This window comes from Onychomys torridus, chromosome 6 (assembly GCF_903995425.1).
Source record: "Onychomys torridus chromosome 6, mOncTor1.1, whole genome shotgun sequence".
NCBI classification, from domain to species: Eukaryota; Metazoa; Chordata; class Mammalia; order Rodentia; family Cricetidae; genus Onychomys; species Onychomys torridus.
Genome location: NC_050448.1, coordinates 7,191,452 through 7,335,630, shown reverse-complemented (window position 1 = coordinate 7,335,630; position 144,179 = coordinate 7,191,452). Strand labels below are relative to the sequence as shown.

The 144,179-nt window shown below is 45.2% G+C and overlaps 1 protein-coding gene across 1 annotated transcript; it reads right to left on the bottom strand.

The window, feature by feature from the left end:
- Window positions 1-43,442: 43,442 nt before the first annotated feature.
- On the bottom strand, window positions 43,443-109,049 carry Nceh1 (neutral cholesterol ester hydrolase 1). The gene is made up of 5 exons (XM_036190874.1): window positions 108,710-109,049; window positions 63,650-63,878; window positions 60,202-60,271; window positions 48,558-48,729; window positions 43,443-47,115 (listed from the first exon to the last, which is right to left on the bottom strand). The coding sequence occupies exons 1-5, from the start codon at window positions 108,845-108,847 to the stop codon at window positions 46,498-46,500; spliced, it is 1,227 nt and encodes a 408-aa protein (XP_036046767.1). The 5' UTR covers window positions 108,848-109,049; the 3' UTR covers window positions 43,443-46,497.
- Between the last annotated feature and the right edge of the window lie 35,130 nt (window positions 109,050-144,179).

Sequence of the window (144,179 nt, the reverse complement as noted above, 5' to 3'; positions counted from 1 at the left end):
AGGGCTGTCCGTCTATTGTGATTACATAGGGGTCAACAATAGTGACATTTTCCCCACAACAGAGGGTCCTAAACGGAGATGAGTGAAGGTGAGATGCTCAGTCAGGTGCACTCAAGTAGCAGGAAGCTCCTTTGACTGGCATGATCTTGATGACAAGTCTCTGACCTCCAAATCCCAATATCCTAGGGGATACAAAGGTAAAGATGCATGTTACAATCAGAGAAAGGTCACCAGGGGAAAAAAACAATTCCATCATTTCAGGCCTGCCCATCATTTTTTAAGAAAACAGCCTAAGGGTAGACTGCAGTTTGGACCCCCCTCAGTGTAAATGGGTAGCAATAAAACTTTCTCTGAAATTGAGCACATACTCAGTCACAAAGCAAATCTCAACAGAGAAAGAAAGAAAGAAAGAAAGAAAGAAAGAAAGAAAGAAAGAAAGAAAGAAAGAAAGAAGAAAGAGGGTTGGGGATTTAGCTCAGTGGTAGAGCGCTTGCCTAGCAAGCACAAGGCCCTGGATTCGATCCTCAGCTCAAGAAATAAAGAAAGAAAGAAAGAAAGAAAGAAAGAAAGAAAGAAAGAAAGAAAGAAAGAAAGAAAGAAAGAAAGAAAAGAAGAAAAGGAATAACCCCTGTATCTAATCCAGTCACCATGGTTTAAAGTTAGATTTCAACAACAACACAAATTACAGAAAATCTACAAACTCATGGAAACTGAACAACACTCAACTGAATCACCATTGGGTCAAGGAAGAAATAAAGAAAGAAATCAAAGGCATCCTAGAACTCAATGAAAATGAATGTACAACATACCCAAACTTATGGGACACTATGAAAGCAGTGCTAAGAGGAAAGTTCATAGCACTAAATGCCCACATAAAGAATTTGGAAAAATCTCACCCTAGCAACTTAATAGCACACATAAAGGTACTAGAACAAAAAGGAGCAAAGTCACCCAGGAGGAGCAGATGACAGGAAACAATCAAACTGAGAGATGAAACCATTAAAATAGAAACAAATAGAACAAGTCAAAGAATCAGTGGAAGAAGGAGTTAGTTCTTTGAGAAAAATCAACAAGATAGACAAATTCTTATCCAAACTAACCAAAAGGGATAGAGGAACTATCCAAATTAACAAAATCAAAAATGAAAAGGGAGACATAACAACAGATACTGAAGAAAACTAGAGAATCATCAGGTCATACTTCAAAAACCTGTACTTCACAAAATTGGAAAATATAAAAGAAATGGACAATATTCTGGATAGGTACCATATACCAAAATTAAATCAGACCAGATAAACAATTTAAATAGACCTATAACCCCTAAGAAAATAGAAGCAGCCATTAAAAGCTTCCCAACCAGAAAAGGCCCGGGGCCAGATGGTTTCAAAACAGAATTCTACCAGAATTTCAAAAAAGAGCTAATACCAATCCTCCTCAAATTGTTCCACACAATAGAAACAGAAGGGATATTATCAAATCTTTTTTATGAGGCTACAGTTATCCTGATACCCAACAAAGACACAACAAAGAAAGAGAATCAAAGACTTTTGTGGGCATTGATGCAAAAATACTCAATATAATACTGGCAAAAACAAAGAAAAAAAAATCATCCCTCATGATCAAGTAGGCTTTATCCCATAGATGCAGGGGTAATTCAACATATGAAAATTTGTCAATGTAATCCACCATATAAACAAACTGAAAGAAAAAAAACATATTATCATCTCATTAGATGCTGAAAAAGCCTTTGACAAAACAAACAACCCTTCACAATAAAGGCAATTTACAACAAGCTGAAAGCCGACATCAAATTAAATGGAGAGAAACTCAAAGCAATTCCACTAAAATCAGGAACAAGACAAGGCTGTCCACTCTCCCCATATCTATTCAATATAATACACAAAGTTTTAGCTAGAGCAATACAACAAAAGTATAGAAATTGGAAAGAAGTCAAATTTTCACGATTTGCAGATGATATGATAGTATACATAAATGACCCCAAAAATTCCAGCAGGGAACTCCTACAGCTGATAAACACCTTCAGTAATGTGGTGGGATCCAAGATTAACTCAAAAAAATCAGTAGCCCCCCTATATACAAATGACAAACAGGCTGAGAAAGAAATCAGAGAAATATCACCCTTTACAATTGCCACAAATAATATAAAATATCTTGGGGTAATTGTAACCAAAGAAGTGAAAAACCTGAATGACAAGAACTTTAAGTCTCTGAAGAAAGAAATTGAAGAAGATATCAAAAAATGGAAAGATCTCCCATGCTCATGAATAGGTAGAACCAACATAATAAAAATGGCAATCTTACCAAAAGCCATCTCCAGATTCAGTATAATCCCCATCAAAATACCAATACAATTCTTCACAGACCTAGAAAGAACAGTACTCAACTTTATATAGAAAAACAAAAAACCCACAGTACAATAAAGGAACTTCTGGAGGCATTACCATCCCTGACTTCAAGTTTTACTATAGAGCTACAGTAATAAAAACAGCTTGGTATTGGCATAAAAACCAACATGTGGATCAATGGAATCAAATTGAAGACCCTGAATAAATCCACACACACACACCTATAAACACCTGATTTTTTTAAAAAGAAGCGAAAATTGTACAATGGCAAAAAGAAATCATCTTCAACAAATGGTGCTGACATAACTGGATGACAACATGTAGAAGAATACAAATAGATTCATTATCAATTTCCATGCACAAAACTCAAGTCCAAATGGATCAAAGACTTCAACATAAATCCAGTTATACTGAACCTTATAGAAGAGAGACTAGGAAGTAGTCTTGAACACATTGGCACAGGAGACCACTTCCTAAATATAACACCAGTAGCATAGAGACTGAGATTAACAATTAATAAATGGAACCTCCTCAAACTGAGAAGCTTCTGTAAAGCAAAGGACATGGTCAATAAGACAAAATGACAGCCTACAGAATGGGAAAAGATTTTTATCAACCCCACATATAATAGCAAGCTGATCTCCAGAATATATAAAGAACTCAAGAAACTAGACATCAAAATACCAAATAAACCAATTAAAAAGTGGGATACAGAGCTAAACAGAGAATTCACAATGGAGGAATCTCAAATGGCCAAAAGGCATTTAAGGAATTGCTCAACATCCTTAGTCATCAGCGAAATGCAAATCAAAATGAATCTGAGATACCTACCATCTTACACCTGTCAGAATGGCTAAGATCAAGAACACTGATGACAGCTTATTTTGGAGAGGATGTGGAGCCAGGGGAACACTCCTCCACATTGGTGGGAATGCAAACTTGTACAGCCACTTTGGAAATTAGTATGGTAGTTTCTCAGAATATTGGGAATCAATCTACCTCAAGACTCAGCAATACCACTCTTTAGCATATACCCAAGGGATGCTCAGTCTTACCACAAGGACACATACACAACTATGTTCATAGCAACATTATTCATAATAGCCAGAAACTGGAAATAACCTAGATGTCCCTCAACCAAAGAATGAATAAAGAAAATGTGGTACATTTACACAATGAAGTATTATTCAGTGGTTTAAAAAAAATGACATCATGAAATTTGCAGGCAAATGGGTGGAACTAGACAAAAATCATCCTGAGTGAGGTGACCTAGACCTAGAAAGACAAACATGGTATATACTCACCCACAAGTGGATAAGCAGGCTACAATCTACAGCCCTAGAGAAACTAGGTAACAAGGAGGACCCAAGAAGGACACATGGATCTCCCTGGGAAGGGGAAATAGAAGAGATCTCCTGGGTAAACTGAGGTGGGGAGAAGGGATGACAATGGGAATATGAAGGATCAGGAGGGATGGAGAGGGAGAGAAACAAAAGATACCTTAAAGGAGGGGGCCATTATGTGGTTAGGGGAAAACCTGGTGCCAGGGATGGCCCAAGCTAAGATTCCTAGTGTAGTGGAGAGAGTGCCTGAACTGGCCTTCTCCTGCAATCAGATTGGTAACTAATTGTCATCATACAACCTTGTAGTAGAATATTTTAAGGTGTGTTACTTTTGTTTATGTTGCATTTATTTAACTCTGTAAAGCTATGTTACTGTGCCTGTCTAAAACATTTGATGGTCTAATAAATAACTGGCCAATAGCAAAGTAAGAGAAAAGATAGGTGGGCTGGCAGGCAGAGAGAATGTGCAGAAAGAATATGCAATCTTGAGAAGGTGAGGAGAAGGAGCCAGAGAAGGGAAGGACTCAGGGGCCAGCCACCCAGCTACACAGCCTTCAAGCCACGGAGTAAGAGTAAGATTTACAGAAGTAAGAGAACGGGGAAAAGCCCAGAGGCAAAAGGTGTGGTGGTATTGTGTTCCCCAAAATATTGTGTACTCTAATAAACTTATCTGGGGTCAGAGACAGAACAGCCACACTATTAAACATAGAGGTTAGACGGTGGTAGCACATACACCTTTAATCCTAGCATTCCAGAGGCAGAAATCCCTCTGGATCTCTGTGAGTTCAAGGCCACATTGAAATATCCAGGCATGGTGACACTCGCCTTTAATCCCAGAAAGTGAGCCTTTAATCCCAGGGAGTGATGGCAGAAAGCAGAAAGATATATAAATCGTGAAGACCAGAAACTAGAAGCATTTGGCTGGTTAAGCATTCAGGCTTTCGAGCAACAGTTCAGCTGAGATTCATTCTGGATGAGGACTCAGAGGCTTCCAGTCTGAGGAAACAGGATCAGCTGAGCAATTGGCAAGGTGAGGATAGCTGTGGCTTTTTCTGTCTCTCTGATCGTTCAGCATTCACCCCAATACCTGGCTCCAGGTTTGTTTTATTAACAAGACCTTCTAGCAATTTGTGCTACAAAAAGGCATATGGGATAATTTAAGTTAAGGAAAGCTGGCAAGAAACAAGCCAAGCTAAGGCCAGGCATTACAAGTAAGAATAAGCCTCTGTGTATGATTTATTTGGGAGCTGGGTGGCAGGCCCCCCAAAAAGAGTAAGAAACAAACAACAGAACCTTCATCCAGTAACTGATGGAAGCAGATGCAGAGATCTACAGCCAAGTACTAGGCAGAGCTCCAGGAGTCCAGCTGAAAAGACAAAGGAGAGATTATGCAAGCAAGGGGGTTGGTCAAGATCATGACTGGGAAACCCACAGAGACAGATGACCCTAGCTGTCATGGGAGCTCAGGGTTTCTAGACCAACAGCTAGGGAGCTTGCATGGGACCCACCTAGGCCCTCCTTCTGTGTGAGTGATAGTTGTAGCTTGGTCTGTTTGTGGGGCCCCTAGCAGTGGGACCAGGATCTGTCCCTGGCGCATGAGCTGGCTTTTTGGAACCTATTCCCTATGGTGGGATGCCTAGCTCAGCCTTGATGCAGTGGGGAGGAGCTTGGTCATGCTTAAACTTGATATGCCAGACTTTCTTGACTCCCATGGGTGGCCTTACCCTTTCTGAGGAGTGGATGGGGGAGGGAGCAGGGTGGGTAGAAAGGAGGTGGGGAGAGAGAAGGGGAGTAGAGGAGGGAGAGGAAACTGTGGTTGGTATGTAAAATAAATTTTAAAAATTAGTTTAAAAGGAATCTCTATAGCTTACACTGAAAAAAGGATTAATTTGTCTTCATGTGGCTGGGAAACACATAGTGAGACAACTGAGCTCCCTCCACAGGTTGGAGCAGCAGAAGAATGAGCTTCCAAAACAGGTCCTCTGTCTGAACTACATAAACAACATCGCTGTGATTGGCTCAGATACAAACACGATTTGAGGGACAATGTGTTCCAGGCAATAACCTCAATGGCTAGGTCATTAATTCTGATAAAAGTCAGGGCCAGCCCAACAAATAACTTTTGAAAAGAAGAATTTAGGTCAGGGTATGCTGTAACAAACCAAGCAAGATTAAGGAAAAATCCATGATCAACAGGCTCCTAAGCTCTCAGATCAAAGTGCCTTAACCACTGAGGCTATCTGGCCACTGACAATGCACATTCCAGTGCTGGGCATTTCCTTCCTCCTCTGTTCCCCTTTCCAGCCCTAAATGAAACTACAAAGGCAGATGTGCAAAGCTGTGTACAGTGCACAGCTGTGTGTGGTGATGCACAGCTGTGTGTGGTGGTGCACGGCTGTGTGTGGGGCAAGCTATGTATGATGGCACACCTGTATACAGTGCACAGCTGTGTGTGGTGGTACACAGCTGTGTGGGGGGCAAGCTGTGTATGGTGGCACACCTGTATACAGTGCACAGCTGTGTGTGGTGGCACAGATGTTTGGTGGTGTACAACTGTGTATGGTGGTACACACCTGTGTGCAGTGCACAGCTGTGTGTGGTGGTTCACAGATGTGTGTGTTGGCACAGATGTGTGTGGTGGCACACACTTGAAATCCTCAGCACTTAGGAGGTGGTGGTAAGAGTGTCAGGTGCCCAAGAGCAGCCTCCAAGACATAGTGAGTTCAAGGCTAACCCTGGCTACATGAGCCCTGTCTCAACCCTGCTCAGCCCATATAAAGAAATAAGAACCCCAGAAAAGGTATAACATCCTGCCTGCGCAGTTCCTGGAGGTCCTCAGTTTATTCACTTCCGTTTGAGACAGTGCCTCATCTCATATAACCCAGGCTGAACTCCAATTCGATCTGTAGCCAAGCATATGCCACCACACCCAATTCTGTTCAGTGTTGGGACTGGACCAAGTCTTTGTATCTGGTAGGCAACCACTCTACTGGCCATGCTGCATCCTCAGCCCCCCTTGGTTCTTTCAAAATGAAAATCTCAACATTTGACCATACCAACTGTGGCTGATAAAAGGGAGAGGGCACCACTGGCACTGGGTAGATGCCATTCTTTGTAGCACTGATCAAATGCCTGTCTTTAAACAGCAGTGATTGGCTGGCACTGGACATTAACAGAGATAGAAAACACTACCTGTGAGGTATCAGTGCTGCTTAGACCTAATCTGCCTCTTTTCATTTCAAACTGTCATTAAATCAACTTCTATCATTAAACAGAAACAGTACCCGGGACCATGCCTACTTGGGGCTCCAGAGTGTCACACACCTTAATGAGTCAGTAAGTAAACACTTAGTTCACAGAAACCCCACAAATAGAAGGTCTCTTACTACTACAAATTGAAGGCCTTCCTTTCCCAAAGGAAGATCCCCCATGGGACATTCTGGATCACTGATAGGTCAACCCAAAGCCACACTCTGCTGGATGACAGTACTCTCCGCTCTCTACGTGGTCAAATCATGGCCCATGAAGTATAAGACTCACAATCTGCTGGACAAATCAGCAGCAATGTGGCCAGTCACACAGGCTGCTACCACCTCCCCCTTCCACACACTATGCTACACCTTCAGGCTTCTGGGCCGTATCCAGTGACCTCAGGAAAATTGCAAACAAACAAAACCAAATGAAATCAAGACGCCAATATCTACAGCAAAAACTAGCTCCGTGCTAGCAAGGATGGAGGCACACACCTGTAACCTTAGCTCCAGGAGGGCCATCTTGAGTTCTCCAGGACAGCCTGGAAGCAGACAGTACCTCAAAACAAAATAAGCAAACAAAAACATAGCCTGGTAAAAAGACAAAATATTTGTCACTTATGTAAATAGACATAATAAAGGCCCCTCTACCAAACCAATAACAACTAGACCAAACAGGTCAACACGGGCTACTCCAGACCATTAACCATGAAGTTTCCAAGGTTCATAAGCAAAACACCAAACACAGCCTACTGCAAGGCTAGATACACACCTGTGACTTTTGGTTTGAGAAGTGCTAAAGATGCAGGTGGCACCTTGTCCCAGGCCTGGTGTGATGGATGACTAGTCTTAATTGTCATCTTGTCAGGATCTGAAGTCACCAAGAAGACAAACCTCCAGGTACACCTGTGGGGGATTATCTAGCCTCTGGGTGTGTGGGAGGGATTGTGTTGATTAGGTTAATTGAGGTAGGAAGTTGCAAGGTAAAAGTCGATGGCACCATTTCCTGAATGTTGGCTCACTTATTTCTAAAATTATTTTAAAAAACAAACTGTGGAATTATGGACCAAAATTACTACAATATGGATTGACTGTCCCTAATCCAAAACTCTGAAATTAACTATTCCCCAATCTGAAACTGAGCACTGATAGTACTCCACAAATGGGAAGTTCCATCCAATCTGACTTTACCGGCTGTAGCTAACACAGTCACCAAACATCTGAATAGAGTCTCCTTCAAACTGTGCAGAGGTATATGATCAGATAAGCAGATTTTACAGTTAGATGGAGGTCTTGCCTCAAAGATGCCTCATTATGCATATGCAAATTCTCAGACATCAATCAACCAATCAAAATCTGACTGCTTCTGACTCCAAATATTTTGAGCAAGGGTTATTCAACACAATAGCTTTGAAACTATAGTTGCCATTTTTATTTTTTTATTTACTGAGACAGGGTATAGGTTTGAATGAGAACCACCACCACCACTCCACCACCCCACCACCCCTACTACCCCACCACTACCACCCCACCACCCCTGCATAGGCTCATGTGTTTGACTGCTTGATCCCTGGTTGGTGGAACTGTTTGGGAAGAATTAGGAGGAGTGGCCTTGTTGGAGGAGGTGTGACACTTAGAGGTTTCAAAAGCCCACATGATTCCCAGTTAGCTCTCTCTGCCTCATGCTTGTGGATCAAGACGTTGCCTTGGTCATGGTGTTTTGTTACAGCGACTGAAAAATAACTAAGACACAGGGTCTCTTTGTATAGCTCTGGATGTCCTGGAACTGATTATGTAGATGAAGCTGGTCTTGAACTCACAGAGATCTGCCTGCTTCTGCCTCCTGGGTGCTAAGATCAAAAGCCAGTTGGCATTTAGAAACAAAAAATCTCCTGAATCATAAAAACCAAACCATAGAGTTGCAAACCATTGCTATAGAAGAGTAGGTTTTCTATTTAAAATTTTAAATAATTATTATATGTATATGAGTGTTTTACCTACATGTATGTCTATGCACCACTTACATGCCTGGTACCTGCAGAGGCCAGAAGAGAGCATTGAATCAAGCTGAGGTCCTGCAAGAGCAGCCAGTGCTTACCCACTGTCTCTCCAGCCCCAGGAGTTGATTTTTTACTGGCTCCTGCACTCACCTTTACTGAGACCTTCGTTTCTCTGGAGACTTTATGTACCTGTAGGCTTCATTCTTCTCAGCCTGTAGTGTTTTCTCTAGCTTTTCTCTTAGGAAGGTTTTGTGATAATGAACTCCCTCATCGTTTGTGTTTAGGATGTCTTTGTCTCTTTCTGACCAGGTGGGTCTTGAACTCCTGAACCTCTGGCCTCGGCTTCCCCAGTAGTGGAAAGACAAGCATGCTCCACCACAGCCTCTCCCTGACATTTAAAAAAAAAAAAATGTTTTTGTTCACAAAAGTCTTGACCTCTAAAAAAAATTTTTTTTATATATCAATACTCTGAGCCGGTGAGATGGACCTGCCTCAAAAACCTGGTGAGCCGAGTTCAATCCCCAGATCCCACAATGGGGAGAGAACCAACTCCTGAAGGTTGTCCTCTGGCCTCTGCATGTGTACTACTGCACATGCATGCCTGTTTATGCACACACACACACACACACACACACACACACACACACACACACAGAGAGAGAGAGAGAGAGAGAGAGAGAGAGAGAGAGAGAGAGAGAATAATAGATTAAATTAAAAAAAACAACAACAAAACTTAACTTGTGTTTGTTCCTGGCATAGAATCTGAAGCCAAAACAAGGAAAGAACCTATTTCTTCTTAGAAATCAACAAGAGGAAATCATATCAATAAGAACAATAGTTTGTTAATTAATTTTGGTTGGCAAAGAATTTGACTGTGAAGAAAACAATTAAGCAATTAATTTTACTTGATAACAGAATAATACTTTCTGTCTCAGAGAAGGGCAAACATTTCCAAAGTTAAAGACTTATGTAGCCCAGTGGTTCAAACACCCTAGGTATTGCAAGGCTGATTATATGGATGGATTTTACATTATACAGGGTTCATCTTTAAATTATGATGAAGAATACGAAGTCATCAAATACTGTTTATGGAACATTGTCCTTTTATTCCAGATGTCTTATAAGTTACCATGTGAAATAGATTTTTTTAGGAGGGAGTCTTCAACAAATTTAACCAAAATGGAAAAATTTCCCTCAGTTTATAAGTATCTGGATTTTTTGCCGATGTGACATTTTAGCTATATGGATCAGGGGAAAGTCTTGGAAGATGGTCAAAAATGGAGAAAATTTGAATGACTTTTGACCACAGCTGCTCACTGTGCCTGAAACTCAGGCCAGCTGTGCAAATCCCACCTTCTGTACTGATCTGGCCTTCATTCTAAGCAAAAGAGAAATTTTGATGTACTAGTCTGTTAATACGCATGACGTTTTACACTGAATTGTATGCTCAACAACTGTATAATGGTGAGAGACCTCAACTATAACATAAAACAGAGTAATTTTACAGTCCAAAATAACCTCTTCCTACATATCTCCACCTACTCCCATCTTACCGTTTATCCCAGTCACTCTTGGAGTACCAGAGGCTTGCAAGGAAAGTCTGAAAACAACAAAACGAAGTCATGATAGCTGCTGGTAGTGATTAATTAATGAAATAACAGCTGGGCTTTTGCTGAGAAAGGAATGACGTATATGGCCGAATATGACCTAGAAATACTGACGTCACGTGCACACAATGTGAAGAGAACCAGTGTGGGGGTGTGGGCAGGAGGGAAAGGGTGGTTTTTTTTTGTCGTTGTTGTTGTTTGTTTTTTTTTAGACAAGGTCAAACTATGTAGCCCCAGCTGGTCTGAACTCACTGTGAGACCATGAGGTCCTCAGCCTCACAGAGATTGGCCTGTCCCTGCTTCCCAAGTGCTGGGTTGGGCTCAAGGGACCTTTTTGCTTCAGTCTCCCAAGTACCTGGGGATTATAGCCAGGTGCCATTATGTTGGGCTTGTTAAGTCTTTTAGGTTTCCATTTTTATCTATTTTTCATGGTTTGGTTTTCTGTGGGAGACAGAAAAACAGCCCCCCCCCCCCAGTATTCCCGATTCATTTGGTCAAGTGTTTACAGCTAGCCTCTCAGTCAAGGGCTTTGATGTCATTGAATATCTTAAACACTGAAGGACATTGGCTTAAGTTGCCCTTTGTTTTGCTATTATTTACATTTTTACATTTATTTTTGTATTTGCACATACAAACACACGCGTATGCATTCGCCCACGTATGCATATCTGTGGGGCACTCAAGCCAGCTCCACCATGTGTGGAGATCAGAGGACAGCTTGTCACTTCTCTCCTTCTACCATGGGTGTTCCAGGAATTGAACTCAGGTCCTCAGGTTTGGTAGCAAGGGCTTCACCTGAATTGCCTTTTGAATGATTTTTGTTGATGGATAACCATCTTACTGCAACTGACTTCAGAGTGCTTCAAACATAATCATAACTGCAAGCTTTGACCAAATAACGGTGAAGGCAGATGGTGCAGCCCTGTAATCTCACTACTGAGAGGCTGAAGCAAGAGGACCTTAGGCCAGCCTGGGCTATGTAGCCAGAACTCGATCTCCACAAAATGAAAACAGAAACAAAAAGGCAGTGGAATTTTATCTAACATTTACACTGCAGTGGCTCAGGGCCACACACACCTATGACCCCATATCAGGAAGGCTACAGTCACGTGTCATCATGCTGGGTTTGTGCAGTACCAAGGCTTGAACTGGAAGTCTGATGTGTACTAAGCAAACACTTGAATAACTGAGCCAAGCCAGCCCTTGTCCTAAGTTTCTGGATGCATCCCATGAGGAAGTGGGATCCTTCCATCTCTAAATGTCTGTCATCCCAGTGAAAGGAAAAAGCATTATGATGGAAATATCTCTTACATCCTGAGACTGAAACCTGCTGGACCTCACAGCCAGAGTTCATAATATAACCTGAGGTCACTTAAGACATAATATCCTTCTGCGCTCTCAGCCTGTTTTTCTAACCAGCCTTTAAGAGAACAAAGTAATAATCAGTCATACTTGCCTTGTATTTCCCAGGTAGTCAGCTTTTACAGCCTAAACTGATGCAGAACTGTAATTTTAAATTATGTACTCTAGCCCAGATAATGCATGTGCATTCATTGCTGAGAGCTGCTAATACAGAGGTTGAAAGTAACTTCCTAAAATCCACCATAAAAGTTGAATGAAACATTTATGGGTATTGGTAGATAAACAATGGTGTTTATTGTCTGGATCAGTTGGAAACAGTGACTTAATCTCTTGTAAAACTCTGTGAAGGAATTCTGTAAAGTTCCCCATTCCTTCCTCATGTGACGTTTTCTACGCTGTTCAATAAATGAGAATACAAAGACCTCTGTTAGGGACAGACACCTTCAGACAGTCACACCTGGGCAGACAAAGGGACAGAGTCACCAGATGACTGCCTTCTCCAGGCAGCCAACAGTTCTGACTCACACCAGAGGACAGGAAACACAGGAAGCAAGAAGTAGAGAAATCAAACCTATACTCAGTTTGGTTCGGTGAAATTTCTTTCCTTCATGTGGTACCGATTTATCCTGGGTGATTTGGAGTTAATCACTAACTGCTTTTAATCCGTGAGGAAAACAAAAGTGAAACTTACACAGAACCGAAACTTAAGGATACCTGGAAGCGAGGCTATTTCTGGGATTCAGCAAGGATCTTAGAGTGTATAAACATGCACTGGCACACCCCAGTGATAAAAACCCTTTTGTAGAAACCAGAGAGGCATGGTAAGGTCAGCTCTGAGAACTGTTGCTAGCTCCTCTTGGTTATTTAGACACTGACTCTTCTCAGACTAAACGGGAACTACCCAAGACAACCATGCTGGCTGGTGGAGGCAAGCCCCTATTTAAATGTCTCTTTTTCCTTACACTGGGATAATAATATTCTAGAGATGCTTACACTTGTTGTCAGTACATGCTTAACTTGCATCTTTTCTCCTAATGGGTCATCATTTTTCTGCTATCATCAGGAAAATGGAAATGAAACAGCACAGAAACAGGATGTTTTTGTGAACTTGGATGTATCTCTCAAGTGCAAAGTAGCAACACCCCTTGGAAAGACTGTGTCATTCTGGACAGATGAGTGGAAGAAAGAGAAGAAATGACATATATGTGTGTGTGCGTGTGCGTGGGGTGTGTGTGTATGTGTGTGTGTGTGTGTGTGTGTGTGTGTGTGTGTGTGTGTGTGTGAACATATATATATTCCCAATATTTGGGAGGCTGGCCCAGGAGGATTGGCATGGATTCAAGAACAGACTAGGCTACAAAGTAATTCCCCCATGTCCCTGCAAAAAAGAGACAGGAGGAGGAAGGAGAAGAAAAGGAAGAAGGGAAGAAAAGGGAAAGAAAGGAATTGTTTTCTATGCATGAGATGTGTGCCCATAATCCCAGAGACTGAGTTGAGGAAGAGGCTAGCCTGGGCTATATAATGAACCTCTGGCTCAAGTCATACCAACCAGACTGCAAGCATAAGAGTTAAAGGGGGAAAGAGTTTGTGTCCGAGCATAAGAAAAGGCACTCCACTGTGTTTGTAGAAGAAACATTGATTGGAAAAAAAAAAAAAAAAAAAAAAGAAGCTGGACTGGGTTAAGGGCTTTTCATAGGAGAGGAGTGAGAGGTCGTGACATGCTTGATAAAGTATTGGAACACTGTCTGGGTTTGGAGACCCAGTAGGTATGTTTGAGTCCAGTGTCCTCTCTGTCCAATGTTTTGCACTGGCTTTTGTAAGCATGGGCTTCTGGCAGGAATCTTTGTTAGCAGACTCCTGCAATTGCCAGCTTCTGCCTGGAAGCCGAGGAGGTGAGGGTGGAGGGCGTCCTGAAGCCTCCAGCCTAACCCTGACAAGTCAGATAGAGCATTCAATTAGCAGAAGACTGTGTCCGGTGGCTGAGGAGGGATGCGGAAGGGTCCATCCTCTTTCCCAGTCCAGCTGCCTCCCGCCCCTGGGGAAGGAGCAGGCTCTCTGCCTGGACACCTCCACTATAGAAGGTAGGCTAGCAGCAGGCTGGGCATCAGCAGCTACTCAGGGCTTTTTCCACTGAAGTTCTGGAGAAGTGAACTTGGAAACAAGAAGTTCAACCCACTTAGTGTCTCAGAGCAGAGCCTTAATCCTGTTAGCTGGAGCCTGGAGGTCCTAACTCACCATTCATGCCTCTGTTGAAGGCAACCTGAAGACAGAGACTGGTAGTGGAGATAGTATTACTCAGGTCCAGGCTTTGGGGCTAAGTATTCCCCTATTTCAAAAGGAAGTGGGCCAGCTGGACGGCTCAGTGGCCAAACCTGACAACCTGGATAAATAATAAATAAATAATAAAAATAATAAATAAATAAACATTCCATATACTTTTTTAAAGATTTATTTATTATGTATACAGCATGTATGACTTCAGGCCACAAGAGAGCACCAGATCTCATTACAGGTGGTTGTGAGCCACCATGTTGTTGCTGGGAATTGAACTCAGGACCTCTGGAAGAGCAGCCAGTGCTCTTAATCTCTGAGCCATCTCTCCAGTGTCCCCCCAATATACATTTTTTTTAATGAGGAGTTTTATGGGGTATCAGTTTCTTTTCCTGTCACTGAGGTAAAAGTCTGACAAAAGCAGCCTAAGAAGAAGGATTTCTTGTGGCTCACAGTTCTGGGCTGTAGTCCATCATAAAGGAAGTCACATCAGCTGTAGCATAAGGCTGTTGGTCACATTGCATGTGCAGTCAAGAAGCAGAGAGGGACAAAAGTATGCAACTAGTGCTGACCTTGACTTTCCCATTCTATACAGTCGAGAAGCCCAGGGAATGGCCATGCCCACAGTTAAGACAGGTCCTCTTATCCCATTAATGTAATCAAGAGAATCTCTAACTGGCAGTCTCAGAGGCTAACCTTAATCTAGACGATGCTTCACAGGTGTGTACAGAAGCTTTCTTTCCTCTCATGTGATTCTAGACTCCATCACAGAGATCATCGCACAGGGTGAAGTGGGTGGAACATTTGATTCTTGTACTTGAAGTCAGTTGTTCTCCAATAAATATATCCTTTTGATAGCTTTGCAGGCAGAGCCTTGCTATATCTTTTCTTTTAGAAATTTCAGGCTGACCTCCTATCTCCCTATTAACACATGGGCCAGTGAGATGCCAAGCCAGGAACATGAATTGTATTCCTGAGGCCTGCACAGGAAGGAGAACCTGGTCCTGAGTCCTTTCCCTGAGGAGAACCTGGTCCTGAGTCCTATCCCTGGGGAGAACCTGGTCTTGAGTCCTTTCCCTGAAGAGAACCTGGTCCTGAGTTCCTTTCCCTGAGGAGAACCTGGTCTTGAGTCCTTTCCCTGAGGAGAACCTGGTCCTGAGTTCCTTCCTGGAGGAGAACCTGGTCCTGAGTTCCTTCCCTGAGGAGAACCTGGTCCTGAGTTCCTTCCCTGAGGACAACTTGGTCCTGAGTCCTATCCCTGAGGTCTACTCAGGAAGGAGAACCTATTACAATACATTTTCAAATGAGAGAGGAGTAACCCTGAGCAGTAGTGTCTCTGCTTAGAAAGCAGCATGTGGGAAGGCTGCTGCAGACAAAAGCAGGAAGGGGATCTTGGCAGCCCTTTCTCTACAGGGCTTATCCAAACCCAGCACAGGGAGGGAGCTGGGGAGATGGCTCAGTGGTTGGCCTGGCCCACTTGCTGCCTTGTAGAGTTTGATTACCAGCAGCCACATCAGGTGGCTTACAACTCTCTGTAGCTCCAGAGTAGTTTGACATATCTGGCCTCTGTGGGCACTCTCTCCCATGTGCACATGCCCACACACAAACATCTACTCAGTTCAAAATAAAACTATCCAAGGAACGGCTCTCTCCCTTCCTGGTGCAGCCCTGCTCCTTTGTAAAGTGTTCAAACTCTGAGGCCTGAAGGGACACTCTTTTTAAAGCCTTTGTTGCAGGACATCTCTGGTGTTGCAGCTCTGTCCTGCTCTCCACTCCAGAAGGGTGTACTGAGAACAGCAGACTGATGGCAGAGATGCTGTGCACACACCTCCTAGTGACAGAATGATGGCAGTATCCTTGCTCTGAGCACAAATGAAGACTAAGGATTTGATTCTTGGTTTCCCTTTTAGGCTCTGGAAATTCCAGGACTCAGCCCAGGAAATCTCTTGTATGTGATATGAAGCCTGTTTGTGAGAGCATTTGTGTTTCAAATTGAAAAAAGGTAGGTGTGGCTTTCCGAGGCAGACCAGACCGCTGGCTGCCAAGTAACCTTGACTGAACTTGCTCCTGCTCCCTCCTGCTCTTCTGCTTCTCTTCTCCCAGCTGCTCCCACAAAGACCATGCAGGACCAAGAAATGTCTTGTCCTGAAGAAAGAAGCTTAATAGCTCGCTAGCTGTCATGTTAACACCATGCTGTATATACGTCTGTGTACATTGTAGACTATTTTGTATATCTGCATTGTTTGAAGGGCCAGAGTTGAGTAGGGGTCTCACACAGCCTAAGCTGTTCTCAGAACTACTGTGTAGCTGAGGATGACCTTGGCTCCTGGTTTTCCTGAGTGCTAGGATTACTAGTGTATGCCACCATATGTAGCTTGCACACCTGTGCTCTAAAACACTGAATACTTTTGTCAGCCCACTGTTCTCCAGGTGGAACTCCCCCTTCTCCTCTTTCTACTCCAGGTGATAAAGTCTTACAAATTCTGCAGGACTTGTGGTCCCCTAGAAACCGCTCCTTAGAAATGAATGCATTTTTTAAAATCTTTTAAAAAATAGGTAAGATTTGTGTGTGTGTGTGTGTGTGTGTGTGTGTGTGTGTGTGTGTGTGTGTGTGTTTGTCTGGGTGAGTGTATACCTTGTGTGTGTGTATGCATGCATGTATGCTTGAAGGAACCAGAAAAGCAGCAAATATTGTTAACCATTGAGTTATCTCTCCAGTCCTGAGATTAATACTTTAGATGGCAGGAAATTAGCTTGCTTACAATTTTCAGGAAACTGGGTGGAGCGTGTTGTAGATAAATTCTGAATTTAGTCCCAAATCATAAGCAAGTGTATTCTTTGTTGTGCGCATTGTTTTGTTGTGTGTGCCTTGTTGGGGTCATATCCTTTCCCAGTACCATATGCAGTGAGCTGTATTCCAAGCTCTAAGTATATTATTATATTCAACTAATTAAGTGAGCTAAAGCTTAATTAATGTAAAAGGAAAAAATTCAAAATCTTCCCTTGCACAGAAAGACATTCTAAATTGGCTTATTTATTCATAAAGGAGAGCAAAACAATTGGAAACAAAAACAAAAAGACTAATTTTCAGATGGTGATCCTGTCACTGAAGGAGATAGAAGACTGAGCTGGACTTGCCCTGTAAACTTCCTCCCTGCCGACTCACTTCCATAGTGCTGAAAGACACTGCAGGCTGTGCCTACTGGGCCGTGACTGTCACTGGGGTGTCTAACCAGTTCCTAGTTGAATGTGAGGCTTGTTTCAAAGGAGGGAACCTGATCAAACCCCCAAAGCTGGAAAGGTCATGGAATGGCCCTTGTAGGCTCACATATTTGAGTGTTTGGTCATTAGGGAGTGGCACTACTTGACAGGGATTGGGTGGTGTGGCCTTCCTGGGGGAACTGTGTCACTGGGGGCAGGCTTTGGGACTTCAAATGCTCAACCCAGGCCCAGTGTCTCTCTTCCTGCTGCCTGCTGATCCAGGTGTAGAACTCACAGCTCCTCTCCAGCACCATGGCTGCCTGCGTGCTGTCACAACGCTTCCCACCGTGATGATAACAGACTAAACCTCTGACACTGTAGTAAGCCAGCCCCAAATTAATGTTCTCCTTTACAAATGGAGTCACCGTGCTCACGCCTCATCACAGCAATAGAACACTGACTAAGACATGGGTCCTAACATGAGGATACTATTCTTATGTTTGCTATATGGACATGTTGTTAAACTGCCTTCCAAAAATTTAATGTTTATACCTGTAACCAGTGCTGCTCTCAACCCTGGTCAGAGAAGCTTCCCTTTGCAGTGAGTCAGTGCAGAGACTCCTAACTGGCCAAAGTGCTGAGGATAAGTTAACTGTTGAATGCTCATCCCTACCACCATTTACATTAATCCCACCAAAGCTCAGGAAACAACACTGAAGAGGCCACAGAAAGATTGTAAGAGCTGTAACATGGGAGGAGTGCTGGGAAATGTCTTCTGGACATGGCAGGGTCATGGCACCATGAATTCACAGCAGCTATGGTTATCTCCACAAGAGCAAGCTAGTCAACATCCCAGTATCACCCAACTGGGTGAGGCTACTCTGACTCGACACCTAGATGAGGAGCTACTGGCAACTGATAGGTACTTGGGGGTGATTTTTCTTCAGGGGTGTGGCCACTATAGGTGATCTGGTGAATACCTGTACCCTTGGTTATAAAGGTAGCTTTAACTGGACCCAGTTGATTTTTGAGAAAGAAGAGGAGGAGGAAGATGTAAACATGGAAAAGGGCAGTATGGGAGAGTCCAGGTGGAGTATGGGAGTGGTTAGGTTGGATATGATCATAATGCTTTGTTCACATTTATGAAGTTATAAAAAACAATTAAAACCAAAAGCTTTGGATACAGCTAGGTCAGACTTTGCATTCCTGAATGTAAAGTGATTTGTTTGTACTTCTAGTCACTGTTTTCCCTGCAGCAGATATGTGGCATAGTTCTTTATGCTTTTTCTTACCCCATAATTACTGGTCATTAAGAATGTTGCTCTTTGTTGTCATCAGCAACGCCAAGCCTGTGTGCTGGTGAAAGAAGCATGGAAGGCAGGACGGAACTGAATCTAACTGGTCCCGGGGATAATTACAGTGAGCATACAAAGAAGAGGTGCCTACAGCTCTTTGGGACACAGGCCAGCAGACTTCCTAAGTCTTGTGCAGGCAGGATAGGAAGATAACTGTATTCATTACTCTTTTGTTGGGTGAGGAAATTCCATGACCAAAGGCAGCTTAAGGAAGAGTTTATTTTGGTTTATGGTTACAAAGGATTAGCTGTCCATAATGGCAGCAAGAATATGAAGTGGGGAGATTTTATCTCAACCCTGGAAATGGAGTGAGGCTATAAACTCCCCAAGGCCACTCTGGCAATGTGCTTTCTCCCGCAAGCCTGCACTTTCTAAAGGTTGCACAACTTCTGTGAACAACACCACTGATCGGGTCCAAGTGTTCCAATGGGTAAGCCTACAGGGAATTTACCTTTCAAAGCACAACAAAAGAGAAAATGGATGGGAGAGTGAAGGGGTGGTGTTAAAAGAGGCTCTCCATTCTGGAGATCAGAGAGAAGAATTCAAACAATTAAAACAACTGCTTTGCAGGTTGCCTGCATGGAGACAGTATTCCTTTTATGGATATATATTTTCAAATGAGAATATTAAAATAGGGCTGAAGAGATGACTCAGAGGTTAAGAGCACAGGCTGCTCTTCCAGAGGTCCTGAGTTCAATTCCCAGCAACCACATGGTGGCTCACAGTCATCTGTAACAAGATCTGGTGCCCTCTTCTGGTGTATAGACATAATACATGCAGGCAGAACACTGTATACATAATAAGTAAATACATCTTTTAAAAAGGAATATTAAAATAGCAGTGAACCATTCTTAAGGCTGTAAGCCTGTTGCTTTCTAAGAACTCACAAGAATCCCCGTGTACAGTAGAAGACCCTCATGTTCAGCTCTTCTGACCCATACTTTTATCTACTACAGCCCCTAGGTGGCTTGCCACATTGTAATCTTACTTATTTAAAAAGAGAGAGGGGGCTGGAGAATGAACGGCCGAAAAGGGCACTCATTGTTCTTCCAGAGGACTGTGCTTAGGTTCCCAGCATCCACATGGTGGCTCATGACCAACTGTAACTCCAGAGATCTAACGCCTCTTCTGACCTCCATGAGCTGTTCCAAGTGAGGTGACCACTCTCATGAACTTCTGTATGTACACCATATACTTACAGGCACATGCACCGAAAATAAAGTAAAATTTAAAAATAAAAAAGAGGGAAAAGAAAACCAAAGGTTCTTAACAATCCTTTGAGAAATAACTTGAGATCCACTGTGGTAGTTTGAATGTAATTGCCCCCCATAATCCCAAACAGAGTAGTACTATTAGGAGGTGTGGCCTTGTTGGTGTATCACTGTGTGGGTAGGCTTTGAGGTCTCTTTTGCTCAAGCTTTGCTCAGTGTGACACTCAATCTACTTCCTGTTGCCTGCATGTCAACATATAGCAGCTACCTCACCAGCACCTATGTCTGCCTACACACCACCATGTCACGCCATGATGATAACAGACTGAACCTCTGAACTGTAATCAAGCCACCACAATTAAATGTTTTGTTTGTAAGAGTCGCCATGGTCATGGTGTCTCTTCACAGCAATAGAAACCCTAAGACAGGCACCAAGCTTAGGTAGAGGCTCCTTGAGAAGCACCCTCTCCTAATACACACTTTTTCTAACCCCGAGTACTCTTCTGTTAACCCCTGTGCTTAAATCTATGTTTAAAAAAATCTTCTAATAAACTAGTACTCTGCTTCTTAGTGGCTCTTCCTGAAATTGTTTTCTGCTGTGAAGTCCAGAATCCTGGCTTCACTTGGGTGGGGATATCCGAGAAAACAGGAGGAAGCAGCCTTATGAAACTGTGTCTCTGTTCCATGTCCCTGCTTCCACTCCCTGTATTGTTGCTGTGGTTTTAACCTTCCCCTGACATAGATGACAGTGAGAGTGAGGAGTTAAATTGTTCCACACAATAGAAACAGAAGGAACATTACCAAACTCCTTCTATGAGGCTACAGGTACTCTGATTCCCAAGACAAACAAAGATGCAACAAAGAAAGAGAATTACAAACCAATCTCCCTCATGATCATTGCAAAAATACTCAATAAAATATTGGCAAACAGACTCCAAGAACACATCAAAACAATTATCCACCATGACCAAGTAGGCTTCATCCCAGGGATGCAAGGATGGTTCAACATATGAAAGTCTGTCAATGTAATACACCATATAAACAAACTGAAAGAAAAAAACAACATGATCATCTCATTAGATGCTGAAAAAGCCTTTGACAAAATCCAACACCCCTTCATGATAAAGGTCTTGGAGAGATCAGGAATACAGGGAACATATCTAAACATAATAAAGGCAATTTACAGCAAGCCAACAGCCAACATTAAAGTAAATGGAGAGAAACTCAAAGTGATTCCACTAAAATCAGGAACAAGACAAGGCTGTCCTCTCTCCCCATATTTATTCAATATAGTACTTGAAGTTCTAGCCAGAGCAATAAGACAACAAAAAGAGATCAAAGGGATACAAATTGGAAAGGAAGAAGTCAAACTTTCACTATTTGCAGATGATATGATAGTATTATACATAAGTGACCCCAAAAATTCTACCAAGAAACTCCTACAGCCGATAAACACCTTCAGTAATGTGGCAGGATCCAAGATTAACTCAAAAAAATCAGTAGCCTCCCTATATACAAATGACAAACAGGCTAAGAAAGAAATCAGAGAAATATCACCCTTTGTAATAGCCACAAATAATATAAAACACCTTAGGGTAACTCTAACTAAGCAAGTGAAGTACCTGTATGACAAGAACTTTAAGTCTCTGAAGAAAGAAATTGAAGAAGATATCAGAAAATGGAAAGATCTCCCATGCTAATGGATAGGTAGTATTAACATAGTAAAAATGGCAATCTTACCAAAAGCAATCTACAGATTCAATACAATCCCCATCAAAATCCCAACACAATTCTTCACAGACCTGGAAAGAACAATACTCAACTTCATATGGAAAAACAAAAAACCCAGGATAGCCAAAAGAATTCTGTACAATAAAACAACCTCTGTAGGCATCATGATCCCTGACTTCAAGCTGTACTATAGAGCTACAGTAATAAAAATAGCTTGGTACTGGCATAAAAATTGACATGTGAACCAATGGAATTGAATTGAAGACCCTGACATTAATCTGCACATGTATGAACACCTCATTTTTGACAAAGAAGCCAAAACTGTACAATGGAAAAAAGGAAGCATCTTCAACAAATGGTGCTAACATAACTGGATGTCAACATGTAGAAGATTGCAAATAGATCCATATCTGTCACCATGAACAAAACTTAAGTCCAAGTGAATCAAAGACCTCAACATAAATCCAGTTACTTTGAACCTGATAGAAGAGAAAGTAGGAAATAGTCTTGAATGTGTTGGTACCAGAGATCACTTCTTAAATATAACACCAGTAGCATAGACACTGAGAGAAACAATTAATAAATGGGACCTCTTGAAATTGAGAAGCTTTTGTAGGGCAAAAGCTTCAATCAATAAGACAAAATGACAGCCTACAGAATGGAAAAAGACCTTCATCAACTCCACATTTGACAGAGGGCTGATCTCCAAAATATATAAAGAACTCAAGAAACTAGACATCAAAATACCTAACAGTCCAATTAAAAAAAATGGGCTATAGAGGTAAACAGAATTCTCAACATAAGAAGCTCAAATGGCTGAAAGACATTTAAGGAATTGCTCAACATCCTTAGTCATCAGGGAAATACAAATCAAAAGAACTCTGAGGTACATCTTACACCAGTTAGAATGGCTAAGATCAAAAACACTGATGAAAGCTTGTGTTGGAGAGGATGTGGAGCAAGGGGAACACTCCTCCACTATTGGTGGGAATGCAAACTTGTACAGCCACTTTGGAAATTAGTATGGTAGTTTCTCAGAAAACTGGAAATCAATCTCCCTCAAGACCCAGCTATACCACTCTTGGGCATATACCCAAGGAATGCTCAATCATACCACAAGGACACATGTTCAACTATGTTCACAGCAGCATTATTTGTAATAGCCAGAACCTGGAAACAACCTAGATGCCCTTCAACTAAAGAATGGATAAATAAAATGTGGTACATATACACAATGGAGTACTACTCAGCAGAGAAAAACAATGATATCATAAGGTTTGCAGGCAAATGGATGGAACTAGAAAAAAATCATCCTGAGTGAGGTAACCCAAACTCAGAAAGACAAACATGGTATGTACTCACTCATAAGTGGATACTAGATGTAAAGCAAAGGATAACCAGACTGCAACTCACAGGTCCAGGGAGGCTAGCTAGTAAAGAGGACCCTAGGAAAGACACAGGGATTGCCCAGATATGGAGAAATGGATGAGATATACATGAGCAAACTGGGGGTGAGGGAGGGTAATGAAGGACAAGGGTCGGGGAAAAGAGAGCTTAGGGAAGTGGGAGGTCCTAGCTGGATCAAGAACAGAGAAGGAGAACAAGGAAAAAGAGACCATGATAAATGAAGACCCCATAGGAATAGAAAGAAGCAAAGTGCTAGAGAGGTCCCCAGGAATCCACAAAGATGACTCCACTATAGACTACTGGCAATGGTTGAGAGGGTACCTGAGCTGACCTACTCTGGTGACCAGATGGCTGAACACCCTAACTGTCATGATAGAACCCTCATCCAGTGTCTGATGGAAGCAGATGCAGAGATCCACGGCCAAGCCCCAGGCGGAGCTCCAGGAGTCCAATCGACCAGAGAGAGAGAGAGGGAGAGAGAGAGAGAGAGAGAGAGAGAGAGAGAGAGAGAGAGAGAGAGAGAGGAGGGATTATATGAGCAAGAGATATTGAGACCATGATTGGAAAAAGTACAGAGACAACTAGCCAAACTAGTGGAAACAAATGAACTGTGAACCAATACTTGAGGAGCCCCCAACTGGATCAGGCCCTCTGGATAAGTGAGTCAGTTGTTTAGCTTGAACTGTTTAGGGGGCCCCCAGGCAGTGAGACTGGGACCTGTCCTTAGTGTATGAGCCAGCTTTTTGGAACCTAGTGTCTATGCTGAGACACTTTGCTCAGCCTTGGTGCAGGGAGGAGGGGACTGGACCTGCCTCAACTGAATGTACCAGGCTCTGCTGACTCCCCAGGGGAGGCCTTACCTTGGAGGAGGCAGGAATGAGGTGTGGATTGGGGGGAAGGCTGAGGGGTGGGAGGAGGGAGGACAGGGGTATCTGTGGTTGATATGTAAAATTTCTTAATATATATATATATATATATATATATATATATATATATATTAAAAAAAAAGGCCGGGCAGTAGTGGCACACTCCTTTAATCCCAGCACTCAGGACACAGAGGCAGGTGGATCTCTGTGAGTTCAACGCCAGCCTGGTCTACACAGAGAGTTCCGGGACAGGCTCTAAAGCTACACAGAGAAACCCTGTGTCGAAAACACACACACACACACACACACACACACACACACACACACACACACCAAAAAAAAAAAAAACAAAAACAAAAAAAAAAACACAAAACAGAAGTAAAACCAGCAATGCCAATTGAAAGGAAATAACCCGTCCATAATCGATTTTCACAGGCTCTGTGTTTCCACAGTCATCTATCAGCAATCCTGACTACAGCATGCTGGGTGAGAAAAGAGAATCCTGAGGGATAGTTTTGCTGCTTTTTTTAGTGATGCAGTTTTTGAGCCAAACTTCCTTCAGGCGCCACGGTGGGGAGAATTTTGACATCACAGCATCCTCTAGCTGGTGCTATGAGAACCACTTTCAGACAGACATCACCAGTGTGACATGCCTGGGTGAACTGCTAGGCAGCAGACCACGGCAGGCACCTAGGCACAGGCTGGCACACAGCCTGCACACCGGTAGGCAGAGGCACACGTGCCGCAGGCTGGCACACAAGCTGCACATGAGTCTACAGACAGACACAGATGGCTGCCAAAGGTAAAAGGGGAAAGGAAAAGGCTGTGACCTCAAGGCCAGATTTATACAGAGTCACATAAAGGTGGCATTCTGCCAAGTAGTTATGTAGTAGATTGTATCAGTGTTTACTCTTGGATTCCCAGACATCTGAACAGCTTTTTTTTTTTTTTTTTTTTTTTTGGCTCATACTCTTGCTCTCATCCTTGGGTCCATCACTAGCCATAGGTAGCTGTATCAGTGCAGTGCTGTGTAAACAAAAGCTGGCCCTTATGGCTCTGTTTCACACAATGAATTGCAGGCACAGCCCTGCGGCTTCTGAGCGCTGAGTCCTTGGAAAGGCCATTTCAGCTTTTTAGCCTCAGCTTCCCTACCTGCAGCTAGTGTGGTACAGAGTGAGGCAAGGAGCCAGTGTGGGAGGGCTGTACACAGGCTGGGAGGTTAGCATATGAGAAAAGCAGTTGGCCGGGCTAGAAACCCCTACTGACGCAGAGACACTCCAGAGTTTGTGAAGTAATCTGTGGTTCACTGCAATATTAAAACGCTCATCACAGGCTCAGTGGTGAAGAGCACATACAGAGTACCTAAGTTAGGTTCCCAGCGCCCACATCAGGCAACTCAAAACTGTCAGTTTCTGCTTCGGAAAATTCCCACGCCCTCTTCTGGCCTCTATAGGCATCTGGAATGAATATGGTACACACCTACACACACTACACAATTACACTTTTGATGGAGATTCAAGGTGCTAATGAGCCTTGGAAGGTATAAACTTGAATATAGAACTCTGTGTAACAGATAGGGCAGTCCCAGAAAAATCATAACATGTAAATGCCAAAAAGCCTGCACTGTGCACAGCCACACCAGTGGCACTGAATGACATAAAGTCGTCGTCATTCCTGTATGATGGGGAGGTCTAAGCTACTAAGTTCTTGCTTTGCTCTCAACTGCTTCCTCCCCTGAAAGTGCACCTTATCTTATTAAACCGACCCACTTCTATTGCAGTTTGCTCATGGACATAAGCACTTAGGACCACTTTGGAAGTACCGTCAGAAATCTGAGAGGTTCTGATATCAGAGAGGCCCACACAAAATGAGTATGAAGGATCTTTGCCATGGTGTTCTGTGCAGACATGAGGCTGCTACCAATACAGTGCTTACTTCCCCAGGGACAGTGACCATGACCATGCCAGTGTCTCGTTCAAGGGACATGGATGCAGAATTTAAGAAAACCATCTTGGCTTTGAGGTCCTGGGAGGCACTCTGACCTGAAAAGCACGGACTGTGGAGGCAAACAGAATGGATTTAGCAGAGCCTCCGTGACCTTGCGGATCTCTTAGCTGTTCTGTGTGGTGTTACACTCTTTTCTGAGTGAGGAGCCTGAGTCAGAGTGTGGATACAATAAATAATTCCATCTCTACAGACCTGCCAGGAGCCAAGGATAAATGGTACCACCACAGGGCCAAAGTTAGTTAATCCTTTTATAATTAGGACCATATTTCAAGGTCAATAATGAAAATACCTTAGAATTAAATTCTACATGATGAATTGCATGAGGCACTCTTTTTGTTGTTGTTGTTGTTGTTGTTTTTGCGTATGTGTGCACATGAGTATATGTGTGCACAATTATGCATACATATACATACAGGTACCTCTCCTGCTCCTACGGAGAAGCTAAGTGACTCACAACCAGCTGCACTAGGGATCTGAAGCCCTTTCCTAGCCTTGAGGGCACCTGAACATACATGGTATACTTTCACAAACCCACACATTCACAAGAATAAAAATATTTAAACATATATATGTAAGAATAGGTGGAGAGTGATAGAGCAAAACACCTGATGTTGACCACTGGTCTCTTGCATGGGTCCACAGAAAATTTTACACACAAATTTCTACTTTACCATTGTTAGGCCCCTGTTATGCCCAACTCACGAACCAAACTCCACTATAAATACGTGCTACAGGAAAAATCATGTATGTGGGGTGGGCACTACTGGGGGTTTCAGGCAGCCATGTTGGGTTTTGGAATATGTCCCTTTGCACAAGGACCTACTACTACAAGTACTTATGCCCACCCAAATAGAAGTACAAGAATGCTCCTAAGACATATTTGTTTTTATCTAAAAGTAGCACATGGTCCTTTAGGACTTAAACAATAGATGAAAGTCGAGAGACTCATAAAGACCAGAAAGGCTTCTGATCTGCTAGGTAAAAACATCAAGCCTCTCCACAGATGCTGAGGCAAAGGTTGAAAACCAACCTTTCCAGAACAGAAAGGAAACGTGCGTCAGAAACAGTGGCAAGCAGGCTGGAGCTGGGCTCCGTCAGCACACTGCTTGCCCAGCCCACCAGAAGCACGATGGCAGATCCCCAGCACTTTGTAACTGGAGGTGGAGGAGGTGGTGCGGAAGTTCAAGGATGGATAAATTATAGAGGAGTACACAATAGAATCCCCCATGGAAGTTAAAGAACAAAATCCTGGTATGTATCAAGTGGTAAAGAAACCAGACACTGGAAATACATAATACATGACTTATACAATATTTAAGAGCAGATAAACCAGGTATCACACCAGTTGTTCTAGGTGGGGTATATGGGACGAGCCATCTGGGGTGTTAGAGACATTCCATAGGTTTACTCTTAAGATTCATAAACCTTGTATGCAAGTTATATGAAATTTCTATATTACCACACATATGAATGCATGATGCATAAATATTAATGGCTTACAAAGTAAATGTATATAACAAAATATAAAAAGCTAACACTGAAAATTCTCTTGCCAAGCAATGTAAAACATTTATTCTTTTGGTGGGGGGGGGAAGGGGCTGGAGATAGGGTCTTACTATGGAGCCCAAGCTGGCCTGGAACTCTGCATCCTCCTGCCTCAGGCTGTGCAGAGATTACAGGGGTCTGGGGAAATGGCTCCATGGTTAAGGTCTCCTCCACTGCTCAGAACACTCAGCGCAGCTCTTCAATTCAGAGATTTGTAGCAGAAAACCCATCCATGAGGCGGAGTGATGGGTGTTTTGAGGACTTTGGCATTAACTCACCTGCGCTCCTCTAAACCACTTTCTAGCTCTTACATTCATTTTATATATTGTATTAGTAACTTTTATTATTACTCCACTAAATAACTGACAAAAAGCAACCTAAGGGAGGGCTTGCTTCTGGTGCACAGTGTAAGAGTCCAGTCCACCATGGCCAGGAAGCCATGGAGGAGAGAGCTTAAGGAGGTGCTCACATTGCATCATCAACAATCAGGACGGAGAATTAAATGCTTCTTTTCATTCAGTCTAGTGCCCCCGCCCATGGAATGGTACTGACCGTGTTCAGGATGGATGCTCTGTTTAGGTTTGTTTGTTTGGTTGGTTGTTTGTTTGACCCAAACTAGGATCACATAGGAAGAAAGGACCTCAACTGAGAAAACATCCCCATAAAATTGGCCCAAAGGCAAGTCTGTGGGGGCACTTTCTTAATTAATGATTCAGGTGCTGTGGAAGGTGCCACCACCCCTAGGCAGGCGATCTTGGGTGGTATAACAAAGCAGGCTGAGCCAGCCACGGGAACAAGCCATTAAGCAGTGTTCCTCCATGGCCTCTGCTTCAGTTTCTATTTCCAGATTCCTGTCCTGCTTGAGTTCTTGACGGCTTCCCTCGGTGATAGACTGTCATCAGGAAGTGTAAGTCAAACAAACCCTTTCCTCCCAAGTTACTTCAATCCTGGTGTCTTTATCACAGTAACAGAAAACAGACTAAGACAGTGGACCTTCCTGTGTCAACTAACTCAATTTAGAATCGCCCTCACAAATATACTCAGAGATGCCTCTTCTAAACGTTTGTGATTCTGTAAAAGTGATAGTCTGTACTAAGCTGGCTGGGCCCTGGCATGCTGTGGTGGTTTGAATAGGAATGGCCTCCATTAGCTCACAGATTTAAATGCCAGGGAGTGGCACTATTAGGAGGTATGGTCTTTTTGGAGGAAGCATGTCACTGGGGGTGGGCATTGAGGTTTCAAATGTTCAAGCTAGGCCCAGTGTCTCTTTCTCTTCCTGCTGCCTGCCAATCCAGATGTAGAATTCTTGGATCCCTCTCCAGCACCATGTCTGACTATGCACTGCCATGATTCCTACCATGATGATAATGGACTAAACCTCTGAACCTGTAAGCTGGCCCCAATTTAATGTTTTCCTTTATAGGAGTTGTTGTAGTCATGGTGTCTCTTCACAGCAATAGAAACCTTGACTAAGACACATGCCCAGGTGTTTGGTCAAACGTTATTGTAGATGTGTCTATGAGGAATTTTTGGACAAGATTAACATTTGATTCTGCAGACAGAACAAACCAGATTGCCTTCCCTAGACATGGGGGTTTCATTTTATTTCTTAAAGTCCTGACCAGAACAAAATGCAAAGAGAGAAGTCACTCTCCTGATTTGAGTGTCTTTGAGCTGTGACCTCAGTGTTCTAGCCACAGCCCAGATGCCTGAGGCCATCAGTGCTCCTGGAACTCTGGACCATCAATTACAGGCCTTGGGCTTCTCAGTATCCATCACAGTATGAGCCAGTTCTTCATGGTATCTTCTTATTAATCAGGCATGGTGGGAAACACCTGTAACCCTAGAACTTGGGAGGCAGAGGCAGGAGGATTGCTGCAAGTTTGATGGCAGTCTGGGTAACAGTGTTGGGCCAACTTAAGCTATAATATGTGAAGCCCTGTTCCCATACCACATTTTTAGTTCTTTTTATTAGATTGTTACTTAATATACTATACTACAGTGCATATGTTCTTCTGTAAATTTTAAATTTTCATTTACGGAGAGAGAGAGAGAGAGAGGGGGGGGGGGAGCATGTGTATGCCTGTCACTGTGCACAGATAGAGGTCAGAGAACATGTAGGAGATGGTACCTGCTAGAATTTTAGGCATCAACATCAGGCTATCAAACCCATCAGGAAGCTTATCACATCGCCAGCCCCACATACATAATATACATGGCATTGGGGCTGGAGAAGTGTTTCGGGGTCACAGCTCTTGCTGCTGTTCCAGAGCACCTGAGCTCACGTCCCAGGACCCACACCAGGTGGGTTACAACCACCACCAGCTCCAATACCAACTGATCCAATGCCCTCTTCCAGACTCTCTGGGAACCCACACACAAGCGACATATGCTTACATAGATACTTAAACACAGGATGAATAAAAATAACAAATTTAAAACAAATATATACATATCTTAAAATACATTTATACAGGAAAATGCATATATTCTATTTTCTCTGAAGAATCAAGATCAAAACATATGAGATCTTGAATGAACTAATTAACTTATCAATTTCCTGACTCAAAAAACACAAAGGATTAGAAATTATCAGAGGAAATATTATCCTGTTTCTTATCATTAGTGTTTCCCTCTGGATGTTATGTAGTATTTTTCAAAAAAAGAGAATATTTTGGACTCAGAATCTGAGGTAACATAGAAAACGGCTTATAAATAGCAGATGACTCAGAGTGGCTGACGTGTCCATTTGTTTCATTGGGTTTGTTCTTGTGACAGGGTCTGGCTGTGCTCGAACCCCATGCACAGTGGAGGGACCGTGGACCCGTGGTCCTCCTGCTTCTGCTTCCAGCGTGTTGGGACTGTAAGTGTCGTCGTCGTCCCCCCCCCCCCCCCCCCCCCCCCCCCGGGCAAGCGTGCAAGCCGAGTGGTTCCTGCCATCACTGGGGTGTGCCTGAAATTTTAAACAGAAGGTAAACTGCACTGTGGCCCTGGTGTTGCACGTGCCCATACTCCTCCGTCCTATGCTTGAAATTGAGGCTCCTACACCTTCATCGCATCTGCTGCACCGAACACGGCAATCAAGCCAAGGAAGACACAGGGCATATTGCTCCATCAATGGTGACCCTGTTCCCTCCGGTTTACAGCAATCTCTCTCTCTATTAGCTCATGCCAGTTTCAGAAATGGAAAAAATAAAATAAAAGCAACCATGTTATTAGGGCTTAGAGGTCACTTTAATTTGATGACATAGAACTTCATGTGCTGTTTGGGACACAAATTTATTATGGCCCCGGTGAAAAGAACAAATGTTGACCATGAGGGCAGATAGAACATTGTTCATTACATTATTTTGTTAATCGACTCCTACTCAGCAGAACTGGAACAAAAAATTCAATCTCGACTATAACTGGCCTGTCTATGGTCTCAACCCTAAAAATGAATCTTGGGGCAGAATCATAGAACCCTGTGGGTGACGGGACCAAACCCAAGGGGAGTCTCCAAGTAGGTCATGCTGCCTGATGGTAAATCCCATCTCCTGCTTTTACTCCACTTCCCTCCCTCCCTCCCTCCCTCCCAGGAGCCCTCTTTCTGTGTTCTCTCAATGACAAGCTCTGCTCCTGTCATTCTTAAAGCGTGGCTTGCTTTTCTTCTGGCAAAATCAGCCTAAGGAAGGATGGTTTATCCTGGCTCACAGTGTGAGGGTTCAGCCCAGCCTGGTGGGGAGCCACGGCAGTAGGAGTGTGAGGCTCACATCTCCTGCAGTCAGGAAGCAGAGAGGGATGAACGTGGTGCTCAGCTCACCTTCTCATCTGTATTCAGCTGGGGACCCCGGACCATGGGATGGTGCTGCCTGTGCACAGGATCAGTCTTCCTACTCAGTTAACCTGATCAAAAAGACACCCAGTCAGATCCTGGAGTTTAACATTGAGGTGATCTAGATTCTGTCCAGTTGACAATATTAACCATCATTTTGCAGCTCACAGCCTGTCACAGAGGGAAGTCGGGGCAAGAGCTGGAGGGAAGCTGAGCACTGGCTTGTTCCCTCTGGCTTGTTCAGTGCGCTTCCTTGTCCATCCCAGGGCCACCTGCCCGGGACAGCACTGCCTGTTGTGGGCTGGGTCCTCCAGGACCACCTGCCCAGGACAGCATTGCCTGCAGTGGACTGGGTCCTCCAGGGCCACCTGCCCAGGACAGCGATGCCTGCAGTGGGCTGGGTCCTCCAGGGCCACCTGCCCGGGACGGCATTGCCGGCAGTGGGCTGGGTCCTCCCATATTAATCATTAATCAAAAACTGTATCACAGACTTGCCTGCAGGCCAGTCTGATGGAGGACTGTCTCAACTGAGTGTCCTTCCTCCCAGAGGACTCCAGCTTGTGTGGAGGTGACAAACAGAACAAAACCATCACAGCAGTCCTTCCAGTCTGGGTCTGGAGTGAATGGGAGCTGTCATTTCCTGCTGTGAGGTGAAGAAGTGGACAAGATTTAAAATCAGCTAGTTCAGGCCCCAGGATGGTCTGGTAAGCAAAGGCGCTTGCCACACTACACCTGAGTTCAATCCCTGGAGCCCACATCAAGGGTGAAGGAGAGAGCCAACTTCACAGTGTTGTCCTCCCTCCCTCCCTCTCTCTCTCTCTCTCTCTCTCTCTCTCTCTCTCTCTCTCTCTCTCTCTCACACACACACACACACACTCCCCAAATCGTGCACACATATAAACAATAATAATAATACATTTTAAGTTATTTAAATCAACTATTCCTCTCAGATACACTAAAGAAATGAAGTCACAGGAAGTTCCCCACTGCCCCACCAAGTGGGAGGAGCAAGGCAGTACAGAGGATGACAGTATGCTAGACAGGAACTCATGAGTAGCCACCTCCACGGGAAGAGGGCCAGAGTAGGGCGGCCCCATGGTGCCTGGAAACTGTGCGGGCTCAGTGAAGACAAATTTGGAAGTTAAAACTCCAGGAACCCTCTATGGTACCAGGCATAAACTGTTTAAAGATGGGTCCTTGTTATAAAACACACACACACACACACACACACACACACACACACACACACACACACAGTGTAGTGCTGGGTTTAGTAGTCACAGGGAACTTGCATACAGGCCTAGTAAGCAGGGAAAGAACAGCTCCTCCTTCCTGATGTCATCTGTGTCCCTTGATGGAGGAACCACAGGGTTGTTTTCTCTTCACCTCATCCTTCTGCCTATGCCTCCCACCCGGAAAACTAGTCAGGAGAGACCTTCATGCCATCTGCATGGGTCAGACTTTCTGGTCCACAGCCTAGTGGAGAAGGGTATTGAATGTGTAGGGTCTAGTGGCTAAATCTTGTGCCTGGTACTTTTTTAGGACAGATAATGAAAGCAAGTAGACGTTCCCTTTCACAGAGGCAAACCAGCTCACTTATGTGCAGAACCTCCTAAATAATGAAAGTGTTGCTCGGTTTAATGGCACTTAGCAGAAGTAATAGCCACAGTTCTAGCACAGTATCTATGTGCATCATCTTGGCTCAGATGGATGAAAACAGGAACTGAAAACATACTACTAGCCTGTGGGTTTCTGAGACAGGAATTCATGGAGGCAAGGCTGGTGCCAAACCCATTGTGCAGCTGAGTGTAAGCCTGAACTCCTGACCCTCCCGTCTCCACTCTCCCAAGCACTGAGATAACAGGTGTATACTACCACACCTGGTCCATGGGGTGCTGGGGATCCAACAAACTCAGGCTTTATGTATGTTCGACAAGGTCTCTATCAACTGAGACACACTACACTTTTTTTATTTTGCTGGTCTTAAACCAAAAGCATTTTCTTTTATTTCATTGTATTTTAAACTTTGTTTGGACAACCAGAGAAAATCTGCTCTGGCACAATTTGCCTCAAATCCATTCCGAGTTGTACATTTGTTTTTCTACTTTAAAAGAAAATTACAATTTACTCCCCTTTCCATATCGAAAATGTTAACAAGGGACTGATAATTTCTTTGGAAATTGCTTCATATCATTTGCCACTTTCTCCTGAACATTAGCTGTATACGTGTGTGAAGATGAGAACCAGAGAGAAGAAAGATGTGCGATCAGCCCCTGCTGCTCAGTGTTTTTTCTCTGCTGATCCTCTGCATCAGGCTTGACTCGCTAGAGGAGACAATCTCTACCTTGACCTTCTCAACAGGAATCTGCATCCTACAAAGATCCTGGACCAACTCACATATACAGAGTGACATTTAAGAAATACTGGCTTGTGGGGTACGCGCATGGAGAGGTAAATCACTTGTTGAGAGCACTGTCTGTTCTTCCAGAGGACCCTATTTGGTTCCCAGAACCCACATGGTTGCTCATAGTACCATGTATGGGTGCTGGGACTCAAACCTGGGTCCTCTGGAAGAGGACCAGTGTTCTTGAATTCTGAGCCATTTCGCTAGCCCCTAGCCTGGCTTCCTCAAGCTTTGGCACCAAACTGTCTAAGGACAGCTCTCTGGCATCATGTTGTTCTCCCACATATTGGATCTTGAATGTGTGGGCTTCAGCGGTGCCTGGCAAGTGCCCCTTGACCTTGTCAGCCAGGTTATCTTCCTTGCAGGGGTTATCTTTTGAAGGGGCACTATGACATAATTAAGGGAAAATAAAAGTGAGTATTTTGAGTCATTTTGCTGATCCTATATAAAGTATTACCTATGAATAACTTAGCCTTACTTTCTCATTTTAAAAAATGTTAAATAACATGTAACAACTTATTAAAATATTTTAGAAGGGAGCAAAGTGCATGTCAGGTGGGGATAATCCCCAGGGCTCTCCTACCAGGTATCCAGAAGAAGCTGGTTGCAAATTTCTTACTAGTTTTGTGTGTGTGTGTGTATGTGTGTGTGTGTGCACTCATGTATGTGTCACAGCACGTGTGTGGAAGTCAGAGGACAACCTGCAGGAGTCGATCCTCTCTTTCCACCAGACTGATTCTGGAGATTGAGCTCGTTGTCAGGCTTGACAGCAAGTGCCTTTACCTGCTGAGCCACCTCGCTGGCCTGTTACTAATTTCTTATATTAGCTTTAATAATTTTCCAGGTGCCTTTGATGTCTCCTTGTCTCCTCACCAACACTACAATAACAGAGCAGAAAATAAGTTACCTTATAACTAATATACCTAGAGATACACGGAATGGTATGTAACACTTTCTGAATGGAGAGTTTGTTGCAATGCCTTCAGCTTTAATAGTCTCCCAGGCAGGCAGTAAGATCAGCACTGTTAATTGATTTAATATATGGATACACAGAAGTCTAAACCACACCCTCGGTTCTCAGGGAGGTTCATTAAACAGTTATGGAACACTTCCTATTGTTTATGCTTTAAGATAACTGAATAGACGCTTTGTTGAGTCAATGTAGGAAGTTTTGTGTTGTCTGTTTCTTGGTTGGTTGGTTTGGGCTTTTGTTTCTAGGTGTCACATAGAAACACCATCACGGGGGAAGAGAGATGGCTCCATTAGCAAGGTACTTACTGTACAAGCATGAGGCCCTGAGTTCAGGTACCTAGCACCCGTAGAAACAGCCAGACAAGGCAGCATGTGTTTGTAATCCCGTTGCTGGGAAACAGATAGGTGCATCCCTGGAAGGGGCTTGCCAGCCAAGCTAGCCTGTCGGTGAGCACTGGATTCCGTGGAAGACCTTGTCTCACAAAGTATGATGGGTCGTGAGAGAGGAAGGCATGTGATAGCAACCTTTGGCCTATACACACACACACACGTGCGAGCACACACACACACACACACACACACACACACACACACACACACGAGCGCGAACATGCTCTTCAAAATGCATGCATATGATAACCATGACCACCATTATTCCATAGAAGCTGGAAGATGTTTTTCCCTGAAATGAAGTCTAGTGTGAGGTGTGGTAGCACATGTCCACAATTCTAGCTGCTTGGGAGTCTGAGGCAGGAGGATCATGAGTTCTTGCCAAGTCTGGGCTACAAAGCAAGACTCTCTCTCTCTCAAACAAACAAAATTCAAATTAGACTTAATCACTGTTGATTTTTGTCTTTGATGTGGCTGTCAGAGGCCAACCGCAAGTTGAATTACAAACACTAATTTTTCTGTCTGGCATGTCCATCCTCATCTTGGCTGTGACCTGCTGCTCGTGTGCCACCATTTATTTCACTGCAATATTTTTGGTTTTGTGACACTGAGGATGGAACCCAGGAGCATGTGCATGCTAGGCAAGTCCCTGTGGGATTTTGTTTGTTTGTTTGTTTTATCATAAGCTGCTTTTTCTACAGTGTGAGTATGAGGCAAGGATAAATGTAACTTTAAGAATAATTTTTATGATTTTGCTATTTGACAGTTTTCTATGTTTATAATACATTCTGATTACTCCCCCCCCCCCCCCGCCCCCGGCATTTTCCACCTCCCATCCCACCAACCCTCCCCCTGCCTAACCCACCAGTTACCTTTCAAATCTCATGGTTTTGTCCACCTAGGGCCATCTGTGAGACTATTGGATTGGAAGTGTCCACTGGAGCCTAGTGAGGCCACCAGTGGGCTCAAGCTGATAATTCCCATCTCTCTGCATCTCTCAGGAGTAAGTAGCTCAACAGTGAGGGAGACAGCCCCTCTGCCCTTCCCTGACAGTTGAAAGGCCCGTTCTTCTGCAGAGCCATGCAGCATCTGCTGCTGCTGCTGAGGAGCTCATGGTTGCCACGACTGTGTCCTGCCCAGCAAGGGACAGATAAGCCTGGGGCTATTGACCCAAACTGACAGACACCAGCAGAGCCATCTCCTCCATTCCATGTGAGCCAATGGCCAAGCTTTTCTCCTTAACCCTGAAACATGTTGTACCTATTTTTAAAAAACAGGGCCGTCTCACAGATATCCCTGCTGAGTTTCGCTGGAACTGACCTGGTGTTTTGCTTCTCAAAGGCCATACAGCCTCACCTCACTTCTTATTTTCAGAGGTGGTTTCTTCGCATCTGAGGAACCAGAATACAGTGTGTGGAGCCTGTCAGCAACACAATAAAAGTGCTGCAATGAACAGGCCATGAAAACACAGATCTCCATTTTTCTCCACGAAAATAGCAAACACATCAACCTTGAATAGAAACATGGAAATAATAAAAAATTTGAAAAGATGAGACCCTTTGATGAGCAGAGAGATGAGTCGTGTTCTAACAAAGGGTTAGCATGAGTCCTTTTGTTTGTTTGGAAAATTCATTCTCTTTTAGGCACTCAGGGGAATTTAAATTTATCTCTACTGCAAAAACATACCTAATTTATTTATTTGGTGACAAAATATGACATGGTTTCTTATTCATCTTTAATAAGTAAAAGAAAACTACCGGGAAATGTCTTCTTTTCAATTTTAAGGACAATAGTGTATGTTTGAGGTGACTAATATCACTGACTTTCGAGGGCGCCCTCTGCTGGACATCTCCTGGACATGTTTATTTTATTTTATTATTTTAATTTGCTTTTTAAAATTTCTATTGTGGGCTTCAGTATTTTTTTCATGGAATAAGATGCAGAGCACGGGGTAGAAGAAGACATCTGTGAGAAAAAGTCTCATGAACCAACCATGATAAAACATGCCTATAGCTCCAGCACTTGGAGGCACACATGAGAGGCTTACAGTGAGTTCTGGGCTAGCCTGAGCAACAGCATGGGGCAGCTGAGTTAGAATGGGACACTAAGCGAAACCCTGTCTTAAACAACAACAAAGGGGGAGAAGAGGGACTTGGGTCCATGGGTTGAGCACTTGCCCAGCATGCAACAGGCCCCTGCACAGGATGAACCTGGCAAGGTGGCACACATCTGTAATCCCAGCCCTCGGGAGGTAGAGGCAGGAGGATCAGAAGTTCAGGGTGATCTACACAATGAGTCTGAGACCAGCCTAGGACATATGAACACATATTTTTTAAAAATTTTATTGTGTTTGTTTTCCAAGACAGCGTTTCTGTTGTAGAATATTAAGATGTGTTACATTTGTTTCACTCCATGAGGCTGTGTTACTGTGCCTGTGTAAGACACCTGACGGTCTATAGTAAAGAGATGAATGACCAATGGCGGGGCTGGCAGGCAGAGAGGATATATAGAAGGAGAGATCTGGGAGAAAAAGAAGAAAGAATGAGAGAGAAAGAAGAAAGATCAGGGAACAAGAGAGGAAGGAGGAGGACTTCAGGGGCCAGCCACACAGCCACACAGCCACACAGCCACACAGCCATCCAGCCGCACAGTCATCCAGCCACACAGCCACACAGCCACACAGCCACACAGCCATCCAGCCACACAGCCACACAGCCACACAGCCATCCAGTCACACAGCCACACAGTCATCCAGTCACACAGCCACACAGTCATCCAGCCACACAGCCACACAGCCACACAGCCGCACAGCCATCCAGCTGCACAGTCATCCAGCCGCACAGCCGCACAGCCACACAGCCACCTAGCCACACAGCCGCACAGCCATCCATTCACACAGCCACACAGCCATACAGCCACACAGCCAGACACAGAGTAAGAAGGAAAGAAAAGTATACAGGAATAGAGAAAAGTAAAAGCCCCGAGGCCAAAGGTAACTTTTAAAAAGCTGACAAGAAACAAGCTGAGATAAGGCCAGGCATTTATAAGAAAGAATAAGCCTGTGTGTGTGCGCGCGTGCGTGCGTGTGTGTGTGTGTGTGTGTGTGTGTGTGTGTGTGTGTTGCGTGTGTGTGTGTAAGAGTTTTGTCTTTGACTATGTCATCATCCTGGGACACGGGCCAGCCTAAAAAGTGGGTGGACCCTCTGTGTCACCCTTTCCCCCTTCTCTCTTCCCTCCACGTGGTCTCTGTCTCTCTGTCTCTCTCTCTTCCTCTCTCTCTCTCTCTCTCTCTCTCTCTTTCTCTCTCAATAAAACTCTAGAAAGGTAACCATGGCTCGTGATTCTTCTGCCAACCAGCACACACCTCCAGCTGGCCGCCATGGGCAGTGGCCAGCGACCAGCAGCACCGCTTTAACCAACATTTGGAGTTTAACCAACAGTGTGTTTATTTGGGAGCTGGGTGGTGGACCCCTCAAAAGAGCAAAAACAACAACAGGTTTCTTTGTGTAGCCTTTGGCTGTCCTTGAACTCATTCTGAAGACCAGGCTAGCCTTGAACTCATCTGCCTGCCTCTGCCTCCTGAGTGCTGAGATTAAAGGTGTGTTCCACCACCACCTTGCTTACCTTTTCAAATTTTTAAGGAATTAATTTTTAAATGGGAAGGAGCAGCAAGATGGCCCTTTGGGTAAATGCACTCGATACCAAACTTGCCGACCTCAGTTCAATACCGAGGACCCACATTTTGTTTTGAGACAGGGTCTCATCTCACTATGTAGTCCTGGTTGGTCTGGAACTTGCTGTGTAGATCAGGTTTGGCCTTGAATTCACAAAGACACATTTGCCTCTACCTCCTGAGTGCTGGGGTTAAAAGTGTGTGTGCCATCAAGCCCATCATAAACAATTTTTTTATAGAAACTATGAAACATTCTGATTTGGGTAAGTGGTCATAGTCGAAACAGCTGTGTAAATGAAACAAGGGAAAGGGGCATGAAACCGAACAGCACAGCGCTGAGGAGACACGGACTGGCCCTGCAGAGAAGGGGCGCATCAGTCTGAACTTCCTGTGCTGGAGCAGCTACCACAAAACCTGAGCTTACATCCCTCCTGCTCAGGAATCTTTTCAGGGAACTTGGTCAGCTCATTCACAGACCACAAGATTAACGTTCTGAGGGACAGGGATGTAGCTCAGAGACTGACACTTGCCTGGGATGCATGAGGCCCTGAGGCTGACCCCAACACTGTGAAGGGGAAAGCCTGATTTGTTTTAAATACACAAAAGTCAGCATTTGTATTTTCTATAAAATACTTTTGTTTAGTGGATAAATCTCTTCCTTTTCTTCCTTTTTCTGACACAGGACCTCCTGGGGCCCAAGCCGGCTTTGCACTTGTGTTGTGGTCAAGGACAACCTTCTTCTCTGATGTCACTTCACCTTAATGGCATTCGACACTAACTTATTACTTCTAGGAGAAACACGGAGAATAATAATACAATGCTTGCAAGATGAATTTTTCTTGGGAGAATTTACTTATGACAAACCTTTGTTTTTGAGAGTCTGTTGTTAAGCTGGGTGTAAGGACACTCAGCTGTGATCCCAGCCCTTAGGAAGAGGAGGAGAACGAAGAAATTCAAGATCATCTGTGGGTACAAAGCAAGACTGAGGCCAGCCTGGACTCGTGAGACCCTGTCTCAAAGAACAGAGAGCTGCTCTGTGCTCTAAGCACTGATGACATAGAAATGACAGAAGAGGTCCCTGCTCACACAGAACCCGGAAGGGAAAACAGAAAATGAGCATGTGAATGAACAGTTGACTTCAGACAGAAGTGTGAGAGAAGACAATAGGAACACCACTCTGAAACAAGAAGGCCCGAGCTGAGGGTAGGGTGAGAGGGGACTGGGCTGCACAGTCTGGCTGAGAAGGGGCTTCTCAGAGGAGGAAAAGCTTCATCTGAAGTGTTCACAGTGAGCCAGCCACAAAAAACACCCAAATAGGCAGCTGATGTCACCAACCCTCTTACTGTCCAATGAGACAAAATTATGTGTTTTGTGGGTATGTGAATGTGCCGTGGATATTTACTGAAAATAACATTTTCAATCTTTGGAACTGGGAAACCTGATTCTAAAAGCAATATCCTAGATGACTAAACAGTGGCTTCGTCAGAAAACATACAGTACTGCTAAGGTGGAGAGTCATAAACAGAGAATGAAAACAGTATTGGGGGCCAGCAAGATGGCTCAGCAAGTAAGGGTTTCTGTCACCATACCCAACAACCCAAGTTTTGGGGTCCACATTGTGGAAGGAGGGAACTGATTCCCAAAGGAATCATCCTCTGACCTCCACATACACACCCTGGCATGATGGAGACCAGAAACACACAAAATGAATAAAATTTTAAAATATAAATAAAAAAAAATTAAAAATAATATTAAGGGTTGGGGATTTAGCTCAGTGGTAAGCAAGCGCAAGGCCCTGGGTTTGATCCTCAGCTAAAGAAAGAAAGAAGGAAAGAAAGGAAAGAAGGAAGGAAGGAAGGAAGGAAGGAAGGAAGGAAGGAAGGAAGGAAGAAAGAAAGAAAAGAAAGAAAGAAAGAAAAGAATATTAAAATAATCAGAAAGTTGGGAGACAGTTCAGTGGTAGATATTTGCAAAACATGTACAGGCCCTGGGGTTGAGGCCCAGCAATTGAAAACAAAATCAAAAACCTCACTTGTTTATAAAAGTTCAAAAGGTTGTATTTAAAAGTCCCAAAGGAAATTGATTAAAACTACGGAGGATCTTATTTTGTTGTTGTTGTTGTTGTTGTTGTTGTTGTTGTTGTTGTTTTGGTTCTTTTGAGATGGGGTCTACTGTGGCCCAGGCTGGCCTCAAACTCCCCATACATAGACAAGGATGGCCTTGAATTTCTGATCATCCCATGCTAGGTTTATGGGTTTATGTGGTCCAGAGCTTTGTGTGATGTCAGACAGGCACTCTAGCATCCCTAGTACCCCACTGTTGTCTTTCCAACAATACACCATACACCAGAGATTTTTATAGGAGAGGATAAAAATAGCCATTCGTTCACCAGAAAGCCTAATTTGTATACTTGTATGGGCCTTTTTGTATGTGTGCCAGAGTCTCAAACCCATGCCTTACCCCTGCACAGTAAGTGCTAATACTACAGGCAGTATTAAGTGGTATTGGACCATTTGATACCAATACAAACAATTCAGTCTAGGAAAGAAAAAGCTTTCTAAATTCGTATATTTGTTGTTGTTTAAGAATGGCCCCCAGGGAGTGGCACTATTTGAAAGGATTAGAAGGATGAATAGGTATGACCTTGTTGGAGGATGTGTGTCACTGGGGGTTGGTTCTTGAGGTTTCAAAAGCCCATGCCAAACCCAGAGTCTCTCTGGCTATGGATCAAAATACAGCTCTCAGCCACTGCTCCAGCACCTGCCTGCATGCAGCCATGTCCCCACCATGATGACTATGAACCAAACCTCTGAAACTATAAGGAAGCCTCAATTGAATGCTTTCTCTTGTAAGAGCTGCCTTGGTTACGGTGTCTCCTCACAGCACTGGAACAGTGTGTACGACAGAACTCGGCACCGGAAGTGGGGTATTGCCGTGCCAGGGCTGACCATGCTGTCTGTTCTAGGAATATGGAGGGCTTTGGGACTTTGCACTAGAGAAGTAGTTGAACGCTTTCAGTGGAGCTTGTTGGACCCTCCTGGTAGGAGCATGGGAGACAGTGGTGCTGACAGAAATGCTGATTATGCTGGCCCAGCTCAAGAGGTTTCAGAGGGAAGAATATTAGTGATTGGCTTTCTGCCCTTGTCCAAAAAAAAAAAAATCTGCCTGAGGCTAAACTGGGGAGTTTTGGATTAACAGCATTGGCAAGGGAGATTTCAAGACACCCTAGTATTGACCATGTCATGTGGTTATCAGTGGTCACTCTATGCAGATCAACAATGAAAAGGAGCACGCTGGACAAAGAGAGAAAATGTAGTTTGAGAGGAGCGTTGTGAAGTGCAATGCACAAAGAGACAGGAAGTTTAAAGGAAAACCTGATGCTAAATGCAATGAAGGGAGTGGTGACCTCAGAAAGACCCCACCAGCTGAGCCTCCAACTTGTGAGAGGGATTAAAGAAGAGCTTAAGTAGTGAAAAAAAAAACATGGACAACAGAATGCTGGTACAAAGGTAGCTGAATGGGGGGTTCAAGTCCCAGCCCCAGCAAGCAGCAATATTTGGCAGCTTCAACCATGTGGCTCTGACTTTAGAGTCAAGGATACAAGGAAGGGGTTACGGAATTTTCCTCCATGACTAAGGAAAGTGGCTGAGGCCAGGTATGTGTCAGGGGTGTCCCTGCATGGGGCCTAGTGAGGCCATTGAATGAAGGTATGATGGTGAAGCCTGGATTGCCCTGGAGACCCTGAGATGCTGGGATGCCAGGTTACCTGGGAAGGCAAGCTGCTAACAGGGTATGAAACCAGGTGAAGAGAGAGAAGTGTGTTGCAGTCAACATAGCTGAAAGGTGTTGGAGATCTGAAGAGTGCATGACATTTGCCACGGAGATGCAGTTTGGAGTTTGCCCAGTTGGTTTTGGGTCTTGCTGTGGTTCAGTATTTCTTCTTCCTCCCTTTGGAATGGTAATGTTTATTCTGTGACACTGTATGGCAGAAACATGTGCTTTGCTTTCTGCTTTTGCTTTTCCATGGGGTTATAGTTAAGAGATTGCCTTGAGGCTCAGAAGACTTTGGGCTTTGAAACAGTCTTAAGACTGAAACACTAGGGGCCTCTTGAAGTTGGACTGAATACATTCTCACAGTATAATATGGCTACAACCCTTTGGGGGTAGGAAGTGGGATGTGGTCCTTCCTGGCATGATAATGCACTAAGCTCTGAAACTGTCAAGAAGCCCCCAGTTAAATACTTGGTCTTATAACAGTTGCCATGGACATGGTGTCTCTTCACAGCACCGGAACAATGATTAAGACAATACTGATATGAATAAGCATAATATTCAAGTCTGAAATGGGATAACAGAGTCAGCTTGATAACTTGTTTTCACTACTGATACTTCTCTGGCAGAGATGATTCAAACCCACACTCATCTTTTCTAATATCAGCACTGAGGACAGACAAGGGCCTGTCCACGGCAGGTTTCACATGGACAGGGGAAATACAGTGTATCCAGACAGGAAATTAGTATCATCAGGGAGGTCACAGACCACCTGTGCCACAAAGACAGCTAGAGTTAATCTAGGCATAGAAGATTTGGAAGGGACCTGGATACAAAGAGAGGGGTCAGTGACTCCAGTCAGAACCAGGAAGTATAGGCAGGGCAAGGGACAGAGTCATGCTTCCAGATGGACCCGTTTTATTTCCAAACAAGATTCCAAACATAAATAAAATTTCCCAGTTCCATAATGGATTTTCAGTCCATAAAATGTATCTGTTCCTAAAACTTTTCATAAAATCTGCCTTCCCCTTTGCAGAGGGAAATTGGCAAAAAGTCAAAAGTTAAAAGGTCGGGCACAAAATATTCCATTCACCATCATTATGCAAGTCTTCCAGTCCTCACAAATGAACATGAAAACACCAAGATAAATCGTACTTCATTACACTCTACAGCACCTCAAGATTTCCTTCATTTGTTAATGTTCTGATTTCAAAGATCTTAGTATTCCAAAGGGTAACCTTCTCATAAAACAGGAAGACAAAACCAAGCTATCTTACACTGATCAGCTTGTGGAGCACAACATACTTGTAAGAACAAAACCTGCCCATCAGATGCAGGGAGTGGTCCCTTTGTCCCTTCATTTTCTTCTCATCTTTGAGACCTTCAGACATCTGTGACACGTACTGTGTGATTTCTGCACGGTTTGGCTCATAGTTTGGGTAGGAAATGCCACTTTAAGAAACTCTGAATATATCACATTTTCCTCTTTCTTACAGGTAAAGTCAAAATATATTTCACACCTTTAAACAACATAGAGAAAACAGTAGTGACTCCCTCCAGGTGTAGCTCAGGGTCAATCACTTGCCAAGCATGTAAAGCTCTGGGTTCCGTGCCCAGCACCTTGAAAAGATGACTGTCACTCAAATAATAACTAAAATCTCAGGTTTCAAAAACACTCTGTGATTTCCCCCCATAACCTCAGTTGAAGATGGGCATCAATTTATATCCTAAATACAAACCATGGTAATCCTGTGGAGGTATTGATGCTATGTGGCCAATTTTTAAAAATCTATTTTGTAAGTAAAATCAGTGTTTAGAGATGAGTATGTTGGCATATTCAGAATATGACCTATCAAAAATTACCATAGAAAAGACTGCTGTTAGAAGTGATCTCAAAGATCAGGCAATTCTGCTCTCAGATTTTAGACAAAAGAGACCAGTGACGGTAACTGGAGCAAGTCAGCAAGGTCATCTATAAGATTATTTTCATACACACAGGAAACACACAAACACACATGCACACTGTTACATTTGTTTTACTATAAAGATGTCAGTAGCTTTGATGATAAATGAGAAGTCAGTGTGGAAGTTTCCATTTGGGGCCTTGTTGCTGGAAAGAGGAGACATCCATTCTTCATGGAGTGGAAAGGTTCTCTTCTCATGATGCTCTGGACCATGACTTGGTTGGGTGTTCTCTGTACACTCCCTAACAGTAACATGGATTTTGAGATGTTGGGTTGGGTGTTCAACTTAGATCTAATCTGGGATCCCTTACTCTGCCCAAGATGCGTACACTGGCAGTGAAGACTGTTTAGAAGGTAAGGCTGGGCAGTGAAAACTTCTAGACCTAAATGGAGAAACTCAGGAGAGGGATTCCCAAGAGGGTTCCCTTGACCATCATGGGTGGAGAGAAGCATGTGTGTCTGTCTTATCTAAGCAATTAAACCACAAATTGGGTATCCCTCATCTAAAAAGTTTGGGGCCAGAGTGTTGACAGAATTGTAATTTTTCTAGACTTTGGGATATTTGCACATATTTAACAAAATATCTTGAGAATAGGACCCAAATCTCATTGAGACATTCATTTGTGCTTTTTATATACCTTAGCTACATAGCCTGAGGATAACTTCACACAATAGATTTAATCATTTTATACACAAAATAAACTTCCATGGTCTGGAATTTTCCATTTGTGCCATCAGACCAGACTCAAAATTCTGGATTTTGAGATAGTTCAGATTTTGGATTAGGATGGTCAACCAGCATTACTTGGATGTCTATACTAGGTAAAAAGTTTCTAATTATTTTAATTTACATATGCACATAAATATCGAAGTATTTGATCCTTACTACTACTATTGTCTAGCTCCTCACAAAATTACATATGGATATAACTCTATGGTAGTTTTCTTTTAAAAATAACCTTTTATCTTATATTTTTTATAGTAGACATCTTTCAGAAAAATCCTGTTTAGCTATATATATTAACATTAAATAACTTAAAAAATAAACAATACACTGTACCAAAATTGTCTAATTTTTAGCCACAAGTGAAAAAGCTGAGTTTTGAGAATGGACTAGCCCTTCTTCTAAAAGTGGACTAGCCCTTCTAAAGATACTTCTCAGAATTTTAAGGTATTATTAAGCATAATTTATTTCCTCACTATCCCAAATATATACATATCAGTCTTAGCAACTTATGCCAGGACTACTCCTAAGTAACAATAGCCTGTCTCATTTTTCTGTCTTTACTTATTTCATAGTAGGAAACTTACTCTACATTTAAATAAGTTTGTTTCCAAAAGATGTTCCCAGGGAAATATTAGAACATTCAGCCTCTCATTTTCTCAGAATAGGAGTAGAAAGTAACTTTCAAGTCTTCTTTTAGCCCACCCTTATTTACAGCATCTTGTTCATAAAATTAATGCTCTTAGGGAAGAAAAGCTTTTGAGAAGAAATCTGTTTTGCTAGAAATCCTGTCAAAATTCCCACAGTAAACACAACCATTGTCGGAGGCAGAGGACATGCAGTCCCCAGTGCTGGCCTCAGAGTGTCCCCTAGACCCTGCCTGCATTCCAAGTCAACTGAGGGAACTGAAGAAAAGCCCACATTTTTTTAGTTCCTCAGAAGTTACTACCTCACCCACCGCTGGAAAAACTTCTTGTGGAAAGAACACAATAGAGGCCGGACCTAGGGCTACTTCTAGCTCCTCAAACTGACCATTCGTATCACAAGGGCTACAAGAAAGAACAGAGGAAATGGCCCAAGTTCAGATGTTTTTAAACTAGTCAGTTAGAATCACTTTTTAAATGCAGATTATAAGGTCTGCAGGGTACAGATTCCAATACTCATGAGAAACAAGAGAAAGGCTTGGATGATTGAAAAGTGCGGGTCTTTCCAAAGCAAACGGAGGTGGTCAAGAGCTTCATGCATGTGAGGAGCCCACTTGGTCACAGGTTCTCATCCAGCCATTTGATGTAACTATTCCTAGTCCGGATTCCCACAGAGAAGTTGGTCGGCCAGCTTGTGAAAATCATACAACCATGAAAGCCATCCTCAAAGTGGTCCAAGGTCACATTCACACCTGCACTCTCCAAGCGCTTGGCATACATGATGCCATCATCCCGCAGGACGTCATGCTCACAGGTGAGGATATAGGTCTTGGGGAGGGCCTGAAGCACGTCCTGCTCCGCAATGAGCGGGGAAGCAGCAGCATCCAGCAGCTGAGGGATCTCCTGGATGACCCTGGCGTCACCTGTGGTCTGCATAACAGGCTTGTAGCTCTTTCTGATGGATGAGGGCAACAGGGATGTCCAGTTGAGACGGGCCCTGAGAACTGCGGCCCTTTCCACATCAAGTGAAGTGTGGTTGTTCACGATCATTGCCTGCACAAAGTCATAGTCACCTTTGAAGTAGTCCACCCAGTACTTCACCATGACATGGCGTGGCAGGACTGGAGTGTTCACGTTCTGCTGGTAAGAGGGTGTGTTGAAATCCAAAGCCTGGAGGACTGGGTAGATTAAAGCCTGCAGTTTGAGCTTATTTTTTAGGCTGGCCACGTATGTAAACTAGAATAGAAGAAACATATTTCATTTGCATAGATCCTTTTGTAGGAAGCAGTTTACAGAATGTTTTAACTAAATGAGTGGGTTTTTTTAGAATTAAATAATGCATTCCATATCACCATGCCCTGCCAAACTGCTGGACAATTCCTAAGGAAGGTATACTGCTTGTGACTCATAGTTTTGGATGCATTCACCCTTATGTGGCCCGTGGTCTCTAAACCCCTGCTTGTGTCTACCTTCTGGTACTTAGATGCCTTGTTGTGCATTATGTATGAGGGGATTGTGAGCCTTACTTAACTTCTTATTCCCTATAAGAGGACAAATGGATTAGGGGAAAAATCACAAATCTTCCTCTTTCAGAGGAGAAGGACAGAGAGTGAAGGCAGGGATGGTGGGACTCCAGGAGTCACAAGTGCTGGGTGACGAGCTGTTAGTCTCCATGCTGTGACAGTGAGGCCATATAGGCAAGCAATGAGCGCATGCCAGAGTGAGCTTGAAGTGGAAGGGATAGGACTTCCCATCCCAGCAACCTCAGCTCACCAGCGACTCCCCACAGGTGGCTATATGGCCCCATTCTGTAATTCCAGCATTTAAAACTCTGCATGTGGAGGCCACATCTCGAAAGGAGATGGAATGATTCACAGTAACTGAGCAACCCTCACTTAGCTTCCGAACTCCATCTCCTGGTAAGCTGCACGTGAGAACTGTGTGCATGGGATCTCAGCAAGTCCCTGCAGCACTCCTGCAGTTAGATGACGTCACCTTCACATTTCCAGGGCTCAGAGAGCAAAGGGACTTAGGCATGGATGTCTACCTCTCCAGGGTGGAGCCCAAATTCAGTCTGCTTTTGAGGCCTAAGAGCCCGGCATGGTTGTATACACCTACTACCCCAGCACTCCAGATGGCTAAGGCAATAGGATCTGAAGTTCTAGGCCAGCCTGGCTGCACAGTAAGACATTGTCTCAAAAACACAAGTAATATAATTGGGGTGGTGGTACAGGCCTGTAATCTCAACACTTGGGAGGTAGAGGCAGGAGGACATCCTAAATTACATAGAAAATTTGAGACTAACAGTATAACTAATATCATACTCTATCTCAAAAAAGAAAAAAAAAAAAAAACCAAACAATAATAATAGATAAAACTTTGGAAAACATTAGCATTTTAATTTCTCTTAAAACTCTACCAAAATAACCATAGGAATTGAAATGTAAGCCAAAATATCCCATTTTGCAAGTCAAACAGTATCTTCCTGAGCCCATTCAGAGACACTCCTCAGTGCCCCTTCAAAAAACCCTGTGAGAAATCTCCCAGGGCAGTCACATGAGGGTGCTAGCCACATGGTAAGCAGCCCAGCACCACGTGTGAAAAGGGTGAGAGTCAACGGGCATGCTCACCCCTCCCTCGACCCTGAGGTCACGAGCACCCTGAGGCAGGGCTGTTACCTGCTGTCCAAGGGCAGCCGCCAAGTTCCCGCCAGCACTGTCTCCAGAAACACCGACTCTCTCAGGGTCGACCTTGTACTTGTCTAAGACTTCTGGCTGCAGGAAGTATCTTGTGGCACGGATGACATCATAAATTTGCTCAGGAAAGTAGACCTGTGGAACAAGCCTGTATCTGCAAAGACAAAAGCAGTGTACATTTTGGGATGTAGCCACACTTTGAAGGCCACTCAATATTTACAGAGAAAAATGGAATTTTCAAAAACCAGAAATAGACAAAAAAGTAAAATAAATATTAAAAAAACAAACCATTTATTTTCTCATAAAGTAAGTGGAGTTAGCAGCCTGGTACTAACAAGAGTCCTTAAAATATGCTCAAGCTGGCTGCTCCTGGTTAGGAGTCTCAGTTGGAGATTGCCTCCATCAGACTGGCCTGTGGGCACCTCTACATCTGTGGGGACATTCATGCTTGTTGACATATGTGAGAGGGTCCAGCACACTGTGGGGGTTGCCACCCTGGGCCATTGTTAGGAGAGCAGGCTGAGCACTATCCAGAGGGAGTGAGACCATAAGCAGCATGGTCTGTGGCTTCTGCTTCATTTCCTCCCCAGATCACCCTGACTCCTGTCAATGTGGCCTGGAACCAGCAGGTGTGAGCCAGGTAACTCGCCTCCACGTTGCTTTTGGTCATGTTTTATCACAGCAGCAGATGAGCACACTAGGACACCAGGCACGGCGGAGAACACCTATAATCCCAGGGGAGGCTGATGCAAGAGTTTGGCTGATTGGGAGTTTGGTATGTGTTGGAGGGGTCGGGGCGGGGGGGGGGGGGGGGTGTCTCTGTGACCACAAAGGTCAACAGTGTCGAACTGTGTGAGGCAAGAAGGAAGCCCATTCAACACGACTCAGTAGCTATTGCTGGTTCAAACTCCAAGAGTCTGACACTGGGCAGCTTATTTTAGGCATATTTAAGTACAGCACAATTTGGAAAAAAAGCTTCCTGGTGATAATTAACTCAATACCATGTGCACAATAAAGCTTAAGGGATGACTATATCGAAACTGTGTAACTACTTAACGCACATGTGACCTCTTCCATGAAGATGGGTTCCATAGATTGACTTCGGGCAACATTATGGGCCTGGAAGAGGAGCTGGCCATACAGATAGAACGAAGGTCACCAGGCTATTAACTACATGCTCAGCCTTTTGGGAGGAAATCAGGTTATATATCTCTTTCTTTGAAGAGATAACCCTGTGTGTTTAACATTCTTGGTTCCCCTAGTGCCTATCTATGAACACAAGGACCTCCGTGGCCCCTACAGGTTGAGGTCAGCCTGAGTTACACAATAAGACACTATCTCAAAAACAAGCAATACAAAACAAAAACACCTTTTGGACATCAAACTTACCACCTAATGTAATGTCAGTTGCTCCTTATTAAGACAGGGTGCCTCCATAATGAATTTGGGGGGTTATTTATGAAGGTCTATGTACCACTCATGGCAGCTCCAGGTTAAAAGCTAACTAAACAGCATTAACCAATCACTAGTCTCACGTTTACCACAATTCTTTTGATAAACACAATAAATAAATACATCTGTCTTTACTGAAGAGGTCCATGCCAGCCTGCCATTAAACCCAAGGAACACATGCACTTGCTGGAACACTGGTAAAATGTCATTTTAACTGGAAAAGGAAAGCTTCATTAGCACAGAGCATCATCCAGACCCTCTGGACATTTCTGAGGCTCCTCCTAGGGCACACTATGCAAGGGCAGAGTTCTTTGTCATCTTATTCTGTAAATCATGTCAGAACCCTGATCTTGACAAGGGCCATGCGCAACATCAATATTGCGTGGATCTAAGTTCAGTCTTCACACCTCTCGGTCCCCAGCACCTCCTGTGCTGACTCTCCTTATCCTCTGAGCCTTAACTGGGACATTTGACTATAATTCCACTTGCTTCCGGGGGCCCCTCAAGCAGTGCCTTGGGCTGGGCACATTGTAATCTCAACCACTGAGGAGGCTGAAGCAGAATCCCATGGTGAGTTCAAGTCCAGCCTGCGAGACTCAGAAAGAACTGAAATAAAAATAGAAACAAGGCCTGGGAATACAGCCCTACTAACATGCACTGCTCCTCCACCGACATGAGAGGGGTTACACCACTTATTCCACTAGGTGGCGACATCTCTCAAGGTTGTATTTATCCCTGCTCTTCCATGTAATTTCTGATTTGAAAAACAAAAAACAAAAAAGAGATGCACTTCAGGAGTCAAGACATAAAAATAATGTGGTTTTTTTTTTTTTTTCCCATTCGCCAACTTAGTTAGGGTTTCTATCTGTTGCTGTGACGAAACACCATGATCAACAAGCAAGTTGGGGAGGAAAGGGTTTACTTAATCAGGGCAGGAACCTGGAGGCCCTCCCCCATCAATCACTAATTAAGAAAATGCCTTCTAGCTGGGTCTTAAGGAGCATTTTCTCAATTAAGGTTCCCTCCTTTCAGATGACTGTACTTTGTGTGTCGGGTGGACATACAACCAGCCTGCAGTCATTATGTCATGATAAACAGTGTTGCTGGTTGCACAGGAGGTCGGTACACACCAGACATGCACATGCATTAAGCTGAGTTTTCAGCATTATTTCACAGAAGTCTTAGAGTCTGTGGATAGCAGGAAATACAAGCTGGGAAAGCTGGTGCCTACTGATTAATCCTGTGAGTCAATAACTTGCTGAGCTAACAGGGCAAGCACTCCTGAAAACAAACAGACCATCACGCTAACAACTATGGTACCATTGAAGATCCATAGTCTAGTACAGCCCGGTGGCACTGGCCTGTGATCCTACTACCAGAGGCCAGGGGAGGAAGACTGAAAGATCAAGACTGGGCTATAACGTGACCAAGACCAGGCTGGGCAACTTATTAAAACCCCCTTTCAGTGGAAGCGCAGTCACCCAGCATGTGTGAGACTAAATCACCAGTCCCCTGTCCCCACACAAGTCCGTACTCTAGCCTCTCATTTGACCTCTGTGCAACCTTTTTCTTAAAGACAAGGGCACACTTGTAGCTCTGGGTGGCCTGGAACTCACTGAGATCACTGCCTATGTATCTCTGCCCCCCAAGTGCCTGGGCATCGTTGCTCAGGCTGAAAGCATCCATTAGTTTTACTCTGTAAGAAAAGATACTACATTTATAGACCAGAGACTGAATATACTGAAAGCAGTGTTACTTTGGTCAGTTTGAAGTAGCTAAAATTTACCTGAGAAATCCAAGGAAGTTGGGTATACATTATAGACATGGAAAACTTACAGAAGCAGGAGGAAACTCATGGGTAGTTTATCTAAAGAAAGGAGACAGCCTGGCCTAGTGGCACAGGCTAATAATACCACCTACTTGGGGATGGAGTGAGTCCCAAGAGTGAGTTCAAAGATAACTTGGGTGATTGCAGAAGATCCTATCTCAAGATATAAAATAGAATAAAAGCCTGGCTATACAGGTCAGTGGCATAGTGCTTTGCCTAGCAAAAGAGGGAAGGAAGGACGTAGGTTGAGAAGGTACCTGCTGTCTGCAGCTCAAGCTCCCAGTTATGTCCCTGGAAAGTACTAGAAAAGTATAGATAAAAGGCCTGGAATTAACACAGTCAATACACACACCATCACACTGAAATTAACCAGACCAGAAGTCCAGACATCTAGCCTTTCTGAATTCACATTTAATTTACACTTTCAGTATTAAGTATATATTTTTATGCACTTACCTACCACAAAAATGAAAAAAAAAATCCATGACAGTTACAACTAGAAAAATAATTAGCCTTTATACCCTCCTTATGCCTTCTGCCCATCACCCGCTTCTTCATCCCTTACAGTTAGCCTTTCTTACTCTCTCTACATATTTCTTCTACCCGCACTCTACATTTGTTTACATATTTACGTATGTTATTGGCTAGGCTCTCTCCTCCCTCTCTGAACCCTCCCCCTTTTGGAGACAAGGTTTCACAAAACCCAGACAAACTGGTATCAAATTTGCTAAGAATGACTAGGAACTCCTGATTCTACTGAGATTATGGGCATGCATGCCTGTGTGTGCGTATTACTGAGTAATAATCCCCCATTTTAAAATACATCTGAAGTCTTCCTACATCACAACACTGAAGCTTCATATTACCCCAGTTGAGCAATAAAGCCTCAAACTAAGTTTTTGGTATCTCAGAACATTTGTCATGATTTTGGTGGGTTAGCAAAATTTCCAGTACAAAATTACTACCCATTAACAATATTCTTTTCCTTGTCAGGAGAGGGGCACACATCTGTGATCTTAGCAATCAGGCTATAGAGGCAAGAAGATCAGAACTTCAAGATCAACCTTAGCTACCAACATGAGCTGCATGTCATAAACAAACAAAAATCTTTACCCCATAAAACCTATTATCAGCCGGGTGGTGGTGGTGTACGCCTTTAATCCCAGCACTCAGGAGGCAGAGGCAGGCGGATCTCTGTGAGTTCGAGGCCAGCCTGGTCTACAGAGTGAGTTCCAGGAAAGGCACAAAGCTACACAGAGAAACCCTGCCTTGAAAAAAAAAAACCTATTATCTTCCTCACCAGATGTGGTACTCTGCACACATGTAACTCCAGCTCTGTGGTTATCTGCACACATGTAACTCCAGCTCTGTGGTTATCTGCACACATGTAACTCCAGCTCTGTGGTTATCTGCACACATGTAACTCCAGCTCTGTGGTTATCTGCACACATGTAACTCCAGCTCTGTGGTACTCTGCACACATGTAACTCCAGCTCTGTGGTTATTTGCACACATGTAACTCCAGCTCTGTGGTTATCTGCACACATGTAACTCCAGCTCTGTGGTTATCTGCACACATATGTAATTCTAGTACCAAGGAGACTCGGGAGGAATACCAAAGCAGCAGAGCTCCATAAAGAGCACAGGCCAGCCAGAGCTATATATGAGGACAGTGTCTCGAAACACAAACAAAAGCCCAAACGTGGTAATATACACATCACACACACACACTTTCCTTCTAAATTCTGCCTGCACTTCACCTAATTCTGTTTTTCAAAAACACTGAGGTGTGAGCCCTGCCCCCATATTCCAATCCCACTGCTGTGGGCAGAAACCCTGCATCTATCTTAGAGGAAAAATCCCCAAGAAATCCCAGTGTTGCACCAGGCCAGAAACACCAGAACCCCATCACATGTTCCCCCGCTTCTCAGGCCGCTTCCTGTTTCCACAGCAGGTCCCTGGTCCCCTCTCCATCCCCAGGAGCCTTCTCCATGATTCTCCCATCAAAAGTCCCCTGCCTTTCATTTTAAATACCATTTCTTTCAATAATCTCTGAGTCCCTCTCCTTTCTTGGAGCCAAGGTCTGACAACAAACTATAACTCAGACACCTCAAATTTCTCAAGAAGAGACGGGTTCAGAATGATATGTCAAAGAGTTCTACTGAGCACTGGCCCTGTGAGCTCATGCTTTGTTTGTTTTGCTGAGGCAATGTCTTCATGTAGCCCAGACTGGCTTCAACCTACGCAGCTGAGGATGACCTGGACTGTCCGCTCCTCTTGCCTGAGTGCCAGAATTATAGACATGGTCTAAGTGGTGCTAACTTGGAAACTAGAAGTGTATGGGCTGCCAGCACTCCACCTCCAGACCCAACACTCACTTTAATATTATTGCAGACACCAGGCAGAGGAGGCAATGCCAGAAGACTGAGAGCCTGGACTATCACTAGTGGCCAACGAGGCCTGAACAACAAGCACTGTCCTCAGAAACAGCCTAAGCTGGAAGCCTTGCGGCCTGCTGTCTGTAGGAACACAATGTTTGCCTCAGGTTGTTCCAGGTAGGTGAAAGGTTGTATGATAGTCGAGAATGAAATCATCTTCCTGTTGACTCAGTCAACAGAGAGAGGGTTCTCAGCCTTTCTAGCTATCTGCCCCCTACTTTCCCCTCTCCCCAGAAAAATTCAATAACTTCATCTTGGGAACCTTAAAAGACTTATCACCCTCAAAGTCTGGAGAACCTGTATCTTCAGTAGGGGGAATCCAAAATAAATTAAATAATTACATCCAGTTCATGCCCTCCATTGGATAGAGATAACCCCAGAGGAACAATCTATGTATTCCTTTAACAAAGTTCTTTTTTATTAAAGGAACGTACAGTGGGGTCTGGGATGGAGCTCGGCTGATAGTGTTTGCCTACTATACAGGAAGCCTGGGGTTCCATCCCCAGCACCACATAAACCCAGGCATGGTGGAACATGCCTATAAACCCAGAGACTCAAAAAGTCAGGGCAGGGGCATCAAAGTACAAGATCATCCTTAAGTGCATGGCAAGTTCAAAGCCAGCTTTGGCTACATGAAAGCCTGCTTTAGAGAGAGAGAGAGAGAGAGAGAGAGAGAGAGAGAGAGAGAGAGAGAGGAGGAAAAGTCAGCCAGCAGGAAAACTGAGGATCAGCAGCTGTTTACTCTTTCCTTCTTAAAATATGGTTCATGTATGAATGTCAGAGACAGAAAATTGCTGTTTCTGCTTTCAGCATTTGCCTCTTGACCTGACCACCAATCCTTTAGCAAAGGGGTTGGGGTGTAGGTAGAGTTAAAGCAAAGGCTTCACTGACTGGATAAGAATATCATTCAATAAAGCAGGTATGGGGGCTCATATCTGTGACCCCAACACTTTAGTGGCTGAGACAAGAAGACTGTGGTGGGGATGAGGCCAGCTTCGTTTAGATGTTGAGCTACAGGCCAACCTTGGCTACACGATGAGATCCTGTCTCACAAAGGTGAGGGAAGGCAGAGAGCTCAGTGGCAAAAGTACTTGCTGTGAATGCACAAGGACGCCTGATTTGGATCCTCAGAACCCACATAACAAGCCAGGCATGGTGGTGTGCTTCTAATCCAGGTGTAGGAAGGGCAGAAACTGGTAGATTCCTTGGGCTTCCTGGCCAGCCAGTCAGGGTAGCCTACTTGGTGAGTTCTAGGCCAGTGACAGACCTGGTCTTGGGAGAAAGAGGACAGCTCCCAAGGAAGGGCACTAAGGTCATCCTTTGACTTCTATATGCGTGTGCACCCACAAACACACAAATACACACAGGGTTGGGGGTTCAAAAGATTAGGTAGATATTGGAGACTCCACCAAAATCTTAGAGATCAAATGCCAGGGCCAGAAGTGACCTCTTCAAACAACGTGAACCTCCCCAAAGTGCTGGTCCCAGCTTACAACGTCACAGGGCTCACAAGGGGCTCAGTGGTAGAACACTTGCCTAGAATGCATCAGGTCCTAAGTTTGGTCCCCAAGTCTGGGAGAAGGAAATGTCTTCATGAGACGTATCTGTCAAGGCTGAGAGACTCCAGTTCCAGGCGCTTCTCTCAACTGCCTTCCCCTGCTGGGCGTGGGGTGGGGAGAACCTCACCCCTACCTTTAACCAAGATACTCAGCCACTGAGTATCAGCCATTCAGTACTGAAGGGGCCCAGGTAATCCAGGAAACCATGTGATTCTAGCTGCCTCTCTTGGTGTGGTTCCAGAGGCTCAAGAGGGAGCCACAGGCTCAGTGTGAAGCAATGGGGCCAGGCATAGGTTGACTATGCGTGCAACACAGAGCTCTGTGTGTGTGTGTGTGTACATGTATGTGTCCTGGGCAAGTATGTGTGTGCATATGTATGTAGAGGCTAGGGTCAGTCTTGGCTGGCATTCCTCAAGATGCCACCCACTTTGCTTTTGAGACAGCTTCTCATTGGCCTGGTACCCACCCAGTAGCCAAGGCTAGTGAACAGGGGGAATCTATTTTCTCCACATCCCTTGTATGGGAATTAGAAATTTGCACCAACAACAACACATTTGGCTTTTTTCATGTTTAAGTGTGTTATGGGAATGGAACTTAGGCTTCCATTCTTGCAAAGTAATCACTTGACCAAATGAGCTATTTCTCTGAACCACTCCCCCCACCTAAAATTCTAAAGGATCAAATGTGTAAGACAAAGGTCTGGGCATTCTTTCCCCTTTGGGTTTTGATTTAAGAAGTGATCAGAGACAACATACTAATGTTTGAAAAGAGTGATTTGTTACTTAGCTCCAGCAAAGAAAATCAATCAAGCTCTTTTCTAGAAGCAGCCATGGGGTCTTCTCTCTGTAGAATTCAAGTTTGTGATGCTAAGCTGGCCGGGGCAGACGCGGCTGAGTGGGCATGTGTGGAGCTGAGCTTCCCATCTGTGTTGCTGTTTTGTTTTGTGTGTGTGTGGAGGGGGTGGGATTGGGGGCCTCACACATTCGAGCATTCTATCCCTCCATCGCTTCCACGAGGAAGAGAACAAAGAAAGGCAAACTTAAGGCAAACTGAGGTTGTTGTCTGAATCTTAGATGATCTTTTAATAAAAATCCCAGAGCCAGATATCAGGGTGAAAGCTGAAAGATCAGAGAAATAGAACAGCCAGCCACTAGTTCTTACCTGTATGAAATCCTCAGCCTAAAGAGAGTGAATTCCTGTTTCTTCACACCTTTCTCTGCCCTGCCATATTACTTCCTGGGATTAAAGGCATGTGTGCTTCCCAAGCAAAGATGTGAGACCTCAAGTCCTGGGTCTAAAGTGTATACCACCACTACCTGACCTCTGTGTCTAATCTAGTGGCTGGCTCTGTCCTCTGAGCAAGTTTATTGGGGTACATAGTACCACAGAGGTTACCATGTGGTTTTCAGGTCATGTATATCTAAAGCTACTTAAGCACATGGGCACCGTGCATCAGCCCATTAAAGCACTGTGCCTTTGGAAGTCTGGGGCCCAAAACTTCATGACAGTAAAAACCAGGGCCTGATGTCTTCAGGGCTTATACCCTGGTGACCGCCAGCATCCTGTGTGACCACATTTACAACAGGAACCTACAGCTCTGCAAGGCTTTGAGTTCCTCACCTGACATCAGGTAGAATGCGATGTGGTTTAAGGCAGCTTTGTAAAATGGTGCATAAATGTACAAAAATTTAATTATTTAATTAAAAGCAAAAACTTCAAAGTTTTCCACATCAAAAAAGAATGGTATGCTAAATCCCTTGTAGAATTTAATTTATCCAACATCCTATGTGGATTGACAACCAAGAATAGCCATCACACTATGCTTTATTATTGTGGTGGCTAACTTTGTTTGAGAGAGCCACTATTGGCCTACCCAAATCAGCCTATAAGCCACTCTACCAAATCCTCTTTACATATACATTTACACACACACACACACACACACACACACACACACACACACACACATACGTACATATCCATTTGAGCAACCTGTTCCTGGAGAGAACACCAACTAACCAAATTATCTCATACTGCTTCTTTGAAAGAAAGGTATGAATCTCTCTTGTCCCTTGTATCTTACGGTCTTCGTATTATGTTTGACTAAACAAAACAGAGGTTAAAAGGCAGTGTGTTGGAAATATCCAACTTTATAAATGTAAAATCAGATGATCCTGGGTTATTTAAATAAGAATACAACCATGTAAATTAGATATAAGACACTTTTTCATTTACCAGATACATAATGTACAATTGATATGTGAGAACTGCAAAGTGCCACAGAAGGCAATAAGAAGTAGGTCCTGGCTTTACTCACTTTTTAAAACTAAAGGCTTTCATGTAAGTCAGCCATCAGGCAGATCCCCTGCCCCTGCTGACCAGTACAGGCAACGTATTTGTAGGAATCCCAACCTTTGGTGCTTATATCACACAAGGTGGTTCCATTTCCAGGCTGCTCCAGTCCTTGCCTACCAGCTTCCAGAGTCAGCACCCCATATTGCCTATGTGTCTACTTAGCCACCTGACCTCAGGAGATGATTCAGTTTTCCCCCTCTGTGAAGGAAATAGTAAAATACATACCGTGTGTGTGTGTGTGTGTGTGTGTGTGTGTGTGTGTGTGTGTGTGTGTGTGTGTTCCTGTGAATGTGGATGGTGTGAGGAGGCCAGAGTTAACACTGGCTGTTTTCTCTATTGTTGTCTATTTTTTAAAGACAAGGTCTCTCAGTGAACCCAAAGCTCAGCAATCCAGCTAGACTGTCTTACTAGTGAACCTCCTGTCTCCTCCTCAGTGCTGGAATTTTAGCAAACACTACCACCCCTGGGTTTTTTGTTTTGTTTTGCTGTTGTTGTTGTGGATGCTGGGGATATGAAACAGGTCCTCAGGCTTGCACAGAAAATACTTTATTTACTGAGCCTGCTTCACAACCTCATTTTTTTTTTTTTTTTAAGACAAAGGGCCTTACCGTACAGCCCAGATTGGTCTAGAAATGATTACATAGCCTAGACTGGCCTTGAACTCATAGCAACTCTCCTGTCTGTAGCCAAATGCTAGGATTACATAATAAGCCACCATGCCATATTTCCCTGGGTGATTTATATGAGAAATTTAGACTTTTCATGCACCTATCATACAGCCAGTAACTGAATTCCCTGTTTATGATGGGATGTTTTTAAGCACAACTGATTCAGCAATGAGCATCATGCATTAATTCCTATTGCAAACAAGTAATAGGTCAAACCCGGACGATGGCTTCAGAGACATGATAAAGCATAGGAAAGTGGCTGTCAAGGAAGGGGTACCCTAAGGAAGATTCCGTGAGGGGACGAGGGACTGAGCACATTGAGAAAATGCTGGCGTGAGAAGAGATGCGACGTGTCGTGACCATGGCAACAGCTGTCAAACTATTCAGGTACTTTATAGTTGCTCAGCTTATAAAAGAGCCAGCAGACAGAGATGATTCTACCACCAGGTCTACATGACTAAGATTTGTGGAGCACAGTGCTAGCTAGCTTCAAGGGGCACAGAAACTTACTCAAAGAAAACAGTGCTGGTTGTAAACAAGATTCTCTTTAAAGTCCCAACTGTTTTTAGTTTTTAAAAGTTACTATTGCCGGGTGGTGGTGGTGCACGCCTGTAATCCCAGCACTCAGAAGGCAGAGGCAGGTGGATCTCTGTGAGTTCGAGGCCAGCCTGGTCTACAAAGTGAGTTCCAGAACAGCCTCCAAAGCTACAGAGAAACCCTGTCTCGGAAAACCACAAAACAAAAGTTACTATCAAACTTACACGTTGCTAGTTCTAGCTAACCGCCTTTCCAAAAGTTTGTAAAACTACATAAAAAGATGCCTGGGAACACAGCTCAGTAGGAAGGGACCTACGAAGCATATAGGAGGTACTGGGTGGAGCCCCCCAACCCCAGCATAGACACAAAGCAAATGCATAAATAGTTAAAATAGAGTAACTCAATGTGTTATTAAACCCAGTTCAAAAAGTATTAATAAGACAGACAAAGTGACACACATCTGTGACCCCAACATGTGACACTGTCTTTTAATCACCAAGTTACTGGACAGTTACTTAGAATTTCTTCTGAATAAAAAATATGACTATTGGAGAGCGGAGAAATGTCTCAACAGTTAAGAGTGCTTGATGCTCCTACAAAGGCCCAGAGTTTGTGCCCAGCACACAAACTGGGCAGTTCACAAACACTGCAGCTCCAGCTCCAGGGGATCTGACACACTCTTCTGGCTTCTGCGGGCACCAGCACTCAAGTGCACATACCCACACATAGACACAGACAAATACATGTAAATAAAAAACAGAAATCTTAATAAGAACTGTGACTACTCACTCGATGGAAACGATGACAGCATTCAGCTGCTCGGCCATTGCTGTGCACAGCTGGTCATAATAGCTGATTTCTAAGAGAAAAGAAAAATCACTCCAAAAGCAGCCATTCCAGGTTGTCCACACTTACATATTTCTGAGTACAGACTGTTTTTAGACTAAGATAAAAATAGCGGCAAACACTGAAAAATGCACATGAGCCAGGTATCTGAGAGGTAGAGGCAAGAGGGTCAGGAGTTCAAGGCTAGTGTGGAGATTACCCAGGGATACATGAGACTATGTCAAAAGACCAAAAGGGAAGAAGGGAGCAGGGGAAGGAAGGGAGGGGGGAGGGCAGAAGGAGGGAAAGGAAGAGGGAGGGAGGAAGGAGGGAAGGAGGAGGGAGGAAGGAGGGAAAGGAAAAGGGAGGGAGGAAGGAGGGAAGGAGGAGGGAGGGAGGAGGAGGGAAGGAGGAGGGAAGAAGGAGGGAAAGGAAGAGGGAGGGAGGAGGAGGGAAGGAGGAGGGAGGGAGGAGGGAAAGGAAGAGGGAGGGAGGAGGAGGGAAGGAGGAGGGAGGGAGGAGGGAAAGGAAGAGGGAGGGAGGAGGAGGGAAGGAGGAGGGAGGGAAGAGGAGGGAAGGAGGAGGGAGGGAGGAGGAGGGAAGGAGGAGGGAGGGAGGAGGGCGGAAGGGAGGAGGGCCGAAGGACTAGACAGTGAGGGAAAGAATGAAGGTAAGCAAATAGAAACATTCAAATGCAAAAATTAAATATATTTTCTGATAAAATGTAATTACTATAACAGGAAATCAGTATAAGGTTAGTTTCAAATATGTTTTTAGCTTATTAAGCATTAATTTTGAAACAGGCTATATGAAATACACCACATGAATTCTGATTTCAAAGCTCTTCAAATACACTCTTCCCCAGCAATCACAGCAAATTAGCAGTTCCCTTCTTTGAATTACAAGATTTTGCACTTTTAACATCCTCATTTGCTGTGATTCAGGGAAATCAGCAATGTGAAGAATAAGGTAGTCTCTTTGAGCCAACACAAAGAAGTGGGATTTTAGGTGGTTTTAGCATTTCCTAGAACAGGGACTCAAATGTCCTCAGGAGCAAAAGAAATTTGAACGGGTAAGAATGGATTCCTTTTGTTTTTCTTTCAGAATTCCATCAGACCGGATGTAGCTCAGTTAGTAGAGCACTTCCCTAGCATACATGAAGCCTTGGTTTGACCCTGCCACACCCCCCATCCCCCCCACACACACACATACCTGGGGGAGGATGCACACACCTGTACTCCCTGCACTTAAAGGTGAAGGTAGGAGAGGCGGAGGTTTAAGGTCATTCTCGGCTAGCCTAGAGTACATGAGACCCCATCTCAAAAAAAAAAAACAAGTAAAAAACAAAAAGGCTTACTGTCTCAGCAGAGTGCCTAACACTCCCTTCCTCATGGACTTCCTTCCTGAGAAGCAGAAGGCTGAGTAGTGCATGCCCACCTGCACACTCACCAGCCCCCAGCTCTCCCTTTGGTACACCAGCCAAAATCAAGGAGCAATGGCCAGATGGACTCTCACGACCACACGCTTCTGCCATCCACACCTCCTGTCTCGGACATGACGTCACCTGACCAGTGCCCATTGCTACAGACTCCATCTTTCCAAGGCAGGCACCCTATTTTACTCATTTTTGGATCTCGGTCTCTAGCACACAAGAGTGACTGTTAACAATGGCTGTCAACATGAGAGGACGTAGAATTACCTCTGAGCATGTCTGCGACAAATTTCTAGACTTTTTAACTGGGGAAGGAAGCCCCATCCAGTCTGTGGTGGCATTATTCCATGGGCCCCACTCCTGGACTGAAAGAAACAACTAACTTGATGCAATGGAACAGTCCACCTCACATTCCTGCCCATGGCCTTCCTACCTCCATGGACTGTGCCCTCAGAACATGAGCTGTAACAAGCCCTTCCTTCTTTCCTTAAGTTGCTTCTTGTCTGGTGTTTTGTCATAGCAATGAAAAAGGAACTGATACAGTGACCCATGGTCCAGGGCCGCACAGCTGTGAGCATCTGCACTAAAAGTCACAGTACTGGACAAACTCAGGTACTCAGTGAGCATGTGCTGGAATTGGGAACCAGTGGGGAACATAATAAATGATGGAGTTGTGAAAGAAAGTTGTACATTCTCATATTTTCTGCAATAAAAATTATATAATAATATAATAAAGGAAGAGAACAAGTTTGAATTGCTTTTCCTCCTATTTTGTTAAAATTACACTTTCATTTGTGTGTGTCTATGTGTGGGGTGCACATGTGCTATGATGCACATGTAGAGGATAGAGGACAACCTCTGGGAGTCAGTTCTCTCTCTTCACCATGTGGGTCCCATGGATGGAACTCAGTCACCAGGCTTGGTGGCCAGCATTTGTGTCTGCTGGGCCACCTCACCAGCCTATCACTGCTTTTTCTGGCCTGAGGATGAGGAAGGAGGTCACCAGAGGCAGAAGCCCTGATCTTCTAAGACAGGCTGTGTTAGGCAGCCTTCTTCCAGCTTGCTCTGTTCAGGAGAGATGTCCATCTCCACAGGAAATACCCCTGCACTTGGCAATGCTGTTTTCTTTTAATGGTTGCATACTTTTGATATTTTAATCTTTGGTTTCATAAGCTGATGCTGATGAATTAATGTGTATTGAGCAACATCCACTCTATTTCATAAAAAAAAAAAAAAAGCCTTCAAAATAAAATTGATAAGAGTTACAGATAATTACCTCATATTCTGGCCCAATGAAAGTTTACCTTATTTTGATACAGAAAGCTAGTATCAATGGATCACAGTATGTCTATGTCACAGGATTTTTATTTATTTTTAGAGACAGGGTCTCTAGCCTAGGCTGACCTCAAACTTACTATACAACGGAGGAAGACTTTGAAGAACCAGATTCTCCTGCCTCTAACCCCTTAGTACTGAGATTACAATTGTGTGACAGCACACCAGGTTTATGTGGTGCTGAGGACCAAACCAAACGCTTTGGGGACTCAAACCAGGAGTGTGCGCATGCTAGGCAACACTCTGCACCTGAGCTACGGTGCTAGCTCAGAAAATATTCACAAAGCAACCTGCCAGCACTAAAAAGTAAATCCAGGGCCTGGGCTGCAGCTCAGTGGTGGAGCCATCTTCTCACACCAGGATGTACTCCTTTCAATCTACTGCAAACAGGAAGGGCGGGAAGAAGAGGAGGAGGGAGACAGGAAGAAAAAAGACAGGAGCAAAGACAGGAAGGAGAAAGGGAGGGACCAGTAAGCAAAACCTTTCTACACCATAACCATATAAATGAAGAGAGGCACTGCTGGCATGGCCAGAAGGACAGGAGAGACCAGGATGGTCCAGGAGAACGGGTCCCATTCTTAAACAGTAATCACACTGCTCCTGGGGCCAAGCACACTGACCCGCCTGAAGGTGACAGGGACTTACTTGCACTTGCCAAGGCCCAGCCTCCTCCATGGATATAGACCATGCTTCGTCGCAGTTCCTGGTCAGGTTTTGGAGAGCCTTCAAACACTCTGACTTCCACCCCATCAAAGTCGGTGTCGGTCACCTTCACTTTCGGGGAAGACCTTGCGCTTTTCTTCCCAAAAGAAACGATGATGAAATTGAGCGCGATCAGGTGGTGGCTCAGCCCCAGGGAATGGATCAGGTTACTCTGAAGATTGTGGGGAAGAAAGAGGGATGCTGTTAACTGTCACACCAGACTGACACCCACAGGGATACTAACCAACTCCACATTTGGGGTTGGATATTTTTTTGATTTGAGAGCTAATGAGAGCCAGGAATGGGGAGCAAGAGGGAGAGCAATCTCACTATGTGACCCTGGAGGCCCTGAAACTTGCTCTGGTAGACCAGGTCGATCTGCCTGCTTTTGCCACCTGAGAGCTGGGATCAGAGGCCTGCGGCCACAACCGAGGCCATTTCACTATTCTGATGTACCCCATAATCCAGGCTCACTGCCTGGCAACAGTTCTCACAGACAACTGCTCCTGGACTGGAGGGCACTGAACACTTCCAACAGGACAGCAAATTGTATTCACCTTTAGGTCTTAGAGCTAACAGCATTTTCTCTTTCCCTCCCCCACACCCTCTCCTGTCTCCCCCCCATACCCTCCCCCACAACCTCTCCTGTCTCCCCCATACCCTCCCCCACACCCTCGCCTGTCTCCCCCATACCCTCCCCCACACCCTCTCCTGTCTCCCCCCCATACCCTCCCCCACACCCTCGCCTGTCTCCCCCATACCCTCCCCCACACCCTCTCCTGTCTCCCCCATACCCTCCCCCACACCCTCTCCTGTCTCCCCCCATACCCTCCCCCACACCCTCTCCTGTCTCCCCCATACCCTCCCCCACACCCTCTCCTGTCTCCCCCCATACCCTCCCCCACACGCTCTCCTGTCTCCCCCCATACCCTCCCCCACACCCCCTCCTGTCTCCCCCCATCCCCTCCCCCACACCCTCTCCTGTCTCCCCCATACCCTCCCCCACACCCTCGCCTGTCTCCCCCCCCATACCCTCCCCCACACCCTCTCCTGTCTCCCCCCATACCCTCCCCCACACCCCCTCCTGTCTCCCCCCCATACCCTCCCCCACACCCTCGCCTGTCTCCCCCCATACCCTCCCCCACACCCTCTCCTGTCTCCCCCCCATACCCTCCCCCACACCCTCTCCTGTCTCCCCCCCATACCCTCCCCCACACCCTCTCCTGTCTCCCCCCATACCCTCCCCCACACCCCCTCCTGTCTCCCCCCATACCCTCCCCCACACCCCCTCCTGTCTCCCCCCCATACCCTCCCCCACACCCTCTCCTGTCTCCCCCCCATACCCTCCCCCACACCCCCTCCTGTCTCCCCCCCATACCCTCCCCCACACCCTCTCCTGTCTCCTCCTGACCCCCACCTCCACCCCCTCTTCTATTTTAAAGGTAGTATTTACATAGAGCCTATGCATATGCTCCCAGACTTTATCATTTATTTTAGCAATGCTGGGGATCAAACCCAGGGCCTTGGGAATGCTAGACAAGTGCTCTACCACCAAGCCACAGTCACAGCCCTGACAGCATATTTTCAGTCATTTTCAAAACTCTTTTTGGACCCAAAGTCCTGCCCGACCTTCACATATAAACAAATATGTGATGGAGAAGGTGGGAAAGAAAAAACGGGGCAGTGTGTCTGCTGGAAAGAACTGGAGACATGATGGGGGTGACAGGTGAGAGAGGGCTGGTGGACACGCTGTAACTGACTAGGGGGTCGGCAGGACGGTGTACAAAAGCCTGGAACTTATGCAGATGCAGACTGGGCTACAGGGAGCTGCTGGCCAGCCTGAGCAAACAAACAAAAAGACATAGACAGTACAGTTAGAGAAGAGCCCAAGTCACCCACCAGCAGAGACCTTTGGGGATTTATTCTTCTCTTCCCACTTCTACAAGATCCTTAGCAAAGGGCGTTGGAAAGATGGCTCATGCGTTAAGAGTACAGCACAATCATGAAGACCAGAGTTCAAACCCCAGAACTCACTTTAACAAGCCGGGCATAGTGTAAATTCCCGTAACTCTCATTCTGAGTGATCAGATGCCCTCTTCTGGAATGCACCTTCCCCTATACTCTCTTCCCCCGCGATGTGCAATGTGCACACACACACACACACACACACACACAGAAACACAAACAAACAAACAAATAAATAAGGAAATGAATATTTGAGCATGGAGGGAGCGGGTGTGTGTGTGTGTGTGTGCGCAATCCTAAATCCTAAATTTAAATTCTTTGGCAAATTATAAAATGGCATTTGACTTGCACAGTGAAATCTGCCAGTCTGGTCGGGTCCACTGACACTGTATTGATGGAGCTTAAAGTCAGCACAACATGCTGTTCCTCCATGTGGCTCAGTTTCCCCAGGCCTTTCAGAATACTTCTGCCTCTTACTTTGCATTCACTACATTAGCTGAGTTTCTGAAAGACAGACAGTGTCCTTTGTTTACAGCAGCGGCTGGGGCTAGGGGGCGGGGCGACTCTGAGCAGAGACTGTTTGTGAAGGCAAAGAGACATGAGGTGCAAAGTAGGTGGCAGAGAAAGAGCCAGGAGAGCTTCTGAAGAACTGTGATGTTGGAATTACTGACAAGCAGAAAAGAAAAAACACTATTTACCCTAACTCCAGGGGTGACAGTGCCAGCCTGGCAGGTAGAGGGGGCTCCTGAAGGGGCTCAAAGTCACACTCAGCTACGCAGTGAGGTCAAGCCCAGCCTGGGATATGTAAGTTCCTGTCTCAACAAATTAATCAGCTATCCTGTAGTCAGTGAAAACTGGGTCTGGGGATGTAGCTCAGTTAGGGTAGTGCTTGCCTATCATGTGCAAGGCCCTGGGTTCAATCCTCAGTACTATATAAACCAGGTGTGGAGGTGCCCATCTGTAATCCAGCAGAGTGATGGAGGGAGGGAGGAGTCTCGAAGCTCAAGGTCATCCTTGGCTAAGTAGTAGGGTTGAGGCTAGCCTGTGCTATTTGAGATCCTGGTTCAAAATGTGTCTCCCTCCCCAGGTCTTACGGCCAAAGAGCAAACAACAGAATACAATCAGAAATGGTACTCTGCTTGTTAGTATATAAATGCTTTAGTTTTTAACTGGACCAATCTCTAGTGGTCAATTCAATGTAGAAGTTATGGACAATTCTATGATATGGAGAGCTTTGTGGGGAAGGAAGAGGCATTCTTGAAACTAAGAACAGAGGAAGCCAGGCAGTGGTGGCACACATCTTTAATCACAGCACTTGGGAGGCAGAGGCAGGTGGATCTCTGAGTTCAAGGCCAGCCTGGTTTATAGAGTGAGTTCCAGGACGACAGCCAAGGCTAAACAGAGAAACCCTGTCTAAAACAAAAAACAAACAAAGTAACAGAGATAGTACATGCCTGTATTCCTAGTACTCAGAGGCTGAGGCCAGAAGACCACCAAAAGTGTGAGGTCAGACTGGGCTATACAATAAATGCGGAGCCAGCCATTCAGAGGTTGAACCAGAGGATTACATCGAGTTTGAATCTAGCCTGAGCTAGATTCAGTAAGTTCCAGGCCAGCCTGAGCTTCAGAGAAAGAACTAGCTTTAAGAAAACTAAAATAGGCCGGGCGGTGGTGGTGCACGCCTTTAATTCCAGCACTCGGGAGGCAGAGGCAGGCAGATCTCTGTGAGTTTGAGGCCATCCTGGGTTACCAAGTGAGTCCCAGGAAAGGTGCAAAAGCTACACAGAGAAACCCTGTTTTGAAAAACAAAAACAAAAACAAAAAAAAAAAAAAAAAAGAAAAGAAAACTAAAATACCCTGTCTCAAACCCCTCCCCCCAAAGAAAGAAAATTAAAACGAGAAAAGCCATCAAGATCACTAGAGGAGACCCACCCCTGGTCAGTCAGTGCTGTAGTAAGAGCAGACGAGAGCTCCACTCACTACATGACTCCGACCTGAGGGAGCTTCAAGTACAGCCCAACACAGAATCGCAAATGGACTTAAAGTGTTAGGAGATTTTAGTGTGGGTTTTTTAACTCCATTGCGTAGTTCTCAAGCTTAATCTTTAGAGATGATAGGGCTGTGTCACCATGTCAAAAGGTTGGACACCCCTGGGCCCAAAGGTTTCCACAGCTCAGAGTGACAGACTAGCTCCTCTCGAGGAATGACATCCATCCAGGGCACCCAGCCTGAACTACACTGGGCCAAAGATGAGATATCAGCAACTAGGAAAAGTACTGACTGCAGCCAGGCTCCCAGGGCTGGGCAGGAGTCTTAATCAAACGCCTACCCGGAGAAAGGGCAGAGCAGCAAAGAGCAGGGGACACGAGGGGATGGGGCATGCCAGGAACCCCTCAATCTGGTGCTCAGCAACTAACAGAACATCTCTGTCATGCTGCCCATCCCATCTGCACCTCCCCACCCCCAGAAAAGGCTTAAGGAAGAGAGGGCAGAAAGCATTTACAAGCTATGGACAGGGGGCAGGGCTATGAAATGCTGTCTTCAGGACATGGTGTGGCCACTGTACCCACAAACTCACTGCAGCTATGATTATCCGCACACCATCAGCCATCATCCCAACAGGCAGAACCAACTGGACTCAGGAAATTTATAACCAAAAAAGGACATGAAGGGAAGGGGCATGTTGGAAGTGCCTCAAGGGAGCGGGAAGGGAGTTTGGGGTAGGATGATCAAAATATATTGTGCACATATAAGAAATTGCCAGTAATAAATTAATACACATATTTCCATATAGTCAATCTGAAAGACACAAGGACAGTGTACAGAGGCCAACAGTGTCAACTCCAGAGCCACTCACTGTGCCTGGGTCAAAGTTCCAGCTCCTCTTTTATCAGTCCTGGATGAGTCAGTTACTAAACCCCTCTGTGACATAACTTCCTATCTATAAAATGAGAATACTAGCAATGTCAAAAGGTTGGTGGTGGCCATGTGTAATTCCAGCACTTGGGAGGTGGGAATAGGGATCAGCAGTCCAAGGTCACCCTCCACCACAGTGTGAAGCTAACCTGGGCTGTATGAGACTATCTCCAAAGGAAAATAAAATGCAAAACAAAAAGACTGATAACCATGTTCTAAAACTGCTGGCTAAAGTTGTAAACAAACTACTACCAGAAAACTTTTTGGTTTTTTTAGCGACAGGGTTTCTCTGGGTAGTTTTGGTGCCTGTCCTGGATCTCGCTCTGTAGACCAGGCTGGCCTTGAACTCACAGAGATCTGCCTGACTCTGCCTCCTGAGTGCTGAGATTAAAGGCATGCTCCACCGCCACCTGGCCCAGAAAACTTTTCTATATGTGTGCTGGCTAGTTTTTATATTACCTTGATACAAACTAGAATCATGTCAGAAGTGACAACATCAATTGAGAAAATTTCCCCCACCAGATGGTCCTGTGGTCCATTTTCTTGACTGATGATTGATATGGGAGGTCCCAGCTTACTATGGGCAGTGCTAGCCTGAGCAGTGGTCCTGGGTGCTGTAAGAAAGTGGGTTGATCAAGCGAAGAGGAGCAAGCTCGTAGCTGCCTTCCTCCACAGCCACGTTGTATCAGTTTCTGCCTTTTCTTGTCCTTACTTCCCTGGATGATGGACCACAAACTGTGCGCTGAAACGAATCTTTTCTTTCTCAAGTTGTACTTGGTCATAGTGTTTTATCACAGCAATAGAAACTTAATACAGCTATAAGTATTCTTGGATCCAGGGAGGGGAGCTCAGAAGAGCCTGCTGTCTGATGCTCCAGCCACATGAGTAGCTCAGTAACCTGCAACATGAGTCCACTGCTCTCAAGACTCCACTGTAGCTCATGGCCTACTTCACTCAAGTCTGATGGTCTGGGTTCTACATCAGTGGTTCTGCAGTTTTTCTAGTGTGGACATTTCTGTCTAGCATCTTTTTAATTCCCCTCTCCATATTCTGCTCTTCTGTACCAATTACAGCAAAATACATACTTGGATGAAAGAATGATTTTTCTGCATCAAAATCTGGCCATGCTTTTTAGACATTATAAGGTCTGAGTGGGCTTTTACTAGGGTTATTATTCAGGATGGGTTTGTTTTGAGGGTGTCGTGTCTAAGTACACTTTTAAGTGCAGATTTGGGGAGAGAGTGGGTTGAGACAGGGTTTCTCTCTGCAGCCCTGGCTGTCCTGGAACTTGCTGCATACAATAAGCTGGTCTTGAACTTATAGAGATCTCCCTGCCTCTACCTCTGCCTCCCAAGGGCTGGAATTAAGGCACGTGTTACCATGATCAGCTTGAAGTACAGATTTAATTTTGGTTTTTGTCAACTTCTATGACTCTACTGTAGGCTAGAGAAGGAGGGGAGAAGGGTGGCATAAGGATGTTTCTGGCTGTGGGCAGGGGTCCTAGTTTTAACCCCTTGCACACCATCCTTATACAGCAAGGACAGAAAGAGAATGTGAAGACATCAAAGCCTTCAGAAAGACCCCCCTTTTGGTGAAAAGATGGAGCTTCATCTCCACCCCCCATCCATCTCTGTCCTCAGGACAGCTGCAAACCCCACTTGCTGGAACTGCCCATCTTGAGTTCCAACTCAGAAAATGGCCCTTTCTTCCCCTTTCCATCTCCTTCACTACAGCAGCTGCTGAGAGCTCCAGCTTGTTGCCCTCATGCTGTCTCTCTCCAGCACATCACTGTCCAATTCTCTATGTCCATTTGTTACTCTTTTATATGCAATATGAAGAGCCTGCAAAAGGGATTCTGTGTCCATGGTAACACAAGCATTCAGGGTGCTGAGGCTGGAGGCTCACACACAAGTTTGGAATACACAGTGAACCCTATCTCAAAATAAAATGAAACAGAACCTTGGAGAATAACGTAATTTAAATGGCCAGCTGACATGAGACAATTAGAAGATAGACGAATGATAGATAGATGGATGGATGGATGGATGGATGGATGGGTGGGTGGATGGATGACAGGTAGATACATGATAGGTGGATGGATGATAGATGATAGATAGATAGATAGATAGATAGATAGATAGATAGATAGATAGATGGATGGATGACAGGTAGAGAGTTAGATGGATAGACAGACAGACAGACAGATAATGCTGCCTGTCAGCAATTCTTTCTCCTGTCCCTTTCTCGGTCAGGTAAAGAGTCACAAGATGAGGTGGTCGCAATCCATAGCACACAGCCAAGACTTATTGAAGCAAACATAGTCCTCACATGCTATTTTTTACAATGTGTAACAGGGCCAGATCCCCTGTTTCGTCTTGAATTGGATGGGCAAGATGTGCTTTGTTGGTTCAGTCACTTTAGTATAGCAGGAACCAGATGGGAGGGGGCAAACTTCTGAAACACCCATGGAGAAAAAAGTCTGTGTCCAGAATAGGAATAAACCCCGCCAACAGAGGAATTCTTTCAGACAAGAACTGGGAATCAGGCCATCTTGGATTAAATGGAAAGTGTTCAGAGATCAGCATGATCCAGTCCAAGGCCTCTTTCCCTAGCTATCTACCTATTCAAGAATTAACTATCTCCTGTCTTTCCCTCAGATAGATGGATAGATACATGCATGCATGCATGGACGGGTGGGTAGATGCATAGATGGATGGAAGGGTGGGTGGGTGGGCAGGTACATGCATAGATGGATTTGTTCATGGATGGATGAATAGATATGGATGACCTACAGTGTGTGTGGTGGGGTGGCTTCAAAGAGGGCAGTCTGAAAGTGTACTGCCTTCGTTGAGATAACGGCAGAACTTGGCTAGGCCTACTGATTCAAGACTGTAACTCCAGTCTGCAGGAGTCAAGGGCAAAAAGATCACCAGTTTCAGACCAGCGTGGACACAAAGATAAAAGAAAAGAGGCAGGGGCAAGGAAACTGGGAAGACAAAGGAGGACTAAGGTAGAGCTGCCCCAGTGGAGAAGGGTGGAGGGTCACCTCCCACCGACTCCTATAAACTCACTTGTGTGAACTCTCCACCCCTTCATTTGGTTTCCAGGTCCCGTTCTTTCTTCTTTTGGGATCACAACTCACACCGTTCTTTTCTGTGATCTTCTGTCACAAGCTTTCTCAAGCTGCACACCCAAGTCATTCTATGCTTATGTTCTTTGCGTCCTCTCTCTTCTGGCCCACTGCCCTCTCTGTCCACATTAACAGTCCTAATTTCTTTAGCTCCCCTTACAATGACACCTACGGCACTTTGACTGCCAGTGCTGCATCTCCAAACTAAGTTCACCAATGGCCTACTCAGTCAAGCATCTACCAACCTGCCCCTCAGTTTCCCCCTTTAATTTCTCCAGGCTCTGGTCTATTGTGCCACAAACCTCCTTTTATTTATCACTTGGGGGTTCTTTTGAGACAGGGTCTCATGAAGCTCAGGCTGACCTCAAATTCACCATGTAGCAAAAGATAACCTTGAACTTCTGATCCTCTTGTCTCTACCTCCTAAGTGCTAGAATGCCTGGTTTTTAAAGTGCCAGGGATCCCATGGCCTCCTATATGCTATGTAATGTGGCTACCAACTGAGCCACATTCCCAGACCTCATTTTGTTTTTTGAGTCAAGGTCTAGCTATATAGCCTAAGCTGGCCTCAAACTCGAGAGCTTCCTATCTCAGCCTCCCAAGTGTTTGGGATTACATAAGTTGCCAACATAACCAACTCCTGCCTTTGTGTATATGTTTGTATCTTATAGATTGGTTCTTCATCTCCAGCCCAGAGGATTTCTTGTTTCGGTTTTTTCAAGACAGGGTTTCTCTGTATAGCCATGGCTGTCCTGAAACTCACTCTGTAGACCAAGCTGTCCTGGAACTCAGAGCTTCACCTGCCTCTGCCTCCCAAGTGCTGGTATTAAAGGCATGTACCACCATGGCCCAGCTTACTCTGTTTTATCTTGCTGTGGTACTAGAGGTTGATTCCAGGGCTTCCCAAACACTAAGTAAGTGCTCTACCGTGGAGTAACCCCTTGAGCCACCCCCCTCTAAACTATTCTGTTTTGAAGCAGTCTCACTAAGTTTCCTAGTGGAGCCTTGAACTTTGAAAACTTTTATTTTAAATTATGTGTATACAGGAGCACGTATGTGTGTTTATGGGTATGTGCACACGTGAGTGCAGCTGTCCTTGGACTCCAGAAAAGAACAGTGGATCTTGAAGAACTGGAGTTATAAGCAGTGGTGAGCCGCCCAACTTGAATGCTGGGAACAGAACCCAGTCCTCGGCAAGAAGCGCAGGTACTCTTTAACCACTAAACAATCTCTAGCCCTGAACTTTTTAATTTAAACTATGTGCTGGATAGTTTTATGTCAACTTGACACAAACTAATGTCATCTGAGAGGAGGAATCTCAATTAAGAAAATTCATCCAGGGCTGGAGAGATGGCTCAGTGGTTAAGAGCACTTGACTGCTTCTGCAGAAATTTTGAGTTTAATTCCCAGCAACTACATTGGTGGCTCAGAACCATCTGTAATGGGATCAGATTCCTTCTTCTGGTGTGCATGAAGACAGAGCACTCATATACATAAAACACATAAATAAATAAATCTTTAAAAGAAAATTCCTCTATAAGATCAGGCTGCATGAAAGCCTGTATTTTCTTAATTAGTGATTGATGATGGAGGGCCCAGCCCATTGTGGGTGGTGCCACCCTTGAACTGGTAGTCCTAGGTCTTTAAGGAAACAGACTGAGGGGCTGGAGAAATGGCCCAGTGGTTGAGAACACTGACTGCTCTTTCAAAAGACCCAATTTTAATTCCCAGCACCCACATGGCAGCTCATAACTACCTGTACTCCAGTTTCAGTTTCAGGGGATCCAACACCTTCTCACACACACACACACACACACACACACACACACACACACACACACAGAGGAAAAACACAAATGTACATGAAATTAAAAAAAATTTTAAAAGAAAGAAAGCAGGCTAAGCAGCCATGAGGAGCAAGCCAGTAAGCAGCATCCTTCCATGGCCTCTGCATCAGCTACTGCCTCCAGGTTCCTGCCCTGACTTCCTTCAGTGATAAACAGTGATGTGGAAGTGTAAGCCCAATAAACCCTTTCCTGCCCAGCTTGCTTTTGGTTGTGGTGTTTCATCACAGCAATAATAACCCTGATAAGATAAGGCCAGAGGACAACTTTCAGGATCAGTTCTTTCCTTCCATGGGTTCCAGGAGTTGAGCTCAGGTCATCGGGTTTGTGTAGGAAGTCTTCTGAACCTGCTGAAGCCATCCTGCTAACCCAGCTTGAGCTTTCAGCCCTCTGGCCTGTCTCCTGAGCCCCTGGAGTTACAAGCCTGCATTAGACATAGCTCAAAGTTCAATATTTTATTTGACTCAATTTCACAATTCCTGCTTTCCTTTCAAGACAGTGAACCATGATGGCACAGTGCCAGGCACACAGGATCGGTTCACCTGCTGCTCACTAAACTGAGTTGTGGTAACTGTTCTCATCTGTCCTTTTCAAACTCCTGATCCACATTTCCAACCATCTTCAGGATTATCATGGACAGGGCGGGGAATGTAGATGGTAACCTCTGATGGTTAATCTTCATTGCCAACCTGACTGGATTTCCAACTACCTAGAGACCACCTCTGGCGAAGTGCTGAGGTCATTTACAGAGAGGCACAACGACAGAAGACCGGCTCTGATTAGGGGCAGCAACTGCCGTGGGCTGAGTTCCCAAACAGAGCAGGAAAGGGAAAAGAGAGTGAGCTGAGCTCCAGCGCTCATCTGGCTGGGCTTCCTGACTACAATCCAGTGTGAGCAGATGCCTTGTGCTCCTGCCTGGTGCTCTCCCCCACCCAGAAGACTGCGTCCTCAAACCACAGACAACAACAAGACCATGGGCCAAAACAAATCCTCAATTAAACTGCTTTTCTTCAGGTATATTTTGATAGTATTGAGATAAGCACCTAACACAGGTTTAATCCCAGGCACCACAAAAATTATCACTGGATCAGATGTTAGTGTAGCAGTCCTAAATCTGGGGTTAAATGACCCTTTCACAGGGGGTCGCCTGAGGCCACCAGAAAGCACAGATATCTACATTATGATTCATAACAGTAGCAAAATTACAGTCATGAAGCAGCAACAACATAATTTTACAGTTGCAGGTCACTACCACACGAGGAACTGTATAAAAGGGACAAGGCGGGGTTGGGGATTCAGCTCAGTGGTAGAGCGCTTGCCTAGCAAGCACAAGGCCCTGGGTTCAATCCTCAGCTCTGGCAAAAAAAAAAAAAAAAAAAAAAAAAAAAGACAAGGCATTAAGAATGGTGAAAAACGATGTGTTAATGGCTCATATCTTTAATCCTAGCACTTGGAAGGCAGAGGCAGGTGATCACAATAAATGAAAGACCGGGCTGGTCTACACAGCAAGTTCCAGGGCAGCCAGGGCTGCATAAGGAGACCCTGTGTCAAATAACTAACTACAATTAACATTACCTACTCCTCCTCTGCACCCTACAGCAGTTAATTTGCTACATTCTTGGCAGGTTACCTGGCCATACATCTAGCTTCTAATCAGACACACCTTGATTCTTTGCTCAGCTCCTTCCTTGTTTCTTATAATTTCCAAGTAGCCATCAACTCATCTCTTGTTGTGGAATATTATTTTAAGGTGTGTTACATTTGTTTTTGCCGTGGAACATTTGTTTAATGATGCAAAGCTATGTTATATTCTTTTATGTTGCATTTGTTTAACTCTGTGAAGCTGTGTTACTGTGCCAGTCTAAAACACCTGATGGTCTAATACAGAGCTCAATGGCCAATAGCAAGGCAGAAGGAAGGATAGGCAGGGCTGGCATGCAGAGAGAATAAATGGAAGGAGAAATCTTGGAGGAAAGAAGAAAGACCAAAAGAACACGGAGTGGAAGACGCTAGGGGCCAGCCGCACAGCCGCACAGCCCCACAGCCACACAGCCACGCAGTCCCGCAGCCGCACAGCCGCACAGCCAGCCACCAAATAAGAGTGAAAGTAAGATATACTGAAGTAAGAAAAGGAAAAAGCCCATAGGCAAATGGTAGATGGGATAATTTAATTTAAAGTTAAGAAAAGTTAGCAAGAAACAAGCCAAGCTAAAGGCTGGGCATTTATACCTAAGATTAAATAAGCCTCCATGTGTGATTTATTTGGGAGCTGGGTGGCAGGCCCCCCAAAAGAGCGAAAACAACCAATAACAATCTCTATTCTACCGGCCAATACTTTCTGAATGTAGCTCTAATAGGGATCCCATTGTCATGATGACCCATCAAGAAGGAGCTACTCCACAGACAGCACTTCTGTTCTCTGCTCAGCTATCAGACAACTGAAACGCGGACCCTCAAACCATGGTCCCCAGAGAATGCCATGATTGGCTAAATAAAAATCTAAAAAGCCCTGATGTCAGAGGACAGTCAGAGGAAGAACTTGCTCAGCAGGAAGTGATCTCACACTGTCCCAACAGCTTGTCTCCTGGTTAAATCGCCACACATTATTTCTGGGCCTTCATCTTGTCTTTTCTGTAACACTGCTGCTGAGATCAGGCTGTGCCCTGCCTACAGTTACTCCATACTGTGCAGAATAGTGGCTTGTCAGACTGTCTTGCCCAGAGACTATATTTACAAGCAACATTTGAGTGTTATGAGGAGAGAGGATGACTATGCACCTTGGTGGACCTATGAACAGCAGCACCATCTGCCTGGCATCTCCATGTGGCACAGACAGATAAAGGACTGCTGTCTGGGAGAGAAGTGCTTTTTTATAAATGTATAGGGATGAGCTGAGGGTAAAGGATCACATGGGCACATTTAAATTATGTGAGGTACACCAGGCCTGACGACTTCCCAGACATTAGCTTGAGGAAAGGATGTAACTTTCTCACCTGGACCCTCTAAAGCAGAAGACACTGAACGCAATGGCCACCCTCTGACCAGCCAGTGTGCATATTAATGAGCCAACAAGCAGAGAACTCCTGACTGTCCCAAGGGCTCCAACTCAGCTCAGGCTCTATGATATGGCCTTCTTAGAACTGTCTGTCATCTGTCCCTGTCTGTCCTGCTGTCTGGGCCTGCTCTCCATCTATTACCACATATGTTCATCTGGACCTGGTCCTACCCTTTGCCTTTACAGCTCAGCTCTTGACACTGAAGACTGTATCCAACAGGTTTCATTATCTTTCAAGTGTTCTGCACACCTTCAAACACTCTGCTGCTTCCTATCAGCTCCTCCACTAGCCTCTGCTAGGCCTCTGTGAAACTCCTGAATTCTGCTGAGACCACTTTAGCCCTCTGTAGCCATTCTGTAACTTGTGTGTACTTGTGTGTAACATGCACACAGTAGTTCACGCATACAGACAGAGATAACTTACAGTTACTGTATTTATATTACCGTGCTTTGTGATGTGCGTTTGCCTGAGCCAGCTGTCAGGGAAAGCAGGAATCCTGGCACCTGTTGCTAAGGAAACCACTGTACCTTGTGAATTATTGTCAGTCAATCCATTCTGACATTGAGGAAAGACACAATGCACCCGTCTGCTTCCAGCATAGAGTGCTCACTGCAACTGCTTTGGGGAAGGCGGAAACTGGTAGTCTTTCTCCCCAGCTTGGCCAAACTATAAAGGCACACTCCTTTTACCAATTTCTGTTTCCTTTTAAACTAATCAGTGGCTTCATGGACCCGTGCACCTGGTGACACTACTACAAGGCGTCACCACCTGGTGACAAACCCCAAGCTGCCTAGGTGAAGACTCCAGCACTCCCAGAGCTTGCCTACTAACCTGAACTGTAGATAACACTCTCCTAGTAACCTGTTAGCCACTGCTGTCAGGGTTCCTACCCTGAATGCTGATGTCATCCTGGCTGCTAAGAATCCTGTTGAACTTCCTGTTTCCTGGGGCAGGGGTCTAAGCATTCCAGTTTGGTCTTATTCTACACAGCAATTTCACTTCTCGGCACCCCACCCTTTGCATTCATGCATAGCTTGTATAACTTATCTTCTACCTGCTATTTTATTTGGCAGTGCCCTCTGGAAGCAAGCAGGCTCCACATCTGGAAGCACAAAAAGCAGCTGATAATTTTACAGAGACTTTGCACATCAGTTGACAGTAGTCAGGAATTTTTTGTTTGTTTTTTGGTTTTTTTTTTTTTGTTTTTCAAGACAGGGTTTCTCTGGAGCTTTGGAGTCTGTTCTGGACTAACTCTGTAAGCCATGCTGGCCTCGAACTCACAGAGATCTACTTGCCTCTGCCTCCCAAGTGCTGGGATTACAGGCGTGCACCACCACCCCGGCAGTAGTCAGGAATTTGAGCCTGGTTGTAGTGTGGATGATTTGATCATGGGAATTAGCACCCACTGCAGATGATGGTAGACCTACTCAGACTCCTGACCTTTAGTAGAGACTCCATCTGGTTTCAAACCATCCCTACATCTTTCCTTGCTCTGTTCTTTTGTCCAGTATTATTTTGTTGAATAAAGCCGTGTGTTCCAATACCAGGAGTATGCTGGACGCAGAGTTCTAGAAGGGGCACAACCACACAGAAGCCACAGAGAAGCAGTAGAGAACACCCCTAAGCCACCCTGGGGCTGGGGCTGCTCCTCAGCTGGTAAAGTGCATCCCTAACAAAACTGGGCTTGATCCACAGCCGCAGCACTGCAGAAACACGGTGTGGTAGAGCATGCCTGCAATCCTGGCAGCTGGAAGAGAGAGGCACGGAGAACACAAGTTCAAGTTTTCCCCAGCTACACAGCAAGTTCAAGGCCAGCTTGAGACACATGAGACTTTGTCTCTAAAAATAAACAAATAAACAAAGCTACCCTCTGATACTATAGCTTTATAAAACCAAGATCTCATGAGGCCACTCTATTACAGAGCTGTTCAATTCACTTCAAATTGTTAATCTGCATATCCAAGAATTCCATTACAGGCTTCAAAGCAAACCTGAGAGCCTTACCTAACTCCCCAAGAGACTCTAAGCCAAAGAAAAAGGGGTCCGACATACTCACTTTTCCCTCTAAATGCTGACTCTTGTCCCTTCCCAGGACACCTCTGGTGCTGCGGCTTCATCTCTGTGAGAGCTAAGATGTGCTGGCCTCTTCAGTTCCTCAGTTGTTGTTTGGTTTATTGTTGTCTTTTCACTATCACCAGAAGTTAAGTAGTTTCCATATGGCTAAGGTACTAGCTAAATTCCAAAAGCCTCCCATATTCTACCAGACATCCACTGGAAGAGACAGCGTGAGCTGCCACTGTCTGCCCGTCACTGTTCTTCCTATGGAGAAAGCTTAGGCAAAAGTGACCACAGGTGATAATGGGAAACCAAATTGGCCCAAGCATCCTGGCTCCAGAATGTAAAATCATTACTATCTACTATACAAGTACATCCATTCTCCAAAACCAACAGAGACATTTAAAAGTAGATCTCCATCATCAGCTGTCTAGAACACTCAGCCTCCCATAGTCATATACAATGAAACTGATATCGCAACAGATATTTAAACATCTTGGAAAGACTACAGGACTCTCCTAGGTTCAGCAATGATGGAAGAACAGCTCCAGACTGGACTGGTCAGGACCAAGAAGTCAGCATCACCCCCTCCAGCCTTTCTCCCTCTCTGTGACACTATTCATGTCTCGATCTCCTTGCCTTCCAAGCACAGAGATGTGAAAATCAGAATAAAAAGGCAGACTTCTGGCTGGGGATGCACTTAATGGAGGCCCAGCACCACCAGAAACAAACCAACAAAAACAGGAACAAAGCTCTTTTCTACCACATGCAAACACCCTGGCAGGAACGAAGCTATTCTACTTTGATACAATATTCCCAAGGAAATGGAATTTCCTCGAGAACCTTACCTTGGGAGAAGGAAAAAGCTGAAGCCTGATGCCAGCCAGAGGAGAAACCTGTCTCTCAGGAACAGATTTCACAGTCTGAGTTGCCAGGGGCCCGGCAGGGGAGGGACCACACTGTGACCTCACTGCAGAGCTGTGAAGACCTCTCACCCTCTTGTAAAGCAGAACCCTCCTGTCAAGACCCTGAAGATGGGCACGGAGGTCACTGGACCTCTTTGTTTATCCCTCTTCCCAGTTCAGCTCCACTAATTCAATCTCCTTTTTTTCACCATGACTTGTTTGTTTAAATTGTCGACTGTGGACAGGTGGCTGAGTCAAGGTTGTGAGGCTGGTCAGGGCCAGTCTCGATCTTATCAACTCTGGAAACCACCTCCCTGCTACTTTTCCCAGTGCTAAATAGATCAAGAACCAGTAGGACAAGGTCTGGGTCTGAGGCCCAGGGCTGGGGCTGCAGCTCAGCAGTACCAGAACAGAGCCTAGCATGCGGGAGACACTAGGCTCGATCCCTAGTGTCAACAGCTAATGTGATCAACCCTTTGTATGTGATTATTATTGAGTTTTAAGAGTTCTTTATATACTCTGAATATAAGCCCCTTTCCAAACCTTATTCGGAAGTATTTTCTTCAATTTTGGGGGATTATCTTCATCCTTTGTTTCTTTTCTTCTGTATAGGTGTATGTGTGGTATGGCACATGCATTTGTTAGTGTGGGGTGTGTTCGTGTGTGTGTGTGTGTGTGTGTGTGTGTGTGTGTGTGTGTGTGTTCACACATATGGAGGCCAGTAATCAACTTAGGGTGTCTTTCCACTTTTTTTTAAATACATGGTCTCTCATGTAACCTGAAGCTCACTGATTCTGCTAGGCTGGCAGATGAGCTCTATACTGGAATTATAGGAACATGCTGCCATGCCCAGCTTGTTAAACAACAAAATCAAAAACCAAATGTGGGTTCTGGCAATGTAACCTCAAGTTCTCATGCTTGCTCGACAGACATTTAAACCATGAGTCCTCATTTTCACCTTCTGTACACTGGTTATCTTTTAATATCCACTGAAGTTTTTTCTTGCTCCCCACCCCCAAATAAAAATTTAAGAAATGTTTTCTACTGCCTTGGGAACTGATCCTAAACAAAAACCCTGCTGGAGGCTGTAGCCTGCGCTGAGGCGCCTCCGATGGCCAGGACAAGTAGGTTTGTTTTTCGCTTCATTGTTCAACCAGCAGCACAAAGATTAAAACTTCCAAAGCAAACCTTCCCGACGCCCTCTGGAGCACAGCAAGCTGCGCTTGCCCACTCATGCCTCTGCCTGGCTCCACACACCAGCTCAACAGAGCCCGGCACAGCCTGGATCTACCTTCCGCTGTCTGCAAAGTTCGGGAAGCAGAAAATCAGATGAGGTCTTTGACAAATGAATTTCTCTTTTTATGTCTAGGACTCTCTATATTTTAAAAAGTGACTAAAAAACTCTAAACATGCAAGGCAAATGATTTTTACAGATATTTCCGAACGTCTGAGAATCAGAATAGAGATGGTCTGTTTGTGTATATCTACAATGATGACTATCAACTAATGCATTCTATATAAAATATTTTAAAACACATTATGAACCCTTTGTGTAGCTTTTCAGCCATTTGATCTTTCACCCTCTGGGTTCTCTGAAAGTTTTATGAACAGGAAAGGTGAATAGCCCACTTACTTGATGCTCATTTGAGGCTAAAATGTTAATTGTCTTGCCTAGACCTCACAGCACCAGATTACAGCAGGAGTATCTGACTCACAGCTCACTTGATTGTGACTCATCACTCTGAACATAACTGCTCGGAGCTGGAAGGCAGCCACTACCCAAACCAGCGCTCCAAGGCACACCTCTTCCATTACACATGCTTTGCAACATTAGATTGGGCAAAATTTAAAATCAAGATGGAGAAGGAAGTGGGTTGTGAAATGTCCCCCAAACTGTGTCCCCCAGGCAGCATATTCTTTCTGCCAGCAGGACCAGGGTGTCCCTAACAGGGGAGCCTGATAAAATCAGCATCATAACAAAAGCAGGAAGCACTCCACAGCCAGGACTTGGCTAGAAGCCTCAGGAGGCAGGCTGGCCTGCAGGCCCAGCCTACAAGAAGTGCAGAGGTGAGGCACAGGTGCCAACTGCCCCATGTAGGACGGAGTTTGGATCACTCCTAAGCACTGCGGAGTTTACAGTATACCAGAAATTGAGGGCTGGACAGACTGAGGTCACTGAAACAACAGACTCACTCTTGGAGAACATCTAGTCTAGGGGCTGGAGCAAGAGCTCAGCAGTTAGGAGAGCTGGCTGCTCTTCCCGAGGATCCATGTTTGGTTCCTGTCACCCATATCATGTGACTCACAACCACCTGCAACTCACGTTCTAGGGGGATCCAATGCCCTCTTCTCACCTCATGGGCATGTATGCTCACATGCACACACCCCCACATACATGTACATAAATAAAAAGAAATCTTTAAGAAATTCATTCTACATCCACAATCATAACAATGTAGGCTGTTTAGTACTGGGCATATACAGGCCACATCGAAACATCTACACAATGACAACATGCTAATCGTCCCTTCTGAGGGGAATTTATGGGCTAATTACAAGCAAACAGTTCCATGTTTGTCATCCACTCTTTTTGTCTTGTGGTTTTGGAGATAGGTCTCACCCTGTACTGGAGAGATGGATGGAGGAGCCAGGGGGATTCCAGCGACTCAGGAAACTCCAGGTTTAGTGAGGAGAATGTTGTGACTCTAAAGGCAATCTGGCCTGCACATAATGCACACACTAGAGTACACCCACACGCATGGACACAATGAATAAAGGAATACATGTTTTGTTTTGAGCTGGGTCCTCATCCATACAAGTCATAAGGAAAACTACATACTTTTCCACTTCTTCACCCTAACACTGAACTGCAACATGCAGTCAACAAAGAGCGGTGGGATAAACAAGTGTCCAGATAACACCTGGAGGTAAATACTTAAAACTGGCTCATTTCACCAACATTTGCTGGGAGGTTAGGCCTTCACTCTCCTTCAGGGCTACACAATGTTCTTCTGGGAAACTTTGGGGCCAGCTCTTTTTTGGTTATTTTGATTGTTTGTTTGTCTTTGACATGGGGTATCACAGACTATTTCAAACTGACCAGCCTGAGCTACAGTTATTGCTAGAATTACAGGAGTGCACCACACATGGCTTATGTGGGCTGAGGACTGAAGCCAGGGATGAAAACGTATACCTGTCACTGATGAACTGGGAGTGGAGGCAAGAGAAGCAGGTTTTCAAGCCTCACTCAACTCTTCACCAAGTCTAAGACCAGCATGGACTACATGAGATCGTTTTTTTTCAATACACAAAGGTAGACTTTATTTATTTTTATATTTAATTATGTGTATATACGTGCATGTGCATTTGAGCACCTGAGTACGATGCCAGTGGACGCCAGAAGACAAGGTCAGATTCCCTAGAAAGTAGCCATTGTGAGCCTCCCGATGTGGGTACTGGAAACACAATTCCAGACCTCTACAAGAGCAGTATACAATCTTTTTTTTAAAGATTTATTTATTTATTATGCATACAGTGTTCTGTCTACATGCCAGAAGAGGGCACCAGATCTAATTACAGATGGTTGTGAGCCACCAAGTAGTTGCTGGGAATCAACAACCTCGAAGAGCGGCCAGTGCTCTCAACCTCTGAGCCATTTCTCCAGCCCCTGCAGGATACAATCTTATCCACTGAGCCATCTCTCCAACCTGATGGACACACAGATGATAGAAGATAGATCCAAAGACAACAAATAATGACCTCCATATGTTCCTTCCCAGCCTCAGTGCCAAGTTCCCATTCTGCTACCAGAAGTAACCATGCCCTAAGAATTACCCCAACCCGTTTACCCCTCAAGCAATAAGGACGCTTCATACCATCTTGCTACATTGGGAGCTGAGAAAATGATGGGTGAGACAGTACCCTGACCAGGACTGTTTAATTAGGATAATTAGGATTCTGCCTGATGCCCCAATTCTTCCATTCTAACACTTAAGATTACATCAGCACCCATAAGATGGACTTGGGGGTCACTGAGCCCCTTTATGGAGCCGTTTCTCCCAATGTGGTCACGTCAATCAAACCTCCTCCTCTCTTTGCCTTTCACCATTACTCTCTCCTTAATGGGCATCCTACCCTGCTGAGGACAGACGGCCAGCCTACCCTGCTGGGGACAGACGGCCAGCCTACCCTGCTGAGGACAGACGGCCAGCCTACCCTGCTGAGGACAGACGGCCAGCCTACCCTGCTGGGGATAGACGGCCATGCCTACCCTGCTGGGGATAGACGGCCATGCCTACCCTGCTGAGGACAGACGGCCAGCCTACCCTGCTGGGGACAGACGGCCAGCCTACCCTGCTGGGGACAGACGGCCAGCCTACCCTGCTGGGGATAGACGGCCATGCCTACCCTGCTGGGGATAGACGGCCATGCCTACCCTGCTGAGGACAGACGGCCAGCCTACCCTGCTGGGGACAGACGGCCAGCCTACCCTGCTGGGGACAGACGGCCAGCCTACCCTGCTGGGGACAGACGGCCAGCCTACCCTGCTGAGGACAGACGGCCAGCCTACCCTGCTGGGGATAGACGGCCATGCCTACCCTGCTGGGGATAGACGGCCTTGCCTACCCTGCTGAGGACAGACGGCCATGCCTACCCTGCTGGGGATAGACGGCCATGCCTACCCTGCTGGGGATAGACGGCCTTGCCTACCCTGCTGAGGACAGACGGCCAGCCTACCCTGCTGGGGATAGACGGCCTTGCCTACCCTGCTGGGGATAGACGGCCATGCCTACCCTGCTGGGGATAGACGGCCTTGCCTACCCTGCTGAGGACAGACGGCCAGCCTACCCTGCTGAGGACAGACGGCCATGCCTACCCTGCTGAGGACAGACGGCCAGCCTACCCTGCTGGGGATAGACGGCCATGCCTACCCTGCTGAGGACAGACGGCCAGCCTACCCTGCTGGGGATAGACGGCCAGCCTACCCTGCTGAGGACAGACGGCCAGCCTACCCTGCTGAGGACAGACGGCCATGCCTACCCTGCTGGGGACAGACGGCCAGCCTACCCTGCTGGGGACAGACGGCCAGCCTACCCTGCTGGGGATAGACGGCCATCCTACCCTGCTGGGGATAGACGGCCAGCCTACCCTGCTGGGGAGAGACGGCCATGCCTACCCTGCTGGGGATAGACGGCCATGCCTACCCTGCTGGGGAGAGACGGCCATGCCTACCCTGCTGGGGAGAGACGGCCATGCCTACCCTGCTGGGGAGAGACGGCCATGCCTACCCTGCTGGGGAGAGACGGCCATGCCTACCCTGCTGGGGAGAGACGGCCATGCCTACCCTGCTGGGGAGAGACGGCCATGCCTACCCTGCTGGGGATAGACGGCCAGCCTACCCTGCTGAGGATAGACGGCCATGCCTACCCTGCTGGGGATAGACGGCCATGCCTACCCTGCTGGGGATAGACGGCCATGCCTACCCTGCTGGGGATAGACGGCCATGCCTACCCTGCTGGGGATAGACGGCCATGCCTACCCTGCTGGGGATAGACGGCCATGCCTACCCTGCTGGGGATAGAAGGCCATGCCTACCCTGCTGAGGATAGACGGCCATGCCTACCCTGCTGGGGATAGAAGGCCATGCCTACCCTGCTGGGGATAGACGGCCATGCCTACCCTGCTGGGGAGAGACGGCCATGCCTACCCTGCTCGGGATAGACGGCCATGCCTACCCTGCTGGGGATAGACGGCCATGCCTACCCTGCTGGGGATAGACGGCCATGCCTACCCTGCTGAGGATAGACGGCCATGCCTACCCTGCTGGGGATAGAAGGCCATGCCTACCCTGCTGGGGATAGACGGCCATGCCTACCCTGCTGGGGATAGACGGCCATGCCTACCCTGCTGGGGATAGACGGCCATGCCTACCCTGCTGGGGATAGAAGGCCATGCCTACCCTGCTGGGGATAGAAGGCCATGCCTACCCTGCTGGGGATAGAAGGCCATGCCTACCCTGCTGGGGACAGACGGCCATGCCTACCCTGCTGGGGATAGACGGCCATGCCTACCCTGCTGGGGACAGACGGCCATGCCTACCCTGCTGGGGACAGACGGCCAGCCTACCCTGCTGGGGACAGACGGCCAGCCTACCCTGCTGGGGACAGACGGCCAGCCTACCCTGCTGGGGACAGACGGCCATCCTACCCTGCTGGGGAGAGACGGCCAGCCTACCCTGCTGGGGAGAGACGGCCATGCCTACCCTGCTGGGGAGAGACGGCCATGCCTACCCTGCTGGGGAGAGACGGCCATGCCTACCCTGCTGGGGATAGACGGCCATGCCTACCCTGCTGGGGATAGACGGCCATGCCTACCCTGCTGAGGATAGACGGCCATGCCTACCCTGCTGGGGAGAGACGGCCATGCCTACCCTGCTGGGGATAGAAGGCCATGCCTACCCTGCTGAGGATAGACGGCCATGCCTACCCTGCTGGGGAGAGACGGCCATGCCTACCCTGCTGGGGATAGACGGCCATGCCTACCCTGCTGGGGATAGACGGCCATGCCTACCCTGCTGGGGATAGACGGCCATGCCTACCCTGCTGGGGATAGACGGCCATGCCTACCCTGCTGGGGATAGACGGCCATGCCTACCCTGCTCGGGATAGACGGCCATGCCTACCCTGCTGGGGATAGACGGCCATGCCTACCCTGCTCGGGATAGACGGCCATGCCTACCCTGCTGGGGATAGACGGCCATGCCTACCCTGCTGGGGATAGACGGCCATGCCTACCCTGCTGAGGATAGACGGCCATGCCTACCCTGCTGGGGATAGAAGGCCATGCCTACCCTGCTGAGGATAGACGGCCATGCCTACCCTGCTGGGGATAGAAGGCCATGCCTACCCTGCTGGGGATAGACGGCCATGCCTACCCTGCTGGGGAGAGACGGCCATGCCTACCCTGCTCGGGATAGACGGCCATGCCTACCCTGCTGGGGATAGACGGCCATGCCTACCCTGCTGGGGATAGACGGCCATGCCTACCCTGCTCGGGATAGACGGCCATGCCTACCCTGCTGAGGATAGACGGCCATGCCTACCCTGCTGGGGATAGAAGGCCATGCCTACCCTGCTGGGGATAGAAGGCCATGCCTACCCTGCTGGGGATAGACGGCCATGCCTACCCTGCTGGGGATAGATGGCCATGCCTACCCTGCTGGGGATAGACGGCCATGCCTACCCTGCTGGGGATAGATGGCCATGCCTACCCTGCTGGGGATAGACGGCCAGCCTACCCTGCTGGGGATAGACGGCCAGCCTACCCTGCTCGGGATAGACGGCCATGCCTACCCTGCTGGGGATAGATGGCCATGCCTACCCTGCTGAGGATAGACGGCCATGCCTACCCTGCTGGGGATAGATGGCCATGCCTACCCTGCTGAGGATAGACGGCCATGCCTACCCTGCTGGGGATAGCCGGCCAGCCTACCCTGCTCGGGATAGACGGCCATGCCTACCCTGCTGGGGATAGACGGCCAGCCTACCCTGCTGGGGATAGACGGCCAGCCTACCCTGCTCGGGATAGACGGCCATGCCTACCCTGCTGAGGATAGATGGCCAGCCTACCCTGCTGGGGAGAGACGGCCATGCCTACCCTGCTGGGGATAGACGGCCAGCCTACCCTGCTGGGGATAGACGGCCATGCCTACCCTGCTGGGGATAGACGGCCATGCCTACCCTGCTGGGGATAGACGGCCAGCCTATCCTGCTGGGGATAGACGGCCATGCCTACCCTGCTGAGGATAGACGGCCATGCCTACCCTGCTGGGGATAGATGGCCAGCCTACCCTGCTGAGGACATCGGCCAGCCTACCCTGCTCGGGATAGACGGCCATGCCTACCCTGCTGGGGATAGAAGGCCAGCCTACCCTGCTGGGGATAGACGGCCATGCCTACCCTGCTGAGGATAGACGGCCATGCCTACCCTCCTGGGGATAGACGGCCATGCCTACCCTGCTGGGGATAGACGGCCAGCCTACCCTGCTGGGGATAGACGGCCATGCCTACCCTGCTGGGGATAGAAGGCCATGCCTACCCTGCTGGGGATAGATGGCCAGCCTACCCTGCTGAGGACATTGGCCAGCCTACCCTGCTGAGGACAGACGGCCAGCCTACCCTGCTGAGGATAGACGGCCATGCCTACCCTGCTGGGGATAGATGGCCAGCCTACCCTGCTGAGGATAGATGGCCATGCCTACCCTGCTGGGGAGAGACGGCCATGCCTACCCTGCTGGGGATAGACGGCCATGCCTACCCTGCTGGGGATAGACGGCCTTGCCTACCCTCCTGGGGATAGATGGCCAGCCTACCCTGCTGAGGATAGACGGCCATGCCTACCCTGCTGGGGACAGACGGCCATGCCTACCCTGCTGGGGATAGACGGCCAGCCTACCCTGTTAAGGTTTTCCAGTTGACTCTAGAAACCTTAATATGAGAAAAATGAAAGTATTTTTTAATTCCCACCTACCCTCACCACTTAGGGTAAAGAGGCAAAAAAAAAAAAAAAAAAAAAGTAACATAAAGAAGGGGCTTTAAAGATGCAGAGATCCACAGCCAAGCACCAGGCCGAGCTCCAGGAGTCCAGTTGAAGAGAGGGAAGAGGGAGTCTATGAGCAAGGGGCATCAAGATCATGATGGGGAAACCTACAGAGACAACCGAACCAAGCTAGTGGGAACTCATGAACTTTACACCAACAGCTGTGGAGTCTCTATGGGACTGAACTAGGCTCTCTGCATAAGCAAGACAGTCAACTTACTCCTATTCCGTCCACCTGGGCACAGAAACACATTCCAAGAAGAAGTCTGTGTTTTGAAGAGTCTACGGTCACAAGACCCTGGTCTTGTTTCCTTGGAGTTTTCTCACGAGCTCTCAGAATTCTCAGAGTGCATTCTCGCCAGGCTCCTCCTGTTCAGCTGCCTTTCTTACACCTCCCAGGACCACAGTGGATTGGGCCTCCCACATCAATCATTCATCAAGGAAATGCCCCCACAGACTTGGCTACAGGCATTCTGATGAGGCAGTTCCTCAGTTCCTTTTCAGGTGTCTCCATGACGGTAAGGTGACCTGCTGACGTCCCACGCAACCTAAGTCATTTTTTAGTAAAAAAGGGGGGGGGAGGACCTGTATGCCCCCCACTTTGGGTAACTGTTGCCTTGCTTGCTGACCTTGACCTTGATATCCTCCCTATGCTAATTCCCTTTGAGATTCCACCCTCGTGAATGCTTAAGGGAAGTTTCTTGTCTGTGTATCCTGCATATTGGACGTTAACAGCTTAGATGCAAGATTGTAAAACATAGAAGCGAACTTCTGCCCTCCGGGGTTCTCCCATTGTGCTGTAAGCCTGTATTTAAGACCTCCTCTTTCCTTCAATAAATGACATTCGGCATTCAAAAAAAAAAAAGGAACTGAAAGAAAGAAATTGAAGACAGCGATGTTCTAGGGTTGAGGATTTAGCTCAGTGGTAGAGCGGTTGCCTAGCAAGCGAATGGCCCTGGGTTCGATCCTCAGCTTTTAAAAAAAAAAAACAGGAAGTGGTGATGGTGTCATGGGCCTATGAGGATGCTGGACTAAAGTCTATCAAATTGTGCAAACAGGAAAACTGTATACTATGTGAATTATCTGTCAATAAAGATCTTATTTTAAAAAAAAAAAAGAAAAGAAAGTCCCTCTTCCCAGATAGGTTTGTCTCAAGATGACAAGGCTAGCCAGCAAGTAGAGACAGAGAAGCTGAAAGTGTGGTGGAAACAAAAGGGGGTTGTGCTGAAGAGCCAAGTCCAACCACCCCAGGCCTGTGGCTCCAGGGTGGGCAACAGGCAGGCAGGCCTGGAGAAGAGACTGGCAGTTTTCCCCTCAGAACAAGCAGCAGCTTCCACAGCCTCAAATCCAGGGCAGGTCTCAGGGAGACAGTGATTCTTCTGGTGGACAGGGTGGCAGTGGAGAAGAACCCCATCTGTTACTCAACGGCTCAGAAGGCAGTGCTGAAGGGTAGTCTTGAGAGAGAGCCTTGTTTAAAACTGAGTAACACTGGGGCCCTGAGCGCAGGGAACAATTACAAATTAGTCCCAAACAGGCCTGGGAAGCAGCTGTGGAGAGCAGGCAGCCAATGGCTAGCCAGCCTCTGGCCAGCTGACAAGCACAGGTTGTGGGAAGTGCAGCTCATGCAGGAAAGTACACAGGGTTTTCCTAACTTTTACCTCCGTCTGTGGTGGCATGGCCAGCAGCGGATCTCAAATGAGAAGAACCTGAGCCGGAGGTCAACAGGAGTACTGGCCTTGGGAGTCAGCCATCTGCAGAGCTATGGAAGTCTGAAGGACACTGTGTCCCTCCAAAGGGGTGATTGCTGCTGAGGAGGTCTTGAAAGCACAGAGAAAGGTCTGTGCAGACCCAAGCACTGCTCCCCACACTCCCAAGTGTTTCGTTCCAGCTTTACATACCTCAGGGGATGATGTCTGAGGAGGCTGAGAGGACCCCAGCACACACTCTCTAAGTGTGGCCCTGGCTAGGTGAAGGGAAGAGAGAAGCATGAACACAGCTTTGACACACACCAGACGCTTGCCCAATACAGGTTCAACCCAGCAGAAGCCAAAGAAGCCCACCGATGCAACTAAGCCCACCCTGCACGACATGGAGAAAAGCCCTGTTCTACAAATGGTGCTGGGAAACTGGATACACACATCATAAATGGAACGAGAGCTGAAAATCCAGGCAAACTGTATCACAGATCTTAACATAAGATCAAAACTCCAAGAATGCCAGAGAAACATTCTAAGACATAGGCAGAAGCAATGGTTTTCTGAAAAGCACTCCAGTAGCACAGGAATTAATTCCAGGGATTGACTTGTGTGTGAGCCAGGCGGTGGTGGCGCACACAGAGGCAGGTGGATCTCTGTGAGTTAAAGGCCAGCCTGGGGTACAGAGTGAGTTCCAGGACAAGCACTAAAGCAACATAAGAGAAACCCTGTCTCAAAAAAACCCAAAAATAATAATAATAAAATAATAAAAACTACAAAATTAATCACTCAAACCCACATCACGTTTAATTAGACTAATGAACCAAAAAGGCAGTTCTCTTTTTCTTTTATTTTTGAGATTATAATAGTTTTTCCAATCCCTTCCTTTCCTTCCTGGTTGTTAAAATAAGCCACTTTTTGTTGTTAATGTTTTAACTTTTGAGACTGTAATAGTTGTGTTTTTGGTTTTTTTTTTCAAAATAGGCAGTTCTCAAAAGGTAGTAAGTACCTGGAGAGTAGCTCGACATCCTTAGCCAGGGGGGTGAAAATGAAAACTGTCTCACAGCTCTATCTTGCCCACTCGACATGGGTGTCCTCAACAATGAAAACAAATGCAGCCAACGCAAAGAAAACTAGAACCACAACCGCCGTGCGCCCAGCTGTTCACTTCTGGCGCTCTACCAAGAGGATTTGAAGTTAACAGAGACACTGCATGTCCACATTTACCAACACAGTATTCACAGTGGCTAAGAAATGGAACCAGCTTGGGTGTCCATCGACAGATCAACAGATAAAGAAGAGACAGTACACGTACACAATGGAATCTAATCAGCTATTAAATCATGAACTCATGGGCTGGGGATACAGCTCAGTGGCAGAGTGTTTGTCTAGGACGGGCAAGTTCCTGAGTTCAACCTCCAGCTGTGTGCCTGTGTCTGTGTGTCTGTGTGTCTGTGTGTCATGAAAGCAGGAAGGGGGTGGCCATTAGCAGAGAGGAAGAGATCGTAAGAAAAGCAGACTGTAAAAGAACACACGGGACATGAGAGCAGAGGGGATGGTTTGGGTGCAGGAGGATCAGCAAACAGCCAGCATGGCAGGCTGGGGAGGGCAACGGGATGGAGGAAGAGACAGCAATGTTGCGGGTATGTACGAAAACACCGTAATGAAACACATTAATTTGTATGCAATAAAAAGCTGGGCATGGGGGTACACAAATTTAATCCCTGCACTCAGCAGGCAGAAACAGAGGGAATCACTGTGAGTTCAGGGCTAGCCTGGTCTACATAGTTCAAGACCAGCCAGAGCTACAATGAAATCCTATCTCAAGCAAATTAATTAATTAGCTAATTACTTTAAAAAAAAAAAAAAAAGTCAGATGTGGTAGCCTGGACTTTGGAATCCCAGCACCCAGGAGGGGATACAGGAAAACTAGTCATGATTTCAAAGTCAGCCTGCATTAAATAAGAAATTAAATAAGAAAACTTTGTTTCATTAAAAAAAAAGTAGAAAATGAAAGTTATTAAGGATGCATGTCATTGGTAGAATGTGTGCCTCACATGTTAAGAGGCTATGGGTTCATCCCCCACATGGCATAAATCAGAAAAGATTGGAAGATGGAAGAAAGAAAGAACAAGAAAAAGAGGGAAAAGAAACTACCACAGGTATTCTCATAAGCACACTCCAGATACACACACACCACAAACAAACAAATGTTATTTAAAAGAAATGACCCTGACCAATATAGAAAACCCAGGCTGCCTATGGTGTCTCCCTCAGCACCCACCCTGGATGCTGCTGTTCATATCCACTAAATACTAGGAGGAAGGCTATTCACATCACGGTGCTATAATTCAGAGTGATGCCCAAAACTGTGCTAAGTGTCACAGACCATGCTTAACCGTATTGCCTCTGACCCGTGTCCTTGAGGGTGGCAAATGGCTGTAGACCATGAGGTAGCCCAGAAGTGCCCTGGACATACCAACCGAACTGCACAACCAAGCACGGTGGAAGCTGACAGTGAGGCAAACAGAAAACCAAAGCAACGTCCAGGGCAGGTAATGTCTCCATCCTGGCAAGAGGTGCAAGTCCGCGTGTGGTCCGACACGGCTATCCATATTAATTAGGCTATCCGTATTAATTACTTCTCTGTCTGATAAGATGCTATGACCAAGGCAGATTCCAGAAGAAAGTGTTCGGGCTTATGGTTCCAGAGGGATACATCACCACGTGGGGAAAGCACAGCGGGGAAGGGGGCAGGCGCGGAAGCCATGCGAGCGCCCATCTTCACACACTCTCAGGAAGTGGAAAGAGAACGCTGGAAGCAGGGTGAGGCTCTCTCCTCATCAGTACCCAAAGCCACACTTCCTTCAGCATGATCACATCTCTGGGGGCTATTTCTCATTTAGGCCTCCACATTACCACTTACCTCCCAAAATGGCTACCAACTGGAGACCAAGTATGGCAACCAGTGGGGGCCATTTCTCATAATTCTACAACTTTGTGCAGGCGTAGGTTCACTCCTTGAATATAAAGACCTGGGAACAAAGGGTTTCTACTAAGTTGGCAGTGAACTTGTCTAGCATGCATAAACCCTTGAGTTCTACCCCCGTAATTCTACCACTCTAGAAGCAGGGGTCAAGGTTCAATTTGCATCCAGGAAAGCAAAGGTTCTACAACAAGGTTTAACCTTGTTCATGAATAGAGGAAATTTTATGAGTTCACATGGACTATTTACAGACACAGTTTAGCAGTGTCCTGAGTAGTAGCGATGGTGCCCATGACAGCACACGCGCCTTACAGCAGCATCCCTGAAGAAAGCACCTGACAAGCCCTCACTTCTGCCTTCTTCCTACAGCACCACATGGACTTCATAAGCTGCAGAACTGAGACCAGCCAATTTGCAGCCTCCCTCTTAGCTACTTACCACCTGCATGAGTCTGAGCAAACAGCTGTTTTCAAAGTTTTCTTCTTCCTGTTTGGCTGGTCTGTTGATTTTGCCAGTACTGGGGACTGGACCCATGTACTACACAAGCTCTGTCACTAAGCTATATTCCCTAGATCCTCTTTTCTGCCTTTTGTTTTGAGACAGAGTCTCACAAAGTTGCCCAGGCTAGCTCTGAGGACTTTCTGTAGCTCAGGCAGACCTTGAACTTGAAATCTTCTGACCCAGTCTCGTGAGTAGCTGGGTTTGCAGGCTTGTACACCAGGCCTAACTGAAGATGTCAGTTAAATAAATGGACACACGGTGTTACCGTTTATGTTTCTCTTCCCTGTCACCTCTGGGTTCACATTTTCTGAAGCAGTGGAAAATTTACCCTGTCCACTTCCTACATTGGTTCTTCGTGGAAAGGAAACAGATATGAAGGGCAGAAGCAAACAGTCTGGCCAGCTGGTCCTGCAGGATGCAGCCTCAACAGAAAAAAGGGATGTAACCTCCAGTGCTGGGTCGCCACCACTGCCCTTTGTGGGCACAGCTCTGTGGAACTCCAGGCCTCTCACCCACTTGTTCATTTAGGAAATTCACAAGCCTCTGCTTTGTGCCAGGGACTTTTCAAAGTGAGGTACATAGCCCACAGACATGTCCCCTGCCCTCTAAGCTTCTTCTAGCAGGGCAGAGGAAGGCAGATTTAGCTAAACAAATTACTTAAAGGTGTCTGAGCAATGCTGGGGACTGTGGCTCACACCTGTGATCCCAGCACTTGGGAGGCCAAGACAGAAGGACAGCCATAGGTTCAAGGCTAGCCGACCTATAGAGTGAGATGCTATGGACCCACTACCACAGGAGGAGAAAGAACAAGATCATCAAGCATACAGTTATCGACGGTGGTGTCAACAAACTAGAAAAGACAGGAAAGGAAGAGGGAGAGAGAGGATGGAGGGATGCGGGCATTAGGCTGGTAGTTCAAATATGAGCGCCAGCTCTCTGTCCACAGCCTTTTGATGAACACATAGAAGCTCCCATCTCAAGCAAGACACCACAGCCACTAAAAAGTTTAGTGTTTGCCGATACTCTAGGGAAACAAAGGGACAGGTTTGTATGGTTCCTTGTTTTGTTTTGTTGGAGGGGGGTTGGTGGATTTTTGTTTGTTTTTTGAGACAGGGTTTCTCTGTTTAACAGTCTTGTCTGTCCTGAAACTCTGTAGACCAGGTTGGCCTCAAACTCAGGGGTCTGCCTTGCTCTGCCTCCTGAGTGCTGGGATTAAAGGTGTGCACCACCACAGCCAGGGTTTGTATGATGTTTTTGTTGAAAATAAAAATCAACTAAGCTAAATAGAAAAGCATATTGTTTCCTATCAAATAAAACTTACATGCTATTGTACAGGTGTGCAACAGTTTTTAGTTGTTTGTTTTAAATGCTAACTATTTAACCTGATGTCTCACACACCAGGTAAGAGCTCTACCAAAGGTTGCTGGATCCTAACGGCTCCATTGAGGGAGGGAGAGAAAAGGCTCGGTATCAACAACACAGACACTGGGAGTCAGGTGCAAGGCAAACAGCAACTCATTTATTCAATAATGGGTTAGGCCTTATATACTCTCCTCCTAGTACTCAGGCTGTGTCCTGATTTGGTGACATTGTATGATCATCATTGGCTGGGCATAAGCAGGAGCTCTGACAACACCTGCTGCTAGGCCCTCAGGCAGACTCCTGGTTGGCTCATAAGGAAATATGTTATGTTCAAGCCTTGGCAAATGGTTTGAGCCAATTTCCTCGACCCTATGGGCCTGTCCTACTACACCATTTTTTTTATTTGAAATATATTTATTTTGTGTGTGTGTGTCTGTCTGTCTGTCTGTCTGGAGGCCAGAAGAGGGCATTCAGTATCTTCCTCTTAAGTTCTTGGCCTGGTCCTTTGTGGCAGAGTTTCTCCCTGAAGTTTCCATTTCTCCTGGCTAGGCTGGAAGCCAGCAAGCCTCAGGGACTGATCCTCTTCTCTCTGCCTCCCTTGGAGTAGAATGTTCTCATCGTCAAGAAATGGTAAATGTCTGAGATAATGGGCAACCAAAATACCGTAAATTGATAATATACAATGTATATATACATCTACTGAAATATACTGCACCCCACACATTTATATAATTACCTGACAGTTAATAAGTTAGAGGGGCTAGAGAAATGGCTCAGTGGTTAAAAGCACTGGCTGCTCTTGCAGATGACCTGGGTTTGATTCCCAGCATCTACATGGTAGCTCACAAGCATCTCTAATTCCAGTCCCAGAGGATCCAATGTCCTCTTCTGGTCTCCCTGAGCACAGGCATGCATGTTATGACTGTATTTATTTTTCAACTTGTTTTAGAGACAGGTCTCACTATGAAGTTCTGGCTGGCTTGGAACTCTCTATATAGACCAAGGTGGCCTGAAATTCACAGAGATGTGCCCGCCTCTGCCTCCCAAGTACTGAGATTAAAGGTGGGTACCACCACACTCAGCTTGGAAAAAAAAGTTTTTTTAAGGGAATCCAGATTGTAAAATATACTTTCACACAAGCCGTCTATAGTGTTTCTCATTCTTATCTAACCATGAAACTTTGCAACATGTAGCACTCTATGAAGGCAAATAAAAAGGCTATCAGCTTCAGGCTGTCCCTGGAGCCAGACTCTCTGCCTTCAACAAACCAATGTGAACAGGAAAAGGAAACTTACAGTTACCCAATCAGAAGCCACCGACTAACCTCTAACCAGAACTTTCCACTGACTCATCCCAGCAAGGCCGAGCCCCAGCAGCTGATTGTCCTGCTTCCCTTACCCTTCCTGTGTTCCTTAGTTCAGACTGCCCCACACCCAGCTCTGTTTTCACATTCTTCGATGCTCCTTAGGAGTTTTGCTCAGTCACACCCTGTAGTGTTTGCTTTTAATTTTGATACCTCCGTGGCTTAACAATAAAAAGTATGGTTTTAATCAACTGTCTTCAAAATAATCTCCTGTTGCGCAGGGAGTATCAGCCTTCCCACTCTGGTTTCAGGAGTCGCTTCTCTAACTGCAGAGGCTTCTCATTTGCTTGTAACCCTGCGAGCAGCTTTGCACTTTATCCCACATAAGTAGGGCTGTTCATCAACAAGGTAGCCGTGAATTTTTGTGAATGCGAGTTGGCATGTCAAATGCATCTTATAGGAAACAGTGGAATAATCTTCTTTTCTTTTTTTCTTTTATCTTTCTTTTATTTTGGTTTTTCAAGACAGGGTTTCCCTGTGTAGCCCTAGCTATTCTGAAATTCACTCTGTAGATCACAGAGATCCACCTGCCTTTGCCTCCTGAATGCTGGGATTAATAGTGTGCCACCACAACCTGGCTGGAATAATCTTAGTAACTGTTATATCATGGGTTATTTTGTGAATATCCTGATGTTCAGGATCTTTTTCTCAAAATAAACAAGTCCTTATTAAACCAGAAAGGGGGGGGGAACCCCTAGTTTTGCCAATGAAATAATTTGTTTTACTTTTTGATGCGTACTTCCAGATGACCTGAAACTGGCTACGTAGCCCAGGCTATCCTTGGGTCTTCCTGCCTCAGCCTCCAGAACAGAGGGATGACAAATGCAAGCCCCACACCAGGCTGGGATTTGTGGAGCTCCGAACCTCTGCTGATTCTGTGCTGCTTGACCCTCCAACTGACCTTTACTCAAATAAACTGTTCAATTTATTTTGCCTCAAGCTTTTCTTTTAACAAGATTCATATTCTCCAAGACAAAAGTGGATACACTTATGTATTTAAAACTTTTCTGAAACAGGGTGGCCTCAAACTCATTACATAGTGAAACTAGCCTTGAACTTCTGATCCTAACCTGCCTCTACCTCCCTAGTGCTAGGACTAGAGGTATGTATTACCGCATCAGGCTTAGAACATGCTAATCCATGAGTATGCACTCACAAGATATGACAGTTTAGAGTTGGGGTGGTGGAAGTGGGGGAGGGGTGGAAGACCTGGACTAGACGCTTCTGCATGCAAGCGAAAGGACTATGCAGGCCAGTGGACGTCGCTCACTGCTCAGCAGTCATGCGCCTATAATAAGTTTATGAACTTTTCACACACACAGCACAGGGCTAGGGGTTGAACCCCAGGACCCCATGCAAATTAACAAGTCTCTGTCACTGCACCCCACCCCAGCCCTCTCTTTCCACTCTTGTAGAATGAAGACATTACAACTTTACAAAGTGGTTATATTCACAGTTCACTACATAGATTTGTTATTATGCAGAATCCTCGTGACACACACCCCACCCTAAGACGAGTACACATACAACAAGTAGCAAGCTAAACATCCTCACCAAAATGGACTTTAAAACATTAAAAAGGTCAACATGGTGGCTCAGCTGGTAAAGTCACCTGCTGCTAAGCCTGACACTTGCGGTCCATCTCTGGCTGATGCAGGAGGGAACTGACTCCTAAAGGTTGACCTTTGATCTCCACATGTGTGCTCTGACAGACCTATGCCCACACACTCACACACAGAAAATGAATAAAAAGAAAAAAAATTCAAGCAGCCTGATATGGTACAAGTCTGTAATCAAGGCACTTGAGAGGCTGAGGTGGGGGAGGTCAAGTTCAGGGCCATTTGAAGATGTATAGTAAGACCCTGTCTCATTACACAGGAAAGGAAGGAGGGAGAGGAACTCAGAACATCAAACCAGAGGGTGGTCACTAGCTGCCATCAGAGAGAAGGCCAAGACACTCCCACGCAACGATGGAAGCTTGCCAGCCATCTTTGAAGAAGATGGCCTAGAATTACAACTTGTTATTTAGTAAAAAACAAACAACAACAACAAAAAAAAAACTGTAGTTAATTCATTCCCAATTCAAAAACAAGCATAAATCTTTTACAACTTTATAGGGAAGTTGGAAACTCAGAAAACGGCAAGGCTTGCAAAAAGGAAAGAAGGAGAAAAAAAAGCCTGCAAAGGAAACAAAAGGCCACTTTTAGCCAAGTTCAGGTCAGAGCACATGAACGCCAAGGTCAGACCCTGGTCCATCAGGACAACAGCCTGCAGGAAACCAGAGCCCGAGACTCTCCAGTTTCTATCCTAAATGACTGTCAAAACCAAAAGAGTCAGAGGGAAAAGACATCTGGGAGAGGAGACTGCTGGGGGCTCGGTGTAGACGAATTTAAACTGATGTTGAAAGACGTGTGGGCTATTGGGCAAGGCGAGAGGCTAGGAGGGCCTGAGGCCCAGGAAGAGGGAAGGTGTCAGGCACCCAAATGCACACAGTCCACAGCCAGGCTGGAGTGGGCTCTAACAAAAGGGACAGGTAGAAGAGTGGTGGCCGGCGGTTCGGCTGGGCCGAACGTCTAGAAGTCAAATAAATGAGATGCAGCTATCTAACTTCGTCTAGGAATGGTTGTGTTTAAAGTGTCCTTGGGGCCAGCAAGACGGCTCAGCTGGTAAAGATGCTCGCCAAGTCTGACAACCTGGGCCCCGATACCCAGGACCTACATGATGGAAAAGGAAAACCAGGTTCCTACAGTTGCTCCCCCCCCCGCACCCCCCCCCAGCTTACATAAACTCAGTGGCACACACACAAAATAATTAATAAGTGGTTTTGTCCTTGGAGCTGGGGAGGGAGCCCATTGTTTGCTTGTCTAGCACGCAAGAAGTACTGGGTTCAACACTCAGCACTGCACCCAGCTGGGATGTCGACGATGCTTGCAATCCTAGCATGGCCAAGGCCATCCTTAGCTAGTTGGCCATTCTAGGGCATCCTGAGATCATTTAAAAGGGAAAAAAAAGCAGGATGCAAAGACTGCCATAGCAGAGAAGTACACACAGCACCCAGCTGGGAGCCAGCCAGGAGCCAGGACCCTTCACCAAAGCTCATCAGGTGAGCCTCCTGTTCTCAGCTGACAACAGAAATAACAATACCAACCAGTGAACAGTTTTGTTTAATCTATTAAATAAAGCATTTATATTATAATATATATATAGTGAAATCTTGCACAGACCCTAGAGTGCTACACAAAGTATAAAAAAGCCATGTTTGTTCACCTAGTTGGCTGTTTCTGATTTTGAGACAGTCTCTGTATATGGCCCAAGCTAGCCTCAGACTATGTAGCTCAGGCTGGCTGGAGCTCTCAATCCTCCTGCCTTGGCTTCGTGTGTGTTGGGATGATAGGTGTGTGCCATAAACACAGTGGAGTCCTAGCCCTGTGTATCCCAGAAATACCCTGGACAAGAGTTCCCAGTTTCACTCAAACTCCATACACAACCCCCCATTGCAGTGACCTTCAAATCCACACGTGCAGCCAGGTCACCTTCCAGTGAGCTAGCATACCCAGCTGCATGCTAACAGCCATCTGGACTGACCCTAGTAATGTTCCTCGGGTCCCAGCCCTACCTCACCCACCAGCAGACCCTCTAAGTTAGAGTCACTGTCACATTTGTGCAGCTGTTAGCGGCTGTCCCAGGGCTCACCAAGGCCGTCCCTCAGCTCACCAGAGCTCCTTTCTCTCATCCACAGTAGCAGCCCTGGTCAGTTGCCCTCCTGACCACTCCTAATCCATTTCTTCATGCTTTCTGCTGGATAACAAGCCTTACCGTGGTATCTGCTTGAATTACCATTTGTCCACTACCAATGGGGACTCTTCTAGGGGCACTGCTCGGTAATGCAGTCCTTGCCTAGTATGTAAACACCCCCTCTGGCAACAGTCCAGCACCAGGAAACAAACAAGCAAACACATTTCTGAGCACTGGAGGTATACCGTACTTGGGAAAGTGCTTGCCTAGCATGGTGGAGCCCTGGGTGCCAGCACCTCATCAACAGACAGGATGGTGCATGCTTGCACTCTCTGCACTTCGGGAGAGAAGCAGGAGGATCAGAAGTTCAGGGTCATCAGTGGTTACATGGAGTTCTTGGCCAGCCTGGGCTATGAGAGTCTAAAAAAAAAAAATGCTGAGGATTACTCTAAAACACAGACCTGACCACGTGACTTCCTGCCTTCTCTCTTGACCATGGATAAAAAGCCACTCCTTACGCAGATCATGCTTCCCTCTGACCCCACTCTTGTCTTAGAACGTTTAAGGCTCTAGCTGGTCTAAGCCACTTTTAGGTTCCCAACCTTATCCTCATTTCCTCCGCAGGCCCCTCATTCATCCACTGGTGCTCCAGCTAAATGCCCTTTCACCCCTCTCTTGTAAGTGCCCGACTTCCCCTTTCTCACAGGGACCACCCTGTGCAAAGTCAGTTAGCACTCCTGAGCACAAGAACAAGGCAGCCCCACCTCCTCATCTGTTATCCCGAGCAAGTTACTTGTCTTTGTTTTGGTGTGTTACTGGAGTAGCCCAATGAATCCCATGAGAATCACAGGGCACAGGATCTGAGAGAGCCGGCACTTACTGCGCTTAAAGATGGTAAGTGTATGGACAACACTCAGCCTTGCTAAAGGACAGGAGAGAAGCCCCAGTTACAGGACCACTGTCTGGTTTTGGTCTCAGAGCCTTAGCTCCTGACCTCCTGCATCCAGCTGTCCACGGCTGGGATTACAGGTGTTCACCACCCTGCCCTCACCCCAGGACTGTGTCCTTTTCAAAGATATTGCAGAAGCCAACAAAAGCCCCATCTGTACTTTACGTTCTATCATTGAGTCCTGTGACAGTCACATCTCATTCAACCGGTAACTCAAGTTTGTTGTATAGCTATATCATGTTAACTGAAATACCCAGGAAGGAAGCTTCTAAGAACCCAGGAAGTAAAGACAATTCACAGGGCCCAGGAAGCTCATGAATGTTACAAAATTCACACTCCCACCCCAAGAGAATACAAGTAAACAATTGTTGGGGACAGGTGTCTTTCTCTGGTGGAGCTACAGGGACCATCATCCATGCTGGGGTGGGCTTTTCCATGATACAGCTGCCTTTGAGTTACCCATGCTCCTGTAACATACTCCTATACCCACTAGTTCAGTAGGCAAGCCATGGAATGGTTTCTTTGACTTGTCATTGATGGCTGTCTTAGTTAGGGTTTGATTGCCGTGAAGAGACATCTTGACCACGGCAACTCTTATAAAGGAAAATATTTAATTGGGATGGGCTTACAGTTCAGAGGTTCTGTCCATTGTCATCATGGTGGGGAATATGACAGCATGCAGGCAGACATGGTACCTGAGAGTTCTACACCTAGATCAGCAGGCAGCAGATAAAGAGACAGACACTGGGCCTGGCTTGGGTTTCTGAGACCCCAAGCCCACCCCTAGTGATACACTTCCTCCAGCAAGGCCAGACCTCCCAATGATGCCAATCCCATGAGCCCATGGGGGCCATTTTCATTCAAACTATCACAGTGCTCTATCCTGGATGTAGATATTTGTTTGCACCTCACCAAGAAAAGCCATACAATGAGATCAGTTCATTCTGCCATTTATTCTGCCATGCTTAGCGCCAGTGCTCAGTTAATATTTATTAAGGGTTGGGGAGGTGGCTCAGTGGTTTAAGCCCTTGCTGTGCAAGCAAGAGGGCCTGAGTTTAGAGCCCAGAACTCAGATAAATGTCGGGTGAACACAGTGGCTCACCAGTGATCCCAGTCTTGGAAGGCAGGAACAGAGAATCCCTGGAACAAGCCCTGGCAAGCTGGCTAAAGCAAGCAGTCTTAGCAGAGCTCTGGGTTTGACCTAGAGACCCCGCTGCCTCAAAGAATAAGGTAGAAGATTTGATTGCAGAAAATTCTGGGCTGGGGACAGTGAGATATCTGAGTGAATTAAGATACCTGCCGTCAAGCCCAAGGACTGGAGTTTGACCCTCAGACCCCACACAGTGGATGGAGAGAACTGAGTCCTGTAAGTTGTCCTCTGACCTCCACATGCATGCCTACACATATCACATATACATATATGCAATACATACAAAATAAAGAATATTTTTAAAAATCCGTAACATCAACCTCTAGCCTCCTCACATAGGCACACACCTGTACATGTGTGCCCAAACACATGTGAACACACACACACACACACACACACACACACACACGCATTCGCCACAAACATACACTGAAAAGAAGAAATAAACATTTCTTTATTGAACAGGCCTAGCAGTGTGTGGCTCAATGATGGAGGACACACTTAGCATGCATGAGGTTCTGGGTTCAATCCCTAGCACTCACATGTGCGTGCGCGCGCACGCGCGCGCGCGCGCGCGCACACACACACACACTATACAAATTATATATAATACATATACACTATATATAAATACATATAAGAGATGATGATGCCAGGTGGTAGGATTTTAACTTTATTCTAGAAACACTAAAAAAAATATTGCAACCATTTCATAATGTGACATATCTTAGATTGTCCTGGGAATGAAGCCAAGTTTGTCACTCGGCAACTAAATGGCATTCTTTTCCCTTTTTGTGACGCTGAAGAATGAACCGAGAAACTCATGCATTGTAGACAAGAACTCTACCACCGAGCCACCTTTCAGGTCCCACATCCTTCCATTCTGTCTGTTTTTGAGACAGAGCCTTGCTATGCAGCTCAGGCTGACCCTGAAACTCAGTCCTCCTGCTTCAGATTCCCAAGTTTGGGCCTATAGATATGTACCACCCCATATCAGGTCTCTTCTTCATTCTATAAGCATAAAATGGAGGAAATAAATAAGCAAATATTTCAATGTAGCCTCATTGGGGGTCAAGATAAACACATGCCAGTTATTCATTTATTCATTATTGGGAACTATGCTTGAACCCAAGGCCTTGTGTTTGTTAGGTACATTCTACCCCCATCTCTCCCTGACCACCCTCACTTTAAGTTTTTATTTTGAGGTGTCTTACTAAGTTGCCCCGTTAGCCTTGAACTTGTTCTCCTGTGTCAGCCTTTCTAGTTAGCAGGATTATATAAGTATACCATCATACCTAGCTAAAACCAGACCTCTCTGTCCCTCCCTCTCCTTCCTTCCCTCCCTCTCTCCTCCCTCCCTCACTCACTCTTCACTTCCTCTGGTATGCTAGGAATAAAATCCAGATCTTACTCATGCTAGGAAAGCACTCTACTGCTCAGCTACACCCTAGCCTCGTGCTCATTATTTTTAGAGTTAGCTGCATAAAAAGAACATTTCAGAATGAATGATTAACCACACTTCCACACTTTACAGAAATGTAGATCAAGCTCGGGCTGCCTGTAAGAAAACAGGATAGGCTGTCTCACAAAAGATCACATAAGAAAGACAGCTTCTCTGTGTCAGGGCTATATTTGCAGAAGTGATAAAAAAAAATTAAGATGAGTCTATTAATTAGCCGTTGCCTTACACATCTGGTAACTGAATCAATTTGACCTTAATATTTCCTATGTGCGGTCTGCAGATCACAACTCCACCTGCTCACCTGTCAGAACTAGTTCTGATCCAATACCTCCCTGAGGGTGAAGCCCTTCCACTGCCCTGTGCTTGTAGAAAATTCAACTGAACCAGCTACACATCACTATGAACCCTCCAACTCCCATAAAGCAGTATTCTTCATCACAAGGCTGAAGGTGACATGCCAAACTTGTTTCCTACCAAGCATGGTGGCCCACAAATACAGTCCTCATGTTCCAGAGGCTGGCAGAAAGTTATCACAAGTTCAAGCACAGCCTACACTAAGGACAGCGTAGGTTTCAGGACAGTCCAGTGTGAGACAATGTTTCCAAAGAGAAAATCATTAAAATTTATTTACCAATATTTTAAAATCTATCTCTTCTTCCAGACTACAGATGCAGTGCGTGCTGCTGCCTCAAGCTCCCATTCCATCCCAGACTGCAGATGGAGTGTGAGCAGCTGCCTTGGGATGCCATCCTATCCCTGCCCCATGGACTGTATCCCCCTCAAATCCGGAGCCACAATAAACACTCCCTATACTTACAGTTAAAATTTGCCTGAGATCGGTAGAATTTCCAGTTCAAACCTTAAGACAAAGATCAGTATACTGGAGCTCTACAGTTTCCAGCTAGGCTGTAATTTCAGCCACACCGTCACAATACAGGAGCACAGCAAGGCCTGTAGAGAGCTCAGGTGGGGTCACATTACAGCTCTAATTTGTGAGCAGACATCTAAAAACTTTGCTCAACTAGTCCAAACATTTGGTCATCCACAGAAAGGAAGACACAGCCTGGTGGTGTGGCTCTGTACTCAAAAATAAGAGGAAATCAGCATAAACTCCATTTCTGCAACCTTTCTTTACGTTATGTCATAAGAAGATTCATATGACTGACACACCATGGGTCTCTCTCACGGAACCTGGAAATAACAGACACAGAGTCAATGGCCAGAAAGCCATAGGAATCCTCCTGTCTCTGCCTCTACAGTGCTGTGAATACAGACATGTGTTGGGAACATAGGCATGAGCTAGGAATATGGACACGTGTACTATATATGGGTTTTACATGCACACTGAAGATTCGAACTTAGGTCCTCATACTTTCATAAAAAGCATTTTGCTCTGCTGACTGAGTCATCTCCCCAGCACTCACTAAACATTATTTTACAATACAAACATTCTAGCTACATAGTACTCAAAAATATGAGTAGACTACAATTTAATTTCTTGTTGTTTAGGAATCAAACTCCAGGTCACAAATGCTAGGCAAGCACTCACCACTGAGCTTCACCCCACCTCCCTCTTCTACAGTTTCTGAATTTTCATTCATTTACATCATTACAGGCTACTGGAGACCAAAGTGAAGTTCTGGTGCATGCAATACAAGCTCCCTACCAGTGAGCTTGTGTCTCCAACCCTTTCCTTTAACACAGAATGCCCACCCTCCATGAGTCAGAGTTTCTCTGCCTAGCTTGGCTGGCCTCAAACCCAGAGAGCTGCCTGCCTCTGTCTCCTGAGTGCTGGGATTAAAGACGTGTGCCACCACCCCATTCCTCTATTTCTTACAAAGGACCATGTATTTGGACTAGCAGGTTCTCAATCCCGTAAAACATCTGCAGCTCTAGCTAACGCTTTGCCTCTATCCACCATGACATAACAAAGTCTACCCAAAGGGTCTGGCGGCCAAGAATACCTATGTTTCAGAGGTTTCTGACGGGCACTGCCAAAACCATAGAGGAAGTGGTCCATGTTCTCCCCAGCAGAGCTCACCTGTGAACGTAAACTGCCTCTTCACCTGCACAACTTTTTTTTTTAACCTGTATCCCAGGCTGGCATCAGACATGCTTTGTAGATAAGGATGCTGAAATTACACAAATGTATTGGTTTATGTGGTGCTAAGGATTGAATTGGACCTCATTCATGCATGGCCAACTCTACCAACTGAGCTACAACCCCAGCCCACTTACATATATAACATTTTGAAAGAGGCTCTTAGACGTGGCTCCTTTCTGTCCTCAGGTCTCCAGCTGCACCTTCCTCATCTGCCTGCTTCCTGCCATTTACAAACACACTGCCACTGTGGTTTCTGCTGTCAAGTCTGATGGCTCTGCTATCACTCTGAAATCTGCCTCATTAGCATTTCATTCCCTTCGACCCATGGCTCTCAACCTTCCCAATGCTGTGACCCTTTAATACAGTTCCTCATGTTGTGGTGACACCCAGCCATGAAAATTATTTCATTGATACTTCATAACTACAATTTTGCTAACGTTATGAATTGTAATGAAAATATCAGATATGCTGGGTTTCTGATAATGTGATCCCTGTGGGGGTCATGACCCACAGCTTTAGACTATTGAAGATCACCCAGGTAATCTGATAACCTAATCATACATGCTAGATTACCTGGATAGGTTAATAAGCAAAATATATATCATCCATAGTATATCCAAAATAAACATTATCCATAACAGTACTTTGTCTTATTTATATCACAGTACAATTTGAGAGTATTTCTTTCTTTTTGGACAGAAGATATCAGCTTGTACCCCAGGTTGGCCTTGAATTTAAAGTAATCACCTTGCCCCACCACTTGAGTGCTGGGAGGACCATGGGTTTCCCGCTTTGCTACAACTGAAATCACCCGGGGACTTCTTAAAGAGAAGACGGCCTACCTGGCTGGAAGTGCAGCTGGGCGGCGCCAGTGCCTGCCTGGCAGAGCTGGAACCCCGCTTCTACAACCACAGGGAAAAGAACTGCTAAGAACACTGGGAGCGCCCAGAATTCTGAGTGAGTGTGGCCTGGGGGATGACCCAGGCAGGAGAGATGTTCAGGCAGTGCTGGCACTGGGGAGCTGGAGACGGGAAGATAAGGGGTTCAAGGCCAGTCCCTGCTACAAGCAGCACAAAGGATGAAAAGCAAAAGGAGCGAGCACGCGATCAGAACAGCTTCCAGGATCGCAGAAGGGACGCGCCAAAACATGGTGGCCGTGATCTGACAGCGGGCGCCAGATGAAAGCAAAAGAGAGGAAATGGTGGAGGCCAAGGACAAGAACAAGGGAGGACCTACAGTAATTAGTATTAGACAGGGTCTCACTACGTAGCCCTGGCTAGCCTGAAGCTCACTAGGAAATCTACCAGAATATCAAAGACAAGCTATTACCAATTCTTCTGAAATTGTTCTGAACAACGGAAACAGAGGGAGCACCACAGAAGCTCGGCACAGCCTTGCCCTGTGATCTGAAGGGCAAGCGGGGAAAGAAAACCTTCCCCCAAACCTGGGCTTTTCCTAAGAGTCCCTCAGTGATCTAAAACAAGAAAAGACGAAGCACCTTGGTGCCAATACAGCATTCTTCTTTCCTTATTCTGACTTACTAAAGATGGCCAGCCCAGCCCAGTAAACACCCTTTATTGTCCAGAATTTTTGAAAGGTGTTACTTGTAAGGTGCACACTCACTTCATGAGGGCTTCCTAGGAAAGACTGACTGACTTTGTTGTATGCCTGTAAAGAGAACACCAATGTTCCAACAGGTCAACACTCTGCTAAGGTCTAGATGGTGGTCCTGGCCCAGAATTCCAGTGTTTAGGAGCTAGAGCAGGATCAAGGGTTCACAACCACACTCGGCTACTCAGTGTGTTCCAGGCCAGACAGAGCTGCATACTGAGACCCTGTCTACAAATCAAGCAAAAAACAAAAACCATCTGGAGCTTATGGGTTAAGAGCACTGGCCCTGGGTTCATTCCCAGAACCCACATGGAGGCTCACAACCCTCTGTAACTACAGTCCCAAGTAATCCAACATCCTCTTCTGGGCCTCCGTGGGCACGGCACTCAAGCACCCACGTGGTACACAGACATAAAGGTGGTTGTGGGTCACGCCTTTAGTCCCAGGACTAAGGAGGCAGAGGCAGGCAGATATCTGAGTTCAAGGCCAGCCTGGTCTACAGAACCGAGTTCCAGGACAGCCAGGGTTACACAGCGAAATCTTGTCTCAAAAAAACAAAAACCAAAAAACAAACAAAAACAAAAACCAAAAAACGCCAGTATTAAGGCTCAGTATCGGGCAGAGGTAGAGGGTGACTTGGTTGTGGAGGAGTGTTGGGAACCAGATAATGTAGACTACTCAAAAATACTATTCACTCGTGGGGTTCAGCCTTGGCTGCAGACTGCTTCGGATACTAAAATCAATCCTCCTACCACGGAATAAACCAGACAGTTACACTGTCCTGCCCATGGGGGGAGCAACCTACACGGGCAGGGTACAGTGGAGAGAAATGCCACCCTATGAGGTTAAAGAAGGCCACATCGCCTTAGCTCAAGCCAAGGTTATCTCCCCGACATTGAAGGACACAAAACAGAAAGCACCATCCCTGCCTCCGGCCTCCGGCCTCCCGGCCTCCCAGCCTCCTTTTCTTGGGCTGAGCTGAGAGGTGCCAGGGAGCGAACCGAAGGAAGGTCAGAACGGTTCCTCCTGTCCCCAGAACGGAGCGCTAGGGCCTGGGAACATTGGGAAGCGGCCTGCACCCGCTGTTGCTCTTCAGGGAATCACAATCCCTTTGGCTAAAAACATTTAACTCCTCCTCTGCCTGCGGGTGGGACGACGAGGGTGGGGGCGGGGTGGTTTTTTAAATGCTGTAAGCTTTGGCTCAAGACACTGAAAACCAAGAAAGCAGGGGCGCTATTTAGGACCTAGGAAAGGTTAAACAGCTGTCACCGAGACGCCAGGCGAGAACTTCACCTGTTTCCGGGCGCATATCCGCCCGTGGACTTCAAGGATGCGAACACCACCAGGCTAGGGGGCCTGGGGAAGCACGGGTGGCACTGAGTGTCCCTACTGAACTGCAAAGATGCAAACACGACACCCCTAGCGCCCGGAGGAGAAGAAGCGATGGGGAGGGGAGATGCGCGTTCACCGGAACACGGGATACCTGGGGTATCCCTACTGCAGTGCAAGGATGTAAATGTGATACCCGCAATGGGCCCACAGGCAACCTGGACAAGCGATGGGGGTTCCCTTCAGGGGAGCAGGGGCGACACGGGGCATCCCCTTCGCTCTGCTCACCACTTGCTGAGCGCCGCGGAAAGTGGCGTCCAGCAGCATCAGTTTCCAAGGATCGGACACCGAGCCGGGCAGTGGGATGTACACGTAGTAGGCGGCCAGCGCCAGCAGCGCGGCCAGTAGGACGCATGACGACCTCATTATTCCCCAGGCCAGGCCGGGCTATCCGGAGATGACCGCGGTACGAAGCGATGCTGCCCGGAGACGGCCGGTAAGTTTCTGCCAGCCTCAGCTGCTGCTTCACGTGTTCCTCTTAAGGCCTCGAGCCAATCACAGGCTGTGTCGGGAGGAAGTGGGAGCGCGGATGTGCCCCCTCCGCTGTGTCCTTGCGAAGGGCTGCGGGCTCTCCAGGTTGCAGGAAGCGAGATGGTGCTGCTGCGCCGGGAGGACGCACAGCATCCCCTGGCGGGCACTGTGAGTATGACCTCCTGTGATGCCAAGCTGCCTTTTGAAGGTTCGCAAAGGGGTTCCAGGCCAGCCTGAGCTGCTTGAAACAGTCTCAGAAGAAAAACTAACAGTAACAAACAATCAATCAAACAATAAATTAAGTTTAGCACATATACCTGTTTTGAAAGCTGGGAGCATGAGGACCAAGGTCAAGGTCATCCTGAACTACATGACAAGTTTGAGGCCGTCCTGGGCTAGATCAGAGACCCTGTCTCAAGAAAACCAAAATATTAAACAAATAGAAAACTCAAATAATTGCATTGTGCAACTTCCAGAGCATATAAATCATCTGATCCAAAACAGATACTATTGCCAAAAATAACAAAAATCCTCTCTCTAGAGGAAAACTTCGAATGGAATATACATTCAGTAAGTGGTTCAAAAAGAATTGCTGTGGAAGGTGATGCACGCCTTTAATCCCAGCACTTAATGGGGCAGAGGCAGGCGGAGTTCTGTGAACTTGAGACCAGCCTGGTCCACATAACCAGCCAGGGCTACAGGGCTGCATGAGACCCTATCTCAGAGGATGGCAGGCAGAGGGGTGGCTATGACACAGACAGACAGACGAGAATATGATTTCCCATAGTTCAAACAAGACCAGTATAGGGCTTCCAAATCTCATTCTCACTGGGTGTGGTGATGGCATTGGTAATCTCAGAACTGGGGAGATAGAAACAGGAGAACCAGGAGCTTGAGACCAGCCTGGGTGATACCTTGCTGGGGAAAAATAATGAAAAAGGAGGGCCGATGATAGAGTGCTTGTCCAGCATGCACAAACCTGGGTTTAGTCTTCAGCACTGTGTAATAAGGAAAGCAAAGATTTTCTTTTAAAATATTTATTTGTGGGCTGGAGAGATGGCTCAGAGGTTAAGAGCACTGGCTGCTCTTCCAGAGGTCCTGAGTTCAATTCCCAGCAACCACATGGTGGCTTAAAACCATCTATAATGAGATCTGGTGCCCTCTTCTGGCCTGCAGGCATACATACAGGCAGAACATCGTATACATAATAAATAAATAAGTCTTTAAAATGTGGGGGCGGGCGCTGGAGAGATGGCTCAGAGGTTAAGAGCACTGTCTTAGTTCAATTCTCAGCAACCACAAGGTGGCTCACAACCATCTGTAATGAGATCTGATGCCCTCTTCTGACCATGCAGACACAGCACTGTATAGAGAGATGGCTCAAAGGTTGGGAGCACTGGCTGTTCTTCCGAGGTCCTGGGTTCAATTCCCAGCAACCACATATGGCTCACAACCATCTATAGTGAGATCTGATGCCTTCTTCTGGCCTGTAGACATGCAGGCAGACAGAACACAGTATATATATAATAAATAAATCTTTAAAAATATTTGTCTTTAGTTCTGTGTTGTGTATATCTGTGTGTGGAAATGTGCACCCAAGAGCAAGTACCCGTGGAGGCCAGGAGAGAATATCAGATCTCCTGGAGCTGGAGTTACAGGTGAGTGTGAGCATCTTGATATGTGTGATGGGAACTTAAGTCTGGTCTGTAGACGAATTTCTAAATGGTCTTATTAAATAAAAAAAATAAATAAAAATTTAAAAAAAAACCACAGAGCCAGAAATTTGAGTTAAAGCCTTAGAGAGATCAGGGAAATACAAAAAGCCACGAGCTAACCTCACCTCACCAACTCCGTAGCTTCCAAATAGCATGACTTCCTATCTACCCAGGCTTACATGCTTTGCTTTTCTGCCCTCTCATTGGCTCTTAGCCCAGCTACCTCAGTTCCTCTTTCTATACAGCTGTCTCTGTCTGTCTGTCTTTACAGACTTCCAGGTCTCTATGGTTGGTACTGGGATTAAAGGCGCGTGTCACCACGCTAGGCTCGGTTCCCTAGTGTGGCCTTGAACACACAGAGTTCCTGCCTGCTAAGGGATTAAGGGTGTGTGCTGTCTGACTTGTTTATTTAAAATGGCTGGCCTCTCCCCTTTGATCTCCAGGCAAGCTTTATTTATTAACACACAAATAAAATACCACTACATTTCAGCACAAATAAAATATCACCACACTGGTCCTTTGCAAGACCCTTGCAAAAGTGAGCTCTTAACTACGATCTCTCCAGCCCTAAGTGGTTTGTTGTTGTTATTGTTTTAAGAAACTGCAATAATTGTTGGTGCTTCCTTCATAGCTTGGAAAGGGGTTCTGTTTGTTTTTCCTTTTTGATAGTTTTTATGACACTAATTAAGATAAACTAAAGACCTTTTTTTTTTATTACTCATCTCTATTACTTCATTCACTCCACGAATAACACCTAGCCCACATCAAGAACTAGAAGAGCTGGAGAACGAGACCACAGAGTCTCTTTTATTCGTTGCTGGTGGCTGAATCCAGGGCATTGCATGTCAGACAAGCACTTTACAGCTGAGCTGCATCCTAACCCTCAGATTCTTCTGAGTCAGGATCTCAGGCTAGTGTAAAACCATCCTCCTGCCTCAGACTCTACAATACTTTACAGGCATTTGCCACTACCTGTAGCAAGTAAGATATATATACAATTTTTGGATCTTTGAGACAGGATTCCATGAAGCCCAGGCTAGCCCTTTTCTGTAGTTGGGACCTTCTAATCTTCCTACCTACCTGAATTTCCCAAGTATGGTTACTGTCATTTGTTAACAGGCTACACTTGATCTTTTTAACTTTTTTGTGTCTCATAATTGGGGGGTGATTGTGAAGTGCATGGAAAATACACTAGGGAAGCCAAACAATAGCAACAATAGCTGACATACAGAGTGGTTATTGTGAGCTAAATTCTAGGGTAAGCACTCCAAAAGAATGGATTTGTGAGGATTTAGCTCAATGGTAGAGTGCTCGCCTAGCAAGCGCAAGGCCCTGGGTTCAATCCTCAGCTTAAAAAAAAAAAAAAATGGGTTTGTTTAATTTTCATAACAATTCTGGGAAGCACTACTGTTGCTCTGGAAACAGAGGCATTGAAAGAAGTACACAGGGAAGGAGAAAAAAAGTAGACGGGCATGGTGGCACACACTTCCAATCCCAGAACCTGAGAGGCTGAAGCAGGAGAATTTCCATGAGTTTGAGGACAGCCTGGGCTACAGAGTGAGTCCCAGACAAACCGGGGCTACAGAGTGTGATCTTGTCAAAGGAAGGGAGGGAAGGAGGGAGGGAGGGAGGAAGGCAGGCAGGCAAGCAGGCAGAGTTACTCCTAGCCATCCATCTGGTGATCGCTGAGATTTAAGATGAATCCATATCCAGGGCTCATGATGTTTTTCCCCCTCACAGCTACTGCTAAGAAATAAGAATACAAGCTGAGGATAAAGCTCTCTTGATGTAATGCTTGTCCAGTATGCAAAAACCCCTGACTTTGCTCCTCCCAATGACAAGGACAGGGTGTGTCGGCACATGCTTGTAAAGCCCAGAACTCAGCAAGTAGACAGATCAGAATTTCAAGGTTATCCTTGGCTGTGGCAGTACCATGTAAAGAAAGGAGATTGACTCCTGAGTAGCCTGGTCCCCCTAACAAAGGTGCTTCCTCTCTGTTTATTGAACAGCAAATCAAATGCAGGATGGGAAAGGATGGAGGAACTTTGTCTTAATCTATTACAGGAGTTTTACTTCTTGAAGATATTTGATTTTCTGAATTTCCTGAAGACCTAGAACAGCAAGCAAAGCCACAAATAGATATTATCAAAGTGTGTACTTCCAACATTTTCTGTGGGGCATTTATTGCTTTCAAGTCCTTGTTTGCAGTGGTGGTCTCAGTCCTAAGTACCACACCTTACACACTCACATTGCTCTGATTCAGAGACATGGAGAAGTTATGCAGGAGAAACTGGGAACAAGGTTTAAGATTAAAGCTACCATTCAGCTTGTAAAAGCCGATTGCATGGGGAGTTCCAAGGTATGGTAAGACTGACTACATTGTTTTCATAAAGGTAAGTTAATTCCAACAATCCAGGCACATAGTACATAGTTTGAAATGATCTTAAAGCATATGATTAACTTGGTTACAATATCCTATTGGATGCTCAGGAGCCTTTCTGAGCAAATGCCATTTGATTTATTTATTTATTTATTTATTTTATTTTTCTTTAGTTTTTCGAGACAAGTTTCTCTGTGTAGCTTTGTGCCTTTCTTGAAACTCACTTGGTAGCCAGACTGGCCTCGAACTCATGGAGATCGGCCTGGCTTTGCCTCCCAAGTGCTGGGATTAAAGGTGTGCGCCACCACCGCCCGGCCTCATTTGATTATTTTACAAACTGAAAATCCAAGGGGAAAAAGGCCACAAGTGCGTCCAAGTTTCTTTAGTGCTGCTTAACTCATTAGAACTTGGCTTGGAGGCCTGGATTGGTGTAGATCTGGAGCCAAACTATCTTGGGCGGTCTTTAGTTCCTGCCTCCCTTAAAAGTAAGTAGAAGCCTCTGTAACAGCACAGACATATGTATATCCCTCAACTGTTCTCAAAGGCCTCTTTTTCCACCTAGAAGTCTTCTGTGTTCAGAAGCAGCCAGGCAGTCATTTGTGAGATTTAAACTCTGTAACTTCAATATGTATTCACCTCGGGATTAGGAATGATGTACTTACTAATATGCTGCTGGACATCCTGTGTCTTCCCCATTTCCATCAGGTTGGTTGTCCTTCACCTTAGGTATACTCTGGACATTTACCTCTTGTCACATGTATGGGTTTGAAACACAACCTTAGATTCTCTGCCTTACCTCTGCACTCTGGAGATTATTTGCTATATGGAAGCTCTTTGGCTTTATGAAATCTTGTTTATATATTTCTGTACCTTTTGGTTCATGTCACAGTATTTGTTTCCCAAACAGATGTCATGACACTCTTATGTTCTCATCAACTGTGTAAAGAGTTCAGTTGTCAATTTTAGGTCTTTAGTCCATTTGAATTGAATGTATATGAGTTGTAAGATGAGGATCTAATTGCACTCTACATTTTATAAACAGACTTTATTATTAAAAACCTGCAAATGAAAAAGAAAAAAAGATCCGTTTTTTTTTTTTCTTAAAAAAAAAAAAACAAACCAGCCAGGAAACGGAGAGAAGGCTCAGTGGGTAAGAATGCAGTGCAGTCTTGAAGACCTGAGTTTCAGTCCACCGCCCCCATGTAAAAAGCCACAGTGCACCCCCACGTACCTGTAGGAGGTAGAGACAAAAAAGATGGCTGGGGCTTACTGGCTGTCAGGCTGGCTCCAGGTCCAGTTAGAGGCTTTCTCAGAGAGAGCAATAGAGCAGGACACCGATGTCCTCAGCTTCCATGAGCACACCGATGCTGAGGTCCCTGATGCTGAGGTCCCTGATGCTGAGGTCCCTGATGATACTGAGGTCCCTGGTGATGCTGAGGTCCCTGGTGATGCTGAGGTCCCTGATGATGCAGAGGTCCCTGGTGATGCTGAGGTCCCTGATGATGCTGAGGTCCCTGATGATGCTGAGGTCCCTGATGATGCAGAGGTCCCTGATGATGCTGAGGTCCCTGATGATGTTGAGGTCCCTGATGATGCTGAGGTCCCTGGTGATGCTGAGGTCCCTGATGATGCAGAGGTCCCTGGTGATGCTGAGGTCCCTGATGATGCTGAGGTCCCTGATGATGCAGAGGTCCCTGGTGATGCTGAGGTCCCTGATGATGTTGAGGTCCCTGATGATGTTGAGGTCCCTGGTGATGCTGAGGTCCCTGATGATGCTGAGGTCCCTGGTGATGCTGAGGTCCCTGATGATGCTGAAGTCCCTGGTGATGCTGAGGTCCCTGATGCTGAGGTTACAGGCTTGCACCACAATGCCTAGTGGATCAGTTTCTTTGTAGATGTAGATTTTTGTAGATGGAAATTTTCACTAACTTGAGGAATATAACCTGGCAGATATAAAGTTACCTTTTGTTCCAAGGTATTCACCTAGGATGGCTATTCTTGGTTATCAACTTGACTATATCTAGAATAAAAAAAAAAAAAAAAAAAAAAAAAAAAAAAAAAAAAAAAACCACAAGCATCTGGGCACACTCATGAAGGAGTTTTGGTTAATTGGATCATTTGAGGTAGGAAGACCCACATTAAATCCAGATCATTTGAGGTCAGAAGACCTATCCAAGTCTGGGTCACACCTTCTCCTGTCACTCATTGTCATTGGCAAGTTCACAGATGATGCTCCTGAGGCTCACTGTTATTAGATACTACTTCTTTGGGATCCTGACATACACTGAAGACCTGCTAAGACATCCAGCCTCATGGACTGAACAACTACTGGATTCTTGGATGTTCTATTGGGATACAGCTATTGTTGGACTAGTTGGACCACAGCCTGTAAGCCACTCTAATAAATCATATGTGTGATGTGTAATTATATATATAGGAGTACACACACACACACACACACACACACACACACACACACACATATTCATTTTATCCATCGGTTCTATTCTTCTAGAGAATCCTGATTAATACAGCACACTTAAATTTCCTCTGCTGGAAAGCAATTCCTTCCTGCCCTCTGATACCCAACAAACTCAGGGCAGAGCTTCTTCCTTTGCCACAGGAGCGGTAAGCCATCTAGATGGTGAGGAGAAAGAGCCTTGCTTGCCAAGCTCTGCAGATTAAGTTGTCCTGAGGGCTAAAGATTGGGTACTGCCTTCAGATTTGCATTTTACAAGATGTAGCTCTCTTACTGAGCGGCTGCTAATTGGCAGGAAGAAAGGAGGGTAGCCTGAAGAAGGGCTGAAAAATGTGAGGTTTATTTTGTTTTAATTTAGTTTGTTTTAGATCTAGAGACACTGTCTTGCCTTATAGCCAAGTTCACTTTGAACTGGAGACCCTCCTGCCTTAGCCCCTTGCTAATAGGGCTTATAGGCATGAACTACAAAAGCCTAGCTGAGCTGATGGATTTGAGGAGTGTGTGATGTAGAGGATTGTGATCACAGCTTTGAGAAAGGGAAGAATATTGCAGGAGGCCAAGGTTTCCAGAATTATGGGCAACTGGGGAGATGGTACGCACAGGAGAGTTGCTGAGTGTTGGTACACACCTGGAATCTCAGCAGGAAATGCTGAAGTTCAAGGTCATTTGCCACATAGTTTATAGCCAGCCTGGGCTACAGGAGACCTTGTATCAAAACAAAGAAACAGACAAATCAAAACAAAGGGGAAATTATAGGAGTGTGTGGGAGTTTGAATAAAAATTGCCTCCATAGACTCATAGTTTTGAATGCTTAGTCATTAGTGAGTGGCAAATTTGGAAGGATTAGAAGGATTAGTGTGGCCTTGTTGGAAGAAGTGTGTCATGGGGTGGGGAGTGGGCTTTGCGGTTTCAAAGGCCCATGCAGGGCAAGACTCTCTTTCTCTCTGCCTAAAGATGAAGATGCAGCTCTCATCTGCTGCTCCACCATCTGCCTGCATGCTGCCGTGCTCCCCACCTTGATGTCTATGAACTTACCATCTGGAACTGCAAGCAAGCCCCCAGTTCAATGCTTTCTTTCATAAGAGTTGCCTTGGTCATGGTGTCTCTTCATAGCAGTAGCACAGTGATTATGACAGGAAGGTCTCTGGGGAAAAAAGCAGTATTGAACTTTTTGAAATTAAAGTTTAAAAACTTGTGTTTTCTTTCTTGTTCTGAAAACTTGTATTTTCAAAGGGAGATTATGGTAGGCAGTTCAGTGTATGGATTTGTACCTCAGGAGAGATTTGAATATTTAAAATATTGACAGTCTGAAAGTAAGAATAACACAGAGGAAAGGCCAGAAATAACAATGTTCATATGTAGCCCACAGAAGAGCAAGCCAGTTGGTCTGGACTGCGGATTGGTTATGAGTTTTAATGCTTTTTCACCCATGGTAATGTGTTCCCACAGTGAAATATAGGGTTTTAGTGACTCAGTTAGAAACAGCTCCTGGCTGCCTTGTGCCCTTTTTAAAATGTGTCTTAGGACTGAAGGTTGTGGATCAGCTGAAGATGATTTGCCTCAGATGCACAGGCTTCAGTGTCCATTCTCAGCTCCTTGGAAGAACTTTTCCTAATTATACCTTTTCTTTATTCTTGAGAATTGCATACACATATACACATATCCACCCCTAATTCTCTCCCCCAAATCCTTCCCAACATGTCATCCTAAAAACTTCATGTCTTCCTCTTCCTCCTCCTCTTCTTGATAACCCACTAAGTCCAATGAGTGCTGTCCATGGATGAGTGTGGGCGGGTGTCGGTGGGGGTGTGGGCGGGGTCACCCACTGGAGGGTGGGATGCCTATCAGTTGGAACTTACCAGTTGATTCTCCCTCCTCCACCGGCTCCTCGGGAAGGGATGGGGCCTGGAGAGCACCTTCCCCATCTATGTTTGAATTCTGGCTGGGTTGATCTCATACTATTCTTCTGCCAGTAACCACACAGCTGTAAGTTCGTGTGTGTGGTAGCAATGTCATGCCCAGAAGTCAGCCTTTCATAGCCTCCTCCAGCTCTTAACATTCTTTCTTCCTCCTCTTCTGAGCTATTTCCAGAGCCCTGTCAGGGTTGGGGGAGTGGGAGGAGACTGGATAAAGACATGACATGTTAATTAGCTAGGAGCACTCAGTATCTTATTCTCGGTGCTGTGATCAGTTATGTCTCCTCTGCATTGACTGACTGCCCATTGCATAAAGAAGTTCCTATGACCAGAACTATCTGTGACCAAGGCTGAGAACAGCCGTGTCTGTAGGTATAAGCATAAGTATTTAGAAGGCAGTTTGACAACATGATCATTGAACCAGCTAATAATAGCAGATTTTGCCCTAGGACCTAGGACCTCCTCAGACAAGGGTTTTTGACCAGGATTACAGTACTAAACATGGATTCCATATTCTGGAGCAGGCCTTGAATCCAGTCACCAAACATGTAGTTCCCTTGTAACATTTATGCTGCTATTGAACATCCTGCCCATTCAGTCAGCACTGTGGCATGCAGGACCCAGGGCTGAGTAAATCTGCTGGGGCCTTTCCCCCTTGGCAGCCTGCACAACACCTTCTGGGATGGGGAACACAAGAATTTTCTTTTTTCTTTTTTAAATGTGGGGAGTATTTCATCTTAGAGATTTGCTTTGGAAGTCTAGACTGTATTCTTGCTTCTGTCGTAGTGAGAACTTTCCTCAGTATAAAGGCCTCATGAATCCTGAGCAGGCATTCCACTGCTGAGCTATATTCCTAGCTACACTCAGATTTTTAGTTTGAGACAAGGTCTTGCTAAGCTGTTCAGCCTACCTGGAACTGGAAATTCTCTTGCACCTACCTCCTGAGTGCCAGGGTTGTAGGTATAGGTCACAATGCCCCATGTTGCTTATTTTTTGTAAGATCTTGATGTAAACTAAAATTCTAACCAGGTGTCTGTTCTTATGATCATCCCATAAGACTATTTGATGCAAAAATAAGTGTAAGAAGAAATATAAACTCTGTAAGTCAGAAACTCAGCTCTGGGAGGTAGAGCCAGGCCCAGTGTGCTGGCCCTGCAAAACTTGGGCTAGGATGTATTGGTCACTCTTGAATTTTCATTTGGTAACATAACTCTAAAGGTAATCAACATTTTTCATTATTCTAGGGAGGCAACATCTAAAAGGAATCACAATTAATAATGATAATCATACAGAAACAATAAAAAGCACACATTTATAACCACAAACTTAACACTTTAACAGGTAGAAGTTTTAAAATAATAATAGTCTTTGCTATAAACATAATTTTATAATTTCAGTTTGTTAAATGTATATATAAAATTCGAGATTTTTATTTGCTTATTTTTAGCCCAGGCTAGCCTGAAATTTATAATCTTTTCCCCTGATCTCCTCCAGCACTGGGATTATAGTGGTCCCCAGAATGTACAACTAAGGTAGTCTATTAGCCATATGATTTTAATAATTATGAACCTGGTGTGGTGATTGGCAAATATTTGTTGCCCCAACACTCAGGAGGCAGAGGCAGGAGGATTGGGGCTCAAGGCAAGCATTGGATACATACTCAGTTAGAGGCTAACCTGAGCTACATGAGACCCTCTTTTCCTTTTTTCCTCTTCTTTTCTTTTCTTTCTTTCTTTCTTTCTTTCTTTCTTTCTTTCTTTCTTTCTTTCCTTTCTCTCTCTCTCTCTCTCTCTCTCTCTCTCTCTCTCTCTTTCTTCTTCTTTCTTTCTTTTTTGAGGCAGTGTCTCACTATAGCTTTGGCTGGCTTGAGACTTACTGTGTAAACCAGGCTGGCCACAAAACTGACAGAGATCTGCCTCCTCAAAACAACTAGGATTAAAGGTGTGTGTGACCACATAGAGCTGGCCTTGAACTCTTGGTTCTCCTGACTCATCCTCTCATCCTTATAGCTTTAAAAATTATTATTACTTACTCACTCTGTTTTTTTGTTGGCTTTGTTTTATTTTGAAATCTCTGATGAAGAGGTTTCTACTTTAAGGTGTCCCAGGGTTTTCCAGAGAGACAGAACTCTCACCCTCCTTTCCTTAAACAAATATGGGCTTGTTGAGCAGTGAGATGGCTGAGCAGGGGGAGGTGCTTGCCGCCAAGCCTGAGCACGTGAGCTGGATCCCAGAGGTCCACATGGTGGAGGGAGGGAACCAATCCCCACATGCTGTACAGCCACACACACACACACACACACACTTGGAACAGACATGTAAGTAAAGAAACGGTATCTTTACAATGTTTGTGCTTTCAGCTTTCTGGGAGAGATGGTAAAAGACTCGGACCATTACTGGGCAGAGCTTAGATGAGTACACCATTGATAACTCATCGGACACCAGAAGTTTCACAGTGAACAAACAGGGCACGAAGGATTCAAATTGTAAAATTAATCTACATTCATATCAGGTGATCTGTGTTGTGCAGGCCCTTCAAAGAAGGAGAGACACCCCAGAATGTAATTTAGGCTCTCTGGCAGCAGGGAGGAACAGTTTCTGAGAACTGACCCCGAACCTCTGTGCAGAAGCACATTTATTGGCTGTAAAGCCTGTGTTTGGGATCCAACAAGTTCCTCGTGTCAAAAGCCCCTCTGATTTATTCTACATGTTATCTGAAGAGAACCATCACACCCTCACAACCTTTAGTCTTTATTGAAGTGTTTGCTGTATCCAATAATACAAAACTTGCAAGTCTGCCTGGTTAGTCTTGTGATCAAAGCTATGCAATAGACGTATAACCCCTTCAAATAATAATTTTAAAAAAACTCTGTAAATCATACAAATGATCACTATTCTTTACACAGCTTCCTCAAGGTCCAGGTGCCTCAACAAACACTAATACATGCCCTAGATACAGTGACTCTACACTGTTCTTTACACAACTTCCTCAAGGTCCAGGTACCTCAACAAACACTAACACACGCCCTAGAATCAGTGACTCCACTAGATTCCCACCACACATTCACAGCTTTCTGAAAACAAAAAACAAAAAGAACTATCAGTATAGGCCAGGGATGGTGGTGCGTACCTCTAAACCCAGTACTCAGAGGCAGATCTGGAGAAATCTAAGGCCAGTCTGGTCTAGGTGGCAAGTTCCAGGACTGCGAGGGCAACACAGTGAGACTTGTCTCAAACACTCACACCACAAGCCAAGCTCTAAGTACAGACTTGGAGGAGGCAGAGACAGGAGAATTACGCATTCAAGGTCATTTTTGGCTACATAGTGAACTCAAGCTGGCCTGTGATACATGAGACCAGTCTCAAAAAACAAAAAAACAAAACAAAAAAACCCAAGTCAAGTGATGCTCACTATGCTGGGCTTAAAATGTCACATCCACGTTCTCAGGAGTGGTGCTGTGTTAGTTCCTACACTACCCACCTTACTGAAGATACGACAATAACAACACCACCACCAAGAAGAGGATTTTAATTTGGAACAATGCAACAATGTAATTTGAAATAATGATCTTAATTATACAATAGTATATGTAATGACTCTGTTTAATCTTCATGGAAGAAGCATGCAAAATGTTAATGAAAAATTAAAGAAAATTATGTTTAATGAAGGAGAAAATAGCCCAATATTTTAATAGCTTCCATAAAATAAGCTCAACTGGGTGTGAAAAAAGGTGAAAAGAATGGGCGAGAGCATTTTCCATTTACAACGGCAACTGCATCTAGCACCACAACTTTCATATTAGTGTTCATTAGGGAAACATTTTCTTTTTTACATATATTAACCAAAATTGCCTCTCTATTACAGATAATTAGTACAGATAGAAAGCTTCGTGTTTTCCAGTTGTAGAGAAATGAAAGCACTGTGATAGGATTAGCGTTATCTGAGGCTGGGGATGGTAGAGTGCTTGCCTAGCATTCATAACGCCCTGGTTTAACTCCAGCACAGCATAGACTAGGCATGCTGGCGCACACCTGTAATCCCTTCGCTTAGAAGGCGGCCATTTTATTTGTTCTAGAGCAAGTCTGAAGAAGACTGGGCTTCATGGGGTCCTGTATTTAAAAGAACTGTAATAAGATCACATCAATGTGTCTCAGTTTCATTCCTAGTGCCCAGTATAGTACCTCCAAGGTAAATGCCTAATAAGTAAATAGTTACGCTGATTTGCTTTGTAGTGTCATGAAAACTGCCTGGCTATTTTATTTTTGGTGTGATAATGTTTTGAAATAGGATCTCATGACTTTAAGTTCCTGATTCCCCTGCCTCTACCTCCCCAGTGCTGAGACTGCAGGTCTGTGCCACCACATCCACCCTGCTGGCTCACCTGAATTTCAGATTTCTGCTGAGGTTCTACTGCTGTTCACAATGTGGGATTTCTCCACTTTTCCATGCCTCTCTGGCACACGGCGTCTCACACTCTGTGCTCAGTCCTTTGTACTCTAGTGCTTCAGGTACACCATTTCCTGTGCCTTGTTCCCTTATCCTGTGAAAGAGGTAATACAGTTCACTGGATCCTAAAATGGTGACTTTTTTGGTTTTGTTTTGTTTTTGTTTTTCAAGACAGCATTTCTCTATGTAGTTTTGGTGCCTGTTCTGGATCTCGCTCTGTAGACCCGGCTGGCCTTGAATTCACAGGGATCCCCCTGGCTCTGCCTCCCAGTGCTGGGATTAAACGTGTGTGCCCCCACCTCCTGGCCATAAGGAGTTCCTTTTTCTTTTCTTTTCTTTCTTTTTTTTTTTTTTTTTTTTTTGAGCTGAGGATCGAATCCAGGGCCTTTGGCTTGCTAGGCAAGCGCTCTACCACTGAGCTAAACCCAGGAGTTTCTTTGATGCCAATCATCTCAGAAGTAAATTGGTACTGCCAGGAGCAGATGTGTCTCCTTGTCATGAAAAGCCCTAAGTTAGAAAAACATCTTAAATGCCATATTCTGTAGGTTTTTGAAAGGTTTCAAGACCATCTATCTATCTAAAATATATCTCTATATGTTAGGTATGGAAAGCATACCTAACATATCTACAATTTTGATTGTTAGAAATGACTCAACATTAACCTATGTTTCTTGATTATCCTATATAGTTTATAATAATAGTTTTCCAAACTAGAACTTCACCCTACATTTCCAAATAAACTTTACATGCACAATACCTCAAAAAGAACAGAAACATACATACAATATGTGTAACAAAAATAAGTTTAAATTTTTAGCAATATACAAAAATCCTTTAAACAAGAGTAGAAACATATATACAGTGTAACAAAATTAACTTTGAATTAGTATCAATATACCAAAATCCATGCCAATGCAAAATATCTGAAATTAATAGTTGTCTCTTTATTCTATATTCCTATATTCCCCTAAGTAATAACAAACACCCATAGCCCACCAAATAACCAAAGGCCTCCCACAACCCAACTCTTGGAAATGTGGACTTCGTGTTCTCCAAACTGCTTCCTGCTATCTGTGGATAAAACATCTTTAGAGTCCCAGAGAAATTTTCAGATAATGGCCAAGTCCTGGGAAGACCAGCAATACCTTTGCTGATAGATATCACCTGTCAAGGTGCAGGAGGTCTCCCTTCATCAAACCTGATTCATCTCATTCCTGAAGGAATCCACAGCTTCCTGTGGGAACAAAACTCCAAAGCATTTTTTTATTTCCATTTGAAAAATATATTTTTTTAATTTCTTTTTTAGAGTTAAGGCATTCCTAAAGTATCTAGATTGGTTCAATTTAGCAGTCCAGTTCACAACCCCATGTATCTTAGCTGGTATTGCTTACTTGTTAGCATTTAAAAAAAATTACAAATCAATACAATACTATATAGGATCCAGAGTTCCTGTGTATTTCCCATCTTATGTGGCTTTTTTAAAATATTACTTTTACTATCTCTTTAAAGGCTTTTTTTAAAACTCTATAACTGCTTTTACCCATATTCTTTTCTTTCTTAAGAATATCATAAAACACACTTGAACCTGTTTAGAAGGTTTTTCTGTCTAAACCTCTTTTACTATGGATTGTTTGATTGTTTGTTTTTTGGTTTTTTGAGACAGGGTTTCTCTGTATGGCTTTGCACCTTTCCTGGAACTCACTCTGTAGTCCAGGCTGGACTCGAACTCACAGAGATCCGCCTGCCTCTGCCTCCCAAGTGCTGGGATTAAAGATGCGTGCCACCACCACCCTACTATGTATTGTTATAGAATATTATTTTAAGGTGTGTTACTTTTGTTTATGTTGCATTTGTTTAACTCTGTGAAGCTGTGTTACTGTGCCTGTCTAAAGCTCCCGATGGTCTAATAAAGAACGGAACTGCCAGTAGAGAGGCAGGAGAAAGGATGGGGAGGGCTGGTAGGCAGAGAGAATATGTAGGAGAAATCTGGGAGGAGAGAAGAAGTAGCCAGAGGAGGAGGAGGACTCAGGGTCCAGCCACTCAGCTACACAGCCAGCCACGGAGTAAGAGTAAGATGTACAGAAGTAAGAGAAGGGAAAAGCCCAGAGGAAAAAGGTAGACGGGCTAACTTAAGTTAAAGAAAGCCTGCAAGAAATAAGACAAGCTAAGGTCAGGCATTCATAATAAAGAATAAGTGCCAGGCGGTGGTGGCACATGCCTTTAATCCCAGCACTCAGGAGGCAGAGGCAGGCGGATCTCTGTGAGTTCAAGGCCAGCCTGGTCTACAGAGCTAGTCCAGGAAAGGCGCAAAGCTACAGAGAAACCCTGTCTCGAAAAACAAAACAAAAACAAAAAAAGAATAAGCCTCTGTGTGTGACTTATTTGGGAGCTAGGTGGAGGGCCCCCAAAAGAGTAAAATACTAATAACAATGTGTCTTTCAGCCTTTTTGACCATGTGAGCAAACTTGTAAACTGCTAACCTACCCCTGGATCCTCCACACATGACTCTAGGCTGGCTCTGCCTGCTTCTGTGGTCGTGAAAGCCAAGCCTAAAACTCACAGCTCGTCTGGAGGTTTATGACCAACTACTGCATTCAGCCTTCCTAGAACTCTAAAATGCTGATGTTTGTGCGGTGGCAGGCATTTTTACTTAGTGTTTTGTTCCTACTTAACGTACTGGCTACTCAAGGGCTCACTGACCAGCAGGCACAGACTCTTCAAGGAGCCTTTTTTTTTTTTTTTTTTTTTGCCTCCCCCTTTTCTCAGTCCCTAGGGATATTTGAGCCTCGGGTTGGTATGCCAAAATGTAAGTGATTGCTTTTGCTCTTATGAGGAGCCAGCCCATCACCCAGCTCCTAAATAAATCACGCATGGAGAGACTTAGTAATTATAAGTGCCCAGCCTTAGTTTGGCTTGTTTCTTGCCAGCTTTTATTAACCTAAATTATCCCCATCTACCTTTTGCCTCTGGGCTTTTCCTAATCTGTTCCTATATACATTTCTTTGTTTCTTATTCCGTGGCTTGCTGTGTGGCTGGATGGCTGGTCCCTGGGGTCCTCCTCCTCCTCTGGCTACTTCTTTTTTCCTCCCAGATCTCTTTCTATATATTCTCTCTGCCTGCCAGTCCCACCTATCATTTCTCCTGTCTCACTATTGGCTGTTCCGTTCTTTATTAGGCCATCAGGTGTTTTAGACAGGCACAGGAACACAGCTTCACAGAGTTAAACAAATGCAACATAAACAAAAGTAACACACCTTAAAATAATATTCCCCACACTTCTCCACTGTTGGTGGGAATGCAAACTTGTACAACCACTGTGGAAATCAGTATGGCGGTTTCTCAGAAAATTGGGAATCGAACTACCTCAAGACCCAGCCATAACACTCTTGGGCATATACCCAAGGAATGCTCAATCATACCTCAAAGATACATGCTCAACTATGTCCATAGCAGCACTATTTGTAATAGCCAGAACCTGGAAACAACCTAGATGCCTGAAGAATGGATTAAGAAAATGTGGTACATATACACAATGGAGTACTACTCAGCAGAGAAAAACAATGACAGCATGATATTTGCAGGCAAATGGATGGAACTAGAAAAAATCATCCTGAGTGAGGTAACCCAAACCCAGAAGTACAAACATGGTATGTACTCACTCATAAGTGGATTACAGATAGAAAGCAAAGAACAATCAGACTGCAACCCACAGAACCATGAAGGTTATATATAGCATGGGTGAGGAAAAATATATTTCCCAACAGAAAGAGGATCAGAATATCAAGGTTATCCTCAGGTCTAAGATACTTTGTGTCAAACACACACACAAGCACACAACACACACAACACACACACACACACACACACAAATTGGGAACTAGAAGATAGAGGAACAGGTAGAGAAGGGCAGGTATAGACACTGTTAATCACACACAAACACACAACACACACACACACACACACAAATTGGGAACTAGAAGATAGAGGAACAGGTAGAGAAGGGCAGGTATAGACACTGTTAAAGACTGCAAATTTAGAACTTACAAGAAGGACAATGTGAATGGGGATGAGCCCCTGCCTCACGTATTAGAAGTCCGTAAGACTCTGGGTCCAGTCCATTGCATTATAGGTTTCGGGAGGTGTAGCTATCATGTAATAAGCAGGTGTAGTTCAGATCAAACAGAGGTACTAAGATGAAGCATTTTATTGAAGACATAATTTTAGATTTGTGCCATCTCATCTTGCATGTTGGAAGTAATTCTTAGGGTTGGGGATTTAGCTCAGTGGTAGAGTACTTGCCTAGCAAGTGCAAGGCCCTGGGTTCGGTCCTTAGCTTCAGGAAAAAAAATAAAAGAAAGTAATTCTTAGGATAAATTTAGAGAATGTGCTATGGGCTAGTGACTGTTATTAGGTGCTGGAGAATAAACTGAATAGCAAATCAGTAAGCCTCCTATAGAGAGTGTTTTAGTTATTCATTTGCTTTTAGTTGGTTGTTTTGTTTGTTTGTTTGAGATCGGGTCATATGTAGTACAAGATAGCCTGGAACTAACTATGTAGTTCAGGCTGGCTTTTAATTCCTGATCCTCATGCCTCAGCCTCCTGAATAATAATTTTTGTTTTTCCTTCTTAGAGTCAAGGTCATACTCTGTAGCCCAGGCTGGCTTAGGACTCACTATGATGTTCAGACTAGCATTGAATTCATGGCAATCTTCCTGTATCAGCCTCCTGAGTCTTATAATTACAGATGTAAGTCACCAGACCTATCCATTTTTAACTTTTTAATTTATGTGTATGTCTGTGTGAGTAAATGCCATGTGTGTACCTGCTGCCTGCAGAAGAGAGCGACAGGTCATCTCTTCATCTCTCGAGACCCTTAGTCCATTTTTTTTTTAAAGTAAAACACAGCCGGGTGGTCGTAGCACATGCCTTTAGTCCCAGCACTCTGGAGGCAGAGGCAGGTGAATATCTGAGTTCTATAGAATGAGTTCTAGGATAACCAGGGCTACATGGAAAAATCCTTTTTCTAAAAACAGAAAAACAACAGCAACAGAAGGTAAAACGTATATATTATGGGTAAGTACATTGGTGCTTTTGTATGCATACCGTAAGATAATAGGTTAATAGAAATGAGCCTTCTGATCTTGGTTTTGCCACTTTCTAATGAGCTAACCTTGTGTGACCTCTATGTTGTTGGCCTTGGTAAAGGTCATCTGTAAAATCAAAAAATGAGTGAGGTTTTCTTCCCTGAGCTAACATTTTACTAATCAAATTACCCATTTTTTTGTTGTTGTTTTGTTTTTGTTTTTTTTTTTTTCGAGACAGGGTTTCTCTGTGTAGCTTTGCTCCTTTCCTGGAACTCGCTCTGTAGCCCAGGCTAGCGTTGATTTCACAGAGAGTACTAACTGTGTTGTGTGTGGCGTGTTAGTTTAGTGGCGTACCTTGGCAGGGTCCACCAAAGGTACCCACTTCACGCTGTGACCTTATCTGCCTGCTCCACCTGCTGCAGATCTGTTCTCTTTTTTACCTGCAACAAATCTGTTTTCTCATTCACTGACAGCTTTGCCTTCCATTCAGTACCAACAATTCAGTCTCTGGTGGGGCTACCCACCTCTGTCCATTCATTTTTCTAGCACAGTCCTTTTCTCGCCTTCTGGCTTTTCTCGAAGTCCTGGTACTAGGCAACTGCGTCTCTCTCAGGCTCTTAGTCCTTGGCCCCTACTCTTGTATGACATATTGAACAGCTTGTGCCCACTTAATTTGATCCTTCCTAGATTCTTGGGATGCCAGGACTTTCAGGTCTCTGGATCTTCTCTCTGTCTCATCCTTGGGAACTGTATCATATACCTTCTCCCTCCATTGGGGTATCTTTTGGAGACCCACTGTCCATTCTTTGGACCAGGCAGTTGGAGAATCGAGAAAGAATTCTCCACTTATTTTCTTTTTCTTTGCTCCAAGACCTGCTTATATCTGTTTTCTCTCCCTCTCTTAAAGTTTATCTGTTTGCTGGAACGTAAGATCAGAGATGGAGAAGCCAGCATCTTGCTCAGCACCCACTGGTTCTCACCTTCTTTACTCAACTCCCGTTTAATTCTGTGTGCATGTGCACATAACTATTAACAGCAACCACGTGGCTCTCTTCCATCTTGGCTGGTTACCTCATCATGATTTCTTATGAGCTCCAGGGATTTGACTTGGATCCACCTTGAACAGTGTCTTGCCAGGTCCAAGTGGCACCAGACAGTTCCACAGAGCCTGGACAGTGAAGTAAAACAGCCAGCTACCCTAGGACATGGTCAGCACCCCAGGTCTCTCTTGTCTCCCAAAGATAATTGTTGCCCCCCACCCTCCCCCCGCCAGCAGGAAGCAGTCTCAAGAACACAGCACCCTCATCCCCACCTCACCTGCTACCGCTTTCTAACTTTTCATCTTTTTATAATAAACAAAAGGGAGTAATGTTAGCATTTAGGAATCTGTACTGCCCTTAGGGTGCTGACAGGATATATCCTCAGCTGCAGCCTCTAAAAGCACCCTTATGCATATTTGCTACATTTCCTTATAAAAGGCGGGCGGGCCTTGCCCACCTCCCATCTCTTTCTCTCTTTCTTCACTCTTGTTCCCAGGGATAGGTCTCTGTCCCCTTCTCCCCCTCCCATCAATAAACCTCCCATGTGGGTCCTGTTGTATGGTGTGAGTCCTTCCCACCATTTTTACAATACAACGTTGAGTCTATGAGATAGGTTATATGTGCTGTGGAGGGCGGAGAGAAATGGGGGCTGCCTAAGCCCAGAAGATCATGAGTGGATCCCAAATATTGGTCACTGTTGGGTTTGACTAGGCTGTGACCTGATTATAATCGTGGTCTGGCTCTTCCCTCTTTATTTCATTTCTTCTTCTTCTTCTTCTTCTTCTTCTTCTTCTTCTTCTTTTTTTTTGTTTTTTTTCAAGACAGGGTTTCTCTTTACCCTCTTAATTTCTGCAAATGGCTAGTATAAGTGTTACAGCTCTGAGGGAAAAGGTTTCCCTAGTGAAGGTTGTTGTAGAATATTATTTTAAGATGTGTTACATTTGTTTATGCTGTGGAACATTTGTTTAATGATGTAAAATGTGTTGCATTTTTTTTTAAAGATTTATTTATTTATGCATATAGTGTTCTGCTTGCATGTTTGCCTGCATGCCAGAAGAGGGCATCAGAACTTATTATAGATGTTTGTAAGCCACCCTGTGGGTGCTGGGAATTGAACTCAGGACCTCTGGAAGAGCAGACTGTGCTCTTAACCTCTGAGCCATCTCTCCAGCTCGTGTTGCATTCTTTTATGTTGCATTTGTTTAACTCTGTGAAGCTGTGTTACTGTGCCTGTCTAAAGCTCCCGATGGTCTAATAAAGAGCTGAACTGCCAGTAGAGAGGCAGGAGAAAGGATGGGGAGGGCTGGCAGGCAGAGAGAATATGTAGGAGAAATCTGGGAAGAGAGATGGAGGAGTGAGAATAGGAGAGGAGGACACCAGGGCCAGCCGCCCAGCAATACAGCAAACAACGGGGTACGAATGAAAGTAAGATTTCCAGAAGTAAGAAAAGGAAAAAACCCGGAGGCAAAAGGTAGACAGGATAATTAAAGTTAGGAAAAACTGGCTAGTGGGCAGTTGGTGGCACACGCCTTTAATCCCAGCACTTGGGAGGCAGAAGCAGGAGGGTCTCTGTGAGTTCAAGGCCAGCCTGGGCTACAGAGTGAGTTCCAGGAAAGGTGCAAAGCTACACAGAGAAACCCTGTCTCAAAAAAACAAAACAAAACAAAACAAAACAAAAAAAAGAAAAACTGGCTAGAAATAAGCCAAGCTAAGGCCAAACATTATAAGTAATAATAAGCCTCCATGTGTTTATTTGGGAGCTGGGTGGTGGGTCCCCAAAAGAGCAAAGAATAAAAAAAGCAAAACTAAACCACAACAGGAGGTGTTACAGCTCTGAGGATAAAAGTAACCTGGCAGTTGGGAGCCAAGGAATACCACAAAGTCACATGTACAACAAGCCTCACACAAGAGATTTATTGAGGGAAACACAAGAGGGTAGCTGCCTCTGCTGGGGAGAAGCAGCCCAGACCTCAACAGGGGGCAGGCTTATATAAGGTTTCTAGGCACAGGGCTTTTCAGGATAGCTTGGGATTGGAGGTATTATGTGGTTGGTCTTGAGTTTGTCCTGGGGACTGCACTTGGGGACTGGGGGTGGTGGCGTAGGAGTGTAGTGTTTAGCTGTTCAAGCCTTGAGGGGCTTCTTTTCTTTTTCTTTTTCTTTTTTTTTTTTTTTGTTTTGTTTTGTTTTGTTTTTTGAGACAGGGTTTCTCTGTGTAGCTTTGTGCCTTTCCTGGAACTCGATTTGGAGACCAGGCTGGCCTTGAACTCACAGAGATCCGCCTGCCTCTGCCTCCCAAGTGCTGGGATTACAGGCATGCACCACCACCGCTGGCCCACTTCTTTTCTTATCTGGCTCTGTCTTCAGGCCTGTGACTGATCCCTAGAGCAGAGCGATGCTGTCTCTAACGGGGTCACCATGACCCATGGAGACAAGACTATGGGTTATAGGGAGGACAGATGCTGGAGGCCTGTCAGTGGTCACTGGACTAAGCATTGAGTCTCTTTTTCAGTTTAGACCACAAGATTTCAGTTTTACAGAGGAACAAATGCTTTGTCTACACATTACATTGTCAAGTGCTGTTTGAATCTCGAAGAGAAACTAGTATGGAGGTGGGACTTGGCATTCCCATGTCAGACTCAAGCATATTTTGTTTCAAAACATCCTCCAAAGCTCCCTTTACTGAATCAGGCTGGCCACCTAACTCAGTAATAACAGGGAGAAAGAACAAGAAAACAACCAAAGAATAAAGATGTGATTATTATGTATCTCACGATATAAAGCTCCGTCCCTAGCTGCCACTTACACTTATTCAAAACCAAAAGTATCATTATGGTAGATTGATCTAAATGTATGAAGACTGTCTTGCTGTGTTTTCTACAAGTTTTACCTGGGAACTTACCAAGCCCTACAGTTCAACAGAGCATACACAGGTAGTATTAATTTGTTATGTATGCCATTTGGATATATGATTGCTTTCATTAAGGTGGTATTAGATAATACTATCTTCCCAGACACACAATTGCCATTACACCAGCTGTATCATTTTCAGTTGTCACGTCTAGGCCTGTTGGTTGTTGATTTGTTAATGTTATTATGTCTGATATGATGGTGGGATGCTTTTTTGAGCATAGCAAGAAAGCTGGAAAGTTTAAGCAAGTTACAAGGGTCTGAGCAAGGTGTGTAAGAAGTCAAAGTTCAAAGCACTGATGTTTAAATCGAAGGAGTTGTTGATCTATTCTCCAAAATGATTACGAGGACTGGCTTAAAGAACAGAAATGTGTGTCTAATCAAAATGAATTTAAAAGTGTTTGGTTTTCGCTCAAGTTTTATCTAAATATTACATAGTAGTTAAAAGTATCAAAGTGGTGCCACTGACCTGAGAGGTTCGATAACCATATTTGGAGGCTATACTAATGGGATAAGAAGGACTAAGAGGGAGGATCACGCACAAGCACGCACACACGCACACCAACCCCAGCTCTCCAGGGTCAAGTGTTACCAGGGGACTATGGGACATCTCTCTAAATGTCCTGCAACCATGGGCAACCACCTGCTCTCTTGTTGGAAGGCAGGCAGAGATCCCCCCTGGTGAGCGCACTCAGTGTCTGGATTGCACAGGGGAGTGTCAGTCCAGAGGAAAAATCTCCTCCACGTTTCAAGGGAAGCCATTGTCAAGCAAGGCCTTTGAATTATTCTCACATCTGTGGAACAACTGAAAAACAAAAGGAGATTAGAGGATCCAGAGGTTTGTCTTGAGCACAGACAACCCACAAAAAACAAAATTCTCAAGGAATCTTGACAGTTAAAAAAAAGTGATTAACGGGTGGTGGTGGCACACACTTTTCATCCCAGCACTCAGGAGGCAGAGCCGGGCGGATCTCTGTGAGTTCAAGGCCAGCCTGGGCTACCAAGTGAGTTCCAGGAAAGGCACAAAGCTACACAGAGAAACCCTGTCTCAAAAAACTAAAAAAATAAAAAAAAGTGATTAATTTTAGCTACCTGTATGGTCTTAAACACCCAGCAGGAAGATGTCCAATGAATAAAGTGATTGGTGTGATTCTTCAATGGTTTAAGGTATCACATTCCTTGGACATTAGGTTTAAAAATCATATGAGATATTATTTAGACAGCTATTTCTCATTATTTTCTTCTGGACAAGAAAAAAAACATAATACAGACCTCAGACCTTGGCTCAGTTAAACACTGCAATGCATACCTGAAGCCAAGAGAGACAGGCCCACTATTATTTTCAACTGATGGTTACATTTCCTCTCTGTCTATCTCTCAGCTGGGAGGGACCTCATATTGCGTTGTTAGCCTGGGGTCATCACTCTCAAGACCAGCCTTGGATGTGGGACTGTCTTCTCTCTGGAGAAAGAAACATGAAGTGGACATCCTAGCTGAAACAGCCTTGGGTGGAGGTAGAAGTAAGGATGGCGGGCAGGTGTAGTGGCTGGGGACCAGGGCAGAAACAGCAGCATGGCCACCACTGCTCTTGTAGTCGTATATGAGAAGGCACTGTAGGGAGCTGCAGGAAGCAGCCAAAGAAAGGAAACTGTGGGGCCAAGGTACTCCTTCAAAGTCATCCCCCAGGGACTCACTTCGTCTAACCAGCCCTCGCCTCCTAGTAGCCATCAATTTATCAGTGAATCAATCCATCCCTCTGGTGTTCTGTCACCTCCCAAGAACACCAACAGCTGGGTACCAAGCCTGTCAATACATGGGGGAAATGGGGAATACATTTTGGAAATGTATCCAAAAGTCACAACACAAGGGGAAGCAGGTGTTAGGCATTCAAGAAGAAAAATAAAGCTGGGTGGTGGTGGTGGTGGTGGTGGTGGTGGTGCACTCCTTTAATCCCAGCTCTCAGAAGGAAGAGGCAGGTGGATCTCTACAGAGCAAGTTTCAGGGCAGCCAAGGCTACTCAGAGAAACCCTGTCTTGAAAAACAAAACAAAAAACAAAAGGAAGAATAATAAGATTTAAAAAAACCCTCAAACGGTAATATTTACTGTGTGGGTAATTTATTCCAGTTTATACATAAAGTAGTAGCTTTTAGAATCAAGTTGGAAAAACCACATTAATTAAGATCAGACATAAGAAAAGTCAATGGATTAGGGCTATAGCTTCTTAGCTGAGTGCTTGCCTAATATGCACCAGGCCCTGGGTTGGATCCCCAGTATAGCTTAAACTGGTTGTAGTGGTACGTGCAGTACTCCCAGCACTGTGGAAGACAGAGGCAGGAGGAACCGGTGTTCAAGGTCATATTCAGCTAGGTAGTGAGCTGGAGGCCAGGCTGGAAACACACAGCACCTTGTCTCAAATGGGGGTGGGGAGGAGAGAGAACGAAGTCATTCTGAGCTGATTGATCTATTTTGGTGTAAAACTCCTACAAAATGGCTTTGATCAATCTGAACAGCTAGGATCAGTGTTATAAATGTAGCTGTAAACAGGTACTCTGAAAGTTCTTGGATTTCAACTTGGACAGTTGATAGAGTGATAGGGAAAAAAAAAGGCAGATTCATGGCTGTTAACTTGCCAATTTATAAAAAATACTTGGGGCTGGAGAGATGGGTCAGAGGGCCTGGGTTTGATCCCTAGCTTCCATATGGTATCTCACAACTGTCCCTGGAGACCTGATTCTTCTGGCCTCTGTGAGCATTAGGCATGACTGTGGTATACAGACGTACATGCTTGCAAAAAATGTATACTCATAAAATAAATTAAAAAAATTATATTCAGGCACTAAGCCTCTGTTAAAAGAAATAAGACATAGATAAACATCAAGATAATGAAATATTTGCTTATCTTCCCTCCTGTTTTTCATAAATATACATGTGTATGTACATATATACTTTGATATCTATATAAAGTATATGTTCGGATGGAACCTCCAGCTCACCCCTCTACGATCCAGAAAGCCCCATTCCTGTGTCTCTCTTCAAATCCACTCTTGTCCACTCTGAGAGCCTCTGAACAAAGGAAAGTTGCCAGAAGTCCACTTCCGAATTCTTGCAGCTTCCTCCCCTGAAGTTGCCAGCCGCCCAAGTCCCCACCTAAAGAGCTCATCTTTTGACCACACTTGGGCACCAACCCAGCTTGTGGCAGACACATCATCACCCCTCACCTACAACCTATAGTCTACCTGCTTTCATTTGCGGGTACTTCTCCAGCTTCGATCTCTGGGACTGGAGAACTGGCCCGGAAGTTGCTTTGCTCAAATAAACCTGTTATTGTTAGCATTCCTAACCACTCCCTCATGACCCAGCATGGGCTGGCAAGATGCTTAGTCATCCTACTAATCAGTGCACTGTGTGATCACGTAATCTGTGTGCATGTGTGGCATGTCTATGTAAGCCCATATGCGCATGTGTAGGGGTGGGGGACCTACAAGAGTGGCTTCCACATATTCCTCTTTCTGCACGGTCTTTCCATAGGCCTAAGCACCCCCTTCTATTTCCTCTCCTTATTTTGTTGTACCTGGTGGCTTTTCTTGCTAAACACAGCTGCTTAATGAATAACATTGCACTGTATAATAATTAACAGTTATACTTTTTCAATTTGGCTTAGTCTGGCTTACTGCATCATCTGATAAACCTACTGTGGAGGAGGGAATCTATTAGTATATGTACATATAGGCACACATTTTCTTCGTTTTGTCTTGAGACAGGGTAGTCCTACATAGCCTTGTCTGGCTTGGAACTTGCTTCATCAAAGAGCAATGTACCATGCCCCCGCCCCCTTTTTAAAAATATTTCACATTAAAACACTTTTAGATCTAAAAACTTTCCTTTATGTGTATGAGTGTTTTGTTGTATGTGTGTATACATACCATGTATATGCTGATGCCCACAACAGAAGAAATCAATAAGATCCCCTAGGACTGGAGTTAGGGGTGGTTTGGAGCTACAGTGTGGGTGCTGAGAACCAAACCCAGGTCCTCTACGAGAGCAACAAGAGTTCTTTTTTTAAAAATTTATTTTATTTTAATTTTTTTTGTAACAAGAGTTCTTAAACTGCTGAGCCATCTCTCTAGCCCCACCCTTGCACCTCCCCCACCTTTCCACCACCCCTGCCCCAGCCCTTTTCATTCATTCTCAAGCTGCAAGGGTTTAGTCTGGCAAGGTGGTTCAGTTCGTAAAAGCCCTTAACCGGATGACCTGAGTTTGATTCCTCACTTCCCACTGTGGAAGGAGTGAGCTGACTCTTCAAAGTTTTCTTCTGACCTCCAAGTGACATACACAGGTGCAAGAACACACACAGTGAGGATTCAAAGACAAGGATTGTGTTTTATTTTACCATGATATACATGATGCCAGGTACAGTTTGGTGGCAATCATCTCTCACACACAATTATCTAAAATGCTTCTCATACACTGTTTTCTATATTAGGATTCCTTTTCATCCATCTGTATTCCCGGATTCCTTTATATTTTTAGACAGGGTCTCACAGAGCCCAGGCTGGCCTGAACTTGCTGTGTACCCAAAGGATGACCTTAAACTCTAGCCCTCCACACTCCATGGTGACAGAATTACAAATGTGCACCACCACACCCCACTCAGCTCACAGGCTGGATTTACACCTAATGCGCGTTTTCACCCCAAGCAAGTACAGAGGATTCTTACAGTTGATACATATTTGCGAGTAAATAAACCGGCCAGTTAAGATGGTATCTCCGGTTCGCTTCTCATCAAAGCACCCACAGGCCCTGGAAAGGCTGCTTAACCTTCCTGCACAGATCTCACACACCTCACCACAGACTGGGAAGCTAGTTTCCCTAGGGCTGCTTCCAGCGATGAGAATGCTCGGAATGCCGGACACACCCAAGCTAAAGTACCAAAGCACTCTCCACAGGGCAATGCCTAGTTTTCTTCCTCACTAACGGCTAGTACAGAATTTTAGTGAAAGGCAGACCGTAGATTTTGGTAAGCAGAAAAAAACCGATGATTATAGACTGTTTTACCCATTCTGTGAATCGCACCACAAACGTTTCAAGCTGCTGAAGTTGCCTGGCAAAACTGGAAAGAAGCTGTGTTGTTTTAAAGTAGTAATTTTTGGCTGGAGAGTTGGCTTAGTGGTTAAAAGCCGGTGTTGCTCTTACAGAGGTCCTGGGTTTGATTCCTAGCACCCACATGGTGACACACGATCTCCTGTAATTCCAGTCCCAGGGGATCCCAGTCTCTTCCTCCTTAACTTCAAAGTCCTCCAAGGGCACCAGGCACATACATCCAGGGAAAATACATACACGCAGGCAAAAAAGTTGGACACATAAAATAAAATAAAAAAATCTAAAACAAGAAATTTACTTTTCTACCTTTTATTGACATTTGAGGGCTTAGCAACAGATTCACTCCCTTTTCATTTAAGTCAACAATCACTGGGTAGTTTTTTAACTAAAATAACTGTTTTGAGACAGGTCACTGTGTAGGCTGGTCTTGTCTCCCACCTCGGGCCTCATCCTCCTCAGTAGTGGGGTCACAACTACACCCAGCTAGAAGTGTATTCTCTTAGGAGACTGTATTATAGGGCGTCACTTCTAGAAACAATTTTCAGAACAGCAATACTGACCCCAGGAAAAAAATTGGCCACTTCTTGTCTGGACTTGGAGGGACCTTCTTTAGGCTTGGGGCGCGCGGTGGGAGCGGCAACGCCGAAGCAATGCGCCTCAGGAGGTCCTAAGATCTCGCCTATTTTTAAGTTGCGGAGAGGCAAGCTGGTCGTGAAAGAGGCAGTGACTGCGGAATGACTTGGGGCGCTCAGTACTTCCCTGGAAGTTGGAGGAGCGGGTAGAGCGAGGCGCCGGTCCTCAGGAAATGGGCTGTTTACTGAGTAAACAAGCGGTAGCCACAGAAACGCCTGCTCCTCCGGAGGCGCTGCGGAGCCGCCGCCCCTCGCGGCCACATCCGGGCACTCCGCTGACGCTCACACGCTACGGCCGTTTAGCTTATTTGAAAGCCACGCACAGCCAATCCACCGGCACCGCCTGGAGGCGGGCGTTGGGCTATGGCCAATCAGCACGCCCTTCGGGGCTCCAGCCTATCAGAAGGAGGTTGACAGAGGGCGCCAATCAGCAGGGCTCTTAGGGAGAGCGGCTGGATTTTTGAATCGGCCGCGGCCGCCTCCCTCGAGCCATGGCGGCGCCAGTGAGCGGAGTGAGTGCCTGAGGAGAGTAGCCGGGGGCCGCGCCGGAGTGGCTGTCTTCATATCTCAGCGTGGTGGCACTGCGGGGTGAGTGGGGGCCGAGGGGGCCGAGTGCCCCGAGCCGTGGGCGCTGGCGTCCCGGGGGGCGGCCGCGGGCTCCACCCCTGCCTGGCCCCCAGCCCCGTCCTCTCCCGCGTCCTCTGTCCCCGGCCCGGCCCGGCCCGGCCCGGCCCTTCCTCCCTCGCGGTCCGAGTCTGGGTGCTGCTGCCGGGCGCCCCGGGGTGAAGGGCGCAGCGAGGACCGGGATTTTGGCTGGCCGCCCGCCCGCTGCAGCCCTGAGCTGCCCTGATTGCTCTGTGGTTTCCCTCTGGAATTCCTGCAGAATTCCGATTTTCGATTTTTAAATATAAAACACTGGCCGCCCCGCCCCTTCCTGGCCACAGATGTCTGTGGTTAGTGGTTAAGGAAGCGCTATCGGTGGATTTGGACCCAGCTTGGAGTCGCCTTGTGGGCAGCTTTCCTTAGCCACAAACTGGATGGCTGCAAAGGTTAAAATGAATGGCAAGGAAAAGATTTGGGATAGTGCCTGTAAAATATTAAGCTCTTTGTAAATGAGAACTAATCACAGTTATTAATAACACTCACTACTGTAATTTGATTCTTTACGCTGGATAGCGTTTTTGTGAAGAAACCTAATTTAAAAGAAATGCTAAAATGGCTACGTTTAAACGGGTCCATGTGTTGTGAGGCAGGGTCTCAGGTAGCCCAGCATAGGCTTGTACTGTGGAGCCAAGGGTGACATTGATCTTCTGATTGCTTGCCTCCACCTGAGTGTCCGGGTTACAGGTGTGCTTTCACAGTGCCTGGTTCCTGAGTTAACTGGGGATGACGTCATGCGTGCTACTGCGGAGCTGCACCCGGAGACAAAGACGTGTTGTTTTATGGTCACTGATTATGTTGTGTTTATTTTTAAAAACTCGATGTGAATATAAAAAAATGTGACTGGTGCATTTTAGCTTGAAATCAGATTGTTGGATGCTAGTTATATCATCATGTAGCTCTTTTGCTGTAAATTTTGAAGCTGTTTTGGAAACAAATATATGCATTTAAGCATTTTAAGTTAATGAGGGTTATATAAATTAAAGTATCTCTAAAAATGTATAGTAAAAGTGGGATGGTGTTAGTTTACGCCTTTAATTTCAGCACTCCGGAGGTAGAGGCAAGGGGATCTCTGAGTTTGAAGCCAGCCTGGTCTATGGAGCAAGTTTTAGGACACCCAGTGTTGCACAGAAGCCATGTCTTGAAAAACCATAAAACACGTCTTTAAAACACACACACATACACACACACTGTCTCTCTCTCTCTCTCTGTAAAGTCTTGACAATGATGCATGATTATACATAATTTTTTATGGGCTGTATTTTGACATTTCTTTTTTTTTTCTTCTTTCTTTTTTGTTTTGGTTTTTCGAGACAGGGTTTCTCTGTAGCTTTGGAGCCTGTCCCGGACTAGCTCTGTAGACCAGGCTGGTCTTGAACTCACAGAGATCCGCCTGCCTCTGCCTCCTGAGTGCTGGCATTACAGGCGTGCGCCACCACCGTCCAGCTGACATTTCTTTTTTTCCTCTGGGGCTGGGGGGTTGAATCCAGAACATCCTTCATGTTTTACCACTGAGCTACACTTCAAGCCCTAGAATATTTTAGTACATGTATACAGTGTGTATGATCAGATCAGGGTAATGGTTATGTCACATCATTTCTTTTATTGGAAACATTCAGAATCCTTTCTACTAACATTTTTCTTTTAAACGAAGCACAATTGGAGTTTATTTATTAGGAGAAAGTTTTTAAAATTTCATGTGTGTTGATGTTTTGTCTGCATATATGTCTATGTGAGGGTGTCAGATCTTGGAATTACCAACAGTTGTGAACTGTCATGTGGGTTCTGGGAATTGAACCTGGGTCCTCTGGAAGAACAGTCAGTTTAATTGACAAGCCATCTCTCCAGACCCAGGGGGAAACTTTAATGTAGAATAAGCAGTGTGTTCTATTGAACATTTCATTAATTACTGCATTTGGCTTTTTTGAGATCAGGTTTCATGTGATCCTCCTGCTTTTACTACCATGAGCAGCTCAAATAGTCTTAAAAAAACAGTGTTTTTATTTAAAGCAAGTTGATTATAAATGCGTTGTCTTTCTAAAGAAGAAAAGGGGATATGATATAGATATAATAGGAAAAAAGGGTAGATTAAGAAACTTCTAAAGAGCAACAACTTGTTTAAAATGTTTTACATTGGTATAGACTTTAGTCTATTGATACAAACTTAAAGTTAATTTTGTTATACTGTGTGTATATTTCTACTCTTGTTTAAGGTATTATGTTTGTATAGCTCATTTGAAATTGTAATAGATAATTAAAAATAGATTAATAATTAATCATCTATGATAATCACACTCGTAGCCATGTTAGTTAAGTCTTCTAGGTATACATAGAGATATTTCAGATAGATAGATAATCTTCAAATACTTCAAAGACCTACAGAGTATGACATTTAAAATAGTCTTTTATTTTTTTAAAGGATTTCATTTATTTATTATGTATAGTATTCTGCCTGCATGCCAGAAGAGGGCACCAGATCTCATCATAGATGGTTGTGAGACACCATGTAGTTGCTGGGAATTGAACTCAGGACCTCTGGAAGAGCAGTCAGTGCTCTTAACCTTTGAGCCATCTCTCCAGCCCCTCAAATGGTCTTTTTGATTTATTGAACATTTTTTCTTTTTTTTTTTTTTTTCCGAGACAGGGTTTCTCTGTGTAGCTTTGCGCCTTTCCTGGAACTTTGGAGACCAGGCTGGCCTTAAACTCACAGAGATCCACCTGGCACTGCCTCCCGAGTGTGTGCGCCACCACCGCCCGGCACATTTTTGATTTCTTAACCTAGCTTGCTTTGTGAATCTTTAATCCCAACTCTTAGGAATGCTGACACAAGACGATTGCCTGGAGTTTCATAGTGAATTTCAGGCCGGCAAGGGTCACATTGCAAGATCCCGCCTCAAAAGAACATCAGTCAGCCAAATCAAATCTTCTCCGTCCTGAAAGCTGATCACCTCTCTCTCCCTCCCATTTCCTTCTCCCTCTTTCCAGCCCCCTTTTTGAAACAGAGTCTTCTAAATTTTGGGATAAAAGGTGTGCACCCCAAGGCTTGGCCCAGGGTCTCACTTTGTAACCCAGACTGGTCTCAAATTCACAGTAATCCTCCTGCCTTAGCCTCCTGGAGTTTACCACCAGGTTTGGCTTTTTTCTTTTTAAAAAACATTTATTTTTAGTTTTTAGGTTGTTTTTTGAGACATGGTCTCATTTTAACCCTGGCTGTCCTGGAACTCACTCTGTAGACTAGGCTGGTCTTGAACTCACAGAGATCCATCTGCCTCTGCTCTCAATTGCTGGGATTAAGGTGGTCCACTATACCTGGCTCTTTTTTTTTTTTTTTTTTTTTAACTTATTTTTATTTTATATGCATTGGTGTTTTGTCTGGATATATGTCTCTATGAGGGTGTCAGATTCCCTGGAACTGGAGTTAACAGACAGTTATGAACTGCCATGTGGGTGCTGGGAATTGAACCCGGGTCCTCTGGAAGAGCAGTCAGTGCTCTTAACCACTGAGCTATCTCTCCAGCCCCCCTCCCTTTTTTTAAAATTGAAAATAGATTTTTTTTCTTTTTTGGTATTTGGTATTTTTTGGTATTTTGAGACAGGATTTCTCTGTTTTGCTGGTTGTCTTGGCACTCTTTCTGTAGATCAGGCTAGCCTCAGATTCAGAGATCACCTGCCTCTGCCTCCCCAGTATTTTTTTTTCTTTTTTTGATTTTTTTTTTGTTTTTGTTTTTTTGAGACAGGGTTTCTCTGTAGCTTTGCACCTTTCCTGGAACTCTCTTGGTAGCCCAGGCTGGCCTCAAACTCACAGAGATCCGCCTGTCTCTGCCTCCTGAGTGCTGGGATTAAAGGCGTGCACCACCACTGCCCGGCTTGATTTTTTTTTTTTTTTTTAATACTATACATTCGGTCATTTCTTTTCCTAGATCCTTCCCATCTCCCTACCTCTCCACCTACCCAATTCCACAGCTTCCTTCTCTGTCTCTTTAGAAAACAAACAAGAAAAACAGAATAGAAAAAACAGGAAGAAAATCCAAAGAAAAAGCATGAGAAGGACATACACAAGCAGAGAGACACACACAGAAACCGTGAAAGCACAAAATAAGATATAAACAAAAGACCAGTGGGGCAAAAAGTGCCCAGACAAAGTATTATGAGGCAAAAATATTTCCACAAGAATACCAGAGTTTGCTTTCAGTTGTCCACCTACTGTTGGGTATGGAGCCTGCCCTTCGTGGTTGTATACCCAGTGAGACTCCAGAGAACACTGTATTCTTCTTTTGAGTGGTGGTCAATTGGAGATAGCTTCTTAGTTAGTGATGGGAGATCATGTCAACTTCCTCTTCTCAGTGCTGGGACCTCATTTGGCTTGGACCTTTGCAGGCCCTGTGTATGCTGCTTCTGTCTCTGAGTTCATGTATGCATCAATCCTGTTGATTTAGAGGGCCTTGTTTCCTTGGTGTCCTCCATCCCCTCCAACTCTTTTAATTTTTTTTTTTTTTTTCCCCGAGACAGGGTTTCTCTGTGTAGTTTTGCACCTTTCCTGTAACTCTGTAGACCAGGCTGGCCTCGAACTCACAGAGATCGGCCTGACTGTGCTTTCCGAGTGCTGGGATTAAAGGTGTCGGCCACCACCGCCTGGCTTCCCTCCAACTCTTAGACTCACTCCTCGTCCTCTTCTGATGTTGACATCCCCATTTAGGGCTGAGTGTTCCAAAGTATCTCACTCTCTGCATAATGTCTGGCTGTGGGTGTCTGTATTGTTTCCCATCTACTGCTGGTTCAAGATTCTCTGATGATGGCTGACCAGGACACTGATCTATAGGTATGCAACAGAATGTTGATATAAGTCATTATGTTGTGACATTTCTTTAAGTGACTTAGAACCTTGGGGTTTTTTTTTTTACTAGAAATGATTTTTAGGAGATGTAGGAAAAAGACTGTGTGGAATTTGTAATTGATTCTGAATAAAGATAACTATTGGAGCACTCTATAGAGAACTTTAACTAGGGATCGCTATGGAAGACTATAAACAATACTGAGTTGTGAATATTGTATAAATATGAATAGTTAGTTGTCATTTCAAAATACCTATTCAGTTTCTGTCACAACCTGAATGTGAGTTGCAATTTATATCTGCTTCCCTCATACAGAAACTGAGGCTTAATGCAGAGCTGAGCTGGGAAACAGGTGTCTGACGTGTAAGTGTATGATTTTTACAACTGTGTGTAGGTCTGTCATGTGTACATTTTGAAGTAGAGAAAAGTGGACCAGTCATAAGCTCTGATGTAAAGATGAGACTGTTACATTTAGTTAAGAAATTTGCCCCCCACCCCTTTCCCAAGTTGAGTATAAAGAGCCTAGGGCCTGCAGCATGATTGGCAAGCACTTTACCACTGAGCTACAAACTCAAGCTTTATATTTCAGTTAAACTTTCTAACCTACTTGCTTAACTTTTCAGTTCTTAGGTCCTAGTGAAAGGACCAAGTGGATGCCATAACAGGCTGTTCAGTCTTCTCTCAGAGATCAGGCCTCAATTTCAGTTTCCTGAGACTGAGCAAGCATTTTCTGGGAGGGCTATGAACAAAAGACAATTAATCACTGATGTCCCTGTCAGCAGGGACAGGGAGATAGGATGTACCAAGCCTGGGCTACTGAGCCAGCCCCCATAGTCAGTATGTGCTAGGCCAGCCAGCCTCCACAGTTGCTCAAGGACAAAGCCTGGAACTTGTCCAGGCCTGCCCCAAAATGGATAACTGTAACATAACCCTTTACTAATCCTAGCCAGTTAAAAGTTACTAACATGATTGCCACTTGCATAAACCAATCCTGAGTCTGTTTCTATGTAGTCTGTAGATCCCAAGACCCACTCCTTGCTTTGCCCCCTATGAAAACTCTGCCCCATTGCTACTTAGGGTCTCTCCTGCTTTGCTGCTATATCAGACAGAGAGGTCCCAGTTAACTTGCAACAATAAAAAGACTCTGCTTTTGCATCGGATTTGGTCTCTTGATGGTCTTTGGGGAACTCTGGGTACAACACTAGAACTCTTGAGAGCTTTCTTTCATAGTCCAGATTTATATTGGCACTAATTTATATTTATTTGTTTTGTTAGATCTTAGAGATGTTTGGAAATTAATATAAACATGCCGATAATATGTAAGCTGCACAATTACCTGTGAAAGGTTCTGAGAAATCCATAAAGGTTGAGTCAAGAGTGATGATTGAGCACGCTAAGTAGAGCTGATCACTACTAAATATGCACAGATATAAAGTACATTGCAGTTTCAGCCTGAAAACTCCGAAATTCATTGTGATTCATGGAGTTGGACACTGGAGTTACTGGATTTGGGACTGGCAGGCATTTTGGGCAGGGAGAATGAGGTGAAGAGTAAAGATGGGGTTATTGTAGGTAGCTGTTGTGTAGACGTTTTGGAAGAGAAAGAGTTTGAAGACAGATGAGGAAGGAAGAAGTGGAAAAGTATTTGTGACCACCTTTAGTGTGTTTTTGTTTTTGTCGGGAGTTTTCTGTGTTCTTTTGATGCACTTTGATAGTTATTTGTTACTGTATTTCTTTCTTTTTTTTTTTTTTCTTTTTAAATATTTATTTATTTATTATATATACAGCATGTTTGACTGCAGGCCAGAAGAGAGCACCAGATCTCATTACAGATGGTTGTGAGCCACCATGTGGTCACTGGGAATTGAACCCAGGACCTCTGGAATAGCAGTCAGTGCTCTCAACCTCTGAGCCATCTCTCCAGCCCCTGTTACTGTATTTCTAGAAACCAGTTCTGAGTAGCTTTATTTTACAGAAGAGGAAACCTAGGCTCATGAAGGTTTGAAACAGGGTCTCTTGTACCCCAAATTGGCC

What these genes read in the sequence shown, in the direction of transcription:
- Nceh1 (XM_036190874.1), bottom strand. Translation starts at nt 108,847, where the DNA reads ATGAGGTCGTCATGCGTCCTACTGGCCGCGCTGCTGGCGCTGGCCGCC. An exon ending in TCCGCGGCGCTCAGCAAGTG is followed by an intron (nt 63,879 to 108,709) that starts GTGAGCAGAGCG and finishes CACAATCTTCAG; the next exon opens with AGTAACCTGATCCATTCCCT. An exon ending in CGGCTGCCCTTGGACAGCAG is followed by an intron (nt 47,116 to 48,557) that starts GTAACAGCCCTG and finishes CTTCTATTCTAG; the next exon opens with TTTACATACGTGGCCAGCCT.